Source organism: Gymnoscopelus microlampas (genome assembly GCF_963454915.1).
Source record: "Gymnoscopelus microlampas genome assembly, chromosome: 19".
NCBI classification, from domain to species: Eukaryota; Metazoa; Chordata; class Actinopteri; order Myctophiformes; family Myctophidae; genus Gymnoscopelus; species Gymnoscopelus microlampas.
The window spans coordinates 34,931,127-35,075,305 of NC_139956.1; the positions used below are offsets into that span (position 1 = coordinate 34,931,127).

A 144,179-nucleotide genomic window follows, 5' to 3' on the forward strand; every position below is an offset into this window, starting at 1 on the left:
TCATAGTAAATGACTTAGCCTATTGTCAATAAATGACAGAGTAAATAGTCACATAAATAGAGTGCTAAGAAAATCATTGTTAGGATTTAAGGTCAATCAAACATTATGTCTTGATATCTAAATAGCATAACACACTGTATGAACAAGTAACCAACATACATCTGCATAGTAAAACTATAGCATCTATTGAAAATAGGTGACAATCACACATCTTCTTAAAGGTCAATGTGTGGTTCAAGTTTAAGGTTCAAATTGTTTTATTGTCAAATGCACTTTACTGTCTGTCGGCACATTGCACAGTGAAATCATTGTTCTCAGAGCCTCCTTGGCGGTGTGACAACACTAAAAGTACAATACCAAGATTGAAATTCGCCGTAATAATAAAAATTGCGAAATGTATTTGGAAGGATGGGAAACTTTAATCATGGCAATAACTGATGAAATCATTTTAGTGTTATTGTCCTTTGAAGATATATGTTGCTCTCCCTCTCATTACACTTGTAAAACCTGTGTGTGTGTGTGTGTGTGTGTGTGTGTGTGTGTGTGTGTGTGTGTGTGTGTGTGTGTGTGTGTGTGTGTGTGTGTGTGTGTGTGTGTGTGTGTGAATTTGTTCCGAAACCCGATTATTTCCGAGATTTTACAGACCCCGACCCTGCAGACACCCCTTCAAAAAAGCGCGTATGAAACAATACAAAAATAAATAAATATGCGCAGAGGTATTAGGTTTTCTTTGTAATTAAATGTGGACTTTATGAAATAATAGCAGACCTACAGACCACTGACCATTTTATGATTAAAGCTTTGCTTTCACCTCATTCATTGAGGACAACGGTGTCAGAGGAATGCATGAATGCACGCCGGTGTTTTCAAATCAGCCTGGCAGCTGGCTTGCCTTGCAGTATGGTGCGGTGCGCATCAGTGGTGTAAAGTAACTAAGTACATTTACTCAAGTACTGTAGGCTACTAATAGCCGATATACAAGTTCACACTGCGTCGCGTCGTTCCGGACTTTTACTTGTAATAGAGTATTTCTATTCCCCGAGTTATTATGATAAAACACGGATCAGACCCGTACGGGTCTCGGGTCCTCTCCGGTATTTTCGGAATCGGGGGGCCCGTGAAGAGCTCTAGTGTGACTGTCTCTTTGTCATGTGGTAGTGGGTGTAGGATACAGTGTGGGTCATGTTCTGATGGGTACCGGGTTGAACTTGGTCAGCAGCACTTGTAAACTAGCTTTAATGGTGAATATAAGAATGTCCTCAACAATGGTGTTATATGAGAGGACAGAATGTGACAATGAGTGGTTTGCGAAGGGAAGAAAAGCCAGTTTTCCTTGCAGATTCAGACTGGTCCAGTGTTGTGCACAAACACACACGCACGCACGCACGCACGCACGCACGCACACACACACACACACACACACACACACACACACACACACACACACACACACACACACACACACACACACACACACACACACACACACACACACACACACACACACGTGGGGGACAGCACATATTAATGAACACCACACATACAATGCAATGTAAATACGCCAGTTTTAGCAAGAATGCTAATGTACATCTGTAGTCCCCATACAGAAAACAAGCAACATTACAAAAAGAGCACATATAAACATAAGTAAAAGGGTACAAACAGAAGAGAAAAAAGCAACAGTAAAAAAGGCCTAGTTTTGACCACCAATACCAGCACTGCATTGTTCTCTCTGCACTCCACTGTGTGTGTGTGTGTGTGTGTGTGTGTGTGTGTGTGTGTGTGTGTGTGTGTGTGTGTGTGTGTGTGTGCCTGCCTGCCTGCCTGCCTGCCTGCCTGCCTGCCTGCCTGCCTGCCTGCCTGCCTGCCTGCCTGCCTGCCTGCCTGCCTGCGTGCGTGCGTGCGTGCGTGCGTGTGTGCGTGCGTGCTTGCATGCGTGAAACAATGTGATTTGAACTGGTTGCTATAGTCAGATACAAAACAAGCATCTTAACATGCACGCACGCACGCCCTCCTGTTTATGCCCTATTGATCACAGATGTTCAGAGTTTTATATTTTAATAGCATGTTGTTTGGACAGATGGCAGGTTCATTGTTTACCTGGTATTAGTTACTTTGAGGCACTAGTAGCACTACATTGCTCTCTCTGCATTCATATCATGTTTGTTGACTATAGGGTTCATGCTTAGTCTGCTTATTCCAATTTTGCACTTGTACAGTAAATCTCTCTGGATAAGAGCGTCTCCTAAATGCATAAATTGTATTGTAATCATGTCCAGATAACTGTTTGGGATTTCACCTGTATAAATAAAGGTTCAATAAAAAAAGATTACAAAAAAAAGATATATATAACAGTTAAACGGTTTACAATGTGACAGTTATACAGTATATATTTCAGGGATCTCACAAACAGCAAGGGTCAGTCTTCTCACTCACCCTTAATTAACTGGTAGGCCTGCACCACAGGAAATAAAAGTGGACCCATTTTTCTTTTTAAGGGTGAAAAGCTCTATACAAAAAAATAAGTTAGTTTAGCTGTCAACAGTTTTGAGACTTGGGCCACTATCTAATTGCTCTTATCCAGAGCCACTTATTATAAAGTGTAAGATCATAGTAAATGACTTGAAACCTTAGCCTAGTCAATAAATGACAGAGTAAATAGTCACATAAATAGAGTGCTAAGAAAAACATTGTTAGGATTTAAGGTCAATCAAACATGATATGTCTTGATATCTAAATAGCATAACACACTGTATGAACAAGTAACCAACATACATCTGCATAGTAAAACTATAGCATCTATAGAAAATAGGTGACAATCACACATCTTCTTAAAGGTCAATGTGTGGTTCAAGTTTAAGGTTCAAATTGTTTTATTGTCACATGCACTTTACTGTCTGTCGGCACATTGCACAGTGAAATCATTGTTCTCAGAGCCTCATTGGCGGTGTGACAACACTAAAAGTACAATACCAAGATTGAAATTGGCCATAATAATAAAAATTGCGAAATGTATTTGGAAGGATGGGAAATTTTAATCATGGCAATAACTGATTAAATCATTTTAGTGTTATTGTCCTTTGAAGATATATGTTGCTCTCCCTCTCATTACACTTGTAAAACGTGTGTGTGTGTGTGTGTGTGTGTGTGTGTGTGTGTGTGTGTGTGCGTGTGCGTGTGCGTGTGCGTGTGTGTGTGCGTGTGTGTTCCACTGATAAACAAAAAGTATTATCAGTTAAATCACTTTGATTGGCCAACAGATTAATTCATTGAAACAATGTGATTTGAACTGCTGGCTATTCAGAACACAAGCATCTTAACACACACACACACGCACGCACGCACGCACGCACAAACACAAGCATCTTACATTACATTACATTAAAATGACATCACAGTCATTTAGCAGACGCTTTTATCCAAAGCGACTTACAATAAGTGCATTCAACATAGGTAGGCAAGGAAACTACTAATCACCGGAAGTATTAAGTGCATTCTCTTCTAAAACAAGCAACTAAGAGTATACCTATTAGCACTAAGGTAAAAGTGCAATATATCAGCTACCTACCTACTTAAACAGATGAGACAAATAGGAAAATCAAATGAGCAAGAGCTAAAACAAATAAATGTATCGAATAAACAGGATCCACTAAAAGAAGAGCTACAGAGCAATATGACAGTTAAACAGTATATATTTCAGGGAACTCACAAACAGCAAGGGTCAGTCTTCTCACTCACCCTTAATTAACTGGTAGGCCTAAAGGAAAGTTCTGCCTCCTCTGATGATCAGAGGACAGCTATCACACCTGAACCAGTCTCATCAAGACCTATACTGTGCTGCTAGGAACAGCTTGGGTTCAAATGTATGTCCTATCATCTAGTGATATTAACAAACACTGCACCACAGGAAATAAACATTGACCCATTTAGAATGCTTGTTTTCAAGGGTGTGTTCCACTGATTGAGGAACAGAAATATTATCAGTTAAAATCACTTTAATTGGCCAACAGATTCATTAATTTAAACAATGTGATTTGAACTGCTGTCTATTCAGATAAAACACAAGCATCTTAACACACACACACACACACACACACACACACACACACACACACACACACACACACACACACACACACACACACACACACACACACACACACACACACACACACACACACACACATACACAACAAACAAAAGGATAAGGGAAATAAAGCGTTATCAACATACATTTGGTTTCTGAGGAGCATGAATGCTTGAACTGGAATATTAGGAATATGGAATATGTCCTAAAGCACACACTTTTACTGTATGTAGACAAACCGGTAACATTACAATGTCGGGGACTCCAATATAGAATTGTCCTTGTTTATTTTTTGCCTATGTTTTTTGTTAATCTTTCTAAATGTACTATGCACATACAGTATCTGCATCAGACAGGTCACAGGTGGGAGCAATAAACTATAATAACCTCTTATGTTGACATAGCTGTGCTTTATATCAGATCGGGCCATATCCCAGAAATCATTTGCCACACAGTTCAAGGTCCAATGTTATCTTTATTACCTTTTAATACCGTACCTTGTTTTAGTACAAGAAGTACTGTATTGCTAAATTCAAAGCTCTTTGGTGACCCATAAAAATGGATCAACGTCACAGTGAAATGATTTAGTAGTTTGTTTTGTGTCACACAAAATAGATAACTTCATGATTTACAGTATTACAACGCACAATGTACGGTATTTAGCAGGTGCTCTTAACACATTGACTGCCTAGATCGAGTTATCTCGATATTAAGAATCCAGCGCTTGACTGCCTAGATCGAGTTAACTCGATATTAGGTCTTTTCATTGGTATAAGGTAGATTGCAATCTTCCACAACCTGTGTATTAATATTAAGCTTCTACGACAAAAGAAAAGTCACATGATCGCAAAAGTCACATGATCTGAGCAAAACACTACAAATCCGGGTGCAGAACAACAGTCCCTGTGGCATTCTAAACAAACAGTGAGCAGAGACGGACGGACAGAGAAATAGAGTGAGAGAGAGCGAGAGACAGCGACTGAGAGACAGAGAAAGAGCAAGCGATCGTTAGTTAGTTAGTTAGTTTGGTAAAGTTAGGAGAGGTGCAAGATATATATATATAGGTGAGAGTAAGACGTTTATATAGTATAGTAGTACATAGATATATAGGTGAGAGTTAGGTGTACATATTTATAGGTGGGAGTCGGACTCGGGAGTATAGTTTTTAGGCGAGATGCGAAGAAAAAGCAAGGCCAAATGGCCTCGGAGAGACCCGACCCAAAGAACTATTTTGGAGACAATGTCCTTCACTGCTCCCCCGGGACCCCCATCACCACCGGGACCACCATCACGACCTGTGGAGGAACCACCACGACCTGAGAAGAAGCCGTCGGCGGTGGCGTCTTTCACCGCTCCCCCGCGACCACCTTCGCCACTAGCTGGGGGCTCCAAGGAGGTGAAGCAGGCGGCGTCTCTCACTACCCCCGAGGGATCTGTTGACGTGAAGCCATCTCTATCGGTGAAAGATACCTATGTCTTCACGTCAGCAGAACCCTCGTGGCAACCACCTCCGCCGCGACCACCTCCGCCGCGACCACCTCCGCCATTGGAGGGATCCGAGGAGGCGAAGACTGCTCCCCAGGGATCTGAGGAGACATCGGTGTCTTCGACCGTCCCCCGGCGCGGGCGGCAACGACCACGGAGGCCTAAGAAGCAACCACCCCCCCCACCACCTCCCCCACCACCTGCGGAGGTATCTGAGCCTGAGGAGGACACGAACCCACCGGTACCAGACCCCGATCCCGGGCACCGATTGCGTCGTAGCAAAAGACCGACTCCGAGGACCGTGTCATATCGCCCAGAACCAGACACTACTGACGGTGAAGAGAGCTCCGATTCGGATTGTTCTGGCAGCTGGGAGCCAAGCGAGCCAAGCCCAAGGAAACATTGTCTGGATCCGTTTACCAGTGGTAAGAATATCCTATATATATATATATCTTTTTTTTTATCATATTTTACCTTTTGGTTGTACTCTGAAAATAGCAGATCTACAAGCTCACAACGCCTCGCGCTGCGACGCGTTGTGAGATTGTAAATCGGCTATGTTTTACCTGATATTTGTATAAAGTCTGTGGGGCACTACTTACTTATATCAACATATAAAATGGCACCAAACCATTCAATCGCATCACAACGTAGTGCTTTTATCTTGTTATGATCATTGAATGGTGCCATTTTATATTTTGATGAATTGAATACCTATGAATGGTTTCATCCTTTTTAGACAAATTGTTTGACTGGGCCTCTAACAACTGGAGGTGTGTGTAACACCTTATTTATATATGGACAATGTAGAAGCCCGGTGTGGATTTCTAGGATATTGCACTCTGGGTCAGCCAGTTATAAAATATGTATTTATTTTATTCTGTATCTATTTATATGCATGTGATTTATTTGAATATGTTGACGATGTAGCCTATGAATTTGTTGACTTGTAGATCTGGGGTTTTTTTTTGGGGGGGGGGGGGTGGCATACTTCAAAGGGAAGAGGTCATGTCATGTCATGACAACAAATGTTTTGATTTTGTTGGGGGTCGACATGAGGCCATGTCAACAAAGTCTTTTGTAGTGTTGTGGGTCACATGAGGACATGTCAACAATGATTTTCAAATCCCTTTGATGGCTTTAGTTTTTGGGGTGGAGGCCAGGTGCACCGAGGCCCCCACCATCATAATAAATTTCATCAAAGGTCCCCTTATGTCCACAACATCAACAGTGTTTGATCTTGTTTACTTTCAGACGACGAAGATGAGTCTGATGAAGCAATGGCGTCGTCATCTCATCATAGGCCTACACAGTCTGCTAGGAATGGTAAGTCTGTTTCAAACATTTTCATTAGACAGTTGGTTTTTATAGATGCCATTTTCTTCATCACGTGTCCATTTGGTTCCATTTGTACACATCGTACTGTAATGGTAGCCTTGCCTAACCAGGCTACTGTATTTGGTCATTTAGGGCTAAACTCTGTTTGTGTTTGACACAGTGTCATACATATAATCTGGTCATACAATATAGACAAACACATACAGAGCCAGCCCTGGCTAAAAACCACACTCTGCAATGATACATGTCATTCATTCTAAGTTGCACAAAGTAATGCACCACCACCAGTGAATATAATTGTATATCTTATTTACCAAACTATTTTATGTTTTACTGTGATTTCAGACATGATGGATGTCGAGGAAGCAGGACCATCATGTTCAACCGCAGTACCAAGTGTCCGCCGTGAAAGAGGTGAGACAGTTTTCACAGCTGTACCACACAACAGGATTTTGACAGTACATCATACAACAAACACATACAGAGCCAGCCCATGTCATTCATGACATGATACATGTCATTCATTCTAAAGTTGCCATGCTGGCAGTGAATATAATTGTATATCTTATTTACCAAACTATTTTATGTTTTACTATGATTTCAGGCATGATGGATGTGGAGGAAACGGGACCATCACCTTCAACCGCAGTACCACGTGACGGGCGTAAAAGAGGTGAGACAGTTTTCACAGCTGTACCACACAACATGATTTTGACAGTACATTTTGATTCAGTTTTAGTCATAGTCTGTTGAATACAATTCCACATAGTGTCATAATCTGGACATACAATATAGACAAACACATACAGAGCCAGCCCTCGCTAAAACCCCACTCTGCAATGATAAATGTCACAAAATCATGTACCACAACAACATGATTTTGACAGTACATTTTGATTCAGTTTTAGTCATAGTCTGTTGAATAAAAGTCCATTTAGTTTTAGTCATATTTTCATATAAATCAACACTGCCACACAAACAAAAAAGATGTATTTTATGGTAATTGTGTATTTCTGTAATTCACAGGACATGGTGGGAGGCCGTCAGCTGTAGAGCCTGTGTGGAAGGACACAGATTGGGAACCTAGGGAGGACATCCCTTTCACTGCTAGTCCGGGTCCTAGAAATGCTGCGGCGGAGCTACATTCCACCATGCCTGTAGACTTTCTTTCACTTTTCCTCACTGATGAGCTGCTAGGGATGATAGTAGAGCAGACCAACCACTATGCTGACGTGTTCATCCAGGCCAGGAGTGAAGAAGAAGTGGCGCAGCATCCACAAAGCAGGGTGAAGGACTGGAAAGCGGTTTCAGTGGGGGAGCTGAAAAACTTTTTGGCCCTGTTGTTCCTCACTGGCCTTGTTCGAAAGCCTGTACTAGAGTACTATTGGTCGACCGATGACCCTGTACTCACTTCGTTCTTCGGCAAAAAGATGCCACGCAACAGGTTCCAGATCATCTGGCGGTTTCTCCACTTCACCAACAATGAGGCTGACGCTGCCGCTCACGCCGCCGCCGCTGCCGCCGCCGAAGCTGCTGGTGAGGTTGCTGTTGTCGACAGGCTTTGTAAAATCAACCCGGTCTTGCTGTACCTGACAGACAAATTCAAGCAGATGTTTGTTCCAGGTCGTAACATCAGCATCGATGAGGGGATGCTTTTGTGGAGGGGACGCCTATCCTTCAGAGTGTACAACCCAATGAAGCCCACCAAGTATGGAATAAAGTCCTACATTCTGTGCGATTCTGGAACGGGGTACTGCTACTCAATGAAGCCATATTCTGGACAGTACTCTTCCCTACCAGACACAGTCATCTTTCTGTTGCAGGGTCTTACAGGGTACGGGTTTTCGTTGTTCATGGACAACTATTATAACTCCGTGAAGCTGTATGAACTCCTCCTTGAGAAGAACACCCATGCCTGTGGTACCATGAGGCTAAAAAGAGGAGAACCACAAGCCATGAGGGATGTGACGATGTCCAGCCTGAAAGTGGGACAACGTAAGATGCTTCACAATGGCAAAGTGATGTTATTGGCCTGGCGAGACAAACGCATCGTTCGATTGATCACAACCCAGCACAAGGATGAGATGGGCACCCAGATGGTGAGGCAGAAAAAACACAGCGACAAAGTGCCACAGGAGAAGCCAGTTTGTGTCCTTGAATACAACAAGAGTATGAATGCAGTTGACCGACTAGACCAAAACCTAAGCTATTATCCCTTCATCAGGAAGACAGCCAAGTGGAGCAGCAAGTTTGTGGTCTATTTATTCCAAATCGCAATGTACAACGCATTCGTACTCTACAAGACAAGGAATCCAGGTGGCGACTGTAAGTGCATGTATGACTTCATCCTCAGCGTTGTCAAGTCTTGGACCGCTGTGAGACATGCCCCTGTCCCAGCAGACCCGCCTGTCCCCCCCCCGGCCGCCTGTCAGCAGCAACCTCACCAGCAGCAACCTCACCAGCAGCAGCCTCACCAGCAGCCTCATCCTGCCCGCCCCTGCCGTCCCCCGGCCTCTCCGCCCCCCCCTGCCCCCCCCCTGCGTCCTTATGCACCAAGAAGTCGCGAACCTTGTGACCGATTGAGTGGCGATATGAAAGTCCATGAGCTTGTCTATTGTCCCCCCACTGCCAAAAACAAGCACCCAACAAAATGGTGCAGAGTTTGCACCAGGAGGGGAGGGCGGAGTGAGACAAGGTATCAGTGCAAAAGCTGTTTGGTACCCCTCCATGTTATTGATTGCTACCTTGATTACCATACTAAGGAGAAGTATTATTGAATCATTTTGATTGTATTTGTTTGTTTTATTTTCATTTTGTATTTATTTTGACTTTGATTTATTATGCTCTGAGCCAGCCAACAGTTGGCAGTGAATGTGCTGCTAATGTTTCTCACTGCCCCAAGGGATCTGAGTGCGTGATGCCATCTTTGTCGGTGAAAGACATCTATGCCATCACGTCCTCAGACCCTCACGGGGACCACCTCCGCCCTGAGCGATTGATTACCATACTAAGGAGAAGTATTATTGAATCATTTTGATTGTATTTGTTTGTTTTATTTTCATTTTGTATTTATTTTGACTTTGATTTATTATGCTCTGAGCCAGCCAACAGTTGGCAGTGAATGTGCTGCTAATGTTTCTCACTGCCCCAAGGGATCTGAGTGCGTGATGCCATCTTTGTCGGTGAAAGACATCTATGCCATCACGTCCTCAGACCCTCACGGGGACCACCTCCACCCTGAGCGATCTGAGGAGACATTGATGTGCTGGCCAGCAAAACACACAATGATGATATATTGTATTTTTTGTATGTTTTTTGTATGTTGTACTTTGTATGTTGTACTCCACTTGAAAGACATATAAAGTGTTCAAATGTGTCTGCCTGAGTCGTTTCAAACTTTTTCTGTAGACTGTTGGTTTTATATCATAGATATACAATTGCAATTGTCTTGTGTGCACAAATGGAACCAGTGAAATCAGTATCCTAATCTGAAGAAAACCTGGACATAGAATATAGACAGACACATACATAGCTAGCCCTATTTGACCATTACTGTCAACCCTACGGGTCCATTTAGTTCCATTTGCACACAATCAAGAGTTATGGGGGACTGATATTCAGTAATTGGGTTCTGTAGACTGTTGGTTTTATATCATAGATATACAATTGAAAACTAGCAGGTCTTGTGTGCACAAATGGAACCAGTGAAATCAGTATCCTAATCTGAAGAAAACCTGGACATAGAATATAGAAAGACACATACATAGCTAGCCCTATTTGACCATTACTGTCAACCCTATGGGTCCATTTAGTTCCATTTGCACACAATCAAGAGTTATGGGGGACTGATATTCAGTAATTGGGTGTTGTGATAAAAATAAGGCTGTATATAAAACTGTTTCACTATCTAAAAAGTCAAACATTTTCTGATTTTGCTTGGTTTTATGTCATAGATGCTATCTGGATCTCAGTGCTTGTCTGCATGGCATTCACAGAAAATAATTCCTCCTCACTTACCTTGCATACAGTCTATATGTCTATATGGTTTCTATCAGGGGGCATCAATATGTCTGTATTGGATGGATGGATGTGTCACAATGTAGGGATTTATTTTGACCACCAGAGGGGGACAGTGCAAAATCTCTCCCTGTGTGTGCGTGTGTGTGTGTGTGTGTGTGTGTGTGTGTGTGAAATTATAATGGTGTGTAAAACAAACTCAAACAATTGGCACAGATAATGCCAAGTCTTGACACACACACACACACACACACACACACACACACACACACACACACACACACACACACACACACACACACACACACACACACACACACACACACACACACACACACACACACACACACACACACACACTTCTTTTGATCTTATAACTTTGAAAAGAAAAACGTTGAAATGAGCTTGAGATTTGTTTATCAACAAGACACATGTTGATAAACGTTGATGTGAAAAAGCTATATAAAAGTATATTCAAAAGCACTTTCTCAGTGTTGTTAGTTTGAAAACAACAACTGTGCAGATGTCTGATGTCAGTAATGTGTCACTGAAGGTGAAAATATAAGGGTCTAATCACTGTTCTGCCTGAGAGAGAATGTTTCACAAAAGCCTCATTATCTCAGCTTCTAGATCCAGATAGCTGATTTTGGTGAAACCAAGCTATATTCAACTGCCAATAGCTAAAGAACAGAACATGCTAGGAACTCACTTTTTTTCCTGGCGAAAGTAGAGATTCTGATCTTTGTTTTGAGGTATTCCATGTGTTCATAGTCCTAGCACAAAATGTTCTGTGGGCCTAGATAGACTGGCCAGAAAGCTCAAAAATGGCTGGCACAGGCAGCTATGGCTGGTGTTTTAACTCTGGCAGTCAATGTGTTAAGAAGGACTTACAAAGTGCAAGATAAGAGTAAATGGCATGAACCCTAGTCAACAAACAACAGGGTGAATAGCTCTTCAGTGGTTCTTCATTGGTTCTTTGAGATGGTTCTTGTGCTATATAGCACCAAAAACGTTCTCCTATAATTCTGAGCCAATGTGTAGGGAGAATGTGTAGTGTCTATCTATCAGATGCAACATGTTATCTGAATAACATCTGAATGGGTGGAGAGGATGCCTGATCTGAGCCCAGGCCCTTGCCCTCCCAGGCTTTATGTCAAAGTGTCCCCTAACTGCTCCGCTGTATCAATGGCGCGATTGGCACTGCTCCTAATAGTTAGGATGAGTAAATGCAGAGGATCTACTGTATACAGTGCACTGTGATAAAAAAAATACCCCCGATAACATTCTTATCATTTGAGGTGAAGCAAACACTTGTAAAACATTATAAGTGAACAAGTAACCAACATTTATCTGCATAGTATAACTAGCACAAATAGGCAACAACCCACCTAGGATAGGATACTGTTAAGATGTAGTATTGCGTTGCTGTCGGGCAGAAACCTTGTATCTACACATTTTGTTCATAAATGAATGCCCTACTTCATCACACAAGAGTGTTGCACAAAAGTAGTGAAAATAGCAGATCTACAAGCTATCGGCTATTTTCACAATTTTCTTTTTCTTTTTAAATGGTACTAAAAATGAAAGGTTTTGGACATACAAGGTTTCCACCCGCCAGCGGTGATAGGATACTGAGGATAGTATAGGACCCACATAGTATAGGATAAATGTTCTCATACAGATTAATGTGTACGTGTGGAGCAAGATTTAAAGTTCAAGAATGTTATTGTCTCCGCCAGGCCGAAAGGCATGGCGAGAGAGTATGTTTTGCCCCCTGTCCGTCCGTCCGTCCGTGTGTCCGTCCGTGTGTCATTCTGTCTGTGTGCAGCTAATCTCCGGCACCGTTGGCTTGCTCGCAGTGAAACTGTGCACACACACTCCCTGGATGCCACAGAAGAACCTCTGCCCATTTTTTTTCACATGGGTCTTTTATAGCGCCACCAGGAGGCAGATTTGTGCAAAACATATTTTTTGACAGTACTCCTACAGATTTTGTCCAAAAATCCCGCAAATCGGTACACAGTATCTCTATAATCATTAAACAAAACGGGTCTTTCACATTTTTCATATTCCATCCTGATAGGCTAAAAATGGCTTCCAAAGTTTGCAGGAGTGCTCCGTTTTGAACAAAATGCCTCAAATCATGAACACAGCATGCAATGACCTTGACATTTTGCACGTACATTTCCACTATGCCGAGGAAGAAATGCCAATTGAAAATGTTCAAATTAGCCTCATGGGGGCACTATAACAGGCCGATTCGTGTTTTTACCTATCCACCTGTTTCCTAGGCTTTTCACTGTGTTCCACTTCCTGTCTTTTGATCCAATGAAATCCAATGAAACCGGTCAGATGACTAATGATATCCAATGAAATCCGACAGGAAGTGGAAAACACACAGCCAAGAAACAGGTGAATAACTGCACCGAGGGCAAGATACAAAAATGTTAATATAAAACAATAATGGGTAGCCGTAACATTAACAACATTAATTGACTTTATTAACTTATAATCCCTTCATAGACATATTGTTGAAGTTTTAATACTCTTTACCTGATCTGAGCTTTTGTGAAACTGTTCATTGTTTTATTCTGTCTTGGACTCTTCTCATCTTCTGGCCGTATGAGTTTTACAAGCGCACTACAACACATTCCTTATGTGTACCTGTAATCTGTTTATGTCAAATGCAGCAGTGCAGATTTATTGTTTGAGCATAATTAATGCTATAATAATTATAGTGTATTGTCTGATTGTACTGTTTTACAGTTCAAACAACAGCTGTAGACAGGATGTCCAGTGGAACCCCAGCTTCCATCAGAGGTGAGTTTTATTAAAACGTTAAAAATCAACAACTGGTACTTGTTTGGTCATATCTGTGATCTTCATGAATATTACATTTATTTTCCAACCAGGGAAGAACAGCTACCCGACAGAACTGAGAATTGTTCTGATCGGCGGAAGACGCAATGATGACCCAAGTGGAAAGAGTTCAGTGAGAAACGTCATCCTGGGCAGAGACGTTTTTGACACCACAAGAAGAATAGCTAAGAGTGTTGTAAGACAAGAGTTGGTGTCAGGGAGACAGGTCACTGTAGTCGACACTCCAGGATGGACATGTTGTTGTCCCTTAGATCTGACCCCAAAACTGACTCAGTTAGAAATCCAAAAGAGTGTGTATCTGTGTCCTCCAGGACCCCATGCCTTTGTCCTAGTGGTGCCATTGGACACCACACATGTAGGGACAGGGTTGTCAGCAGAGGAGCATATGAAGTTTCTCCTCCATGACAGAGTGTGGAGACACACTATTGTGGTGTTCACTGTAGCTGATGAAGACAAAATCAAAAAAAGATCTGTGAGATATGATGATTATAACTTAAGATATCTTATTGAGAAATGTGAAGGCCGCGTCCATGTTCTTAACATTACTGAAATAGAAGATAGAAGTCAGGTTACAGAGCTGCTGGAGAAGATAGAGCAGATGGCGACTAGTAATGGTACTCACTATGAGACTGAAAAACATATCTCTGTGGGACTGGAGGAGATGGAGAGAACCATCAGAAGAAGAGCAGAACAACGGATGGCAGATGCTCAGAAACACACAACTAGTCTTCCAAAAGATATTGGTATGTTTTGTTGTTATTTCTCAACAAAAAAAACATTCTTATTCATTTTGATATTCATTTAATTTCAACATGATTATTAAATATTAAGAATATATCTTATAATAACCTGGACATTGTGGCTTTGGTCCTTAAACAAAATGGTGTCGAAGTGAAAGTAAAACAAAATTGTTCTGTGACAGGACTGGCTGACCTCAGGATTCTGTTGATGGGACAGTATTGGTCTGGGAAGAGTTCAAGAGGAGACATCATTCTGGGAGAAAGAATTTTAAAAAAAGATCATAGGTCACAACGCTGTGAGGTAAGACAGGGTGAAGTAGCAGGGAGACATCTGACAGTGGTGGACTCACCAGGCTGGTTCTACAACAGTCCACTACAGGACACTTCAGAGATGGACAAACTGGAGATCCAGAACAGCATGCGTCTCTGTCCTCCTGGACCACATGCTGTTCTACTGACGGTTTATGCTGATCAAGCATTCACCAAAGCACAGAGAGTAACAGTAGAAGAACACATGTTACTTCTGACACAGGGAGTGTGGAGTCACACTATTTTAGTGTTCACCCGTGGAGACTGGCTGGGAGACACGAGCATTGAGGAGCACATTGAGGCTGAAGGAGAAGACCTCCGCTGGCTTGTTGACAAATGTGGGAACAGGTACCATGTCTTCAACAATGAGAAGAAAGATGACACTCAGGTCACTGAGCTGCTGGAGAAGATAGAGCAGATGGTAGCAGGAAACAGAGGTGGACACTATGAGCTTGATAGAGATGTTGCAGAGAAGTTGTCAGAGAGGAAGCAGAACATAAAAGAGCATGTCCAGACATTCATGACCAGAACACACAGAGAAAGAGCTGCTCTGAAAGCTCTGTTTGAAGGTGATAATTATATCCTGAAAATATTGTAAATATTGTGATATCGTTGTTGGCTGAGCAACATAGCCTCTATCTATCTATCTATCCGTCCGTACGTCCGTACGTCCGTCTTGTCTTTGTGTCTGTCTTGTCTGTGTTTGTGTCTGTAGTTCACGTGTCTCGAGAATGGTCTGACCGAAAAACTTCAAACTCGATGCCCACTGTTGAGTTGGTCGGATGTGTGGTTGTCCAGAACTGATGATCCGACCGATATGCCCATATATGGGCATGCCTGGCCGACTGACCAAACTCGGCGTGTGTATCACAGAGGACTCGAGGGTGTGATGCACTGCGTGGGAAGTCGGTCAGATCAGCGGATCTCCCAAAAATATTTATAAAACCACAAATCCACATATATGGAGTATGCTGATGTCATCAATATGATGTCCTAGACTGGCCTAGACTCCATACTTGGGTATGCTTGACACAAAACTTCATATATGGGCATAAAAGGGACAGACAGACAGAGAGACGGGTACAACAGGTACTCTGACAACGGGTACAATGGGTATCGCATAACTGGGTGGGGTATGCATTCCCAACGCGCCAATCTCGTAATGCAATACCCATTGGATCGGCTGTATCAAGCTAGATAGATAGACCTTTATTTTGTCCCACATGGGAAATTCAGTCGCCAGAGGCAGTAACAGATACAGAGTAAGAAAAAATACTGTAAGATACAGCAAGGGTAGCAATACAAAACTTCCTGTGTGCTCTGTGGGAAACAGCGGTTGTCCAGAACTGAAAATCCAAAAATCTATATCTGTCTGTCTGTGTGTCCCCCTCTCCCTGTCCCATTTAATGCCCACATGGAGATATCTGTATATGCATGTCTGTCTGTGTCCCTTATATGCCCATGTACGTCATAGTACTGACGTCATAGACTGGCCTCCAAGTGTGATAATGCACTGCATTGGCACTACTTACACTGACAATGGGTACAATGGGTACTTCGACAAGGGGTACAACAGGTATGACCAGAGGAGCTTGCGTTCCCAACGGCTATCGTTCCCAACGAGCATTGGCCTAGTAATAAAGTATAATGCCAAATGAGCAATGCATATTTCAACTCTATGAGGTCAGTTATAAATGTTTAAATGTAATAATTAATACAGTAGCTTAATTTGTGAATCCATTAATCAAATCAGTGTTGTGAACTATTGTTGACTTTCTGTGTGTAAGGAGAACATCAGAGTCTACCAGATGTGAGGGTGATGTTGGTGGGTGGAGAGGCACAAAGGACTGGGAGGCACAAATATGGAGAGTACATACTGCAGCAGTCTGAGTTTCTGAACATGATATTCAAGGTGAGTAACTTTTGATTATCTTGATGTTATAATGAATTACGTTGATGTCAACATTAAAGAGAATGATTATAATGTGAAAGTATCTGCTGTCATGTTTGAATGTTTGAGATGTGAATAATGATCAGTAAACACAGATCTTCTTCTCAAATGAATGTTTGAATATTCTGTTTGCGAACGCGGAAGGAGGCGCGCCGAAAGTGGAGCTTACTATGAAAGTCTGCTCGGCTTGTGTGTCTGTCTGTCTGTCTGTGTGCAGTGCACTGCCTGGGTGCGGCCGACAGAGGGCGCCAGAGTGCAGCTACAGTCAAAACACACACACACACACACACACACACACACACACACACACACACACACACACACACACACACACACACAGAGTCCGTAAATACACAATATTTTCGAGCTGCGTTCGCTTCCAGCGTTCGCGCGTCTTACTTGTTTATCTATATTCAGTGGTTAAAATGGATTGTAGATTTTTAAACAACTGGAGGTTCAGGCCATGTCTGAGTCATAGTGTCGGGAGCTTTGTCAGATAACCTGTTGTACCCGTCTGTCTGTGTCCCTTTTGTGAAGAAGAGAGAAGCGAGCACTCATCCGACGAGTAGTTCACAGTTCGCGTGTGTCAGGTGCACGGTTCTGGCAGAATTAGTCTCTTAGAAAGGAATAACAGCACTCACTTAGATCCTTTTAGGATTTCTTGTTTTATTTAAATCATAAGCCCCAGCAGCAGATCATTAAACGCGACAAACCTTTCTTCAACTTGAATGAAACATACAGAAATAAGTGTCACTTATAAAGGGGGCCTTGGTGCTTCGCACAAAGCGGTCCGGGTGAACCACATATATCGTATTGTCATATCATACTGCAAACACTTTTTTAGAAAAAAATAGCACAAAATAACGTCACAGTGTTCCACTTCTTTTGTTTCATGATTTTGGAAAAAAAACAATCTGTTCGAACCCCTACATGAAGACAGACTCAGATTTTTTTTATTTTTACAAAATTGTACACATAGAGTAAAGACACAGTTTATATAATAATAGTTTAATAAAAAATAGCCGCAACAGTTCCTCATTAAGCCCTTTAGGGTGTTCGGTTTGTAGGGTGTGTATCCACCAAGACTCTCTCTGTAACAAAATTCTCTCACGATCCCCACCTCTTTTTGGGCGGCAGTGGCTCAGGGGTAGAGTGGCTAAAGGTCCCCTTTATAGGTGACACTTATTTCTGTATGTTTCATTCAAGTTGAGGAAGGCCTGCGGGCCTAACCGTCCGTCGCGTTTAATGATCTGCTGCTGGGGCTAATGATTTAAATAAAACAAGAAATCCTAAAAGGATCTAAGTGTGTCCCTTTCATGCCCATATATGGAGATTCCTGATGTCATCATTATATGCCCATACATGGGCATACCCCCTTTTGTGCCCATATATGGAGCTTACTCGTGGTTTGTTTATGGTAATGTTGTCATAGTGACGTGGCCGACTACCCGTGGTTTGTTCATGTTGTCATAGTGACATGGGCGGGGTTTGTTTATGTTGTCCTAGTGATGTGGCCGTGGTTTGTATATGTTGTCATAGAGATGTGGCTGAGACAGAATGACGTCAGAGGTCCACCGCCACCCACCCACCCGTCGGCCGGTCCGCCTTTAAGCCAATTTTAATATACTCTAGGATGCGACACATGTCTGTAATTCACAAGCTTTGTCAGTTTCCCATTTGCATTTCACTGTGATCTGTGTTAACAGTGTAGCTGCCACTTTTATCTATTCTGTTTTTCTTCCATAACTCTATGCTGGTTGCAATCATTAACCTCCTTCAGATGTATTTTGGTTGTTAAATTACTCCATATATCATTACCGTTTATTGTCTCCGCCAGAGGTGGAGAGTATGTTTTCGTCTCCGTCCTTCCGTGTGTCCGACCGTCTCAGCCAAGCTAACATTGGTGAAGCTTCACGTGACACGTGACAATATGTTGTCACCAATGCTTTGATTGGCTAGCGAGACGCATGATGACATAAAAACCTATAAATATCAAATGTGCTTCAAAAAATAATTTATATTTTTTGAAGCTAAGCTAACATTGGTCAAGTGGCACGTGACAATATGTAATATAAATTGGTAAGACAGGATTAATCAGGAACAGTACTGGCGGAGACCTGTGCTCCGAGGAGCACATGTTTTTGTTTTGTAGCATTCTTGTGGCGCTGACACAGTAGAATCAGAGAGTTCATCTCTACCCAGGCCAACAGAATAGAAAGAAGATTTTGATTATTATGACTAACTTACAGTAAACATCATATTCCAGGAGTTTCAACCCCAAAGTAAACAGACAGAATATCTCAGACAACAGAGACAAGTTGCTGGAAGAAATGTGAGCGCGGTGATCTGTCCAGACTGGTCCACTACACCTCCATCACAGAAGATCAAAGACGTTCTTCAACACGGACTGACCCTGTGTTCTCCTGGGCCCCATGCTGTCCTGCTGACTGTTTCTGTCATGTCCAGTTTCTCTGAAACTGACAGGAGATCAGTGGAGGAACACATGGAGCTGCTGGGGGACAGAGTTTGGAGACAAGCTCTGGTTCTGTTTACAGAGGGATGGTGGCTGGGAGACAGACATGTCGAGGAGTACATCGAGTCCGAAGGAGAAGCTCTGACGTGGGTCATGGAGAAATGTGGATACAGGTACCATGTTCTCCAGTTCTCCAAGTGGGACATTTCTGAAGAAACAGAATTGATGGAGAAAGTAGAAGACCTGGTGATGAGGAACAGAGGACACTTTGAACCTTTAGTCTCAAGAGAAGACAGGTCTGTCAGAGACACGGGGCACTTCAGGGTGGGTCATGAGACAAGACAGATGACACTGCTTGAAAGACTGAGACGAAAGAAAACATTGAGTGCTGAAGAATGGAACCGAAGAGAAGACGAATGGAAGAAGAAAGAGGAAGAATGGAGGAGGAGAGAGGAGGAGATGATAGATAGGATGTTGAAGTTTGTGGCGATGGAACCAAAAGAATCAACCCTGCCAGCTGCTAGGAGAAGAAGGAACAGCATGGAGCATATTCTTCCAAGTAGTCAGTATCAGTGTAATTGATCTGCTAACAGTCTTCAATGTGATCGTTCTAAATGCCAGACCGCACCAATGCAACTAGTCGCAACTTCTTGCAACACAACAGTTTTAAGGCCAGTCCAACATGCCCACTGCCATTGGGGATAATGGTTGCAAGTAGTTGCATGTTGCAAGGGGTTGCATTGGTGTGGACTAGCCTTTAATACAGTTACTTTTATAAATGTAACATTTCCTCATCAGATAAACTCTGAAATGTGGATAACATTTACAGTAGCCTAACCCTTAAAAACTGACCTAAACTTTTTTTATTCCTAAATTTCTATCCCACGATTTCCAAATTTTTCACCTATTGCCAATTGGGTGACCTAATCTTTAATAAAGATCCCTCTTTATTAAAGAGATAATAGTGCAACTGAAAACAAACTCCTTGTAACATGTAAATATTATCAGTATATTTAATTGTTATTATCATTATTATAGTCTTTTGTTTTTCTTTTATTATTTTCATTGTAATGTCTGTTGTCTTTTGTTCCAGTGAGTGGCGGAACACCTTCAGAAACAGGAAGTTCATATGGCTGGACACCTACCAAGGTTTCTGATTGGCTGCTGAAGAGACATCCTGTACCCTCTACAGGATATGGCACCATGAGTGAAGCTCCCAGCCAGGCAGACACTGATGTGATGAGTGTGCGAGATGAAGATGATTCATAGATGTAACTTTAGCTTAGCATCAATCACACACATTTTAAGTATTTCTTTCATTAAAGATTAGTACAATAAGTAAGACAAAAAAAATATAGGCAAATAAGGATGATAATTACACCCCACCAAAGAAGGAAAACCTAAAATGCTTTTATCATGAGCATGAAGAATGTTTCAGTGTAAAGATATTCAGACTCTCTTACAGAAACAATTGAGATAATATATCATAATAATAATATTAAATGATTGCCAATCAGCTCACACATTGTATTTATACTGTATGTATTGACATGCTTATTGAGATATAACTGCGACGAAAAGTAAATGACTTAATTTTGAGCGCATAAGAAAGTGTTTTCCATTTCTACATGTTGGTGTATATAATAGTAGGCTATAGATTCAAATACATTTTCACATGTTGATGTTTTCTACCCTATGTATCTCTGTGAAAACGTAACCAAAATACATGTTCAATACATTTACAGTACAACTACATCTGCTTTCATGTGGAAAATTCATTTCAACATAATTGCTATATTTCTACAGTACATGCTAGCCCGTAGCACTTCACCTACTGTAGCCTTGGGTGCATAGAACCCGGGGAACATACAGTAGAAACTTACCCCACCTTGACGACAATGCAGTCTTATGCAACGGTTAAAATGTAATTTAGATAGCATGTTATGTAGACAGATGCCAGGTTCATTTGTTGACCTGGCATCCTATAGTTTGTATAGTTTCAATATACAGAATATTTTTATTTTTATATTTCACTGTTTAGACTGATGCTAGGTTCTTGGTTTACCTATGAACCTAGATTACTAGGCACTACACTGTCTCTGTGAATTTGATGTATATGTGTTTACCTCGCTTATTGTCTGCTAAATGCCTAAATTGTAAATTGTATGCTTCAGTTCAAATATAAAGCATCTCTACAGTACGTGCTGATTAATTGGTTTATGGATTCATTTTTATTGTAATTGATTTATATATTCCATGTCTTGTATGTCCTGTATATTAGTGGACAGTGTTTGTCTCATCTATAAGGAAATACATCACTGGTTCATGCAAATGTACTGTACTGGAAATTATTTTATTATATTCTATCTCATTTACTATATGATATGTTAACTATGTAGGTGGCTTTAAGAAAGAGGGAATTGACTTACTAATAGATGTATAATAATATATATTAAAAGCGTATTTCTCTTTAAGGCAAACATGCACCGTCAGTATAAATGGAACAAACGTTGATTTCAGCAAGATAAAAGGTCACAGTTACAGTAGATAGTTAAGAGGTCATGCTTCAAATATACAATGTTGTTGGGTTCAATCCTACCCACCTTTATAATCTTTTTTCAAGGTTGTGATACATGGGTCAGAACAGGAACAAATGCTTGGAGAGCATTAAAAGCATGGTTGTGTTGCTGCTCTACTGGTCTTCTTTATGGAAGAACAATGTGGTCTGACCAGGCTGACCATGGTTCACAAGATTATCCATGGAGAGGTTCCTACAAATAACAATTAGAGTATTTTACTCAGATCAGGGACTCACACAATATCTTGTGAAACAAATGGAAGGAATGGTTTTAATGTACATAGAGTAGCATATTATGTCTTGCCATAAGTAAACTAGTTACTATTACAGTGCATATATTATGTATTCAAACATCACGCAATGTTCTCATTTGTTATTCATTGTATAACTCCCACTCAACATTTAATTGCAAGGTTTCTTGTTTTTATTTTTATATGTTAATAGAGGATACAATCTCAAGATTAAATGTTGAGTTATGAAATGAATAACAAATGAGAACATTTCATGATTCACATTTTTTGAATACTTAGCTAATATATGGTATCTGTTAGTGTATGTATAAGAAATACACAGCCACCCCTATAAGCCTTTTTGCCTGGGCAGTGGGCACTTGATGCTTCACAATGTGTCACTGAAACATACAAACTTAGGACCAGCAGTATGGTGAGTCAAACATGCACGTTTATCACACTGAGTTATCATGTGAGATCTTAAATACTAGAAAAGAAAGTCATATTCTTGAAGAAACAGTGTGGGTTAACTATGTACAGTATGACTTACTTGACTTAAACCCTTTCGCTCTTTGGGGAGCATAGGTCATTTATGAATTTCCTCCAGCTAGTTCGGTGTTGGGCGATCTTCTCTGCTTCCTTCCAAGATGTTCCTTTTTCCCTGAGTTCCGTCTCGACAGACCTTTTCCAGCTGTTTCTGGGTTTTCCTGGTTTTCTTTTCCCCTGAGGATTCCATGTTAAGGCCTGCCTGGTTATGTTGGAGGATGGTTTCCTCAGGGTGTGCCCAATCCAGCCCCATTTCCTGCGTTTAATTTCGGTTTCAATTTGTTCTTGTTGTGTGGTTTTCCAGAGCTCTTCATTTGTGATGGTGTTAGGCCATTTAACTATGTAGCCTATAGGTGGTATTTATGGTATCAATTAAGAATGATGGGAGTGTTCAGGCTTATTATAAGTACAGTATGGCTGCTTTCTTTAGCCAGCAGCCACCCTGCCTCTGCTGAATGCTTGAACCTAAGCAAACAGGGCTTGGTTAGTACTTATGAGAGCTGACCTCCTAACCAAGTTGTGTTGGTGGACCAGTAGGTGGCAGTCTTTCCTATGAACAACTACTATCAAATGGGGCCATAAACTGTAAGACTGGGACACTGCTTTAAATATGGTATCCTTCAAATTAGATATTTAACCAGTGGTTCTCAACTTTTCAATTTCAAGGACCCCCATAACTCTGAGAGTGTACAAATGGAACCAAATGGACCTGTAACAGTCATAATAGACATTAAAGGAGTAGTTCACCGCCAAATAATTAGTTCACATGTGTGTGCCCATGGCGTGTGCGTCATTTGTGCATGAGACGATTTAGCCTGTGAGTATTAAAGTAAATATTCTTCTTATTTAGCTGTATTTTTGATTGAGCCAAAATATGAGTAAGAGACAGGGTAAATTTACTAAACACACACATGATCTCTGGAGCCATGTGAGCCATGTCTTAACAAACAGCTTTTTCATATTCAATAACAATTTTATATAATAACCATCCAGTGTTTGTGATAGGTACTATATACTGTATGTATTGCGTCGAGGGCAACAATTCTAGTTATTTCATTTTTCTTATGTCACTACATAAAAAGCACTATGAATGCTACATATATCTGTACAGAGCACAACTATGGTACTGTCATGTGACTTTACTGATTTCCATGTGGGTGGTCTCTATGTATACAGTACATTCATTGTGGTTAGAGGTTAGAGGCTTGACACAGATGTGGAAATACTTACCATCAATTCCTTCCTGTGTAGAGTTAAATGACAGTGGGAGGATGGCCTAAAGTCACAATGGTTCTCTGATGCCTTACAGTAAGACATTTAATCGGTAAAATCCACTTTAACTTCAAATTAATGTTTTGTTTCACCTTAAACAGTACAGTTTGTTAGTGGATATTAAACTCTTTCCAATGATATAATCCACAACTATAATCTATGATAATATCAAAGTCAGTCTATGGTCTCATAGTGGAATTTAAATTGGACGTGGAACAACATGTATTGTGGTGTGTTATAATACAGAGAGCAGTTTTTGGAAGCTCCAGGTCTTCAGTGGTTTAAGCAGGTTGTGAGTCATGGCACACATGATTGTGATACTCTGCTTCCTGCTAGAAACCACAAACTGCTGCAGTGACAGATCCAAAGCACAGTAAAGATGAACAAAGATCAATAGGACCTGATGAGGCCTCTTGTGTGAGGGGATACACGTCTAAAATAAAGCTTGTACAATATAGTACAAAGCTATATGTGTGTGTTTCTTTCTTTCTTTTTTTTAAAAGTCAATATGATTAATCATTTCTACATTGAGAACAAAGGCTACATAGTCATGGAAGCTTCAAAGTACCACATTTAGGGTGCGTTCGAAAATACAGCACTGAGCGCACTGGCCAATACAAACTAATAGGCGAGTGTGCTCCGGCGCACAATTCCCGAACGCACCCTTACAATGATAAATAACCTCAGTAATGTGAAAATTACATTTCATGTTAAATACATTTTATCTCTGCTATGCAGTAGGATGCTGTGCCCCTGTGGCTGCAGACCAGTCTTCCTGTTCTCGCTTCACTTTAGTTTCCATCAACGGAAACTAAACTGTGACCACACAGAAGTGAGAACAGAAGCTGTCAGATGAGACTTGGTTGAAAGGTATAAACTGCATCAAAATGCGTACACATCCATGCGTGGCCAGTCATACTTTGTAAGTCACTCTGGATAAAACCACACATTTTTTACTTTTATATTTAAATTTGTAATAACAAACATCTAATCCGTATTTTGTAATTGCACTTTATAATGTGCAAAAAAATCCATAGCAATCTAAGCATATCTAACTCCTCCATGTGAGCCCTCCCCCCCACAAACTTGACAACATGTTCTCTGGAGCCATGTGATAATGAGTATCAAACTGCTTTTTTTCAAATTCAACAATTTGCTATATTAAGCATTCACAGTTTGTGACTTTGCTCCTATGCCCCCTTTTGTCATGCAAGGCTGAGCAGCGGTAAAGTCCCTGCCTACCACCACGGAGGTTGTGGCTATGCGAACACAATTGGCCCATGTAATCCTATGGGCTGGGGCGGCACCTGCGGGGAGTGTTGGGCGGGAGGAGTAGGACGAAAGCTCTACGTCTGCCCGGTGGGGGCTCCTCACTGTCAGTGAGTCAGTAGGATACACAGAAAAACACAGAAATGTGTGTGGGGAGGAATCAATTGGCACAACGACTAAATTGGGGAGAAAAAGGGGGTAAAACATTATTGGCTACTCTAAATTTAGAAAATAAATTGTGATAACAAAAGTCAATTAAAGAAGAGGCAGCTCCTCTTTTGTCAACAAGAGTGCACTAAAGACTAGCTGGAGCCCTCTTTCAATGTCATTTTGATTATGCTTGGTTCCCCAACACCTCAATGTCACTAAAAACTCAAATTCAGACCTCCCAAAACTAACTGATACGGCTACTACTCGGTCTCAAGCCCATAACCCACCTTTTACCAACTCACTTTGATAGTTTGGGATGGCTCAGGGTAGAAGACAGGGTTAAGCAAATATCCATGGGATTGGTATTTAAGATAGTCAGAGGGGCAGTGCCCTCAATACCCTCATACCTGTCGAACTACTTCTGTTAGTGATACCCACAGCCACAACACCAGAGGGAGCTACGATCTGGTACCCCCCAAATTTAGCATACACATGGGAAAACCTCTGTAGAACCTCTACAAAATAAATTAAGAAATAAATACATTAGAAAAAATAAACTAAAAAAGTTTTGTTAAAGCATTTATTCATTGCTATTCAATGCATAATTTTAAACTTACAAATCAAGGCATTTTCTTACCACAAGGTGAAGCTACAGAATAATAAATTGTACTGTTTGAGAACTCAGTCATAAGTGTATTGATGCTTAGCACACAAAGTAGATCGCAGAGAATGGTAGATAGATAGCTGTGGATAGTAGCTTACATATATCAGTTCTGTTGCTTAACTCCAGTATACACAGTGTCATTCTCCATGTTGTTCCTCTGTGGTCTTGGCCGTCCCTTCTTGCTGAGACTCACAGCAGCATAATGGAGGTTGTCCTCACTCTGGTCCTGAATAAAATAATATAAATAAAAAGATCATGATCAATGGAACAAGATCTTGGAGTGGACTTTGTGGCCATGGAGAAACTTTAGAAAGAAAATTAGGTCAAATAAATACATAAAACCTACCAACGTGTTTGTAGGAGGCCTGGAGGAACCAAGGGAATGTCCTATAAACCCAAGTATATAATTAATTAATTAATTAAAACCTCACTATGTAACTTTGTTTTAATGAATAAAATGTAATTTTGTCCCAGCTGTATGGTAGAGTATGTTTATACAATATAACTTATACATCTCCCGTCTCCCTGTTGAGACATAGATCATGTCAAAGGTCATGTCTCACCTAAGGTCTGACACAAATTTGGACCTGATGGTCAAGAGTAAATTTATCCCCTGAGCAAGCAGGCCGGCTCTATTAGCTCAATGGTAAAAATGTCAGCACTTGCGTAGGAAACCGGGTTAAAATCCGGGGTATAAGAGGAAAGTTACATAGTGCTCCTTTAATAATAAGGGTAATAATAATAATAATAATAATAATAATAATAATAATAATAATAATAATAATAGTAATGGAAATAATAATACTATATATAAATCATGTTATGAACCTTTCCTGTCTACTGTACTACAGGACCAGTGTTACAATACCACCCAAAATCAAAATGTTTTGGAACTCACCACTATGACCATATGTTCCCCGTTTCAACGTGTAGTTGATGGAAGTCAAGAGAATTATCAGGATGATGGAAATGACTAGTGCCACACCCAGGCAACACACCAAGGGAAGCATTGTCCTGTCTGTAGAGATTTAGCACAAGGAAAAAAATGTTGTTTTACTTCTCTTGATTTGATTTGTAAAGCTGCCTTCTCACTAATCCCGGGGTACTTGGAAAAGTATCCCGGAATTACTTTATCATAAGACCATATTAATGTAGATGAAATACCATAGTGCTGGGATCGAGTTGTGTCCGTAGTCACATTTCCAGACAGTATCTCCCCACATGAGACCTCAGCATAGTCAGTACCAGCAGTGTGGACGGTACAGGTCATAGTCACAGACTCTCCTGAATGGACTGGCTTCTCTGGAGACTGCTGGACAATAACTTGGAAGCCGGACGAGGAACCTTTGACATGGAGCATGATTGTTTCTTTGAACTCAAATTCATAATAGCGCCCCATCCCACAGTAATACATTGCAGAGTCTGACATTTGCACATCCACTATCTTGAGATGATTTATCTCTTCTCCTGTGACCACAGAAAAACGAGGATCGTTCTTAAATCTTTCGGAAAAGGTAGTATTCCCTTTGTATCTGATCCGGGACGCTAACAGCTCAGGTTTATCTCCAAGATTGCGCTTGTACCAGTAGAAGTTCTTGAAGTTGCCTTGATTGAAGCAGTTCAAAGTCACGGTTTCTCCAGCATCGGCAATTATGAAACCCTTCTGCTGTTCTAGCACTGACAGCTGAGCAAATTGAACTGGAAAGAGGCATACAGCATATAAATACAAATATATAATAACATTTAAGGATGGATGATTGTTTTGATTGTATGTAAAAAATAATTATGGCATTTTACCTTTTCCCCATAGAAGTAGACACATTAGATGCAGGATGATCTTTGGTGCTGCCATCATCGTCATGATTGTCTCTTGAGTGGAAACAGTTTACGCATGTACTGTAGACCACCTCTTAAGAGGTGGGGCAACGTGTGATTGGCCAAATTGATTGCTTTGCCTTGTGATGACGTCATGAGAGACTGACAACAAATCTATAAGTGACCCAGGCTACATTGTGCTTGAGAAATCAGTACTCTTCTATTATTACAGCTGTGTAGGGATCTACGACGCCACCACAGAAGTCTAACAGCAAGTGTATTTGATGCATGTATATAATGCACACACTGAGTCACACTTCACATGACTTCCAGGTATACAATGTGACAATACGGGGGCGGCTGCTGTGGGCATGACACGGGTAGTGGTGGGGGGCTGTGATTATGGTCCTTAAAGGGTCTACACCATGAATTTTTAATTTTTCTTCATTTTTGTGTGTTTTTGGTCTCCCCCACCTCTCTTCTGTTCCAAAAAATACCCGACTTCGAGCATGCAGGCTTTCATAGGCTATCTGTGGTTTTTATGTAAATTGGTCTGAAAACAGTCCGTCAGATTTGTTCCCCCTGCCTACGTCACGTCAGGGAACAATTCCTCCCGTTTTTCAGTTCCAACCAAAAAAAAAAAAAAAATCTTTAAATTTTTTTTTTCTTATTATTATTATTATTATTATTATTTTTTTTTTTACTTTTTCCACACAGAACCAGGAGATAACATGCATACAAACTGTCTCAATAGCGCCCCGTGCCAAACAGGACAATGTGGTATTGCAGGTGAAAGTGCTTTATAAGCCAGAGAGAAGTTAGTTGGAATGAGTATATCTGAGGCTTGATTTAGGCTCAAACCTTTTGAAAAACGTTTGAGGGACATAAACAATATGATATTAAATATATATATATATTTTTTTTAATTCATGGTGTAGACCCTTTAAAAGTAAGTTGCATACATTTACGAACATACAATATTTGTCTAGGAGAGGAATGACAATGATATAAGACAAAATACACAAAATATAGGTTGAGAGTGGCTCAGCACTGACTCATAGGAAAGCCAGATTTACACAATAAACACTGATGGTAAATATCATGACCAGCACTATTATTTACTCGCAAAGCAGGTGATGTTCTGATAGTAGGCATACATAAAGTAGCCTATACACAAACATTAACGACTCATGCTGATATTCCCCCAAAAATGATTGTACTCAAATTCTCACTGATTGTGTTTTGTAGGTGTACTGTATGCAATTGTTCAACCATGCACATGCATGATTGTAAGGTGTGTTAAACGTGCTCGCCCCGGGTCAAATCAGATATTCCAAAACGTAACCTCAGTAAAACTATGCCTAAACCTAGCCTTATTCCTAAACTTAACCTCAGTAAAACTATGTCTAAACCTAACCTTATTCCTAAACGTAACTTCAGTAAAACCATGCCTAAACCTAATCTTATTCCTAAACGTAACCTCAGTAAAATTATGCCTAAACCTAACCTTATCCCAAAACAATGCCTAACCCTAAACTTATTCCTAACATTATCCTCAGTAAAACAAATACAAGAATACAAGAACCGCTGGGGGTGAGCGTTCTGGATACTCTGGGCTCAGATCAAATCCCTGTGGGGCTCCCGTGCTGAGGGTCGGGGGGCGGGGGGTTGGGGGGTTGTTCCCATCCACACCACCTGATGTCATTCTGACAGGGAGTCGAAGATCTTCACAAATTGGGCTTATTCCTTTTCAAAATTGCCTTACATCATGAACACAACATCCGATCCAATCATGACCAAATTGAAATCACTCAATACTAGGGGTGTAATGATATGTTTTAACAACGATTCGATACGTATCACGATACTTGGTTGTCGATACGATACATGAACGATACAGGTTAAGAACGATACGATACATTTTGATTCAGTGAATTAGTCGATACGATACATGAAAGATACAGGACAGGTTAATTTAGAACGATATGATTTGATTCAATGATTTAAAATGTATATAGTAACTATTTATTTACCCAAAAATGGTGTGGAAAATAAATACCTGGACTGGATATAAACCCCTCTTTCTGTTTTTTCTTCTTAAAAGTACTTAGTATTGATACAATTGATTATTTGCATTGCAAAACGATTCGATACGATTATTTGCATTGCAAAACCATTCGATACGATACAAACTCAAACGATACGATATTTTGCTGTTTGCATATCGATATAGTAGATCGTTGAAAATTCGATTCGATGCAGTTACTATATCGTTACACCTCTACTCAATACAGTGCACCTCCAAATTAGCTTTCTTTCTTTCTCTCCTTTTCCTTTATTTATTCAGGGAAGTCCATTGAGAGCAAGCTCTCTTTTCCAAGGACGCCCTGATAACAGCATAATAACACACATACATAATGAAAGACAATAACAAACATTTGAATCACATTCACAGATGCAAATAAACATAGTGTTACATGAAACAGGTGCAGTCACTAAGTGTATGTGTAGTGTGTCCTCAAGAAGCACCCTAATATGTCTCTATTGAGACCAATCGCACCAGTTTCAGAGAGTCCTGAAGTTTGTTCCATTTGTGTGGAGCATAATATATGAAAGCAGTCTTTCCTTGTTCTCTGCTCTTACGTGGACTGGTATATCTAATTTGTGTTTATGAACTTGCTGAATGTTCAGTAACCTTTGGTTCTAAAAGCGAGGATAGGTACAAAGGAAGCTTACCACACAAGGCCTTATAAATAAATAAAATACAATGTTGCTCTCTACGAACTGTGAGAGATGGCCAATTTATCATAAAATACAGTGATGGGTGAGATAATCATCACCAGTAATAAGACATAGGGCACTGTGGTAGACTGCTTCAAGAGGCTTCAGTGTGGAGATTGAAGCATGCATGTACAGCACATCACCATAGTCAAACACAGACATTATTACAGATTGAACAATAGTACTACCTACTGGCTAGCAAAAAACAAGACCTGTTTCTGTAGAGGAAACCAAAATGTACCAAAACCAAAATATAGATATAGTTGAAATAATATCATTGAACATTTAATTTCAATGTAATTAAAAGATTATAATGAATCAAATAATTATACAAATGTATCTATAAATTCCACACATCTCTCTCTGTCTGTCTGTCTGTCTTTGCATATCTCCAGCCCAAGCGACTCCTCATACTTGGTGGGTGTATTACTGTTGACTGTTGACCCAAGGAAGTGCAGTGTCGAATTTTAAGTCCATCAGGACAGCAGTTCTCCAGAACCAGCCGGGACCGCTCTGAGTAGGCATGTGTACCTTGCAAAACTATAATAAATAAATAAATAAATAACACATATTTGTTTATGTTGTAAATAGGCTGGACACCATTTTGAAGTTGTTGACAAGTTGCTGACAATTGCCCCCAACCGTACCACCCATAAAACCAGCTACCCTGCTGACTAAAAACGAATAAAGCAGACATTAGAGATATCAAATGTTAGCAGAACGGTCATCAAAACTAGACAAATTTTAAGATTTTAAAGGTTAAGACAGAATGAGGAAAATATTGTAGTTGAAAACATTTTTCTTTGATGCCTCAAAAAATAAGAATGAGAGGCAGGCAGAAATTGGGTCATCACAGACCATGTGCTTAATGGTTTCGTAGTTCTATCTTGTTGTTACAATTTCCCATTGTTACAATTGCCCAGCTATAAAGGCTTTTAGTGAGGTAGAAAGGGCAATATGGTTTCTGCTGGGAAGAAGTGAATTTAATAAAATACTGTGTGGGATGTGCTGACTCCCCCTGCTGGTCAGTTTATATAATGAAATAATACAGAAACTTAACATAACGGCCTAAATCTGAGAAAGACCTGGGCCCAAATGTAAAAAGCAGGGCTCAAATTCAACTTGAATTCTCTACTACATGTAATCATGTTTTCCCCCCATAATATTAAACAATAAGTCAAATTTGTCTTAATTTGTAATTTAGATTTCACAATAAATATCCCCAATAAGTAGCAAACTTCCACAGTTGGCAGTATACCCGGCCTAGCCTAACACTTAATGCAGTATTAGTATTAAAGTATTCAAAAGACTTGGGGCTTAAGTCCACTGTTATCAGCCCTAAAAACATTATGCAGGTGCAATATGCATCATTCACTTGCAGGATAGCCAGCTTTCAGAAAATAAGAAGATACCAGCATTCGTGTCTAGAGAATATAATCTAGATATCAGACTATACAAATGGATGTGAATGAACCCAAGACCCATGTCAGAGTCAGCTTGAGACTCCAGGACTTTGGACTCAGGCAGTTGATCCGTATACTGTAACTCTTGAGACCCATGTACTATGTGAAGTAGAGGATCTAATAGTTATGGTTTTAATGTGGCAGTCAGTAATGTCCATGGGTATGGTTTTAATGTGGCAGTCAGTAATGTCCATGGGTATGAGAGTGAAAGGTTTAGGGAGTCCATCTGGCCACAGGAGGAACCTGTGCCAAGAGTACAGGAGACTTGTGAAAACCAGACATGAACAGGACTGGAAGTGGAGTGGTGGCGACTCAGGCTAGAGTAGAAGTTGACATTGTGTAGAGTAAATTATATGTTAAAATGTGTGACTCGGATGACTCGGAAGGACATGCCATCTGAGTTAATATTACACAAATATTTTCATCGGTTTTCAGAAAAGTATTACACTGATATTAACATTTTTCTTCTTTTCTTTTTTACTTTATTTAGACGGGACAATGCACATTAATGAACGATCCATACATGAAGGTGAAATTAATCAGCTAATCATGATGTCATGTAAACATGACATATTTAGCTGCTAATTTCCATCCGTAGTCCCCACATAAAAACACAATACAAACATAACAAAATACAGAAGAAAACAAATAACTGCCTAAATAGTTAAGAATACCATACCTAGCCTAACTAATAAAAACAACTACACGTCAGAAACCTAAAACGGCAAAATATGAGGCTTAAAGTTATCAAAGCTTTTTAATGAGTATAATATAAAACAAATTAATATTTTCACGCAGATTTGTCTCTAATATGTGATTGTTTATTCATCAATAGCCTACATATAAACAATTTCAACACAACAATGCAGTACATAGAAATACACTGTTTACTAATACATTGTAATATTCAGTTTTCCCTAAAATGATGAGTAATTCTAGTAAAGAAATGAGCGGTGTACATTCAATATTACTGTGTTCTTACAATGATCCTGTATGATGAAATTACATTCATGAAGATAATAATTCAGTAAATAATGAATCACTATACATTTTGAGCAAAAATATTTTCAAAATCTTTGTATTCAGATTTTAACAGAAACCCAGGGGCGAGTACACAGAGTTCACATACATTCAGACGAAACAAATACAAAATTAAAAAACAATCTTCACAAATGGTCTGAATTCAACCAATGACATATGGGATACATTTTGGTCAGACAGGTCTAAAGTATCAATTACACCAAATATTGATTTCATCACAGGGATAAAAAAAAAAACTCGTTCCCCTGTCCCACCCTCCCCCCACCCTCAATCCCCAAGATTAACCAGGACAGCTGTAAGGCACAATCTAAAAAAAATAAAAATAAATAAAAAACAATGAATGAAAAAATAAACATAGCAGATGAATAAAGGAAAATAGTTAAGAATACCATACCTAGCCTAACTAATAAAAACAACTACACGTCAGAAACCACAGACAGTGGCTCAGGGGTACAGTGGCCGAGTAGAGTGAACTGGAAACCGCAAGGTTCCCAGTTCGATCCCGGGCTGGGGCGCTCCCCCAGAGTTAGTGTCGAAGTGTCCTTGAGCAAGACGTTGAACCCCAATTGCTCTCGATGAGCAGGTTGGTGCCTTGCATGGTTTCCTCTGCCATCGGTGTATGAATGTGTGTGTGTGATGTCAAACTACAGTTTCAGTTTCATGACAAATATTCATCGTCTCTCACACTAATCACATCAGTATCTGCCTGGCTCGGAGCTTCACTCATGGTGTCATACCCTGAAGACATTTGTGTCCTCAACGAAGAACGCGCTATTGGTCCAGGATGTTCCTTCGACAGCCAATAATTAACCTTGCTGGTAGGTGTCCAGCTGCCTGTTTCAGATGGTGCTCCACCACTCACTGGAGCAGAAAACAACAGACATTTACAATGATAATAAAACAAGAAGAAAGAACTGCAACTGATCATTATTATTATCATGATCAATAACAAGAATAGTGATAATAACAATGATACTACATACTGTTAGTTTAATTGCACAAGGAGTTCATTTTAAGTTAATATGCGCTATTACTGAAAGAGGGGTATTTATAAAAGTTTAGGTCACTCTTTTGAAGTGTTATTGTCCACAGTGCAAAGTTTATCTGATGAAGAAATGTTACATTTATAAAGGTCACTGTAAGAACGATCACATTGAATTCTGTTAGCAGATCAATTACACTGATACTCACAACTTGGAGGGTTAAAATCCATGCTGTGCTGCTGTCTCCAGGCAGCTGGCAGGGTTGGTTTTTCTGGCTCTGTCACCATAAACTTCAACATCGTGTCTATCATCTCCTCCTCTCTCCTCCTCCATTCCTCCTCTCTCCTCCTCCCTTCCTCCTCTCTCTTCTCCTCTTCCTTCCTCCATTCCTCCTCTCTCCTCCTCCATGCCTCCACTGCCTTCTTCCATTCTTCAGCAGTCAATGTCTGCTTTCCTATTAGTCTTTCAAACAGTGTCTTCTGTCTTGTCTCATGTCCCACCCTGAAGTGCCCTGTGTCTCTGACAGACCTGTCTTCTCTTGAGACTAAAGGTCCAAAGTGTCCTCTGTTCCTTGTCACCATGTCTTCTATTTTCTCCATCAGCTTTGTTACTTCTGAAACATCTAAGTCAGAGAACTGCAGTACATGGAAGCTGTAGCCACATTTCTCCAGGAGCCACTTCAGATGTTCTCCTTCAGACTCAATGTATTCCTCAACATGTCTCCCTCCCAGCCACCAACCCTGTGTGAACAGAACTAGAGTGTGTCTCCAGACTCTGTCCCCCAGCAGCTTCATGTTTTCTTCCACTGATCTCCTGTCAGATTCAGAGAAACTGGACATGACAGAAACATTCAGCAGGACAGCATGGGGTCCAGGAAAACACAGAGTCACACCGTGTTGAAGGATGTCTTTGATCTTCTGTGATGGACGTGTAGTTGACCAGTCTGGACAGATCACCACGCTCACATTTCTTTCAGCAACTTGACTCTGTTGACTGACACATTGTGTCAGTTTAGTCTGGGTTTTAAACTCCTGGAATATGAAGATTAATGTATGTTGGTCATAATGATAAAAACCTTCATTTTATTCTTTCTTAAACGAAGAGTTCTGTCGGAACCTTGGCAGAGGTTTAGACAGAAGTCTCTGAATGTATTATTCTCCATCACTTTGTAAATAAATAAAACAGTGATTTATAATAAAGAAAAACATCACATGGATGCAACAGGGATGTATCATCAGTGTTGTAGCCTGGGGTCATAGGGTGTTTCGGGTCTCGCAACATACAACATACACCCTCGCCCAGGTGACCCAGCCAGGGTTGATCAAGCCCCGACTTACGTCCCAGTAGCAGATCAGGTGCACCGCCCCGATCCAAACATTTCCTTCTGGCGTTATGACTATTATATGGAAGAATAATTTAACAACCTACTGTAAATATATGTGAAGGTGTTTAAAACCTTTTAAAAGATAATAAATGTCCGGAATAGTAAAATACAGGGATTCATTGTAATCTCCAACCTGGAATTGGCAATGCCATGTGGGAGATTCCTTGCTTTGTCTCCATGGAACTCTGAGCTGAACTGCCTGCAGGCTACACTGGAATACAAGAAGACTCACCTCAAGACAAACTCACCTCAACTGAAAAAGGAATACTCACCTCGGGGGTAGGAACAGTCACCCCGGGGGGTGGGTAAACTCACCTCAGGACCTGAGAAAACTCACCTCGGAACACTCACCCCGGGGGTAGGAAAACTCACCCAGAAAAACTCAATGGTGTAATGTACAGTGAGTTTTTGTTTTGTGGGTGGGTTTAACCTTTCCCCTCTACACCAAGTCTGTATGTTTAAAAAAGGCAGATCTACCGGCTTGTGAGCTTTCCTTTTTCACAGAATGCTTTCATAATGAGACACGTTTAATCCATACTGGATTAAATGCTGTCTTTGAAGGTATAGAATTACCAAATTATGTTGTTCAATGATATATTTGTGTTTAAAATACACACACACACACACACACACACACACACACACACACACACACACACACACACACACACACACACACACACACACACACACACACACACACACACACACACACACACACACACACACACACAAAGAGTAAGGCATCAAAATGTACCAAAAGTAATATTTCTAAAAACTAAAGTTCTCAAACAATGCATGTGTGCAATGCAATGTTCTATGCTGTTATCATTTATACCAGCAAAGTAGTAGGTAACTAAATATCCTAGGTAAAAATAGGGAAAAGTGTTTAATGCATGTTTTACAATAGTGAAATGTATATCTAATAGTAACTAAAGTTCAATAATGCTTACTATAGTGAAATGTATATCTAATAGTAACTAAAGTTCAATAATGCTTACAATAGTGAAATGTATATCTAATAGTAACTAACTAACTAAAGTAACTAAAGTTCAATAATGCTTACCAAAAGCTTTTCTCACAAATGTGTTCACACAGAAAACAAAACATTATACCTGTGTTTTACCTTCACTGGAGTTTTTCTTCATTTTTCTTTGTTAAGTAAGTATTTGTTTGCATTATACACATTGGAATGTTCACTTTTCTGATGAAATCTACCTTGTATTTAAAGCACTTTAATTAGCTAAATGTAATTTAACAACATACATTGACATTGGAATGTTCATTTCTCTGGGTTCCTACCTTTGTTTGTTTGTTTGTTTGTTTGATGGGGGCACAGGAGTGAAGGGGAGGAGGGGGGTTGACCACTTAACACTAATATCCCATTCCACTTAATGATTCATTGTTTGATATCTAATAGGTGGATGGGGCAAGGTGTGGAGCTGGAGACACATAGCAAATGACCATGCTATTTGCTATTTGCATTCCTTGTTCACTTTTCTGATGAAATCTACCTTTCATTCATTCTGTGAAAATGGAAAGCTCACATTATGAAAGCATTCTGTGAAAATGGAAAGCTCACAAGCCGGTAGATCTACCTTTTTACCTTTTCTGATGAAATCTACCTTGTATTTAAAGCACTATTTAAAGCACTTTATTAATTCTATACCTTCAAAGAAAGAATTTAATCCAGATATGGATTAATCCAGATATGGATTAAACATCATTATGAAAGCATTCTGTGAAAATGGAAAGCTCACATTATGAAAGCATTCTGTGAAAATGGAAAGCTCACAAGCCGGTAGATCTACATTTTTTTAAACATTGGGGTGAGTATTCCTACCTCTGAGGTGAGTCTTCCGAGGTGAGTTTTCTCAGGTCATGGGGTGAGTGTTCCTACCCCCCGAAAATCTTGGGGGTGAGTATTCCTACCTCTGAGGTGAGTCTTCCGGGGTGAGTATTCCTACCTCTGAGGTGAGTTGGTTTTGAGGTGAGTCTTCTTGATACCCTACACTGTGTTGCACAATCACTGCTTCCTGGATCACCATTAACCAAGTAGTACAAGAAAACTGACTGTTTTGTTTCTAAAGTCACTTGATTCCATGGTTATTCGTTTTTGCTTTGGAATTGTAAAAGATATATAAGCCAAGGGAATACAATTGTTAAGCTTACCAGCGAGGAGGTGATGTAATGAAAACCAACACTGGAAGTCATCTGATATTATTTTCATGTTTACACATCATTCTATCTGATGCCATAAGGCAGGATATTCAATGTCTCAGTAGTGAGGAACAATGGTACAAGAGGTCATTTATGTCCTCTGCTGTTGTCTTTCTAACTATTACACCCCATAACCCATGAACACTGGGAATGCATTTTATTTTTTCACCTGTGTTTTTAACTGTTAAGTGTCTACCAGAATACTGAAGACAGTGTACAGTAAATGGAATGGCAAAGCGTTCTTATCTTATCTAATGCATTGCAATGCCATGGCTGTGCAATGCAACATCCATGACAGCAGATAACATTATCATCATAAAAAAAAATATTTGATCTCTTTAATTTGAGGCAATTCATATTCACAAATTTATATACGCTTTAAAACACAATCATAGATATTTTATAACAACATTCATTATAATATTACTCACCTTGCATAAAGTTTCTGTAAACACAATCTTCTGCAGTATGTGATTTACCGCTTTGCTCCTCTCATACTGCTCTCCACCAACCAACATAAGCCTGACATCTGGTAGACTCTGATGTTCTCCTGACAGACACAAATTCAACATTAGTTCACTTAACACTGATTTGACTATTTAGGACCTGGAGTCAGAGAGTTGCCAAATATTTCCCCCCCAGTACAATATATAATCGGGGGGGGGGAAATTGACAAAAGAATGTATATGTACGTACTAATCTACCTGTGATTTAATATTGTTATTATAATTCATATTATTATTTGTAGTTAATATTAATATCATTTGTAGTGACTAGTCCATATCCGGGGATGTATTGTTCACACCCAAACTATATGCAGACTTTGGGACCACGACCGCGACTACTGTAATGGCCTGACGAAAATAGAAGAAATTAAAACACTCCTAATTTCTACTACCCTCGATAGTTTCAGCAAAACCTATAAACCCTATGAATTTAAACCTAATAAGTGTAGCAGTGCCGTTGCACCCCAGATAGCGCGTGCCCCGCGCCGAGAAGTCTTCAGACCAAATGTAGCTGTGAAACTATTAACCTCTCTGCACTGAGAACACACTCTAAAATGCCTATTTCTATTTATAGTAACCTCTGTTGCATATTTTGTCACTCACCCAAGTGTCCGCTGATAAGATCAAACGGCTCGTATGAAGAAATCCTCTTAAAACTTCTCTCATAGAAAAGGGTTTTTATTTAACACTCAAGCTAATACAGGCTTTTAGCAAAAATACAAATATATGTATGAAAAGGCAGAATTTCTGATAAGACAGACAACAGACCCCTAAGCTCTATCTCCTCATTTCCTAAATCTAAGGTGCCTGGCACAGGCAGAAAAATATCCCCAAATTCAACTTAATTCAACCAAGATACGGGCAATGCCATGAATTCTTGTTTGAATGTTAAATCGGGATAATATTCCTCAATTCCTGCGAACTAAAGGCTACCTAAGATTAGGCGTCCAAGCAATCGGTAATGCTAGGAGCTGACAAAATTCTCTGTTTATTCAACCAGATTATGGGCAATGCCAAGGTCCCAGTCGAATACAGCAGAATTCACTATCGCTCCCCGCAACCTCGTTGCAGTGTGGCCGCCAAAAGGAACTAATCAGAGAGAGCTACAAATGGGAGAAGTTCCGCGCAAGGCTATGTCCGTCGCCCAGTAAAAGGCACAAACAAGTGACACCTCACACAAGCTTCTCTACCCAACCCCCCAGAACAGAGATATACAGCAGTATTTATACAATTTTGGCTCCATCCGACACACCAAATATGGGATCGCCTCCCTCCGGGTTAGATCATTTCAGTAGCTAAACCTTATATGGTGCTGGTTAGATTATTTCAATAGGAAAAACCTAATATGGTTTTTCCTTCTACCAGTTAAAACATTTCAGCTGTTGCCATGGCCATTTAGGTCATGTGAGCGAAAAGTACAGTTTTTAGCAAGTCATTGAGAAAGAGGAAGTTGAGGCCGTGGTGTGACGGCTGGCATCAAGGAGCAGAGTTAGTGTCCACAGCAACAGTGAGTTGATTGGCGTTCCAACGCCTACGTTGACGCCCCCCGCGCTTGTTCCTCTTCTTCAGAAGAGCGCGTTGCTTGGCAAGGTCACCCAGCTGCCGCGGGGTCAACAAAGGCCGCGGAATGACAAGGCCATATCTTAGCCCAACCATGACACCCTCTCTTGGCCTTGGCAGAACCTCGGCCCCGTCCCTGGACCTCTCCACGTTGTAGTCAGGCCCCTCCGGATGCCCCAGGAAGGTAACTCCACAAAGCTTCCTCACATGGAACTGGGTTTCCAGGCGAGGAGTCAGGGCCACCAAGCACATCATCTCAGCTTCCTGATCCTGGGGAGTACGCCACAGCATGCACCAGGACCCTTCTGGATGGTCATAAATCACGACAGTGACAGGTGCAGCTCCCTGTGGCATGTCCCACTCACCATCGTCCCGAAAGCGGGGTTCGTATGAATGTTGTGCCCACAAGGTTGAGCCCGCTATCCATTCACCTCATGACCCTTGGGATGGAACATCACAGACCCTGGGGGAATTTCACCTACACTCCCCCAAGCTGCTTTCAGTCATACCCGCGGGCCCTCTTTCAACTGACTTTCGGAAAGGGAACCCCCATCAGGGGTATATAAAATCATGGTTTCAGCCGGGACCGGAATTGGGGTCCTCCTGCTTACAATATCTTCCTCAATTGAATGTTGGCCAGGATTCGGGTTAGGACTTGGGTTAGGACTTGGGTTAGGACTTGGGTTTGGACTTGGGTTTGGACTTGGGTTTGGACTTGGGTTTGGACTTGACATGACCCAAATGACTGAGTCTGAGTCCGGAGTCAAAAGAGTTAACTCCCGAACTGCTGGACCCTGTAACAGGAAACAAATGATAATCTATTTTATTCTATTACCGTATAATGTTTTTTTTTTTATTATTTTTTTATTTGATACATATATAGTTTATATGTATATCATAATTCTTTTAATTTTTATTATCCATGAGCTTGGTCACGGGCCACAATCCTGTCATGGCTGCACATGATCACCTTTCCGACTCTGGTCTGCCTCCCTTTTAAAAAGGCTAAAACTAAGCCCTCTGTTAGCAGGGGGATAAGAGCAGAAATCAGATCAAAAAGGCTCAGAATCTTGAGTACTATCATTAGTGCTGTTATTAACCAATATACGACAGTGGCCCGCACCATTTCCCTCTTACGAGGCCCCGGTCTTAGAGATAACACCAGCACGGCTAGGTAAGCCAGTAGTGCATCCATAAGCAGGGCCTCGCCCACCATCATAGCCAGCAGCCAGGCAACACAATGGAAATATACATGCACCATTTGTCCCACCAGCATGCACAGGGCTATGACATACAAAGTTGGTGTCCACCATTTAAGATGGGTGTCTAGACTTCCCATACCAACCCAAATAAGCCCCAGACCGAGCGATCGTTCACACATTATCATTCTGAGGATTGTCAAACAACACCCCAGAAATAGCAATAGCCCAAAGTGTACACGATCGCATCGTTTCTTAGGCAGAACTACTGTAAACAGTATTAAGGCCATAATGATTAACTCATCAGGGCACAGGCAATAGTTACCGTGCCACACAATGAGTCTACCAGAATAGCACTCGAAAGCTCTCTTTGAACAGGAAACCACACTCACCAGCGCATTCCCCGTGTCTTGGGTCATCGCAGCTGTGTCATAGTCAAATGTGGTTGAGTGGTCACCGTTCATGGTCGCCTATGATTCTTCTATCAGTCACCACCAAGTGCAGTAATTTGCTTGAAGTGTCTCTTAATGATGCTGCCCCATGTATATATATATATACATATGGTACAGCATCACACCTCACAGGCAAACTCGCCCTCTTTAGTTACTTCTTTATTTTTTTTCTTCTTACTCTCGGAGAGTGCAACATAGCAACTTCCCTAAACCCCTGAATATGTGTTGCAACCCTTTTAACAATGTCCCCAGTAAACCTGCTGTTTGTAAGAGACCCAGCAGTATAAACAGGCCTATTCAAATCAAGGGCAAATTTAACATTTTCAACCATGGCAACCCAGGTGGGTAACTGGACAGATGATAATCAATAGAGGTTTTGAACAACGTCCAGTTAAACCATTTATCAGTGGTATAAGGCCGGTGACATTCACCTGGGTCCACAGAACACGAATTTTACGTCATTTCTCCTGCCATTATTTTATGGTGGAGCCTCTCGGGCACCTGCATTTTCTCTACCGGTTCCGGATCAAAATTTACATTGGCACCAAATAAAAAATGTACTAATTGCAAACGGTGTCCGTCTGGATTTCGGGGATAGAACTCAAAGGTCGTCAAGTCTTGTGCGGCTGTATAATTTTTCCACTCAGACTCTCGACTCACTAGGTCCATTTCCCCCGTAACCCAGATCCCCTTACTCTGCCTAAAAGTGCAATTTGCTATCCATGTCCACTTTGTCCAGTCAGCATAATCACTCCCACTGGGAATCATCCACTTGTTTCGTGTGATGAACCGAGCACACGTCACATTTCGTGTCGGTGCCTTTTCCCAGTAGGAGAACAACTGAATCAAGTGAGTTTCATTTAACATGGTACGGTGTGTCTTCCAATTGTATGCCATGTTATCCCAAAATCTAAGTTGGGAAACAGTCCACCAATTTGAGTCACAATCGGAACCATTTAGTTGAAAGCCGGTAGCATTAATTGCACAGAATAAATCACACGCTGTTTTTAGGTCATTTTTGTCTATTTGTTTTAGACCACAAAAACAACGATCAGGTCAGGAAAGCTAACGGCATGCAACTAAATATTGCACCCGTATTCTTTCGAACCTTGTGCTTCCAACTCAGTCTTTTAGTGTCAGGTGACGCCGAAACCGGGGTGAGGGCATCCTCTAGGACGCTAACCTCCGTCACCTCCGGCTCCATCCCTCTCTCGTCACCTGCAGACCAGAGACAGGATTTTAACTATAAATAAACAAATGGAGCCCCAGACCGCAGTTTTGCAAACCACGCCAAAGCCGAGGATCTGACCCGTGCAGGTTCAACTATAGTCACCCTGGTCCTGGGAATTGCTCCCGGCAGTGGACCCAGATCCTCGACCGATGGTCGCATACAAACCACTCCCTTTATGGACGTCCGGTCCTTGTCTCCAACTAGATCTGTTGTCTGCCGTTACCAGAAAATACCTGTTACCTGCCTTAGTTCTCTCGCACAACGGTCCGGCTATATCTGCACTGAAATGTTTACCTCTTTCTTCGCAAACAATAGCCCGGTCTACCGTACGGGTTTTCTTAAAACCTCCCGCAGCCGCGCACCTCTCGCAAGCCTTTCTGATCTTTTGGGACTGTTTTAATGGGAGACTTTGTTCTGATATTATTCTCATCAAGAAATATTTTTACACGCCGGGCACCCACATGCCCTAGTCCTGTGTGGACCTGAGTAAGGAGATTCCATTCCTCACTCTCTGGAACCGCTATGGTCCCTCCTTCCTCCTGCCACTCGGCAGGAGTCAATACCGCAACATGCTGTATCTTAAACCTGTCAGACCGATCCTGAGCCAACGCATCCACCTCACAGTTGCCATTTGCAGTGAATGTGTCATCCTCAGTATTGGGCTGAATTTTAAAAAAAAATGAGTCGCCAAAGATTGCCCTGAGCCAACTCTTGACCCTTGACATTGATATAGCCCCGACCATCCCATACATCTAGCTCCTTATTTCCACCTCTGAAACAATAGTCACTGTCTGTAACTATCATCAAGGCTTTGCATTTGGTTTTGTTTGAGGCCATAATTCCTTCCAGAATCGAACACACTTCTGACGTCTGGGCCGAACCCTTTATGTAACCTGAACGGGACCTTACCACCTTATTTCCCCGTTTCAGGATAAATGCCCATATTCATGATCTTAAGAGCGGGGAGTGGGGGAAAAGGAGTGCTAACGCCCTCTCTTCCTCGCCGTACTTGAGGTCGGTGTCCAAATAAGCTTTTGACAGGAACAAGCAGGTTTTTTTTTCTTTTTTTTTTTTTTTCTATTATTATTATTATTTTTTATGCTTAGCAGTCAGCACAACCCTTCTCAACTCGTGCCAGGCTTCCACCATTTCAGTGGGCATAGAGAAAGCCTCAGTACAACCCTTTTTGAGGAACCAACCTTTCCATTTATGTAGGGGAGCCGAACAGAGTGCATAACCAGGAGTGTGATTAGAAACCTCTTCCCCTTTCCCTAAAAAGGACGCTAACTCCCCTAGAGTTCCCGGGGGCGAGCTAGCAGCAATACCATCTAAATATTCTCTAGGGACAGTCTTCCCCTCTGGGGTGATATCAAAACCAAGAAATGTTAGTCTATACTGTCCCATCTCGCACTTTTTCAAGCTCACTTTCAATCCTGATTGAGCAAGTCTTAACAAGATTTCCTCAAGGACCGATAGGTGCTCTAATTCCGTGTCGGAGGTCCAGTAACAACAACATATAGTTCACCACCGAGCATGGCCTTCAACTCCCCGTCCTGCTCAATGGTTTTATTTGCTAATAGGGTTAATATTGGCCGTTCTAATTCTGCTGCTGGCTCTGGTTTCTCTGTTTCCACTCCTGTTGTTTTTGGTACATCTCTTGTCTCTGCTCCGGTCCTAACCGGCTGTATTCCTCTTTGTTTATGAAAGGGTAAGGATCGGCTTTCTCTTTTGGCCGGGGCGGGGGCCTCTGTTGGCCCTCCATCTTCCCCTTGTGAGCCTGTTTGGGGTGTTTTTGGTCCCCGAAGGAGCCTTTGGAGTTTCCCGTCTGTGAGCGAGCCTGGGGGCGGCTAGGTTTATTTTTAACCTCGCCTTCCTCCCTGTCTTGCTCAGGACGGGCCTTTGACTGCTTTATTTTTTGTTCCTGAGGTTTTTGGGCTTCACCGCGCTCTGTTTGTTTTTTCTTCGCAATAATTCGGGCAAGACGGTCATAGTTTATGGTAGCATTTCGCCGTTCAATGGGGCCCAGGAGGTTCCAGCTAGCCGCTAAGTGCGACCCACCAGGGATGGACAACAGGAGTTGTTCCTGAGTCATAATGTCCCCTGGGCACTGCTGCTCCAATAGGGTCATGGCTTGTGACAGTGGCATTTGTTCCTTCCTTATTTTGTGAACGATTTCATTTCTTACCAATTCTGCTCGGTTCTCACCCGGTGCCGCCGCCCATAGACTCAAGACGCTCCATGGGGTGAATCCCTCAGGAATTGCTGCGTCTAGTTTGATGTTAAAATAGGCTGCTGCGACCTGAGAGTCGAGCATAGATTTTGGCAATTTTGTTGCACACCTGGTGACATAATCTGTAATGGTTTCATTTGGACTTTTAATGGGCAGATATGCTTCCAGCTCTCTAAAACCTGTAGGCTGAAGTGTGCTCATGGCAGTATTTATGTACTCGGGCACTGGAGGGAAAACCGTCGACGCGGATCGTAGCATGTAATGGGACCTAGACTCCAAACCCACCGGACCGGACGGGCTAGGTTGATTCCTAGCCTCCATCACATCCATGCGGGTCCTTGGAGTCGAAGATCTCATGGGAGTACCAAAGGTTGGACTAGGATTCCGAATGGGGTGGCCAGTCCCATCCGCCAATCCCGGTACAAACCCTGTAACTCTCCTTACAGCTCGATCACGCTCAACAGCCCTTTCCCTCAACAGGTCATAACCCGCGGTCATATAGGCACACTTCCAAGGAGCGGGCACTCGGGGTAAACTCAGGATCGCCTGCGCTGTAGGCGCGGACTCAATATCGTAAGCTTCTCTTGGGGTGACCGGGTACCAGTCCGCAATGAGTTGATCCTGGCCCTCTCTAGGGTGTTCCCAGTCTGGTTTCTGGGTTGCTCCGATAACATGAGGGGACCAGCTGAGACCTGTGTCCGTGGTATATTGTGTTGCTCCCGGCTCAAAAGGGAGACGCTTGACATCCACCATTCTAATGTTCTGAGTTTGGGATCTGGCATTTTGGCCAGCGGCTGTCATTCTCTTTACCGGAGCGATGGGGGGAGGAGAATTATGTTCTCCTTCTACCTCACCTCGCACGGGAGAATGATCGTCAAACCTAAGACAGCGTTCCACAGCGGGATCTGGTGCTGGCCACTGGCGCCGAGATCTGGATTCTGGCGAGGGATGAGGGGTCAATGCCCTCCTCACCTCTCTCCGATCTCTAGGCTTCCGGGCTTCGCGTTTTCCCGGGCGTGGGCTAGGTTCCCTCCCCTCGGGCGAGCCATGTGTTTGAATGGCTTTTAATGCCCTTAGGAGCTGGTCCTCCGCCCTGCCCTTATCAACCAGTACAATCAGATTGGTGTCTTCTCCCAAATTAGGCATGTCATGCAGCGCTAATGCAACTGCCTTGAGCATGTATTTGAGGGACAACCCCTGATAGCGCTGATTTTGGAAACGCGCCCTTAGCACCAAAGTTTGTTCCCCATTTGAAGTCAAACTTAAAGCTTCACGTTTCACAGCTGTCTTAAGTCTTTCAGCCAACTCAGATATCGGTGGGTCAGTGTCAGACATAGTTCTGGAGGACAAGCACAGATGCACAATACGTGAAAAATCGGTGAGATCACCTGGTATGGTCTCTAACCGTTGTCCATCACACAGAACTCTGCCCCTCATGGCTTTTCTACGGGCTTGGATAAGACTGGGACCGCCGTGTCTCCGTACCTCCGCCTCATGTGCAGGGCATTCCCGAAGGTCTGCACCATGGCACGTGATCAGAGGTCCAGGAACAGCCTCTACTCGTCCCTGGAGACCAACTAATCTGGTCCCCGGAACATAAATATCCTTTTGGGAACCCAGGCCCTTAGGCGGAAGCGCTACAATTATTGGATCACGGTGCCTGCTCAGCTCATAACAGTGGGACCTATTTTCATTGTGAACCCGTTGGGCCTCAGCGCGCATCCGGTGGACCTGCCGTTCCTGCTCAATCCTAGCTATGCGGTCATGGCGTTCCACCGGGGAAGAGCATGGGGCGGGCTGGACAGGTCGAAAGAGCTGTTCATAAGAGCCACTGCCGTCATTTGCCCGCCTATCATGCGCACGAGTGGGTTCCTCCTTGGGGCGGACCGGACAAGGATCTTCATCCATAATTTCGGGGGGTACCTCATCATATGCCGGCGGGTCATTGTGAATATGACCGCCTGGCCAGTTCTCGTCAACCTCTGCCTCAGCAAGGTCCTCAACAATCACGGCGTCTTCCTCGAAGCCCTCGTGACCTTGAAAAACTGACTGGGCGCCCTCAGAAACTCCACTAAAGGAGTCATCCGGGTCTGGGACAAGATCAGCCATTTATGATGGGAAACTTATTTTTTATCCAAATATAAGCAAACAGAATTATTGTAGATTTATTCTTATTTGTAAAATCCAAACTTATTGTAATTAGAATTTCGCAAAACAAAACCTTTTGATCAAAAATGTTTTATGGGATAAGATAATAATTCAAATTTGTATTTAAATTATAATCAAATATCTATATCTTTGGCGACAATAATTTTAAACAGGTTTCTATCCTATTTGAATCCGGTTTCTCTATTCTCGTCCTTCACGGTTTAAAACTGGCAATAGCTTTTTGCCCCGCTTTTACGAGCGTTTTGTAGATCTCATTCTGCGTTACATTACAAATATAGAGAGATCTCTCGCGGATCAGGAAACAATTTTTACGTGAGTATAGGAAGGCCTCACGGGAGAAGTTGTGAAAATTTAACTCAAAGATGTGAAACGTGTGGGCGTTCTACATCTAACAAAATTTCACGGAAAATAATTTTGAACTGGAATCACTGGTTCAACTAGACTCATTCAGAGTCTTAATAGTTATGGCATTTGGCGGTCTCTCCAAATGTCTAACTCCAAGTATTAGTGTACACTACTATTTTGGACAAAATTAACTTTTAACATCAGCGGTCTCTCTGATGTCTATTAATATAAGTCCAGCGTTCAGTTTAACATGAGCAGTCAATCTCATGTCCCTGTTCGGGCGCCATGTAATGGCCTGACGAAAATAGAAGAAATTAAAACACTCCTAATTTCTACTACCCTCGATAGTTTCAGCAAAACCTATAAACCCTATGAATTTAAACCTAATAAGTGTAGCAGTGCCGTTGCACCCCAGATGCCGAGAAGTCTTCAGACCAAATGTAGCTGTGAAACTATTAACCTCTCTGCACTGAGAACACACTCTAAAATGCCTATTTCTATTTATAGTAACCTCTGTTGCATATTTTGTCACTCACCCAAGTGTCCGCTGATAAGATCAAACGGCTCGTATGAAGAAATCCTCTTAAAACTTCTCTCATAGAAAAGGGTTTTTATTTAACACTCAAGCTAATACAGGCTTTTAGCAAAAATACAAATATATGTATGAAAAGGCAGAATTTCTGATAAGACAGACAACAGACCCCTAAGCTCTATCTCCTCATTTCCTAAATCTAAGGTGCCTGGCACAGGCAGAAAAATATCCCCAAATTCAACTTAATTCAACCAAGATACGGGCAATGCCATGAATTCTTGTTTGAATGTTAAATCGGGATAATATTCCTCAATTCCTGCGAACTAAAGGCTACCTAAGATTAGGCGTCCAAGCAATCGGTAATGCTAGGAGCTGACAAAATTCTCTGTTTATTCAACCAGATTATGGGCAATGCCAAGGTCCCAGTCGAATACAGCAGAATTCACTATCGCTCCCCGCAACCTCGTTGCAGTGTGGCCGCCAAAAGGAACTAATCAGAGAGAGCTACAAATGGGAGAAGTTCCGCGCAAGGCTATGTCCGTCGCCCAGTAAAAGGCACAAACAAGTGACACCTCACACAAGCTTCTCTACCCAACCCCCCAGAACAGAGATATACAGCAGTATTTATACAATTTTGGCTCCATCCGACACACCAAATATGGGATCGCCTCCCTCCGGGTTAGATCATTTCAGTAGCTAAACCTTATATGGTGCTGGTTAGATTATTTCAATAGGAAAAACCTAATATGGTTTTTCCTTCTACCAGTTAAAACATTTCAGCTGTTGCCATGGCCATTTAGGTCATGTGAGCGAAAAGTACAGTTTTTAGCAAGTCATTGAGAAAGAGGAAGTTGAGGCCGTGGTGTGACGGCTGGCATCAAGGAGCAGAGTTAGTGTCCACAGCAACAGTGAGTTGATTGGCGTTCCAACGCCTACGTTGACGCCCCCCGCGCTTGTTCCTCTTCTTCAGAAGAGCGCGTTGCTTGGCAAGGTCACCCAGCTGCCGCGGGGTCAACAAAGGCCGCGGAATGACAAGGCCATATCTTAGCCCAACCATGACACTACACACTTATAGAGAAGAGCGCTGCTCATTTGATCCTCATTGATTTATGACCTGAATCGTTACCACAACCATGAGAGGTACGTGTTGAAGTTGTTTCAGCTAAGATATTTGTGCTAATAACGCAGATGAAGTAATGTTGAAGCACAGCCATGACTGATACGTGTGAAAACGCTCTGTGCCAGCAAAATTTACATATTATCCAAAGTGCTCCTCCGCTCATAAAGCTATCTGTGCTGCCGTTCTGTCTATATGGCATTTTGTGTGTCAGTATAGCGCGGAAGCTAGGTCCACCCACCGTCTGGCTGGGTTATGGGACCACGACCGCGGCTACAGATCAGCCTGCAGGGACCGTAACCGTGACAACAGAGCACACAGCCTGTGGCAAAAAATTGCTAATAAACAACTTGAATTTGGGGAAAGTGAAAAATGGGCTTTGTCTCTCTCTTGATAATGGCAAAGGTCAATGCCTGTGTGCAAGTTCACATCAATACGGTGGGTTAAACCACTGAGGAAAAAACATTTAGACAGAAGCACAGACAGACAGACAGACAGACAGACAGACAGACAGACAGACAGACAGACAGACAGACAGACAGACAGACACACAGACAGAGGTTTCCTCATTGTTTAGTAGGATACTTTACCAGCCAGAGAGGTAGGATGTTGTACATGAGATATGACAGACAGACAGACAGACAGACAGACAGACAGACAGACAGACAGACAGACAGACAGACAGATAGATAGATAGGATTTTTTATAAACGTCACCTTCAAACAAAGCTTTCAGAGCAGTTCTTTGCCTGCGTGTCCCAGTCCTGAGTGTCTGGACACGTTGAACTACGTTCCTCTTCCTCTCTGACAACTTCTCTTCAACATCTCCATCAACTTCATAGTGTCCACCTCTGTTTCCTGCTACCATCTCCTCTATCTTCTTCAGCAGCTCTGTAACCTGAGTGTCATCTTTCTTCTCAATGTTGAAGACATAGTACCTGTTCCCACATTTGTCAACAAGCCAACGGAGGTCTTCCCCTTCAGCCTCAATGTGCTGCTCAATGCTTGTGTCTCCCAGACAGTCTCCATTTGTGAACACTACAATAGTGTGACTCCACACTCCCTGTGTCAGAAGTGTCATGTGTTCCTCCACCGAAAGTCTCTGTGCTTTGGTGAATGAATCATGAAGAGGAACCATCAGAAGTACCCCATGTGGTCCAGGAGGACAGAGATGAGCACTTTTCTGGATCTCCAGTTTGTCCATCTCTGAAGTGGACTGTAGTGGACTGTTGTAGAACCAGCCTGGTGAATCGACCATTGTCAGATGTCTCCCTGCTACTTCACCATGTCTTACCTCACTGTCTACTGACCTCGGACCAGTCAGATCTCTGCCCAGGATGATGTTTCCCAATGAACTCTTTCCACTTGGGTTACCATCACATCTCCCCCCGATCAGAACAATTCTCAGTTCTGTCGGGTCGCTGCTCTTCCCTGATTGGAAAAATAAATGACAATGGAAAAATAAATTCACACATGTGACCAAACAAGTATCAGTTTGCTGATTTTGACCATTTTAATAAAACTCACCTCTGATGGAAGATGAGGTGCCACTGGACATCCTGTCTACAGCTGTTGAATGAAATGTAAAAACCTACAATTAGTTACAATAATCTCTAACTATTACTGCAGTTATTATGCAAAAAAAAAAATTGCCTACTTAATCTAGTTTTGAGTTTGCTTGTTCACCGCACGCACTTGCTCAGACATATGCACTCACATCATGCTACGGAGTATAAATTAGGCTTTAGCAGTAAAGTTGTGAGCACAGCAGTGCACCGTGTGTAAAATGTATAAAACAGTGGATAAACGTCTCCAACTGTCAGATGTTTCTGATCTGGAGGAGCCGGAGCGGTATTTCCACCCGCAGACTAGGACGAAGCCCTGCAGCTCACACCATTCTTTGTTTGTTTTGTTTTCAATGGACCCTTCGCTAAGCCCCACCCACTCCACTCTGTGACTGGTGGTGCGAAGTTATAGTCACACCCAGGCCTGGCAGCGCCTGTCAAGCTCTGCTTCTCACCCATTGACTTCGATCGATCATTTCAGGAGCAAGAGCTTCAAAATCTCTTCTAAATCTAGTCAACAAGGCCTGCAGTAGGCTATGCACTGGAAAATGTGCATGACATTATTTCAATAAACTAAAAACACAGGAAATGTTAGATAGAGGGAGTAATAGCCATGGATACACGACGGTCGACTGTCACGACTTGCACTTTCTCCATTTAAGCCTGTACATCTACATAAACAAAACAAATTAATTTACATGGTATGAATTTGGTAGACATTCCAGTCTACTTTACAATAAGGTGTTTGCTTTCACAACAATCATTTTCAGTTACAAACCTGAAAATTGTTCAGTTAAAACATTTGTATTTTTATTTTTACAGCTGGTACTGTACTGTATCACTCTGGTGTACTCTGGCATAAACATAAAAAAACATTACTTGTGTAGCACTGGCCCTTTAAGGAAAGTGCATAAAGAGGGGTGGCCAGGTTTGTGGCCTCCTGTCTAGCCAGAAGCCTGGTTTGAGTGTTTGTGAGAGAGACCTGGAGGCATGAGGGGTACAGACTAATTCTCGGTAAGACAATCTGAAACAAATGACAAGGTTTTTTTTAACTCATTGTAACAATAGTATATGTATAAGAGTTTAGATAGGCTGACAATATTAGGCCTGTTGTTAATTATACTAATATATATCTGTACTTCCAGAAGCCTCCAGGTCCTTTGAGTAGCAGTACTCTGTGGCTGTGCAGGCCTTTATCAATTGGAGCCATGAGCATACATTGACTATTTGGGTATGTTTGTTATTTTTCTGTATTTTGTCATCTTGCTATAGGAGCCTAATGAATTGATTAATTGTTGGAGGGTTGGTCTAATGTTTTATTATTTGATTTTTGTAGGAGCTGAACTAACATCACTGTTTTTCCCACCGTGCTATATATATATATATATATATATATATACTATTTAGACTGAGTGCAATAGGGTTGACTGAGGACAGAGCTATACTGGGCCATTAATTTGCATTGCATGATTTTGATTTTGGTTTTGCTTATTTGTAGTTTGTTTTGATTTGCTTATTTGCTGATTTGCTTTTGGTTACTTATTTACTTTATTTTCTTTTGGTTTTGCATTATTTGGATTTGATTTGTTTAATTTCTGTATATTTAGTAGGCCCCGAAGCCCTTACCCTTATTGCCCCTTTGCCTCTTGAGTTTAGTCCCTTTTTCAGAACTCTAATACTAACGGCTTTATTCCTTTCTGTATTTTAACCTGATTATTTTTATACCAACGGTTGAATAAACTTGACACATTTGATACATCAGCCTCTGGTTCTGTTAATTCTGAACCCGTACCTTCCTGGGGAACCTTACCTTGTTCAGTCTTATATATCTATATATATACAGTAGCCTATATGGTTAATGTGTTTAAAGGATCCCTCACTCTTATATGTGTGGGTGGCATAGTCATTGCTTTACATAGCCCTGCTACACTTGCATAAAACAATCCACGTCAATGCCGTATCAACTGTTAAATGAGCCTATACATTTATACAGTATCTTATCTTGTCTGATATGCACAACTCCGTAGGTCACTGATCAAACACATTGGATTATGTTATAAATATGGACTCAAGGTTGACTGTTTAACTGTTACATTATAAACATAAAACATTTGAGTACATACTGATGGAGAAATGCAGGTACTGTAGAGTACTTAAGTGGTAAATATTATTTACTATTAATTGGAGTCGAGTTAAATACATTTTTTTCAAAACCATTAACATATGGCAGCCTTTTAGAATGCACATGGGGGGGGGGGGGGGGGGGGGGTTGTTTTTCCTTGAGTACTTGGCGGGCCGGATTAAGATGGTCAAAGGGCCGGGTCCGGCCCCCGGGCCATATGTTGCCCGTGTATGGCCTACAACGAGGTTATATGTTGAATGAAATCATTAACACTAATAAGATGGCAAATGCAAGTAGGCTAATAAACTGCTCTGTTATAGACCAATTACTTGTTTACTAACATTGAGACTGGACGCACAGGTGATTGTTTCACGCAATCAATTCCCAACCTGTTGTTTCGGGGTGCGCTGGTTTCAGCACACCCCAACCCCCTCTTGTGTGTTGGCTAGTGACGCGCGTCCTAGCGAGACCTGACAGAATGGGTTTCATTTAGAGCATACTGGTTGCACGCATACTGGTTCTTATCAGTGTGACGTCGTCTGTTAAGGGGTCTATAGCAAGGACAGTTATGATACTGTAATAACACAATTTTAACACTAAATTGGAAACATGAAATGTCATTCAAATCGCACAACTAAAATGCATAAATTACATAATATTACTCCATGCTGGTAACATATATCATGTGAGAAACAATTAGCCTATGTCACCAATAATTAGCAGATTTTTGTTTTTTTCTTAACATACGACGTCACACTGATAAGAACCAGTATGCGTGCAACCAGTATGTGCGCAATGAAACCCATTCTATCAGGTCTCGCTAGGACGCGCCTCACTATAGCCAACAGTGCGCTGAAACCAGCTCACCTCAAAACAACAGGTTGGAAATTGATTGCGTGACTGATGTGCGTCCAGTCTCAATGTTAGTAAACAAATAATTGGTAGATTAATTGTGAAAGGCAGCTGCGTCAAGAATGTTTGATTAGCGTGGTAATACAATTATATAAAGAAACACAAAGGCAAATGCACTTACTCTGATTCCCTGATTCAATCTGGAACAATAAATTACACCGTTTTCACAAATTATCTCGAAACAATGTTCAGAGAATCGGGTCGGGATATTGTAGGGCAAGTGGAGAGATAAAATAAGGAAACGCTCACTCTGACGTCTGACTGTTCAGCGGGTGCTTTCCCGTCAATGTCACAAAGTCAGACTTCCTCAAGCCTAGACTGGGATCAACTTGCAGTTTGCAGGTTGCTGATCCGGTCTGGGTGGAAACGATGCATGCATGGATATGTGAGTGCCAATGACCGGATACAGTAGGCGGGCTTTAGACCGGATTAGACTGGAAAGCAGGCTTTCCACAGGTACTGCAACCCAATACAGTATGGAAAGTCCCACGCCCCCATGACCGCGGAGGATTATTGAGGCTGCCGTCTCCTGGTGGTCAAATCTGGTATTGCTAGACTTCCTTATTTAAAACGCTACTGCACATACTTTATCGTCTGAAACACTAGTGCGCCTGCTCTATTGACACCAACGTTGGTGTCAAATCAAGAAGTAGCGTGTTTTCGGCATGCTTCATGCGCTGGGTGAGCAACTTCATTGAAATGAATAGGTGGGGGCTGGTCCGTCCGTTCTCTAGTTCTCATACTCTATGGGGGAAAATCCTTATGGGAAAATCTGGTGGTGACGCAAGGTTACCCGAGGTAACACAGAGCTCTCTAACCACCATATTTGACTATAGAGGGCGAGGCTCTGACGCATAAGTTAGTTATTATCTGACGCATAATCAGTGGTGGAAAAAGTACTCACATGTTTTTTAAGTAAAAGTATCAATACTGCAATGCAGAAATACTTACTAGTAAAAGTCCGGACTTAAACATGTAGTTGAGTAAAAGTACAAAAGTATTGGTATCAAAATGTACTTAAAGTACCAAAAATAAAAGTTCTAAAATGTTTGAAAATAGCAGATCTACAAGCTCACAACCAGTCGTGATGCAAGTAAGCTTGTAGATCAATTATTTTCAAATACAAATATAGGGATTAAGTGGTTAATGCATGGTTTATGGTAATAATTTATACCTGCAAAGTAACGAGTAACTTAAGTTTTCAGATAATTGTAGTGGAGTAAAAGCACAACATTTGCCTCTGAGGTGTAGTGGAGTAAGTAAAAGTATAGACAATTGGAAATACTCAAAAAATAATAGTACCTCAATATTGTATTTAAGTACAGTACTTGAGTAAATGTACTTAGTTACTTTACACCACTGGTTATCACGCAGATGCACGTCATGTGTAAAATTAGGCTACTTCATACAATCTTCATCATGTACATGCACTGATCCTCTTCTTTCACTAATGTCTAGGAACAGATACCAGGCACCTTATTTCGAAATCTCATGTACATAATTAAATGTTTTTGGATGGATAGGCTATGTGTAAATATGTAGATACATTGTCTCTTTTTTTATCCCTCCTTTTTTCCCTTCCGTTTTTTACTTAACTGAATGGTGCTTAATCTTACGAATTAATCAAGCCCAGGCATAAACATATTAACAGAGCCCAACTTTAATAAATGCTCAACTTTTAATTCCCTAATATATTTTCTGTCATGTGTGTACATGATATAGCATAGGTATAGACCCCTTAACAGACGACGTCATACTGGCTGCGTGCAGCCAGTATGCGCGCAACGAAACCCATTATATCAGGTCTCGTTAGGACGCGTCTCACTAGCCAACACACACAAGAGGGGGTTGGGGTGTGCTGAAACCAGTGCACCCCGAAACAGGTTGGGAATTGATTGCGTGAAACAATCACCTGTGCGTCCAGGCTCAATGTTAGTAAACAAATAATTGGTCTATAATTACTTCAAAAGCACACACACTATTGTTTAGTAACTAGCACCATCTTATGGTGAGATTTGATATTGTCTCCTGGTATCTGGAATGCAGGCCATGAGCTGCTTGATGGAGAGTGGTTCAGGTTTGAAAACAAATGACTTCCCTTTGTATGAAGTTCACAATATAAAAGTACCATGAAAGGAAGGGAAATAACTATTACCAACATGTTTTAGCGTTCTAATATCTATTAGATTGACTACTAAAATGTATTTTTGCCAAGGTTATATACTTACTATGGATTCGAAAAATACCACCTTTACCTGTATGGGCCCTTCCTCTCTCATGGTAACAGCCTAGCGTGGATCACTGGACCTCGCCTCTCTGAGGTCTTCTATATATATGTGTCTGTTGCTTATGTGACCCAGATACCAGATGAAGATCGTTTCGACTGAACCGTTGTAATAAACTACTGCTGTAAGTGAAGACAGTGTGCGGTACTTCCATTTCTTTCATGTCCCAGTAGGTGTGCAAAAGGACCTTTCTCTACAAATTACTGACTAAACTGGGTCTAAGCTGGTGGTCACTGTTTTACCATCAGTGTTTATTGTGTAAATCCGGCTTTCCCATGGGCCAGTTCTGAGCCACTCTTAACCTATATTTAGGGTATTTTGTCTTATAATATATCCTTTCCTAGACAAATATTGTATGTTCGTAAATGTATACAACTTACTTTTAAGGGCCATAATCACAGCCCCCCACCCCTACCCGTGTCATGCCCACAGCATCCGCCACTAGAAATATGTTCACGCCACTCCCCCCTCCCCCCTATTGTCACACTGTATACCTGGAAGTCATGTGAAGTGTGCATTGTATACATGCATCAAATACACTTGCTGTTAGACTTCTGTGGTGGAGTTGCAGATCCCTACACAGCTGTAATAATAGAAGAGTACTGATTTCTCAAGCAGAATGTAGCCTGGGTCACTTATATATTTGTTGTCAGTCTCTCATGGCATCATCACAAGGCAAAGCAATCAGATTTGTCAGTGGTAGAACAGCAGAAGGGTTTCATAATTGCCGATGCTGGAGAAACCGTGACTTTGAACTGCTTCAATCAAGGCAACTTCAAGAACTTCTACTGGTACAAGCGCAGTCTTGGAGATAAACCTGAGCTGTTAGCGTCCCGGATCAGATACAAACAGAATACTACTTTTTCCGAAAGATTTAAGAACGATCCTTGTTTTTCCGTGGTCACAGGAGAAGAGATAAATCATCTCAAGATAGTGGATGTGCAAATGTCAGACTCTGCAATGTATTACTGTGGGATGGGGCACTATTATGAATTTGAGTTCAAAGAAGCAATCATGCTCCATGTTAAAGGTTCCTCGTCCAGCTTCCAAGCCATTGTCCAGCAGCCTCCAGAGAAGTCAGTCCAACCAGGAGACTCTGTGAATCTGAACTGTATCGTCCACACTGCTGGTACTGACTATGCTGTGGCTTCATGTGTGGAGATACTGTATGGAAACGGAACCAGACTGGACATTGAGGAAGATGACTGTTGCCACCAGTTGAAGATCCTGGTGTTTCTCTCCCTCAGCAGAACTGGAGTTGTTCTCTGCATCGTCCTCATCTTTACCATCATCTACATGAGCAGAAAATAATTATGCCTGTTATGTTGAGGAAAGATAAAAAAAAACACACCAATATTTTCATATTACTTAATTTCAATGGTTTCATAATGTTTTCTAATGCCAATATTATAATGATTCCACTTCCATCCAAACTAGCTAACTTTTATAACAGGCTTTATGAACAAAAATGTATTCTACTTTAGTCTAGTCTATTCTATTCTATTCTATATAATGTAATATATTCTTTAATATGATTATTTTACTGTCATTATTATATAATTATATTTCTTTATATTATTGTCAAAAAGTTGCAATTGACACATTTCTCTGCATTTCTTGTATTCATGTTGTTGAATTATTGTCTTTCAAATGTTCATTTACTTTGCGTAGGCGTCATTTTAAAAAGGTTCACTGTGTGCATTGAGTTGTATGAGAACAATGTGCTATGATGTACCAGCAGACCACATTTCCTGTGTAATAAACCTCTTCTTGCTATTAAGACAGTGGAAAGTACCTAGTGGTCTCTACATCTCTGAGAGGGCCTCATCACTGCAATAGCCTTGTCTGCCTGCAGCCAGCAGTTTAACAATGTGGTAGATATTGGTTTCAGTTCCTCAGCATTGCAACAAGAATTAAGAATAACAAGCAGTAGTAAGGCAAGGTTTGCAAATATTTTACGAAAAGATTTTTTTTTTTTATCTAAAGATGCTCTATTTGCTGCAATTGGATATGTGAGGAAATAAAAATACTGTCAAAAATGCAGTTTTTCTGAGATACGATTCTGAAGCTTCATTTAATGTAGCAATAATTTGCTGTAGCTTTTTACAGTACTGTTTATAGTAAAACCTTCTTAATGCCCTGTGGGCTAAATTTTTGGTCATTCAAAAACGTTGCTGGATCATTTGTGGAAGGATGTGGAAGATTTGTGGAAGCCATGGTTCTAGGCTGGTCAGTACATGAGTAATGTTACCACCAGGTGGTTTGCTGATAATTACAGCTTGGCTACTTGGTTACTGCTATCAGAACACCGCCTGCTTTGTGAGAAAACAATAGTGCTGGGGTTCGCTGTGTTGTTATAATTTATTGTGTAAATCTGTTTTTCCTATGAGCCAGTAGGTTTACCAACCCCCCACCCCTCACTTGAAATAATATTACTGTATTATTACTACAAAGTATTACTGTGGGACGCACATGTAAACTGACACTCAGTTCAAAGAAGGAATCATGCTCCATGTAAAAGGTTCATCATCCAACATCCAAGCTATTTTACAGTAGCCTCCAGAGAAGTCAGTTCAGCCTGGAGACTGTGAATCTGAACTGTACCGTCCACACTGCTGTACTTACCACTGTGCTGTGGCCTAGGCTGGACGATGAGGAAGATGACTGTTGTCACCATGAAGATTCTGGTGTTTCTCTCCATCAGCAGAATTGGAGTTCCTCATCTTAACCATTATCTCCATGAGCAGAAAATAGACATACTGTATAACTTGACATTATTATTGTCTCCGCCAGGCCGTAAGGCATGGCGAGAGAGTATGTTTTACCCTCTGTCCGTGTGTCCGTCCGTGTGTCCGTCCGTGTGTTACCACCAAATCTCCGGCACCGTTGGCCCGGTCGCTGCGAAACTGTGCACACACACTCCCTGGATGCCAATTCAGAACCTCTGCCTCAAATTTTTCACATGGGCCTGTTATAGCGCCACCAGGAGGCCGATTTGTGCAAAACCCATTTTTTTCACATTATTCCTACAGTTTTTAACCAAACGTCATGCAAATCGGTACACAGTATCTCTATAGTCATGTGATCAACCCTGATCTGTCCGATTTCCCAAATTCCATCCGTATTGGTTAAGGTTGCCATCCAAAGTTTGCAGGATTGGTCCGTTTTGAACAAACTGCCTCAAATCATGAACGCAGCGTGCGATTTCCGTGAAATTTCACACGCACATTCCCACTAGGCCGAGGAAGAAATGCCACCCTTTTCACATTGGCCTGTTATAGCGCCACCAGCAGGTCTAATTTAGCAAAACACATTTTTGGAACAAAATGCTTCAAATCATGAATGCAGTGTCCGATTGCCGTGAACGACCTAAGAATAAATGGCACCCTTTTCACATTGGTCTATTATAGCGCCACCAGGAGGCCACAATAACATATCTGACCTGGCGGAGACCTGTGCTCCGAGGAGCACTTTATCTAGTTTGTCTCTCACTTGTTTAGCATGCTGACACATTATCTGTAATTCTTCTATTCATGTTGTTGAATCATTGTCTTACAAAGGTACATTTTCTTTACTTAGGTGTCATTTACAAAAAAATAAAAGCACACTGTGTGCAATTGAGATGTGTGAGCACAATGTGATTTGTGACCACGTTTTCCTGTGTAAAAACCTCTTGGTATTGAGACGGAATGGAAAGTTCCTAGTGGTCTCTACAGGGGGGCTCATCACTCTTATCAGCCTGTAGCCAGCAGTTTGATGTGGTAGATATTGGTTTCGGTTCCTCAACATTTGCAGCAAGAGTTAAGAATAACAAGACATAATAAGGCAAGGCTTGTGCTGTGTGCATGGGTCTTACTGATAAATATTATTGCATGCATAATTTATACAGTAAATGTGTCGGCTACATGCGTGCGTGCATGTTTGTTTGCATGCGTGCGTGCATGTTTGCATGCGTGTGTGCATGTTTGCATGCATGCGTGCATGTGTGCGTGCATGCATGTGTGCGTGCTTGCTTGCGTGTGTGTACTAGACAGACAGGCAATAGGCTTTTAGGGTCAATTGTTCATAAACCTGGTTGTCTGAAGTAGCCTAGCTGTCTCGGAGCCTACTGGTTATGTCACAGCTGTCTATTTAATAAAGATCTCCTTGTGAAGTACACAGCTGGGGCGTGCAACTAAATAAGGCAAACACCTTGTTATTCATCACTGCTCGGTATACACTTTCTTGGGCATAGCAGCGGCAAACATTTTGTTTGGATTCTTGAAGAATCAAGTGTTTGAAATGCCACCTCAGCTGTTGAACATGTTACATGAATGTTGTGTTCAGATCAGATGGAATGAAAGGTGTTGTGCTGCTGCTTTTCTTCCGCCTGTAGCTATATGCTCATTCTCAGTTTGGTTGTTTTTAAAGTATGATGTACGCTTTGTAGATAGTGACAAAACACCTGATCCTCACTGCACCATGCGATAAGACCAACTTGGAGCTGGTCTTATCGTGGGGACGATACGTCCCCTCTTGCGCCGGACGGAAGATAGGGCCCATATGTCTGTTGTCTACTTCACTGTCCAATTAATTTGCATTTAATATCTAGAATATACTTTGAGGTCATGATTAAAAACCAAAAGATAATACATAAAACGTCCATATATAGGTATTGTAATGAATTTAACGTTACATAGGGTGTTTGTCAATTAACAACCTTTGGATCTGTGAAAGATGGTTGTGCTGAAATTAACATTTTCACAATTCAGGCTATCAGTTTGCTGGTGTGACGCAAATCACTTGTTGTTTTTCTTGTTTGCTTCTTTTTAATCAGTTTAATGTGAACAACTTTGAGCTGCATATTTTATATGAAATGTACTTTACAAATAAAGCTTATTATTGTTAGTATTGTGACGGCCCTGCCCCCTCTGCCTTCACTGATGGCTAGCCGGCAGCCTGAGTGAGTAGGGCGGAGTGGGGCAGGCCGTTAGACCAACTGGGTGCAGCTGGTTGAGGTGGTTTGGGAGAGTATATAGGGAGCTCTCCCACACCTCTCATTCTCTCTCTCTCCTCCCTGAAAGCAGGATCACTGCAACCTGGCCTGTGGGGCCTAACCTTTTGGTTTAAGTTCCTTTACACACTTTATACAACACTTGCCACAGCACATTCCACTCATCCATACACTGCGTTACATTACTGATTACTGACTTACTCACACACACACCTCATACATGTTTTGTTTTGTTTATCCATATGCTTTAATTAATTCAGAATAATAAATATAATTTAAATGTTGACCTTGTGTGGACTCCCTATTTTTGCCATGTATTACCCTAGTGCATGACAGTATTAGTATTAAAACTGGAATCCATAACTTTCATGTCCTACTACAGGGTTCCAAATGTTTACTGTTGCAATGCATGAAATACCTCTTGCATGCATTGCAACAGTAAACCTCAACCAGTAGGTGTTCTACCTGACCACACGATAGAAGAGCAGGGAGAGTAGATCACCTCTAACCATCACAGTAGTTTGTTATATTTGTTATATTGCATTGACATACTCCACCATATATTGGTTAAAATAACTTTTTATTCACTTAAATGGTTATGGATTGCAGCTTAATTCAGTTTCCCTCTGTTCTCAGCATTATCATAATCCCATTGTACAAATGTACAGTACTTTATTTACATTCTGCAGATTTCAGGTGTATTGTCAAATATATTGGTTAAACACAAGCAGAGTAAAGAAATTGTGCATACAGTAGGACTATATAAAATAGTTTTAAAAATATATAATTTAAAGGCCATATCCAATATCAAAGATCAGAAAATATGCTATAAATAATGCTATCTATGTGCCCTATTCAATGCAGATTTATTAAATCAGGTTCTGTTGGTCAGTGGCACAATCACATTCTGCTGACTCAAGAAAGTAAGAGTCACACAGATCAAAAACACACTCCTAAATATTCTATCACAGCAGGGGTTTCCAATGATTTTTTATTCTTTATTTTGTATAATTCTTTTAGTGATTTACTGGTTTCTGAAAACAAGCTCCTCCTTTACCCAACATGTTGCTGAGAACAGTGGTTCTCAAACATTTTCGTGCCAAGGACCCCCAAATTGATATGTAGACTATTTGGCCGCGGACCAGCCATCTTAAAATGTTCTGTGCCAGGGATCCCCAGAAGAGAAGATTTGTGTTTTAAAGAAAAACATATTATTCAAAACTCTTTCAAGATTTAGCACACATTTTCAAAAATAGCAGATTGTATATCTGCTATATTTAAATAGCCATGGTAACACATTTTGCTGGGGACCCCCTGAAACCCGTCCAAGGACCCCACTTTGAGAATCAATGGCTTAGAAAACTGCTAGAGAAAACCATAGCTATAGCATTATGAAGCTATGAATTAATGATAACCACCTTTTAAACTATATAACATTAAACATAACAAAATGGAGTGAAAGCATTGCTACCAGTGCTACTAGATTCATTTTAAACTATGGCCATGACATTTCAGTAAATCACTATGTTCAATATAAAACAGCACAATGGCAAATATGCCATATAGTCAAGTTTTTCTTTCATTTAATTTGGTTGAGCACTTTACAGATCAGCAGGTTCACACAAAGTGTGTCAATCATTAATCATAACGATTAATTAGAGGGAGCTCCACGGATCTCGTTCAACCCAGATTCGGCAAAAACATGGGGTTGTATTCATTCTACTATTATGCCACCAAAATGTAGCCAGTCATCAAAAAGTGTGACTCCCTACCCTCCTTCAAAACCGCAATAAAAGAGCACCTGTCTGTAATTTACAACTGGACCTAGACAAGTCTTCTAGCTTGCCAAAATAAATGACCCCCCACTGTTTCTATGTACAGTAAATATACTTTTACTGCTCCTAGTATTGATGATCTCTTGTATAGTATTGTATGCATGTGTTTATATGTCTTGATGAATTGAATACAGGAACGGTCGCCACCTGGTATTCCTAAACGTAACCTCAGTAAAATTATGACTAAACCTATCCTTATAAGCTTATTCCTAAACTTAACCTCAGTAAAACTATGACTAAACCTAACCTTTTTCCTAACCATAACCTCAGTAAAACTATGCCTAAACCTAACCTTATTCCTAACCTTAACCTCAGTAAAACAAATACAAGAATACAAGAACAGCTGGGGGGGCAAGCAGTCGCAGAAAAAATGGGGGCGAGTGTGTTTTGGGGCAAGCGTTCCGGTTACCCTAGCTGTCCCGACTCACGATAATGACGTTTTTACTTGTCAATTGATTGTCTTACACAAAGTTGTGATTGTGACTTATTTAATTGTCGTTTTGGCACTGAACATTGAATCAAAACATTGCATTTCAACTTGTTTTTTTTTTCTTGATGTGAGTTCAGTCAAAGTAGTATTTCTCCATGAAGATGTTTTGTTGTCCTCTGAAGACAGGAGAGAAGTTATAGATGAGAGCCTCGTCTTCTTCAAGAGTACTGGAGAACTGGTGATTACTCTTCATGGCTGGACAGAGAGAGAGAGAGAGAGAGAGAGAGAGAGAGAGAGAGAGAGAGAGAGAGAGAGAGAGAGAGAGAGAGAGAGAGAGAGAGAGAGAGAGAGAGAGAGAGAGAGAGAGAGAGAGAGAGAGATAGCAGATGTACAATTAAGCTCGCTGTGAGCTTGTAGATCTGCTATTTTTGAATAGCCAACATATAATTGGAAAAAGTGGTTAAAATGATTGTGATGCTAAATAAACTATACATTTGCTGGGGAACCCACTTTAAAAACCACTGATATAATGGACACCTAGTCAGGACCCCTTGGTGTCACTGGGTCAACACATTGGGTACACGTTTAGTGTCATTTATCAACGTTCAGGGTATTTCGAGTCGTGTGACTGATGACAGAATGCGGTCGTGATTAAGAACAAAGCGATATTGGCATAAAAAAAAACCCATTGAAAACACATTTAAAACAATTTAAAACATAAAAAAAATTGATAACACAGTCATTAAAAAATGCAAAACAAAAACATTAAAAAACAATACAGGCACGTTGCTCTGCACGCTCGCATGCGGGCACTCGGTCAGCTCGGTCTAGGCTTTAAAAACAAGGCTCCAGACATCCCAAAACAAACTGGTCAGGCTACTTCTTGGCCTACAACTCATCTAACCCCTGCTCATTTTGCTAGGGTGGGGTGGCTCAGGGTAGAGGACAGAGTACAGCAACTTGCAATGGGTCTGGTCCACAAGATACTGTACGCACACACACACACACACACACACACACACACACACACACACACACACACACACACACACACACACACACACACACACACGTACGTGTACGCATGCACACACAAGCCATGCCCGTCTCACCTTCTGACACAAAGAAGCTGGCAGCATAGAAGGAGATAGTGATGGCAGTGACAGAGTGAACCATGCCAGGCTTGTCAATCCACTCAAAGGGGGCTTTCTCTGGATGCCACTGTACTCCATAGAATGGATACCTGTAGGCTGAAAGTCAACACTCTGTACTGCATATCTCTGCTGTTCGGCAGGAACCAGCTAATTCAAAAATGTTAATTTTTCAGGAAATTAAAAAAACGAATGGAATTAGGAGGTTTTGTTCATCGTTAATAAGAACAGCTGAATGGACCTCCATGCTCACAATGAGGTTGGAGGTCAAAAGGGGGTGGAGCCTGGAGTCAGGAAAACCAGCTAACTCCACCCCCCTTTGCTGGAGTTAGCTGGTTTAGCAGAAAGTTTGAGGATCCAATGGAATTAGCTGCTTTTGTCAGAAGCAATTTTTAATACTTTTCATTGGTTCAATATTTTTTTTACCAACACACAGATGTAAAGGGTGTTCAATAGCACTGATTTATGGAAAAAAATCAGCAAAAGCGGAAACATTTAGTTAGCTGGTTCCTGCCGGACAGCAACAACATAATGGATGCTTGTATTATACTTCACTCCAACAATACTGCCCTGCCAAGCCAAAGAGCAGTAACTACGTTTTTGTACACGCCGACTTATTTGTGTATCCCAAAGGTCAAATTAGCCTTTGTGATTTTGGGGGATAAACAATTACCTCAAGAACAGATGCACAATTAGTGTAATATCACTTATATGCCGATATCTCATTTGGCTGACCAGTTGAATCACTTTTAAACCCATTTTTCAGTGATTTTTGATTTCGTAGTTACTGCTCTTTACCTTGGCAGGGCAGAATAGTTATACAGTATTACAAGTAGATAATTCATTATAAGAATGTTTATAATGCATTGTATAGACACAGGCTTCATAGGAAGTTTTGTCATAATCATATTGTACCTTCTATCGTAGAGATGAATTCCGTCTTGCCATCACTGTTGGTGGATAAAACCTTATAGAACGTCTTCAAATTGACGTTATGGTTGTAGTCCTGTTGGATCACAATCATTTCTATGTTTACCAGTGATGGAAGAAGTACTCACATGTTTTACTTCAGTAAAAGTATCAATACTGCAATGTAGATATACTCTGTACAAGTCCCGTATTCAAAATCTCTGTATATTAGTTAAAGCACATTTATTAAGACATACTGTACTATAGAAAATCTCACAGGGAGACAGTGTACTGTAGGAGAGACAGACAGTGGGAAAGCTGACAGGGAGACAGTGGAGGAGAGACAAACAGCATGAAAGCTGACAGGGAGACAGTGTAGGAGAGACAGGCAGTAGCTGAGAGACAAAGATTCTAGAAACCAATGAGTGACGTCACGTCCCTTATCCTTTTTACAGTCTATGGCATGCATGCAGAGAGAGAGAGAGAGAGAGAGTGAGTGAGAGTGAGAGAATGTATTTTCCTGAGTGAACTCAACAGCATTATGTAACAACGGCATGAAAGAGACCTGAGGAGAGGAGAGGAGATGAGGTACCTGCAGTGAGAGACCCCATTTGTGGAAGTTGGGTGTGATGTTCTCCTCGGCCAGAGACTGCATCAGGTGTCTGGGAAACCCTTTGAACAAACGGCTGGACTTGGCCTCTGGAAGACACAGACACAGACGCACACGCACACGCACACGCACACGCACACGCACGCACACGCACACGTTCACTTTGTAGTTTGTTTTCCAGTTCAGGTTGAATACATGGCAGGCTGCATAAGGCTGACCTTATAGTACACTGATGCAGCTAATACAATTAATAATGGATGTGTTAGGGGTCATTGACATGGAAAAGTTTGAGAAAAGCTGGCTTATAGTAGGCTATGATGATTATTACCTGCTGTGAATGTGAGAGGCAGAGCCACAGCCTCTGTATCTGTCCGGACGCGGATTTCCTGTTGATGTCCGTCTGTGAGGACTAGGAGCAGCTGGTGACCCAGACAGCCCCCCCAGATGGGGAAGTAATCCCCCGCATCGTTGGCCTGAGGACCACACAGAGGGCAGGGGTGGCACATTGTTCTCAACGTTACGGCATCATTCATGAACAGACTTCTTAATATTACTAGCTGCATTAAGTAATATGAGTGAAAAGCATCAAGTCAAGTACATTGTTATTCATTCGCCAGGGACGCCTTGGAGCATCCCTCCTGGGAGTGCTAATGCGCAGTTTGTGTGGCGCGACCGACTAGAGATGAACCTCCTGCAGTGTTCGAGTGGCAGATTCTACCGTTCGGTACCACCTGCAGTCCCTGCAGTCCACTTCAAATCTCCTGTCAAATGTGTCCTGACCGACGCCCCGGGGGCGAATGAAGCATAACCCTACAGAACCAGTCCATATATACAATCCTTTACAAACCCTCCCCAACAACGGGACATCTTACCTTCAGAGCCAATTCATAGAATATCTTTGCTGTTCGGGCAAACTCTGATGTCAGAAGGTCAACATATCCTCCTGGCAGGAACAAACTGATGAAGAAGAGAGGAAGTAAAATGACTTTATGTATTAAGAAGAGAACAATCCTTCTTGAAAAGATTACAGTGTAACGGTGTAATTATTACAACTGTGATGGCAACACCAAAAGCCACACAAAGTCAGTAAAACATGGTGAACACTTCTCTTTTGGTTTATTAATTTACTCTATATTTATTTTCAGCACTACAGTACATACTGCAAACAAAGGACTACTCTATCTTCGTTTCTATGGCTGGCCAACAAAAGAAGTTTCAGATCTGCTTAAAAGGAGCTGGGTAATTGGACTGCACCATGTTCCCTTTGCATATGGGGAGGGGCAGGGGTTTATGAGTTTGAATTTATTATTAGGATTTTTAAGACATTTATTTTGATATTTCAGTTTCATTGTAATTTCTGCTTTTTTTTTTTACATTGTATTGCAAAGCACTCTGTAACTCTTTGGAAAAACGTGCTAAAGTTCATAATCTTTTTATCATAATAATTCAAAGTGAGCTCACCCATTAATGGAATGAAATAACCTTGCATACTCTTCTTCTGTGCGGTTGATTCTGCTTAAACAAAGAGAGAAGAAAGAAACAAAGCCTGTTAGATGTCATCCTGTTCAACCGGGATGACCGGAGGCAACGATGGAGGGCTCGTCTCTCTCTCTCTCTCTCTCTCTCTCTCTCTCTCTCTCTCTCTCTCTCTCTCTCTCTCTCACCTCTTCAGACTCCACCTCAGCCCGTAGCACTTGACCTATAGCCTCGATGACCTTGCAGGCTTATGCAAAGGCTAAAATGTAACTTAGATAGCATGTTAAGTAGACAGATGCAAGGTGATTGTTGACCTGGCATCCTACAGTGTGTATAGTTTCAATGTACAGATTATTGATTTTTGGGATATTCTACGGTTAGACTGATGATAGGTTCTTGGTTTACGTATATATATTAGTTTATTGGTAGATCACAATTTCTATGTGAGTGAGTGTGTGTGTGTGTGTGTGTGTGTGTGTGTGTGTGTGTGTGTGTGTGTGTGTGTGTGTACCTGACAGGCACCACTCTAGCACCAGCAGACTCCAGGAATTTGACGAAGCAGCCAGCGATGTAGCAGGAGCCACGGGCATAGGTGTCACCTGGAAAGTTCTCCTGAGCCAGTATACCTAGTATACCAAAACAGATGGATTAGAGCCAATTACGCCAATTCTTATCGGTCGTATGGGAGTAGACACCCCTTTATTTTTGGTTTCCTACATCGTATTTTTTAACACATCGGGTGCCAGCATTTTATAATAACAGATTACGTTCGGTGCCGAAATCTCACCGTTGAGCTGCGCAGCGCTGTTTAAGCTGTAGACTCCACGACGTGCATTCCATGAGAAAAAAAGAGCATGCCTCCATTTTGCCCGATGGTACTGGCTAACGCCTGGAACGATAACATCTCTCACGCGAGTAACAATGGCGGAGCGATCGTGCACACAAAATGAGTCGTTTTCCCCAGAGTAAAAAGTTTCGGAGTTATAGGGGTTTTAGAGAAGGAAATAGAGCGGAAGCTGATGTGCGCCATGTTTTTTGCCACGATGATGCATCTGGCCCATCCTTCTCAGATTCACCGTGGGTGATCCCAAAGCTGCTCCAGCCCCTCCCGTATGGAAAAAAACAAAAAGACACCAAACACGGTTCGGACCGTGATCGGCACCAGAGCGCTACTATGTGAAAACACGGTCCAGACCGTGTTCGGCACCCGATGTGTTAATTATTATTGTTAGGCTTATTTTCCCCAAGTAAATACCAGTCTTGGATTGATTGATTGAATACTTTATTAGCAGTTTGCGAGAAAAGCGTAGGAAAGTACAGTTCAATACAAGGTCTGCTAAGAGGATTTTAAACACAAGAAAACCTATGGCTTGTTTCCATTGGGGTCCTTTGTACTCAATTCATTGAAACATTTAATGACAGACAAATATACAATATTATGCAAAACCTCATATAAAAATAAAAATAAAAATATGTAAAGTAAACACAGGTCGTGGGGGGGGGGGGGGGGGGTCTAGGTTTTGGAGGAGCTCCCTCTAGTGTTGTGATTGTGGACTTCATTGATGTTTGTGAAGTAGTTTGACAGGTGTTGTTTGATGGGTGTTTTTGTGGTGAGGCGTATCTTGTAGACCAGGCCCATTGCAAGTTGCTGTACTCTATCCTCTACCCTGAGCCATTCGACCCTAGCAAAATGAGCAGGGGTTAAATGAGTTGTAGATGTAAGGCCAAGAAGTAGCCTGACCAGTTTGGTTTGGGATGTTTGGAGCCTTGTTTTTTAAGGCATGCATAGTCGAATTGACTTTGGATGAATGCTCCTGTTAGATTTCTCAATGTATTCTTACTGACCAGTGAGGATATCCTGTACGAGATCCTGTACAAAAATCTTGTTTTTGGGTTGACTTTTCTCATTTTGATGACTTTAGACTTGCTTGATCAAATTAAAAATAGACTTGGACTTGACTTGGACTTGAATGCCGAAGACTTGTGACTTGACTTCAGATTCAGATTCACTTTATTGTCACTTAGATGCACTGTTTAGGTACATACATGTGAAAAACCTACGCTCGGAAGCTCTAATAAAACAATAAAAACATGATAAAACAACCTAAAACACTCATAAACAATAAATAAACACAGGCAGGAATATCAGTCAAGGAAAGTGCATAGTTCAGAGTACAGTTATTGCACATTCACTTTTCACTGTCATTTAACAGCCTGTGGGAAAAAAACTGTTCCTCAGCCTGCTAGTTGACTTGAACGCCAAAGAGTTGTGACTTGAGCCCTCTTGTGACTTGAGCCCTCTTGTGACTTGAGTCACTCAATACTTTACAGCAAGCCCAAATATTAAAATGTTTAAAAAGTGTCCCATCAACTATTCATTTTATCGGTCAAACATCCTGGCCGTCAGTAACACGTGTCATATATTGTAGTAGCCTCTGGCTTCACGTGTTGTAGTATATTACAGACAACACACACATGTGCGTTTACTCCTGCCGGCCTGTCGCTGCCAGCCCTTCGACTCCAGTAATTATATCTTTCGGTTTGAAAGATTACGAGGTGACTGTCGATGCGACGCGTTGTGAGCTTGTAGATCTGCTATTTTCAAACATTTTAGTACTTTTACTTTTGGTACTTTAAGTACATTTTGATACCAATACTTTTGTACTTTGACTTAAGTAAAATTTGAATTCCAGACTTTTAGTTGGAACAGAGTACTTCTACATTGCAGTATCGATACTACTTAAGTAAAACATTTGAGTACTTTTTACACCACTGCTTAAACCCCATGATCTAGGAGGTCATGGGGTTTAAGTGCTTAAGCAAAAGCTGCTGGCAAATGCTACAACTTCACTCTAAAGTCTAAACTCACAATTATTCAGTGAACATGATGTAATGTTGTCATTGTCTTCGCCAGGCCGAAAGGCGTGTTTTGCACCCTGTCCATCCGTCCGTCCGTCCGTCCGTCCGCGTGTCCGTCTGTGAACAGCTAATCTCCAGCACCGTTGGCTGGACCACAACGAAACTGTGCAAACAGCCTAAATCTTTCACATGGGCCTGTTATAGCGCCACCAGGAGGCCATTTTTTGCTAAAACATTTTTTTGACAGTACACCTACAGATTTTGTCCATACATCGCGCAAATCGGTACACAGTATCTCAATAGTCATTAAACAAAACAGTTTTTTCAGATTTTTCTTATTCCATCCTGATTGTCTAAGATTGGCTTCCAAAGTTTACAAGAGTGCTCCGTTTTGAACAGTGGTGGACAGTAACAGAGTAAATTTACTTGGGTACTGTACTTAAGTATAGATTTTGAGTATTTGTACTTTTCACGAGTATTAGATTTTTTTGATACTTTTTGCTTTCACTCAAGTACATTTCCAAGACAAATATTATACTTTTACTCAAGTACATTTCTAAGAAGGCTGTGAAGTACTAGTTACTTTTAGGTTGGCTGTTCTTTTTTTTCTTTTTTTTCTCTTCCCTAAAATGCAATGGCCACATGCTGTGTTCTTCAAAGAGTATACACACTCTGCACTGGGATCTACATCATGGGTACAGTATTCAACAGGGGGTCCGTGACCCGTAGGCGGTCATCGGAGTCACTGCAGGGTGACCACCCTTTTTTTTCTCTGATACTTTTTTTGTTTTGTTTTAAATGTCTGAAAATATGCATGAATCCAACATATTTGCAAATATAAATTGTTAGAAAGACTACCCAACTCTACCCCCAACCCCCACTGTGTGGGGAGGACAGTAGCAACAGATAAGTTAAGTTAAAGTCTTACAAAAGTATACCTACTTACTTCATATAATTACAATTATGAATGATAAGGATGATATGATTAATAGATAAGCCCTAATACAAAGCCTGTCAACAGAACCTACTGTAGCAAGTTCACACTTTTGAGTGTTGCCTGTATAATGTCCTATAATGTAAACCACACTTCACTCCCACATATGTCTAATTAATGTTTACATATCCTTCTTCTGCTGCGTGTTTTTTAAAAGTGTTGTATAACGAGTGCTGACAACTTCATTAGCTATTTTCGTGCCTTTTATACTCTGGTTTTAACAAGAAACATGGAGACTGCCATGCTCAACTAAAACGTTTTCAGACTTATCAGCATGAGAAAACAAAGCGACCGGTTCAGCAAGACCGATATTTACATTGGTGTCTTCAGTAAACTTAAATTTACTGTTTACTGAAGACACCAATGTAAAATGCCTTGACTTCCAGAGAAGAAAAGACTATAACAATCTTGGGTGTGAAACCTACCGATGACAGGGCGGCAGTTTCCTCTAGCGCCCCCTGTAGGCCCTGGGGCCTCCGTTAGTGGGGCAGGAGGATCCAAGGAGGCCAGAGACGCCAACATAATTAAAACACACTTTTAATGGACTCCCGGGTACGAAAACCGATCAAACTAAATGAACACATTCGGAGCTGAACATAGCTTGTCAAGTAGCTTGTCAAGTAGCTTGTCATGTCAACTGTTCTGACAAGCCACTTTTATAGGTGTAGCTCTGTGTTGCCAGATCTTGCAAGAGAAACAAGTAAAGCGGCCAGGTCTATGAAAACAAGCTCAAAAGAAGCAACTAGGCTAAGTTTCTCCACCTTACATCAGCTATTTGAAAATAGCAGATCTACAAGCTCACAACGCGCCGCATATCCACGCACAACTACCAATATTTACAAGCGACTTTACAGAAAAACAAGACAAAAGTCGCTTATAATAAGCAGACATGGCAACACTGATATACCTACCTATAACATATGCAGTGGTGACCGCCCCTTTGCTGCTGTTGCCCCCAGCAGTGACAAACTGCCAAAAAGACCTGTAGGTTTTGAGATACCCTATTCTAGATGGAAAGTGGGGTCCAAGCACATAGTGTGCATTTTTTTCTGCCACTTGTTTTTTCTTCATCCTTGAAGTGTGTAATCTGCCAGGTAACAGGCTGAAATAATGTCCCATGGGGTTCATTTTTAACCCTTTATTACACATATCCTGAACCCAAACCTGAAAATGGAAGAAATAGAAAAGACCACAATCCTTTTGATGGACACAACCGGAGACAAATAAAAAAAAAGAATATCCCATAACATTTGGACCCAGGGAATTAATTAAAGTGTTTATTATTAAGATTCAAGCACGTCTTGATTCTATTGGGCTACAGGACAAAAACAGCACTAAAAAAACTGAGCCGAAAATGTTCATATCAGTTTTTACTAAATATTTTTCTCTTACTGACTGCATTTTCTTCATCCTTGAAGTGTGTATTTTAAGATTCTGCCATGAACCAGACTGAAATAATGTCCCACGGGGTTCATTTTTAACCCTATGTTAACACATATCCTACCCAAACCCAAAAAGGCAACATATAGCAAATCTTTGGAAGTATACAACATACAAATGAACACATTTTCCGTACAATTTGGACTTTTTGACCTTTTTTCGTCTCACGGGGGAACTTCAGTTTTCAGCCTCACCCAGCTTAATGGGGGTTCATGCTTCTTGACCGGATAGCCAGTTGTCTAGAACTATTTATCTGACCGTCATGATATTTTAAACGTCTCTTGGTGATATTTGTAAAGAAGTGCTTAGCTTAACACAGTGTAGTAGGCTGTGTTTAAAATCTAACTTACTGTATTAGAATGTGTCTTGCAACATAGCAAGTGAAAATAAGTAGTGAGACTTACTTTTTTAATGTTTTGTTGGTTTGTAGCATAAGGATCAGCACCAAATGTCATCAAAACACTGACTGCTTGAAATTATCTTGTAAAACATAACACACACGTAAGTCCGTGAGCCAGGGGGGTTGGTCATTATCATCTGAGGGGATTAATGCTCATAGTGATTTTTGTAAAGGTATGCATGTCTAGAGTTAGAAAATATGTGATAGCATTGCACCAATGGTAGCTTTATGGGTGCTATCATGCATTTTATTTTATAACACTAGGCGAAAATTACATGGGTCAATATATGAAAACATACTACTTAACCCCCCCAAATAAATTATAAAAAAAGTTTTTCAATTGGTTCCGGTACCTCTAGGCATGCTTAAAAACATACAAAAAAAATCTAGGAAATTATATGTATCGTAAAGCCATCATTGTCAAGATGGCGTCCAATAAGGCTGCCAGGAGCTTAAATGGATTTATGATACTGTTCAACCTAGAAAGGTGGTTTTGATGTCTAACCCTACTGTATGTTCTAGGGTTTAAGAAATGTGGCTCAATCAGTGAAATTACCATCAGTAAATGATGCATCGCCAAATCAAAGATGGTGTCCATCCCAAGGTGATGCTCCATTGTACAAAGTTATGTTAAAAACAACAAATTGAATTGCAGTTGTGTGAGGGAATCTGTGAACTCATATGAATAGTGATTCATATGGGAACCTGGGGGGGGGGGGGTGGTCATAGGTGTAGAATCTATTTCTAATGTTATATTTTCACTTGACGGTCTGTCTTTGGCCTACAGTATGTGCTGAAGGTCAGGTCAAGGTCTCTCGCACCTTATCATCCAACCAGGTGTCCAAGCAGGCAGCAGATATGGTCACTATGGTCATATACATGTGACATGTACAGTATTCACCTCACAATTGACATGGAACCATTTGTTGACACCTTGCAGGTATGCTGGAATCAGCAGCATATGGAGGGCTGACAGGCAAGTTTAGTGGTAAGTCCTTAGTGTATCAGCAGCAGGCTTGAGGTGGTTTCTATCAACTGGGCCAAAGGCATTCATACAGATACAGCAGTAGCCTACCTGGACACTGCACATCTCCATCCCACTGGCTAACAGTGTGTAGACAACCTCTTCCTACACTTCACATCCACCAGTTTGAATGTGCAGGGAGACACATTGACATCAACTCGTCACCTTTTCTCTCATGACGTACATGATGAAGTGCTTCTTCCGTGCTGACCATGTGCAGTATGCTTGATATCTAACCCAGTGTCTGCTGAAGCTGCATGTGCTCCATGCCATAGAGGCTAAGCTAGACCATGATGGATTCTGGATCACTGTCTCTGCTCACCAGCCGGGGAGCAGACTGCCATACAGATCAGGAAAGATGCTGTCATGATGCATGTGAGTGGAGTGGACTGACGCCTTCCCAAAATGTGCAGAAACAGTAGAGGGGAGTTGAAGCACTGGTGTGTCTTGGTCATAAAATGTTGGAGTGTATCCTCACACACAGAAAGATCACCGCCCTCGTCTCTTCAATCCCATCCCTGGCTACATTTCCCCCATGCTGTTGTGAATGTTGTGAATAGTAATGTCCTTTACCCACATGAGATGTCAACCTGAAGAGCAAGAACATTATGCAGAAGCCATTGAGCATGTTGTACACCTTCAGTGCTGACGATAGATACTGCATTTAGTCATGATGAAGCAGACAGAGTTCCTATGCAGCCATCTCTGGAAAGGGTGTGACACACACATGCTCAGTGATTAAACTGATGTTCTTGTCCTGTTGGTGGACCTACAGTGTAAAGTATAGATGGAGCATTTGGATAGGACAGTCTTGTATGTATGGCAAAGGCAAGATCAGAGCACACAACACTTCCACTTCCGAGGCTACCCTGATGTGCTGGGTGAGGTGAGGGCCACAATTTAATGGCCCTCCTCCAACACCGACCAACCTGCTGCACCATGTGTGGGCTCATTTACAAGTGATGTGGAAAGTGGCAGACCACCAAGCTCCACCTGACAAGTCGTTTGATGTCACAACATTTGGATGGTAGATCCAGGATAGTATCCCTGTTCCTGACATTGCTAAGGGTGACCCGGCACCATCAGAGCTATGAGACATGGTGCAATATCAATTTAAGGCACAGAGTAAGAAGTGCATCACTGATGTACTGTAACTGCTCTGGTGAAGATGGTTACTGATGATATGTTCAAGCTACAGATGAGGAGTGATGTCAATAAGGAGGATACTTATAAGGATGAGGTAGAACAGGATGTAGGTAAGAGAATTGTATGCGTGCCAATCAGGAGGTCGAGGGCCTAGTTGCAAAAAATACATATTGCCATCATATTATAACATTTTACATTCATCTTGGTATGAAGACCAGTTCTTGTGACATGTTCACAAAAATAAATCATGAATAAAGTGAACCATGAATGTTCATCAAGTTGTTTCCATTTGTTGTTCTCACAGAGGTTAAATTTGACCTGACCTTTAACAGATGAGATTGACCTGATATAAAAAAATAACATCAGGAATGGATTCTACAAATGAAAACCCTAAAAAAGAGAGGTAATACACAGAGGTATTCTAGGACAAGTGGATCAAAAGCAAATATTTTGCCAGGCGTTTAGTGGCCATTTTGGATATTTTCTTACACACTTGCACTATATTCTGTTTATTGAATTTCATTATACATTTCCTTAGAATCTATGTATGTAAACATGGTTTTAAATCTTTAGGTAATTTACAAAGAAACCTTTGTGTTCCATCTTTCATGAAAACCGAAGTACATCTTTTATGTCATATATAGTCACTTTGGTGTCACTGCCTGTAATGGAAAACAAAATCTAGAGATGCTAATTTTAACAACCTTTTTGAACAATATATAATCTGGGCTTTATCCCAACCATTTTTCAAAGAGAGAGGGTCAATAATAAGAGAGAACCATCATTTTGAAGTATAATGCTTCATTCGAATTTTGAAAACTGTGTTTTGGCATGTGGTTATAAAAGGAGTGATAACACACAGAAAGCTACCACAGAAGCAATGCTATCACATTTTTCCTAGCACTAGGGGTGTATACCTACCCAAAAATCACGATGAGAATTAATCCCCCCAGTTGATACAAATGACCCCATATTTGGGGCCCTGGCTCACGGACTGTGTGTGTGTGTGTGTGTGTGTGTGTGTGTGTGTGTGTGTGTGTGTGTGTGTGTGTGTGTGTGTTTCAGTCTCAGTGGCTCAGTGTTTTACTTGTTTGGACAATTGAAGGTTGTGAGTTTAAGATCTATGTCAATATGTCAAAAGTAAATACTTTAGATCGCCAATTACCCAAAGCTCTAAACACGTGGTTAGAAAAGCCGTTGAGAGTCAAATAGCCCGGAACAAGGTTATTTGCAACCTTTTCCCCTGGCCTATATAAACACATTATACGTTGAAACACAAATACGCACAAACAAATGAAAAAAGCAAATAAAACCATTCGGGCTGTCACATGAGCATTAGAATAAATACATACCCAATACAGCCGCACACAAACATGACCATTATTTTGCTGGATGATATTAACTCAACAAAATATAACTAATAGGCTGCTTTGTGGAATCATTTTTCCCCCTCAGTGAATGTAGTGGATAGATAAACTACAGCACATGTTTGAAATGTGTTCAAGTCATGTTTGCGATCTTAACATGCATGTAGTATACTATACCATTCTTCAAAATATGTTTTTTTCTTTATCATAGGATGCAACAATAGCCGATCTACAAGTTCACAACACATGGCATCCCAAGCTTGTAGATTGGCTGTTTTAGCTACTTTTGGAAAGTTTGGGGATATGTTGGCCTACATTGACATGACCAAAATAAGGATGCCAGGTTGAAAGTGGTTAAATACAGTAGCATTTAACTTTTTATTTTCCTTTTGGTATTACTTGAATTACATAGTTGTTGTTTTTTTGACATTGTGAGACTTTCTTTTTAAGTAAAAAAGAAAGTATTTTTAAGGAATAAGGCATAAGGAACTGTGGTGTTAAGGGTCAAATTTGTCCCGGCAGAGGAGTGTGGCTCAATCCCCCCCAAATTGTCCCCCCAAAAAATGTCAAAAATTAGACTTTAGATCGGCAATTACCCAAATAAAGTGGAAACGTCTCTTGGAGAATATATCGCAGAGTCTTCAGCTAAGCTCTAAACACATGGTTAGAAAAGCCGTTGAGAGTCAAATAGCCCGAAACATTGTTCAAGGTTATTTGCAACCCTTTCCCCCCCTGGCCTATACAAACACATTATGTGTTGAAACACAAATACGCACAAACATGCAAATAAAAGCATTCGGGCTGTACATACATACAATAAATAAATAGCTGGAGGTTTGCACTTCTCATTCTGCTTGCTTTTGCTGCACACACACTGTTCACTGCTGTTGCTAAAATTGCTGCTCACCCTCCATCACCCCATGCTACCACCTGTTGTTTTGGATCTGCTGTTTATCTACGGGGGATTCTGAGTCCCTTGGGAAATGCGCTTTATCAGAGTACCCAAAAGCAGATCCAATTCATCGCCAAACCATAATAAATATATTGCTCATTATATATTTAATAAATATATCTTATCCTTCATGAGTTGTCCTGACAGAACTGAAAAATACATTTATATTCCAGCTTAGTCCAGATGCTCAGTCCAGCTATGTGCCCAATTTGATGGCAATTGCTCATGATTTATATGAAATCAGGTTTTTTTTGGTCAGTGGCACAACCTTCTTTATCATTAGCATTATTTTTGTTGATACAAAGGGCAATACAATATGTTTAATAAAAAATAATTTGTTTCCTTTTCAAGTTATTTTTTTATGCGAAGAGCGAGTGACTGTGTTTTGGGGCGAGTATTCTGGTTACCTCAGGAGCTGCAAGGTGGGAATGCATGTGTTACATGCCCCAGGGCCGTGGCTTAGTAAACAGATTATATTTATAAAACTGATCTGCAGGTTCAACTGAACAAACAGGGAAAACCGGGAGACAGAGTCAGTGTTAGTGTTGTCTTTTCTCTCTTCCTTGTTCATCTGAATTTATTATGAATTTATAAGTATGCAGGTTAAATCACCATTTACTTTTCTTTCTTTGTTTTAAAGAGTTTCAGTTACTGTATCAATATTCTCACATGTTCACAAAATATCAATAAACCCATCTTTTCTTCTTTCTTACACATTTCCATCAAATACAAAATCACAATACACATCTTTCTATATTCACATATGTTTACTCTTCACAGCATCAATAAACTAAATACTAAATAAAGATTATTGTCTTTGGCTTTCACCATTCATATAGTGCTTACTGCTAAGAATTAGTTATTTTTAAATGTCACATATCAACATGAACATATTATGCATAACCATGAATTCACATTAATCAAATGCTTCTGTTCTGACAACAGGTTAACTACCTAAAATATAATACACATTGTAATAAACAATAAGGCTCTTATACAAAATACAAAGAACACATTCATAATAAACAAAAATCTGACCATACATTTGTGTATGTCACACATGCCCCATGTATCCGTTCCAGAGTACCCATAGTACCCGTCTGTCTGTCTGTCTCTACGATTTTATGCCCATACTGTATATGGAGTTCCTTGTCAGTCACATTGTGACACGTTGTGAGCTTATAGATCTGCTATTTTTATTTATTTATGTATTTGTATATTCATTTTTAAGAATTGGGGCATAAGTGGTTAATTCATATGCTCCTTACCTAGAAGTGCAGTGGAGTCAAAAGTACAACATTTGTCTTTGAAATGTAGTGGAGTGAAAGATAGAATATATATATATATATATATTCTTAATAATATAAATGGTAAATGGTGCATTTATATAGCACTTTTATCCAAAGCGCTTTACAGTGCCATTCACCCATTCACGCACACATTCATACACCGATGGCAGAGGAAACCATGCAAGGCACCAACCTGCTCATTGGGAGCAATTAAGGGTTCAGCGTCTCGCTCAAGGACACTTCGACACTAACTCTGGGGGAGCCCCTCAGCCCGGGATCAAACTGGGAACCTTATTGCGGTTTCCAGTTCACTCTACCTGGCCACTCTACCTCTGAGCGACTGTCGCCCCTTTCTGTGTGTCCTACAGTAGTCTAAGGAGGCTGTGAGGACCAGGTTAACAACACACTACAACCCTCCCAAATCCTCCTGGCTTCATCACCTCCTGGACCTTCATTAGTGTTAGACAGTGGTAGGAACTAGGAACCTATGTATATATGGGGGAACACATTAGGGGACGGACCATCCACTCAGTATAGAGGATATGCGCATGCTTAAAGTGAATGGCACATCGAGTGGCAAAGCAACATGCAAAGTGAGTTTAACATTGTTTAATGTTGTTTAATGCAATCAGATATTACTTTTCTGTTTGGATGCATGGGCTGTCAAGGCCAAAAAGTATTTTTTTGACTCTCAGTAGGCATTCCTGCATAACTTCCGGGTTTGATGATGATGTCACACGCATATCCTCTATAGTCAACAAAGCTACTAAAAGGATCCAGTCTGTCTCATCCATGGAGTTATAAACACACTAATAGAGCCTGTTGTCTCATATATAGAGTTATAAACACACTAATAGAGCCTGTTACAATTAGAACCTTCTTCACTTCGCTCACCCAGAGTAACATCCCTATCCTGATCATTAGACAGGACACAACATACGGCCAAACATAATGAAATAACAGCATAACTGCAGCTGCTTTCGAAATCCAGCAGGTGGCACTCAAAGGCCACTCTATTACAGTAACAGTTTGAAGCTGTGTTGAAGCAAGCAGTAACTTTACAGTTTGTCAACATGGTACATTTTTTTTACATGACTTTACTGTTGAAATGTCGATGAGTGTAAATGTTAATGTTTGCTTTCCTCAACCTGTAAATAACTAAAACAGCAGAAGTTACTGGTAGGCTATTAGGCCTATTTGTACACCTGGTTTAGTGAGATGAGATTCAATCATGAGATTCAATCAGGGGTGGAACAAGTACTCAAATCTTTTACTTAAGTAAAAGTATCAATACCACAATGTATAACTAAGTAAAAAACTATTTTTCTAAATTTACTTCAGTAAAAGTAGGCTACATAAGTATTGGCATCAAACTCAGTACTCATTTAGAATGTCCCATTTCACACTTTTTCACAATGTATAAAAAAATCTTTTGAAAATAGCAGATCTACAAGCTCATTGCGACGCGTTGTGAGCTTGCAAATCAGCTATTTTCAAATAGCCGATGTATAAGGCTGAAGTGGTTAATGTATATTTTGTAAGTACTAAAGTTTTCAAATATTTGTAGTGGAGTAAAAAGCCTCTGAGATGTAATGGAGTACAAGTAAAAGTATTGAAAAGTGGAAATACTTGGTAAAGTACAAATACCTAATTATACTTACAGTACTTGAGTGCAAGTACTTAGTTACTTTACACCACTGGATTCAATTCCCTGCAGGAATTCAAAACTTCTGTCAGTTATAATTTAGTGGTCAAATATATTGTACCAGGGGCCCTGGTACAATATAGAGAGAGAGAGAGAGAGAGAGAGAGAGAGAGAGAGAGAGAGAGAGAGAGAGAGAGAGAGAGAGAGAGAGAGAGAGAGAGAGAGAGAGAGAGAGAGAGAGAGAGAGAGAGAGAGAGAGAGAGAGAGAGAGAGAGAGAGAGAGAGAGAGAGAGAGAGAGAGAGAGAGAGAGAGAGAGAGATCAGATGTGGTTTGTTTTCATTGGTACACAGGGTGTGTGATATGAATATAACAGGGCTGTCTACGTCTTGGACAGTTAATATATACGTATATCTTCAGTCAAAAACCTGCAAGAAAAAGTCGTAAAGGTACAGATGGCTGCAGATGGGCGTTTTAACCATATTGAGTTCCAAGACAATATAATCTATGAAACTATTGAGACTAAGGAGAAAGATCTGTGGAAGAAACAGCAGTCTGGTAAGAGATGTTACTAAAACAAAAAAATCACAACCGAGAGGTTCACATTTTTTACTGGTCTCACTCTAACCTAATCGCTCTGTGTGTGTGTGTGTGTGTGTGTGTGTGTGTGTGTGTGTGTGTGTGTGTGTGTGTGTGTGTGTGTGTGTGTGTGTGTGTGTGTGTGTGTGTGTGTGTGTGTGTGTGTGTGTGTGTGTGTGTGTGTGTGTGTGTGTGTGCGTGCGTGCGTGCGTGCGTGCGTGCGTGCGTGCGCGTCTCCTCCAGACACAAGACGGTAGGCCCTACAAGCGGGTCGGTGTTGGATTTCTTTGTGCGGTTCTAGTTCTCCTCAACATGGCTGTTCCACTCTATCTCTGTAAGTCAAGTTTCATATTGTATTTTATTACAATATTTTCACTGGTGGAAAGTTACCACCACACTCTGATGCTTTGTCCCAATAAACTGTCCAACAAATCAAAGAGAAGAGTGTCAGAAATGAAATGAAATATATATATATATATATATATTTTTAACCAAGAAATAGGTTATCACCTCCATACATCCTCAGGGAGCATGCACCTCTAAAGATATTGAACTCCTATGCTCCTCATGAGCATCTAGTGTCTTGCCTTCAGACTTTACACTATATTGTATTAAGGCTCTGGAAAGCTTTAAACATTTAGTTTTGTATTTTGTGCCCTGTATTTTCATGTGTTTGTTCTTTCAAGGCTTCTGTCTGTATGTATAGTATTTTATTCACATTTCTGCAGATTTCAGGTGTATTGCCAAATATATTGGTTAAACACAAGCAAAGTAAAGAAATTGTGTACATAGGACTACATTATATAATATATATATTTTATATTTATAAGTGGGGTTGGGACACCTCATTAGTACACCCTTTGCTGTACTGTGATTGGCTCATAATAGCACACCCCTCTACATTAGTACACCCGTAGCTGTACTGTGATTGGCTGACTATTGGCTGACTCTATTCAGCACTGTGATTGGCTAGCGAGACACATGATGAAATTAATAACCTGGGGCTGGCTCCCCAAAAAATATTTGGGCCGCGCGGGCGTAATAAGTGTCCCTTATTTCATTTTCTGAAAGGTGGCAACCCTACCTGCCTATGTTTTTACTTGCCAATTTATTGTCTTAGACATAATTGTGATTTATTTAATTGGGGTTTTGGCATTGCACATTGGATCATGTAAATCATAATTACATTTCACGTTTATTTTTTTCTTGCTGTGAGTTCAGTCAAAATAGTATTTCTCCATGAAGATGTTGTGTTGTCCTCTGAAGACAGGAGAGAAGTTATAGATGAGCGCTTTGTCTTCTTCTAGAGGACTGGAGAACTGGTGATTACTCTTCATGGCTGGACAGAGAGAGAGAGAGAGAGAGAGAGAGAGAGAGAGAGAGAGAGAGAGAGAGAGAGAGAGAGAGAGAGAGAGAGAGAGAGAGAGAGAGAGAGAGAAGAACAGCAATTATGACATTCTCACTCCCAACTCGACATATAATGCAGTGGTTCTCAACACATGTCAAGGACCAGCAAATTAATATGTAATTGGTCGCGGACCGCCATTTGACCCATCTGGACCCACCATTCAAAATGCACAATTAAGCTCGCTGTGAGCTTGTAGATCTGCTATTTTTGAATAGCCAACATACAAATGGAAAAAGTGGTTGAACTGATTGTGATGCTATATAAACTATATTTTTGCTGGGGACCCCCTGGAACCCACTTTTAGAACACATGTACATGGTACACGTTTAGTGTCATTTATCAACGTTCAGGGTATTCCGAGTCGTGTGACTGATGACAGAATGCCGTGAATAATAACAAAGCAAATCTTGCTTTGCCAGACCCAAATCATCGCTGAGTGCAATTTTCTTTTTGCACTGGCAGATTTGTCTGGTCCCAGGCTACTCCTCTGAGACACATTATTATAATGAGCATTGGTGAGGACCAACATTTTATGAAGATAGTTTGAAAATGATGACACATGATGGGACAGGAGAGAAAGATGGCCGCAGCGTGAAATCGCTCTCTAGTCAACCCCGAAAATAATGATTAAACTTGGAAATAAGAAAGCAAACAATGCACAACAATAGCCTTATTGAGGAATGAATCTACGTTCTGGAGAAACAACAAAGCCTGAGAATTTACAACTAAAAAAGAAGAGACACGGACCAAACAAATCTACTATGGCAGACAAAGGGGAGCTGCAGAAATTGTTTGCTGATTTGAAAGGCACCTTAACTAAAGAAATCCAGGAGTTCAGAGAAGACTTCAAGGCCTTCCGACATGATACAGAAAAGGATATTAAAACAATTATGGAACAAACAGTGGATCTGTGCAAGGACATGGAGAAAACAGCAAAGCGTGTGGATCAGCTGGAGACAAGAGTGAGCGACCTGGATGACTCAGAGAATATACATCAAAAGCAGGTGAAACAGACAAAGACCCGAATGGATGAGCTAGCAGACCAGGTGGATTATTTGGAAAATAAATCCAGGCAAAATAATATCTGTATCTATAATGTCAAAGAAAAAAGTGAAGGCAGTAATATGACGGAGTTTCTCCAAACACTAATAACAGACACTTTGGAGGTGCCAGGTGATGCCAATATAATCAGAGCACACCCGCATGGGCATATACAAAGAGCAAACAAACTTCACAAGACCGATTATTGCAGCCTTCCTAAGCTTTGACACAAAGAAAAGAGTGCTTAAAGCAGCATGGGACAAAAAAGAAGTGCTGTATGAAGAGGAGCGGATTTATTTTGACAATGACTATACATATAAAACAAGACAGCAGAGAGCTCTGTATAAACCAATCCGGGAATCCTTTTAACAACAAAACATCAAGATGCACATCCTTGCACCAGCTAAACTGAAGGTCTTCAATGAAGATGGAACATTTACAACGTACTCAAATCCAACAGAAGCAGCCAGAGACTTGGAAAAGAGAGGATTAAATAAAGCAGAACGTGGAAAAGACGCTGAAAAAAAGAAGAATGGTTAATTACCAGAGCAAAGGAGTCCACAAATGGGGAAAAATGAACTCAGGTACCAAGACATTATAAGACTAATATTTTCGTTATCTTAAGTTGAAAATGGCAACAAACAGGACACTCCCTTTCTACTCATTGCTGTGATTATTAATATTATTTTTCATTATTATTATTATTTTATTTATTACTATTATCATGATTATTATTTGATTAAGATGTGCAGTTAGTTAATTTACTGGGTTGATTTTTGCAATGCATTTAAAGTTTAAGTTGTTTTTTTGACATCTTGTTATACTGGTATTAATTTAGTGGTGGTGATGAGGTTAGCTGTAAAGGGCATATTTTTCGTTTAGTTAATTAAGTTACCGTTTAAACTACCTAGTTGTTTTTTTTTGCTTTTTGTTTGTTTTGCTGTTGTTATTATTATTATTATTATTATTACTATTTGATTAAGCTGTGTAGTTAGTTAATCTACTGCGTTGATTTTTGCAGTGCATTTAAAGTTTCAATTGTTAATTTTTGACATTTTGTTATACTGGTATTAATTTAGTGGTGGTGGGGTTAGCTATGTAAACGGCATATTTTTCGTTTAGTTACTGTTTAATCTACTTAGTCGTTTTTTGCTTTTGTTTTGTTTTTGTTTATTTTCTTTCACTTCTGTGTTATTTTTGTAAAATAATGTAATTCGTTTTCAATTCTTAGTACAGTAGGATTAGAGAGAAGACTTTAGATAAAGGGAATACGCCCCCTCCTTTCACATAATTTATTTTTGTAAGATTAAGTCACAAAGCAGTAGATTATAGACCTGTTAAAGGGGAACTACTATTTGTTTTTGTTTTTTCTTTGTTTGACCAGAGACAAATTAGTGAATAATGAAATGAACAAATAAATGAAAGGTTAAATTAGAAACAAAGCTGACTTTAATTACATTGTGTTAATGTTTGATACTATAATTATTATCTATTTCGTTTAAATACAAAATAGTGAAGAGAAATGAAATTATTTGGAACTTGGAATTGATTATGTAAGGGTTTTACCTTTAAAGTATTGGAAAGGTGTGGGGGGTGGGGGGTGAGCTAATGAAGAATGTGGATCTTATTTTTTTTTCCCCCCTCCCGTTTTTGTTTCTCCATTCTTTGTAAGAGTTAGTCTATAGGCATAAATATGCAAAGTAATTAAGTGTACATAAAAGTAGGGGAATAGAGAGAATATATTACGTTGATGGCAATGAGAAATTTGATAAGTAAATACATTTTGGCGGCTGCCACAGTCCGCCCTAAGGACCATTTTGGCCTTCCAATAACGGTCATTGATAAACACTACCTGATCTTAAGGTGGTACAAATTGAGCCTGTCCATATGTTCGTCTTTTTTTTGTTGTCTTTTTGTTTTTCCCCTTCTTATTCCTACCTTTTCTGCTTTCCTAGTGCTTCCAAATTTACCTTATCCAATCAGTAGGTTACTTATGAATCAAGATCATTTAAAATGAGGACTATAATCCGTTAACAGGAGATATGATAAAGTTGAAAATCATTTCATTAAATGTTAATGGACTGAATAATTTAATTAAGAGGAAGAAGATTCTCCTTCAGTTGAGGAAAGCTGGAGGGGATGTCCTCTTCCTAGAAGAAACCCATTTGAAGAAAAAGGACCACGACAAGTTGGGTAAGGGACTCATTTACTCCAGTTCACATGGAACACAAAAGAGGGGTGTGGCTATAATTATACAACCACACATAGCATTTAAAGAAGAACATTGCATAATTGATAAAGAGGGCAGGTTTGTTTTAGTAATTGGTAAAATAGAGTCAATTACTGTCTCTTTCTTAAATGTATACTATCCACCAGAATTAGGCCCAGAATTCATGTCAGAAATTATCGAAATGCTAATGACAAAATGTAAGGGAATCATCTTGATGGGAGGAGATATGAACCTTACAATAAATTCTAGACTGGATTCCTCAAATAATAAAGCACATAGAGCCGATAAAACGTCATCAATTTTAAGAGGTGCAATGTCAGAGTTTGGATTGGTAGATACGTGGCGGATGCTAAATCCAACAAAAAAAGCATATACATATTATTCAGGTCGATTCTCAACTTCTAATAGATTAGACTATTTTTTTATGTTTAAAAAAGATATAGAGTTGATTGAAACATGCATCATAGGTACAAGAGACTTATCAGACCATGCTACAGTGACTATAACTATAAATCTTAATATAAAGGAAGGAGAAAAAATATGGAGATTAAACAACTCACTTCTGCAAGACATGGTATTTGTGAGAAAAATAAATAATGTAATAAAAGAATATATAGAGATAAATGATAATGGGGATACTAATCCAATTATCATATTGGAAGGTGCAAAAGCTGTGTTACGCGGACATATAATAGCATATTGTGCATTTAAGAAAAGACAAAAACAACAAAAACAGAAGATGCTTGAACAACAAATACAAATTTTGGAAAAACACAAATGAACCAAGATTTAAAATTGAATTAAAAAAGAAATATAAGGAGTTGGACAAGATCCGTACAGAAGAAGTGGAGAAGTTAATGGCATATGCCAAACAGAAACATTACGATGGAGGGCCAAATTCTTTAAAACTTTTAGCATATAGACTTAAGCAACAGAGTAAAAAAGCATACATCACTAAATTGAAGACAGGAGACGGTTCCGAAATATTAACAGAAAAGGATAAAATAGCTGAAGAATTTGCAAAATATTATGAAAATCTTTATAAAAACAACACCGGTAATTTGGATGTGGAACAAATGAAAGGATTTTTAGATGGGTTGAATTTAAAACAGGTAGTGGCAAGGAAAAATGAGGAGCTAATTAAAGATATTGCAACGCATGAAATATTACAACAAATAAATAAATTAAAAATGGGCAAAACACCAGGCGACGATGGATATTCTAATGAATTTTATAAAACATTTAAAAAACAGCTGATACCATTACTCCTGAAAGCCTATAATTTTGCATTACAAACGGGAACATGGGCAACTACTTGGAATTCGTCTACAATAACGGTAATACACAAAGAAGGTAAAGACGCCACAGAATGCTCCTCATATAGGCCAATATCATTATTGAATACAGATCATAAAATAATAACATCAATTATAGCCAATAGATTAAAGGACATTGTGCCGGATATAATAGACAGCGATCAATGTGGTTTCATACCAGGTAGACTGTTGTCAGACAATATTAGAAGGACTCTAAATATAATCGATCATGCACAAAACAACAATACAAACCTTTTGCTCTTGACCTTGGACGCAGAAAAAGCCTTTGATCGAGTATTATGGCCATTTATGTTTGAAATTGTAAGGAGTTTTGGATTTCATGAGAAATTTAATGAGTGGCTTCAAGGAATGTATAAAAATCCAATGTCAAGAGTAAAAGTGAATGGCACAATATCTAGAAGATTCCCAATTTATAAAGGTACCAGACAAGGAGATCCGCTCTCCGCAGTAATATTTGCAATATGCATGGAAGGACTAGCAGTAAGCATAAGGAAAAATAATAACATTAAAGGCATTACTATAAAAGAGGAACAACATAAATTGGCATTATATGCCGACGATGTCATTATTTACTTAACCTCACCAGAGCAATCTTTATCAAATCTAATGGAAGCAATTGCAGAATATAGTAAACATTCCGGCTATAAACTAAATGAAAGTAAATGTGAAGCATTAACACTTGGCAAACAAATAGCATTAGAAATTAAGGGACAATATAAACTAAAATGGGATTCAAAGAAAATTAAATATCTGGGAATCTATCTTACTGGAGATATAACAACGTTGTATACAGATAATTATCAAACCCTAGAGAATAAAGTGAGACAAGATCTTAATAGATGGAAAACAATACCAGAATCAATAATGACTAGAGTAGAGAGTGTCAAAATGATGATTCTTCCACAGTTTCTATTTTTATTTCAAACCTTACCAGTACACATCCCACAAAGTAGCTTTAAAAGATGGAATACAATGCTCTCAAATTTTATCTGGAATTATAAAAGTAAAAGGAAAAAACTCAGCACGCTAACTCAAACTAGAGAAAAGGGAGGATTTAATTACCCAGATTTAATGATTTACTTTCATGCTACCCAAATAGATATCATAATGAAGTGGATGAATAATTCAGTTAAAACAAAATGGAAATTAATAGAAAAACAATTAACATCAATATCAATTGGAACATTACCCCATTTGAGTTTAAAGGAGACACACCATGAATTTCACTTTTTTGTATTTTTTATTTATTTTTTTGGCTCCCCAGTGTCTCTTGTACCCCAAAAAATATTTTTTTTTAACATTCAGTCATTCATTCTCATTTCAGAGATTTTCAGAATGGGCGTGTCTGAACAGGCCATCTCAGAATGGCAAGTTTGCTTACCTCACCAAACTTTCTGCCCATGTATTTTGCCAGACAGAATTGCTCAGTACCGCAGTACAGCACCCCCCTGCCCAACAGGACGTTTTGGTATTGCAGCTGAAAGTGCTTTATAAGCCTGAGAGAATTGACTTGGGATGAGTATATCTGAGTGTTGATTTAGGCTCAAACCTTTTGAAAATGGTTTGAGGGACATACACCATATGATATTAAATATCAAATATTTTTTTTAAATTCATGGTGTGTCTCCTTTAAAGGAAATTCAAAAATATATTGGAAATAACAGATGTGTAGAAAATACATTAACAACCTGGAAATCTATTCGTAAAATATATAAATGTGACGACATTTGTATATATTTGAGAGAGATAGCCAGAGATCCAGATTTTCTGCCCAATAAAACAGATAAGATACCAGAAGAATGGGCCAGAAAGGGATTACAGGTATATTCACAGATGCTTACAAATAACATGGTAGACCCTTTTGAAACCTTAGTTAATAAGTTTAATATAAATAGAAATCATTTCTTTAAATATCTACAAATTAGAAGCTACCTCATGAAACAGCAGAGAGACCAGGGACAGATAATGCATGGGCTACTGGAATTTTTGAGCAAAAATAGAAATAGTGAAAAGAGTAAAATCTCAAAACTTTATAAAATTTTGCAAGAAATGAATGTAAAAGAGGATAATACCAAAGAGAAATGGGAAAAAGAACTATCAATAACAATTTTGGAAGATTATTGGAAAGAAGCATGCAAAAGAATATTTAAGACGACACAATCAAAGTTCTGGAAAGAATTTGCTTGGAAAATTAATATGAGGATTTTCTTTTCAAAATATAGACCAGCAGGCAGTGCTGAATGCTGGAGGAAATGTGCAGAACTGGAAGCAAATCATACACACATTTTCTATTTGTGTCCAAAATTGAAAAGGTTTTGGGAGATAGTGAAAACAAATATAATAAAGACATTCTCCTTAAGAAAACCCATACACCCAATCAATATTTTATTAGGTATTATCCCATTAGAAATATACAGGGAGGGAGACAAATATCTGTATACAATACTACGTATCGCTGCCTTAAAACAAATCACACGGAAATGGTTGCAAGTAAACCCACCATCTATTAATAATTGGAAAATAACAGTTGAAAATATTAAAGAGATGGAAAGAATTACTTACAAAATGAGAAACCGTGGAGATGAATTTGAAAGAAACTGGAGTAAATGGGACCCAGAAATACATAAAGTGTAAAAGTAGATTAGGGAGTAACGCAGGAAAGCTACCCCCCCCCCCCCCCCCCCCCTCCCCCTCTCCTTTCCTTTGTTCTCTTCTTCTTTTACTCTCTTATTTTACCTTCTTTATTTTCCATTTGTGTGTACATTTTTGTTGTTATATGTAATAAAAATAAAAATAAATGATGCAGGATTAATGAAACAAGTAAAGAACTTGTAAGACAAATGAAATCAATAACATGTAATGTAATGTACGAACCTGCAATAAAGTATTAAAAATAAAAATAAAAGATAGTTTGAAAATGGGTGAAGTCGTCCATTCACACACACACACACACACACACACACACACACACACACACACACACACACACACACACACACACACACACACACACACACACACACACACACACACACACACACACACACACACGTACGCACACACACACACACACGTACGCATGCACACACAACTAGCCATGCCCGTCTCACCTTCTGACACAAAGAAGCTAGCGGCGTAGAAGGAGATAGCGATGGCAGTGACAGAGTGAACCATGCCAGGCTTGTCAATCCACTCAAAGGGGGCTTTCTCTGGATGCCACTGTACTCCATAGAATGGATACCTGTAGGCTGAAAGACAACACTCTGTACTGTAATGGATACTTGTATTATACTTCACTCCAACAATAATTATACAGTATTACAAGTAGATAATTCATTCTAAGTACGTTTATAATGTATTATAGACACAGGCTTCATTGGAGTGTTGTCATTATCATATTGTACCTTCTATCGTAGAGATGAATTCCGTCTTGCCATCACTGTTGGTGGACAAAACCTTGTAGAACGTCTTCAACTTGATGTTATGGTTGTAGTCCTGTTGGATCACAGTAATTTCTATGTTTACCAGTGATGGAAGAATTACTCAAAATGTATTTAAAAATATTTTGAAAATAGCCGATCTACAAGTTCACAATGCGTCACATTGTGATGCATTGTGAGCTTGTAGATAGTCTATTTTCAAATAGCCGAAATATATATAGGTATATAGGTATATAGTTATAGAGCTGAAGTGGTTAATATATGTTTTGTAATCAAAATCAAAATCTACAAAGTAACTAGTAAGTAAAGTTTTCATACAATAGTGGAGTAAAAGTACAATATTTTCCTCTGAGGTGTATGGGGTAGAAGTAAAGGTATTGAAGAAGTAAAAATACCTCAAAATTGTAAAGTTACTAAGTACAGTACTTGAGTATATACTTATACTTAGAGACTTCCGGCCGCAGGATGATGGCGGCAGACTGAAAAGTGGCGTCCTCGCCTAAACCCTAAATCAAACTAATACCATGAAATAACAAATGTAAGAACCTAGAAAATAGAAACTCAAGCTGACGGGGAATGAACCTCAGATCTGGATTAACATCAACGACTTTCGACCGAAAAAAACAACAGCACCGTAAGATGTCTGACAAACAAAAGAAAGCAGCCTGTCTTAAGACAACAGAAGACAGCGAAATGAAACAACTATTACTGGATATAAAAAACTCCATCACGGCAGAGATTCAAGAATTCAGGTCGGAATTCAAAACTCACCGTGAAGAGACGGAGCGAGACATGAAGAAAATAATAGACCAAACAACGGAACTCCGCCTCATTACAGAGAAAACACAATCCAGGATGGATGATATAGAACACAGAGTGGGTGAGATACAAGACTCAACTATATCCCAAGAGCAAACCATCAAACAACTAAAGCAGAAAATGAATGAGATGGAGATAGAGATGGATTATTTAGAAAGTAAATCCAGACAAAACAGTGTGCGTATCTTTAATGTCACTGAAAAGAGTGAGCGAGATGATATGGTGGGATTCCTGACAAAGTTATTCAATGAAGTACTGCAATTACCAGGAGAATTCAACATAATTCGAGCACACCGCATCTATAAGGAGAGCACAAAAGCCAGACCAATTATCGCCGCCTTCATGAACTTTGATACAAAGAAGAAAGTGATTCAAACGGCGTGGGGAAAGAAACAAGTGCTGTTTAATGGAAATAGAATATACTTCGACCACGACCTGACCACCAAAGTCAGGCAGAAGAGAGCCTTGTATAAGCCGATCAGAGACAAACTACAGAGGGACAATATACGTTCTTTTATCATCACACCAGCCAAGCTGAAAGTGTTCAACACAGACGGATCAGCGACGATCTACAGCAGCCCAGAGGAGGCGTCGGAGGCTTTGGAATTACGCGGATCAACTGCAAGTCCAAGTGCAAAAGACGACCCCCCTGGAACACATGAGGAACCAGGAGACTCTATTAGGCCCCCACCGCCTGAATGGACCACTGTGAATTAACCACTACTGCGAGGATAACGGTCACTGACATAAAAGACGAACAAACGGTTAAATAAAGTGCGCCGCAGTTTGGGAATGAAATGGAGACACGTGAGTGACATTCCCCAGAAATGACATTGCTTCAATCATAAGCGTATATTCTTTAAACTCAGTTGTATGACGAGCAGTCAGGGCCTCTGTTCTCTGTTCTGCTTCTCCCCACTGACCCTCTCCCTCTCTCTCTCTCTCTCTCTCCTTTTTTCTTTCTCTCTGTCTTTCTCTCTCTCTCTCTCTCTCTCTCTCTCTCTTTCGCCCGCGCTCCCGTCCCCTAGCGCGCACTTGCGCGTCGGGGAGACGGAGTGGGGGTGGGTGGGGGTGGGTGGGAGGGAGGATGTGTTGGAGGGGGGGGGGGGGGGGGGGTTAGAGTAGTGGACGTACCCCCACTCATGTCTATGGTGTGTGTGTGTGTGTGTGTGTGTGTGTGTGTGTGTGTGTGTGTGTGTGTGTGTGTGTGTGTGTGTGTGTGTGTGTGTGTGTGTGTGTGTGTGTGTGTGTGTGTGTGTGTGTGTGTGTGTGTGTGGGGGGGGCTATGATGTAGATATGAATGAGTGCACAGTATGGGTAGTGATGTTTGGATGTGTATAGGCTCTGTGTATGTATGCATGCAGGAGGTTATGTATAGGTTTAGACACTAAGCTACTTTATGGTGTGTGCATGGCCATATGTGTAAGTGAGGGAAACGGATCTAAATAACCATGTAGAGGTAAACAGACAAGTGGAAAGCCATACATGGCGAAGTACATCACTCAAAGTAGGACCCTGGTCGCCCCTTAATACATTGAGTACCTTTCATTGTTTACTTATCTTAAATGTTTTTTGTTTTTGTTTTTTCCTGCCCTTTCGTTTTCTCTGTCTCTTTGTTTGTACAATAATTGAAGGTTTTGAAAAGAAAAGTTCATGAACTATGTTCTTAAATAAATAATCTGACATAAGTTAAAATAGGAAGAGAGTAATTGGTGATTTAGCCACAATGTCAGAATTGAACTTTAAACAGAGAAGGTAATGTTTAAAAGACAGATATAATTTTGGGTCCCAAAGATGACCATGAACATGAACGGATATTGAATCTCTTTTTGTTTTTACTTTATAAGATATTTTGTTATATGCTCTGCATGGTTAAAGTACATTTGAAAATACATCACGAGATACTGTAAAAAAAAAATAAAAAAAAATAATTGAAAATTGAAAAAAAAAAAAAAAAAAAACAGTAAGGACAGGACACATTAATATTATTATGACTGTTAATACTATTGATATTATTATTGTATCAACATGATTAGACATGACCCTCTTTTTGTTATGAATACCTTTTAAGGGGAGAACTCCCCTACTAAATGTCTTTTTCTTTTTTTTGTTTAAGATTCTTTTAAATCTATTTTTTTAAAGAAATAGCATCTGGAAGAGTGAGTTTCAGTTCTTAGTTAATTAATGGGGCGACTGATCATGTTCATGATTTTGTTTATTAATTTATGCTTGCTTTGTCCTTCAATATCAGCACTATTATTATTATTATTATTATTATTATTATCACCATTAAAATTACTATTAAGTTATCTTTGTCCGTTTAGGTCCACACAGCTTATTGAGAGGTAATGGAACGTAAGGTTGAAAATATTAGAAATCTAGGCAGAAATTTAACGGGGGTAAAAGGGAGAAGGACACATATTGTAAGAAATAACTAAAGGAAAGATTAAGTGTTCATCCTCGTTGATAGAACACATACTTAACCATGCAATGATGAATGCATGGACAGGTAAAGCAAGCTACTCAAGTAAAGGAGTAGAAAACCAGGAAGTCATTTTAAGGTTGTTGTTTTTTTCACACACAGTAAGATTAGGTGTTTTTACCCCCCTCTATGTTGCCAATACCCATGTTGCCCTATATAATCGTGCAGTAGAATATCTCATTATAATTTGAATATCATTTCCTTAAATGTCAACGGCCTCAATAATTATGTCAAGAGAAAGAAAATCCTCCAACAACTGAAGAGAGAAAAGGGAGACATTGTTTTTGCAAGAAACTCATTTAACACAAGCAGAACATAAAAAGCTAAGTAAAATAACAAATGCACAAATATTCTCATCCTCCTATAACTCCAAAAGAAGAGGAGTTGCCATAATCATAAATTCCCATATTCCCTTTGAAAAACTTAAATGTATACAGGATAAAGAAGGAAGATGTGTTATGGTAGTAGGAAAAATAGAAAAAACGGAAGTATCCTTGATTAACGTCTATTATCCACCAGATGAAGGTTCTGACTTTATGACTCAGTTGATAGAGGTAATAATAACACAGGGGAAGGGAATAATTATGATTGGTGGCGACTTTAATTTAACGCTTCATAACGCGGATTCAACAGCGGGAACACATAGGACAGGAAAAACAGCTAAAATTCTAAGAAGAATATGTGCTGAGACAGGATTAGTAGATGTATGGAGAACATTACATCCAACAACTAAAGACTATACACTCTGGTTATTACTCTGGTAGATATTCCTCCTACAGCAGATTAGATTATTTCTTTATGTTTAAAAAAGATATTTCATTAGTTAAACAATGCGTTATCGGAACAAGGACATTATCAGATCATGCAACCGTGACATTAAAAGTGGCGCTAAATTTAAAAAAGGGGAAAAATCTATGGAGAATGAACAACTCACTCCTGCAGGACGTGATATTTAAAGAAAAAATTAAAAAATGTTTTCAAGAATATTTTGAATTGAATAACACAGGGGAAGTAAATGAGATTATGGTATGGGAAGGAGCAAAAGCGGTCCTAAGGGGAGAAATAATGGCCTATTCATCAGTAAAGAAGAGAAACCAGGAACAACTTAAAAATGAACTTCAAACACAAATAAAACTATTCGAAGATAAGCACAAACTTAACCCCAACATAGAGAATACTATACAACTAAAGAGGAAATGCTCAGAGTTAGATAGATTACTAACGGAGGAAATAGAGAGAACACTTACATTCACAAAACAAAGAAACTATGATGGAGGACCAAATTCAATTAAAATCTTGGCATATAAGCTGAAGAAGCAAACTAGTATATTACTAAATTAAAAGATGAGACTAACACATTTGTAACTGAGAAAGAGGAGATAGCAGAAACATTTGCAAAATTTTATGAAAACCTATACAGGGACGAATTAGGAGAAAGAGACGCAACAAAAATGGAAACTTATTTAAGAAAACTCAAACTCAAACAAGTTACGCCCCACCAGAATGGATCTTTAATAAAACCAATAACAACAGTGGAAATAACAAGACAAATAAATAAACTTAAAAAAGGTAAGACCCCAGGCGACGATGGTTACACAAATTAATTTTATCAAGAGTTTCGAGAATTAGTGATACCAATCTTACATAAAGTTTATAATTTTGCATTAGAGTCGAACAACTGGGCGCCAACCTGGAACTCATCGGTAATAACAGTTATTCCTAAAGAAGGTAAGGACCCGACCGAATGCGCATCTTATAGACCAATAGCACTACTAAACACTGATCAAAAAATATTATCTTCAATAATAGCTGAGAGCAGTGGCGTCGTTAGGGGTGGGCTTCGGTGGCTATAGCCACCAATCTTTTGTCCAAAGCCACCAATAAAAAAAAAATAAAAATTAAAAAAATTAAAAGTTTTTTTTTTTTTTTTAAATTATATATCTATCACCCTAACCTAACCCTACCCCTAACCCTAAAACCGAAATAAAGTAACAAAAAACGGGGGAAAAAGCACCCTAATCCGCGAAATCCGCGAAAAAAATCGCGCGCACGCGCGGGAGGAGGGGCACATGCACGCGCGCTAAGCCCCCGACCTAGTACAGACCTAGCGACGCGTCTGGCTGAGAGACTAAAAGAAATAATGGAAACCATAATAAATAGAGACCAATGTGGATTTGTGCCAAACAGGTCCTTTGGCCTTATATCTTCAACACAGCAAAAGCTTTTGGTTTCCATCCAAAATTTATTGCATGGTTAAAATTAATGTATAAGTGGGTGGAGATTGAGAAAGAAACGATACCAATATCGATAAAAACACAAATTAATTTTATCAAGAGTTTCGAGAATTAGTGATACCAATCTTACATAAAGTTTATAATTTTGCATTAGAGTCGAACAACTGGGCGCCAACCTGGAACTCATCGGTAATAACAGTTATTCCTAAAGAAGGTAAGGACCCGACCGAATGCGCATCTTATAGACCAATAGCACTACTAAACACTGATCAAAAAATATTATCTTCAATAATAGCTGAGAGCAGTGGCGTCGTTAGGGGTGGGCTTCGGTGGCTATAGCCACCAATCTTTTGTCCAAAGCCACCAATAAAAAAAAAAAAAAAATTAAAAAAATTAAAAGTTTTTTTTTTTTTTTTTAATTATATATCTATCACCCTAACCTAACCCTACCCCTAACCCTAAAACCGAAATAAAGTAACAAAAAACGGGGGAAAAAGCACCCTAATCCGCGAAATCCGCGAAAAAAATCGCGCGCGCGCACGGGAGGAGGGGCACATGCACGCGCGCTGCGCGCGCGTGCATGTGCCCGTTGCCTGCGGGGCTAAGCCCCCGACCTAGTACAGACCTAGCGACGCGTCTGGCTGAGAGACTAAAAGAAATAATGGAAACCATAATAAATAGAGACCAATGTGGATTTGTGCCAAACAGGTACTTAGCGGACAACATAAGACGCACGTTAAACATAATGGAATATTCACAAAAGGATAAAAAAGATCTACTTCTACTAACGATTGACGCAGAAAAAGCGTTCGATAGGGTCCTTTGGCCTTATATCTTCAACACAGCAAAAGCTTTTGGTTTCCATCCAAAATTTATTGCATGGTTAAAATTAATGTATAAGTGGGTGGAGATTGAGAAAGAAACGATACCAATATCGATAAAAACATTACCCTACATTGATAAAAAGGACTTTCCACAAATCAAAAGACTAAACATATGGGTATATAACACATTAAAAACATGTAAAGCAAACGTCTGAAAATAAATAACGACCTAGTATACTTTCGAGAAATGGTATGGGACCCCCAATTTGAACCAAATAAAACAGACAATATATTGCAAGAATGGGCTTCAAAAGGATTAAAAACATACTTACAAGTGCTGACAAACAATATAATAAACTCATTTCAATTATTAATATCCAAATACAGGATACCACAAAGGAATTTTTATAAATACTTGCAAGTAAGGACATATTTTTCCAAGTTTTTAGGAACGCAAGGTACTAAAGAAATGCATCCTTTAATTGCTTTTCTGATCAAAAAAACACCAGAAAGTACCTAAAAACACCTTGTCAAAAATATATAAAATCCTCCAGAACAATACAAACACAAATGATAGTATACAATTAAAATGGAATGCTGAAATAGGAGATCAAATGAATGACATGGAGTGGAAACAAGTATGCAGAGAAATTCATAAAACAACTAATTCCAAATACTGGAGAGAATTCGCTTGGAAACTATACACTAGATTCTTTATTACACCAAACGTCCTCTCCAAAATAAATAAATCTGCTACATCGGCATGTTGGAGAGAATGTGGCGAGATAAGGGCAAACCACTCGCACATTTTCTTCTTCTGCCCCATCCTAAATTCTTTCCGGAAATCAATTATAGAAGATATAACTAAGATTTTTAATTTGAAAAGAACACTCAACCCTGTAAACATTATTTTGGGGAAATTACCGTTAGAATTAACGCAAGAAATGGACAAATACATATATAGAATCCTCCGAACCACAGCCCTTAAACAGGTAACAAGGAACTGGCTAACGCCTGCAAGTCCAAGGCCTAAAAAATGGAAAGAAACAGTACAGGAAATATATGAAATGGAGAGACTAACGTTTCGAATTAGGAACAATGAACCTGAGTTTAATAGAAGATGGAGTAAATGGACAAATTATGGGGCGAATAAAATTCAGTAAACTAACTAAAGCAAAGGACTGTGGAGGCTTAGACGTACCTAATTTACAGAATTATTTTAATGCAACACAAATAAACACAATAATGACATGGTCAAATGATAGAGCAGAAGCAAAGTGGGTGGAGATTGAGAAAGAAACGATACCAATATCGATAAAAACATTACCCTACATTGATAAAAAGGACTTTCCACAAATCAAAAGACTAAACATATGGGTATATAACACATTAAAAACATGGGGAAATGTAAGCAAACGTCTGAAAATAAATAACGACCTAGTATACTTTCGAGAAATGGTATGGGACCCCCAATTTGAACCAAATAAAACAGACAATATATTGCAAGAATGGGCTTCAAAAGGATTAAAAACATACTTACAAGTGCTGACAAACAATATAATAAACTCATTTCAATTATTAATATCCAAATACAGGATACCACAAAGGAATTTTTATAAATACTTGCAAGTAAGGACATATTTTTCCAAGTTTTTAAGAATGCAAGGTACTAAAGAAATGCATCGTTTAATTGCTTTTCTGATCAAAAAACACCAGAAAGTACCTAAAAACACCTTGTCAAAAATATATAAAATCCTCCAGAACAATACAAACACAAATGATAGTATACAATTAAAATGGAATGCTGAAATAGGAGATCAAATGAATGACATGGAGTGGAAACAAGTATGCAGAGAAATTCATAAAACAACTAATTCCAAATACTGGAGAGAATTCGCTTGGAAACTATACACTAGATTCTTTATTACACCAAACGTCCTCTCCAAAATAAATAAATCTGCTACATCGGCATGTTGGAGAGAATGTGGCGAGATAAGGGCAAACCACTCGCACATTTTCTTCTTCTGCCCCATCCTAAATTCTTTCCGGAAATCAATTATAGAAGATATAACTAAGATTTTTAATTTGAAAAGAACACTCAACCCTGTAAACATTATTTTGGGGAAATTACCGTTAGAATTAACGCAAGAAATGGACAAATACATATATAGAATCCTCCGAACCGCAGCCCTTAAACAGGTAACAAGGAACTGGCTAACGCCTGCAAGTCCAAGGCCTAAAAAATGGAAAGAAACAGTACAGGAAATATATGAAATGGAGAGACTAACGTTTCGAATTAGGAACAATGAACCTGAGTTTAATAGAAGATGGAGTAAATGGACAAATTATGGGGCCAGGTGACTAAGTTGGGAAAATGAGTGAGACCCAGCACCGACTCCACATCGGAAGTTCGGGCTGTGATCTGTTACTTAGATTATATACGTGAAATAAAAAAATAAAAAAATAAAAAACGTATTGGCAACATAGAGGACACCCCCCCCCCCCCTTTTTTTTTATTTTTAGGTTTAATTTGTTAAGTTAGTATTATTAAATACCACTAGTAGTATCACCATTATAATTTAATAGGTATTAGTATTAAGATATCTTGCATTAATTGATGTGTAATTACCTATTTATTTTTATTTATAGTTATTACTTTCTGATTACTGCATTTTATTGCTTTAACACTGGGTGTTAAAGCAATGTATAGAAAAAAGAAAAAAGAAAAAGAAAATGTTTGCAAGAAGATAAGAATGAAATGTAAAATGAAATGTAAACATGAATAAATCTTGCAATAAAAGTATAAAAAAAAAAAAAGAGTATATACTTAGTTACTTTACACCACTGATGTTTACATTTCTATTTAGAATAGGAAGAGCACTTTTCTCTGTATATTAAAGTACATTTATTAAGACATACTGTACTATAGGAAAGCTGACAGGGAGACAGTGTAGGAGAGACAGACAGTAGGAAAGCTGATAGGGAGACAGTGAAGGAGGGACAAACAGCAGGAAAGCTGACAGACAGACAGTAGGAGAGACAGACAGGGAGACAAAGTAGGAGAGACACACAGTAGGAAAGCTGCAAGGGAGACAGTGTAGGAGAGACAAAAGGTAGGAAAGCTGGGAGGGAGACAGACAGAGACAGATTGTGTAGGAGAGACAGACAGTAGGGAAGCTCTCTTTCTATTTCGAGAGGAGGGGAGAGGAGAGGAGAGGAGAGGAGAGAAGGTACCTGCAGTGAGAGACCCCATCTGTGGAAGTTGGGTGTGATGTTCTCCTCGGCTAGAGACTGCATCAGGTGTCTGGGAAACCCTTTGAACAAACGGCTGGACTTGGCCTCTGGAGGACACAGACACACACGCACACATACAGGATTCAGTTTGTAGTTTGTTTTCCAGTTCAGGTTAAATACATGGCAGGCTGCATAAGGCTGACCTTATAGTACACTGATGCAGCTAATACAATTAATAATGGATGTGTTAGGGGTCATTGACATGAGAAAGTTTGAGAAAAGCTGGTTTATAGTAGGCTATGATGATTATTACCTGCTGTGAATGTGAGAGGCAGAGCCACAGCCTCTGTATCTGTCCGGACGCGGATTTCCTGTTGTTGTCCGTCTGTGAGGACTAGGAGCAGCTGGTGACCCAGACAGCCCCCCCAGATGGGGAAGTAATCCCCCGCATCGTTGGCCTGAGGACCACACAGAGGGCAGGGGTGGCACATTGTTCTCAACGTTACGTTATCATTCATGAACAGACTTCTTAATATTACTAGCTGCATTGAGTAATATGAGTGAAAAGCATCAAGTCAAGTACATTGTTATTCATTCGCCAGGGACGACGGCCTGTTACTGTCCTCCACGGATGAAAGGACCCTGACCGACGCCCCGGGGGCGAATGAAGCATAACCCTACAGAACCAGTCCATATATACAATCCTTTACAAACCCTCCCTAACAACGGGACATCTTACCTTCAGAGCCAATTCATAGAATATCTTTGCTGTTCGGGCAAACTCTGATGTCAGAAGGTCAACAAATCCTCCTGGCAGAAACAATCTGATGAAGAAGAGAGGAAGTGAAATTACTTTATGTATTGAGAAGAGAACAATCCTTCTTGAAAAGATTATGGTGCAATTATTACAACTGTGATAGCCACACCAAAAGCACAAAGTCAGTAAAACATGGTGAACACTTCTCTTTTGGTTTATTAATTTACTCTATATTTATTTTCAGCACTACAGTACATACTACAAACAAAGGACTACACACAGAACCGGTTAAATTACATACTTTGTTTATTCAAGTTTGATGGAAAGGTTACTGTGTTACTGTCTGCTGGAGTTTCTATGGCTGGCCAAAGAAAGAAGGACCAGTTGTTTCAGCTCTGCTTAAAAGGAGCTGAGTAATTGGACTGCACCATGTACCCTTTGCATATGGGGAGGGGCAAGGGTTTATGAGTTTGAATTTATTATTAGGATTTTGAAGGCATTTATTTTGATATTTCAGTTTCATTGTCATTTCTAGTCTTTTTTTTACATTGTATTGTACTTATGCAAATCACTCTGTAACTCTTTGGAAAAACGTGCTAAAGTTCATAATCCTTTTATCATAATAATTCAAAGTGAGCTCACCCATTAATGGAATGAAATAACCTTGCATACTCTTCTTCTGTGCGGTTGATTCTGCTTAAACAAAGAGAGAAGAAAGAAAGCAAAGCCTGTTAGATGTCATCCTGTTGAACCGGGATGACCGGAGGCAACGATGGAGGGCTCGTCTCTCTCTCTCTCTCTCTCTCTCTCTCTCTCTCTCTCTCTCTCTCTCTCTCTCTCTCTCTCACCTCTTCCGACTCCACCTCAGCCCGTAGCATTTGACCTATAGTCTCGATGACCTTGCAGGCTTGTGCAAAGGCTAAAATGTAACTTAGATAGCATGTTATGTAGACAGATGCAAGGTGATTGTTGACCTGGCATCCTACAGTGTGTATAATTTCAATGTACAGATTATTGATTTTTTGGATATTCTACGGTTAGACTCATGATAGGTTCTTGGTTTACGTATACATATTAGTTTATTAGTAGATTACATTTCTATGCAAGTGAGTGTGTGTCACTGTGTGTGTTTGTGTGACAAACTGGTGGAAGAGCAGACAGTGGTGCAAAGACAGACAATCAGACCTGATGGTCATAAAAAGCAAAGAAAAACAGGTGTGTGTGTGTGTGTGTGTGTGTGTGTGTGTGTGTGTGTGTGTGTGTGTGTGTGTGTGTGTGTGTGTGTGTGTGTGTGTGTGTGTGTGTGTGTGTGTGTGTGTGTGTGTGTGTGTGTGTGTGTGTGTGTGTGTGTGTGTGTGTGTGTGTGTGTGTTAGCCTCGCATAGCCAGACTATATCACTGTGTGGATATGAGTCGTGTGCATCTATGAGGACGTTTTTTTCACAAGGGGCGGGATCAAAACAATGGCTCTGGACGCAATTGGTTAGACTTACAGCCAACTACCAATTACAGTCTCCCATATTTGAATACTGGGCCCTGGTTGGTCACCCCAGACTTAGGGAGCAGGAAATGGATTCACAACGGAGCGGTGCCAGACCCAAATGTGTGTGTGTGTGTGTGTGTGTACCTGACAGGCACCACTCTGGCACCACCAGACTCCAGGAATTTGACGTAGCCGGCAGCGATGAAGGAGGAGCCACGGGCGTAGGTGTCACCTGGCCAGTTCTGCTGAGCCAGTATACCTAGTATACAAAAACAGATGGATTAGAGCCAATCACACCAATTCTTATCGGTCGTAAATACCCCTTTATTTTTTGTTTCCTACATTTATTTTTTAATAATTATTATTAGGTTTATTTTTCCCTACTGTATATACAGTAGTAGATACTAGTCTTGGATTGATTGATTGAATACTTTATTAGCAGTTTGCAACCCCAAAAAAAAGTACAGTTCAATACAAGGTAATCCTCTTATACAGTTCAAGTTATAGGCCAAAACGTGAATCTGCCTGTTACAGCACCACTATATACAGGGGTGCACATAACTTTTTAGGTCTGGTACGCAGAAGAGCACCTGGACATGTGACTTGGTGCGCATGGCGCCCGTCCCGTTTTTTCAAGGGGGGGGGGGGGGGAGGAATTTCAGCCCGGACAGTTTTGTCAACGGGGGGGGGGGGGGGGGTTCAGCACGGTGCCCACCGGACAGTTTTGTCAACGGGGGGGGGGGGGGGGGGCGAGAAAAAAAGGACGCTCTGCTTCTAAATTCCGCCGATTTTCGCCGTTTTTTTTTCTCACGCTGTTAGATAAAGCCCCCAAGGTTGGTGCCCTGTGCTGCTGCGCTGATTTTATCCGCCAGATTGGGACGCTCACGGCATATTTCGCACCATTACGGCGCGTTCATCATCGGTGACGAGTGCCTCTAACAGCCGCTGCTGGCTGCGTGCACGCAGCGAGGCAATGCGAGGCGATGCGAGTCATATCTCTACCCCTGTGCCTAATGGCTGTACATGGGGCCGACGGGTGCTTTAGAGTGATTGTGAGTGTGGCTTCAGGAAGTAAATTCCTAGCCTCGATCTCCAGGCTTTTATTTTTTATTTTTGCTAAAAAATAAAAGCTTGGAAATTCCTGTCCCAGCTGTTGGTGCGCAAAAGCGCCTCGCGTCGCCTGATGTGGTGCGCATTTTTTATTTTGGGTGCGCATGCGCACCTGCGCACCAGTTATGTGCACCCCTGACTATATACCAATGGATCTCTCTTTGGAAAGCAATTTAATGGACTTGCTTGTGTGTTTTTGTTTTTTTCTGGCGTGTTGCGGGGCGGGACGAGTCGTTGATTTATATTCATTGTTGCGGGACTGGTTGGGGCGGGTTGGGTTCCCGTGCGGGGCGGGTTATGAGAAAACCTGACCCCCGCATCACTGCTACACAGGTTACAGGTTAAACTGGATGCTACACAGGTTACAGGTTACAGGTTAAACCAGAGACGTGCAGAGAGATTTGGAGAGGCAGGGGCTGGAATTTCCAAAGGGCACATGCACGGACAAATGCACGCGCGCACAGCGCGCGTGCATGCGTCCCCCTGCGCGCGCGAAGCGCGCGCGAAATTTTGCGGATATTCGTCGGATTCGGGTACTTTTTTACCCGTTTTTTGTTACTTTATTTCGGTTTTAGGGTTAGGGGTAGGGTTAGGTTAGGGTTATAGATATATAATAAAAACAATTAAAAAAAACTTTTTTTAATAATGTTTTTTGGTGGCTTTGGATAAAACATTGGTGGCTATAGCCACCGAAGCCCCCGCCTAACGACGCCACTTATTCTTCTGTATAATGAGTACTTTTACTTAAGTAAAGAAATTGAGTACTTTTCCCACCACTGCTGCTGTGCTGACACAGAGAGAGAGAGCGAGAGAGAGAGAGAGGGAGAGAGAGATATATATAGGCTCCTGCTTGACAAGTAATTTCAAATTAACAGCTATATATATATATTTTTTTGTCCATACATACCTAATCTGTCTCAAACAATTGGTCCGTGTTCTGCGTGCATTCACTGCGTTCAGTTGTGCCCTCAGTTAGGTTTCGATTGTGTATAATAGACTTCGTTTGCCGGGCGGTATCGCGCACCCAAAAAATAGCCGATCTACAAGCTCACAATGCCTGGCGTTGCGACGCGTTGTGAGCTTGTAAATCAACTATAATTCTGCGCGAGCACTGCATGGCACGGGGCTCAATTAAGTAAGCTTTACTGCAGGTGCGAGGCCAACGGGCGCAGGGGTTTCTACAGTTTACAGTCAGAGGAGACAAGGGCACTTTTTACCGACAGACAAAAGGGCAGGGGCTCAAGCCCCCTTTGATGTCTATGTGTGCACGTGCATGGGTTAAACTGCATGCAACAAAGTGACCAGGGAGTGACTCGTAACGATGCCAAAGACATTAAGTGCTGAATTGTCAGATATCATGAAAGCTGTGAAGAAGCTGTGAAGAACACACTGCTCTACTTCACCATCCTTAGGTTCGATGGATTTCACACGGAACAGTGTTCTCACGCAGTCAGGAGTTTTTACTTCTCCAAAACTGCACAGAGCTGGCTGACAATTTCAATGACGATGTCTGGGTTGTGAGCTGAAGAGAAATTTAAAGTTCTATGCAAGGCCACAATGCACGTGCCATTCACGTTTCTGCATGACAGAATGGAAAGCATTCTAAAAAACTAATAGGCGGCTGCAGTTATGATTTGACCCAAAAAAAATTGCAACAAAAGGTTTCTCAATGGTTTATTGTAATATCAGGTGTACTTAATAACATATCAAAAGTTTACCAAAATCGGACCACTAGAAAGGTCCGATTTTCAAAATGGCAGCCGCCAGATCCTTAAAATACCATTACTCCTTTATTATTCATCCTAGACAAGTAAGTTTGGTGCCTAAACCCAGGTTTTGGTGATCTTGGATCTAATTAGCACAATATAAATTATATTCAAGTGATTACAAGTATAGAATTATAAAGCAATTGGTTATAAGCATGGTTATAAGCATATTTAACAATGTAATTGGACATTTCTCCCTTTTCTACGTGCCATAATGCCCAGGATTGGTGAATTCATCACCTATACATGAATTCACTGTTGAAGCTTTCAGGACATTTCTTTTGATAACAATAAGGAATAAATTCGTTATTATTGAGTGGTACTGTGACATTTGTAAAAACATGGCTGTAACTGACAGACTGGGAATGTTACACAAATCTTGGAAGGAATTCCTTACAGAGAAGTTTCTTCACTATTTTGTTTGTAAAGGTGTCTGCCAAAAAATAAAATAATAATCCTAGTCCCCTAGGGCAGTGGTTCCCAAACAAACTGGGGGTCACCCCCCACCCCCCCAGATGATTAGCTTAATGTGCATCATTGTTTTCCCACTCAACAGTAAACAAACCAACATACAGTAAAGGTGTATACAGTGTATCTGCACATTTCCAAAGTGACAACTTAATCACTCTTAAGACCTTTTCAATAGCAAATTGGCCAAATTCTCAAATATTACAGTGGAGAGAAATGGCCCCTTATGGGCCTGGAGAGGATGTGCAAGACAGTAGGCCTACAGAGCTATCACAACATGTATCTAGTGTCTGCTGTCTTGGGTGTGGTGCGGAGAGGGTTCAGATTTGCTTGTCACAGACATCTTCTTATTCCTGAGATTGTAGTAGTTGTGTGGGGTGTCTTTTATTTTGTGATTGGTACTGCTATAGCAACAACCTTGAACCTTGATTTTTTTTTCTGGATAATTTTAACATCAAGAAGGCATAGGAGACAGCCCATGACGCCCTGGGCTCCAGTCTCCCATAGAATCCCGATCTAACCGACCTCCACGCTGTGTCCCTGCTGCTATCCAACAAACAAGCATTGCTTTCTGTATACACCTAATGGTTGCCTGACACACAGTCATGCACCACATGGTCTTACAACCACCACTATGGGGGGTCCCTCCTCACTAACTATGGCCACTCACGAGTGCCATAGGGTATAGGAGCCAGCATGGAGGTCCACTTGGGACCAGTGGGACTATCCAGTGAGCCAGGCGACATAGGGACACTCCTCTCAGCCTAACGCATAAGCTTAATTTCTGCCTCCTCCTCACTCCGTCCTCCAGCGTGACTTAGAAATTGTTTGCATCCCAAATGCTAATTTGCTTTTGGAGTTGCTGAGAACCAGGTGAGCGCAGGCTCCCTAAGCCACTTGGATTGAAATATGGCAAGATACAAGTACTGTATATCTTTCATGTATCGTTTGCGGAACTGTCTTTGTTAAAATGCGTGGTGGCGTATAATTTCTCCTCCTCCACATGACAACCCTCCAAGCTCCGAAATAGTCCAGCAATCCAACTGTGTGACACGTCATAATTGCTGTCACTTAAATTACGCTCCTTGCCTCCTCACCTCCTCCCTCCGAGGCAGGGCTAAGGAGTGGAGGACTTGATGATGGACACTTGAATATTGGAATTTGGCTATCGCGATGCACAACGTGGAGGTCTTAGAACTACCACCACAGGGGCCGACAAGCCCCACTCTCTTTAACTGCATATGAGCACTCGTCCTGAGCTCCCAAGTGCCCCACTATAGCTTTAACATGTCTGAGCCAACTGTTGGAGGTTTTGCACCTCGGACATGGGGGAGAGAAGCTCAGGGTCTCCTTGGCTCCTATAACTTTGCTCTTCTGTGCTCCAAGTGCCCAGGGAGCAATCCAGTGACCCCCACTCCCCATACTCCCCTCCACCCACCTGAGGGGAACCCTAGGCCCTCTAAACTCTACACCAGACCCCCTTTTACCTCCTCACACAACCCTACCCCCCATACTCCCCTCTGCCTAGGCCCCCCTCTTCACTAACCTCCGTAGCCACCCCCACCCCTCTTTACTCACTCACACTGATTGCCTTCCTAATGTGTTAAAAAGTTCTTCAAAAATCTATTTATTGTTTTTCAAAATCTTGTGTCTACAAGATGACACTTTGATTCACATTTGATCCACAGAGCTATCCAAAACCTTTCAATATTGCATGCAATACTATATCAACTGACAATATTCTCTTTCTCTGCCATGCACCTTCTGAATGACAAAATTGACAAAAATGAAAATTGTGACTTGTGTTTTAAGGATATCTTGAAGCCTTGTTCCAGTAAAAAAACAAATATATAACTAGTTTATTGCATAATTTGTTTAGTTAACGGTTGACCATTTCAGAGGGTTTTAATAGAGTCACAAACAAAATATTGGATTTCACAATTATCTAATTGTATCTCTGCAATTTGGACAATTCCAGTGGATTTCTAGGCCCCCAAAACATAGGGTAAGACACAAAAAGTACTTGTCTAGGATAAATAATGAAGGAGTTAGGTTATTTTAAAGTTTTTTTGGCCATCTTGGACGCCATCTTGAAAATAACACCTTTCCAGTGCTCAAACTTTGGTAAACTTTGAGTATGTTATTAAGGACACCTACTACTGCAAGAAACAGTTGAAAAACATTTTGTTGCAATTAGTTTTGGGTTAGGTGCTTTTTTTTCATACTGTAACTGCAGCCGCCTATAAGAATATACAGTATGGGGTCCCTGCTTCATCTCTCTATCAGCTAAGGGGTCCTTGGCCCAAAAAAAACGTTGAAGACCCCTGATCTACATCTACAGAAACACGTCATCCAGACACGCAAACCTATCCATATATCCACCACTTTTTTGAGTTCTTGTTTCAACTCAAGTCTGATCAGCAGCTGAATCAGCCTGACAAACCTCCAAGAACACCCCATGGCCTTATCTGAAGGCATGAAAAGGCATGAAAAACGCACACACAGACATAAAAGAAAGTAAAAACATACATTTATAAATGCTGTGTTTACCGAAGACACCAATGTAAAGTACTTTGACTGCCAGAGAAGTCAATATATAACAATCTTGGGTGTGAAACCTACCTATGATGGGCCGGCAGTTTCCTCTAGCGCCTTCTTTTGGCCCTGGTGGCTGCTGGGGCCTCAGCCCCTCCGTTAGTGGGTCAGGAGGAGAATCCAAGGAGGCCAGAGACGCCAACATGATTAAAACCGACAAAACTAAAGGAACAGTTCTGAGCTGAACTTAGCTTGTCAAGTAGCTTGTCAAGCAGCTTTTCATGTCTACTGTTCTGACAAGCTACATATAGCTCAGTGTTGCCAGATTTTGCAAGAGAAACAAGTAAAGCGGCCAGGTCCATGAAAACAAGGCCAAAAGAAGCGACTAGGCTAAGTTTCACCACCTTACTGTACATCAGCCATTTGAAAATAGCAGATCTACAAGCTCACAACGCGTCGCATCGCCACCCACAACTGCCAATATTTACAAGCGACTTTACAGAAAAACAAGCCCAAAGTCGCTTATAATAAGCAGACATGGCAACACTGGTATAGCCATACCTACCTATTATGCAGTGGTGACCGCCCCTTTGCTGCTGTTGCACCCAGACTTTGGACACAGGTGCCTGACCTTTAGTAGGGCAGTGACAAACTGGCAAAAAGGCCTTTAGTTTTCGAGATACCCTAGATGGAAAGTGGGGTCCATGTGCTTAGGGTGGATTCTTTTCTGCCACTTGGTTTTTCTTCATCCTTAAAGTGTGTATTCTGCCAGCTAACAGGCTGAAATGATGTCCCATGGGGGTTCATTTTTAACCCTTTATTACACATATCCTGAACCCAAACCTGAAAATGGAAGAAATAAAAAAGGCCACAACTTTTGAAGGACACAACCAGAGACACACAAAAAATATCCCATACAATTTGGACCAAAGGAATTCATTAATTTATTATTAAGATTCAAGTACATCTTGACTCTATTAGGCTACAGGACAAAAAAGCACTGAGCCGAAAATGTTCATATCACATATATTTTTCAGTTTTTACTAAATATATTTCTCTTACTAACTGCATTTTCTTGCGTGTGTGTGTGTGTGTGTTTGTTTGTTTGATTGTGTGTGTGTGTGTGTGTGTGTGTGTGTGTGTGAGAGAGAGAGAGAGAGAGAGAGAGAGAGAGAGAGAGAGAGAGAGAGAGAGAGAGAGAGAGAGAGAGAGAGAGAGAGAGAGAGAGAGAGAGAGAGAGAGAGAGAGAGAGAGAGAGAGAGAGAGAGAGAGAGAGAGAGAGAGAGAGAGAGAGAGAGAGAGAGAGAGAGAGAGAGCGCATGTGTGTGCGTCCCTGCATTCCCAGTAGGCTATGAAGGCTTACTTTGTGGGTCCTAGAATCTCCAAGAGAGAACTTTCAACTATCAGGCTCCTCTCCTGTGGAACCATCTTCGAGGTTTGTCCAGGAGGCAGACACTATAAGTTTAAGAGCAGGCTTAATGAGGTAATCAAACGTGACACTGCCCTGGCTATGACGACATATAGAGACTATGGATGATGATGGTGCTGTTGTTCCCCAAATGGAGGGAACGTTTTAAGCCTAGCCTGCTCTTAAACTCAGGGTGTTTGCCTCCTGGAACAAACCTCGAAGATGGTTCCACAGGGGGTGCATTTCGCCTTTCCGACATGTCGCCTTTCCGACGTTAACGAACCCTATACCTAACCCTAACCCTAACCCTAACCGCACGCGGAAGCCACTAATCGGAGTGGCGAGATGTCGGAATGGAAGGAGCACCCTTCCACAGGAGAGGAGCCTGATAGTTGAAAGTTCTTGCTAGGTTCTAGGACCCACAAAGTAAGCCTTCATAGCCCACTGGGAATGCAGGGACGCACACACGTGTCTCTCACGCACGCACGCATGCACCACGTGCACACAACCTTATTCCAACCTGGTACCAGGCAGAATCTTTAAATACACACTCCAAGGATTATGAGAAAATAGTCGGCAAGAAAAATATCAACAAGTATTTCGTAAAAAGACAAATATAGATGTAATCTGAACATTATTGGCTCAGTTTTTTTTTTACCTAAAATAGAGATATGCTATATATCTTAATAATACCAATTTTAATTAATTCCTTGAGTCCAAGTTGTATGGAATATGTGTTTGTTTGTTTGTATGTTGTATACTTCCAGAGATTTTCTATGTTTCCCTTTTTGGGTGTAACATACATAGCGATGGCCAAAACGCAAAACCTCCTATCTGAAAAATGTTAATTGTTGGGAAAATGAAAAAGAAAACTACAAAATGTTGTATTTTTTTTGCACAATGCTATTTTTTTATGAAACCCATCACATAATACACCGTTTCTGGATGTTTGAACTATATTACATTATTATATGTTAATTGCACTGATTTCATATTGCAAATGCAGATAGGAGGTTTTTCCCCACTTTTCCTGGATAATTCTGCAGATAGGAGCTTTTGCATTCAATGTAAAGTGATTTCTTAACTACATAATGACAAATAGTACTAGCTGCAAATACATACATTTACAGCTGAAAACAGTTGCATCAGTGGTGTGGTCTATTTTTTTTTTTGTTGAGGTATACGATAATCATTCCCTGCACGAAATGCGTGTGGTTGTGGGTATACGCTAGTGCATTTTCAATGGATGGAATGGGTAGTAGACTGTATACGCCTTCTTCCAAAAAAATCTGCACTGTATACAGCGTAACACGGTAGAACACACCACTGAGTTGCATTGAATGCTTTTTTATTTTATTCAAAAACAAAACAAAGTTTGCAGAGCAATGCTCACAACAAGAATCTAAAATGAAAGTGCTTACAAATAAAATGTACAAAAAGGACAACAGGAATACAATTAGGTGGACTAGAAAACAACTGGCCCAGGCACCCCTCGACATAATCCCCCCTATACCCTCTACCCCCAACTCCACCACCTGAAATACCCCCCCACTCCCACAACCCCCATTCCCCCCAACCAGCACACTACACCCCCCAAACCCTCATGCCGTCCAACTCCCCTAACTCATACAACTGGATCACCAACCTTGTGTCCAGTGTGGATAGTGGAATAGTATGTAAGATCATTGAATGTCTTAAAGAGCCTATAAGCAAGGAGGAAAGACGGATGCCTTGACCCTAGAATCACCAAAGCCAGGGAGGAGATGAGAGCAGCACACAGGGGCTTTGTCGCTGACCAAAAAGGAGAGGGTCTGAGGGAGGAATATAAGCGGAGGAAGGAGGAGCTATACCAAGTGTATGCAACTCGAAAAACAGGAGCTGACCCAAAATATCAGGGACATTAAAAAGGTGCATGCAAAACAGAAGCATGGCAAGAGCTGGAAGCTCATCAATGACATTTCTGGCAGAAGCTCTTCTCAGACTTCCAAGATCTGGGGAGAAAGCGCAGAGGATCGAGTTGAAACATGGTACCAGCAGAAGAAGAGGATGATCCGATGCTCTTGTCTTCCATGACCTTCCCATACCAGATCATGGATCATTTACCATGGATGAGTACCAGAGGGCCAAGGCTACTATCAAGTGAGGCAAGAGGAGGATGGAGTGACAGCAGAGGTTCTGATGTAAGTGCCCATAGACGAGGTGGTGTTAGATTTCATCAAGCACACACGTCTAGTGAGTTGCCGAAGCTGTGGAGCAAAATGATCATCGATCCACTACCAAAGTCAGGCGACCTCACCAAGACGGACACCTCCAAGGCATTAACCTGAGCTCACAAGTCGCCAAGGCGGCTAACAGGATGATCCTCAGCCGTCTTAGACACATCTTAGACCCTGTACTGAGAAACTCGCAGAACGGCTTCCGCCCAGAGCGAACAGCAGACGGGCAGATACCGGTGCTGAGGAGGATGCTGGAAGGAGTAGGAGATGAATCTTTCAGTGGTGATCACCTTCATGACTTCCAAAAGGCTTTTGGCACCGTCCACCGGGGGAAACTGATGAACATTCTCCGGGCCTACGGAGTTCCTGAGAAGATGGTTCAGATGATGGAGACACGCTACTTGAGGCAGTCCAGGCAGTGCCTCAATCCAGGACTTGAGGCAGTCCTTCAAATAACCTGGGCCTGGACTGCTTCAATGGAGCAGGACCTGAAGGTCCGGGGGGCACTTGACTGGAATGCCTTGCATGGGATGAGGAGAGTATGGAAATCAGACATGGGAGAAGACCTCAAGAGGCGGCTGTTCATATAGTAATATAGGAGTCCCAAGTTGGTGTTGCCTAACTGACTCATGCCCCCCTCAACATAATCCCCCTCCGTACCCTCTACCCCCAACTCCGCCACTTGCAATACTCCCCCACTCCCACAAACCCCACCCAACTGCCAGCCCACACCTCTCCACCTCCATAACTCAAAACCCCATTCCACTTCAGGAGTCCCGAGTTGGTGTTGGCTAGACCACACTCTCGCATCGCAAAGACCCTATCTTATATGATCTGGCCTAACTTGCCTATGCCCCCCTCAACAAAATCCCCCCCATACCTTCTACCCCCCAACTCCACCACCTGCAATACTCCCCCACTCCCACAAACCCCGTACGCCCCAACTGCCATCCCACACCTCTCAACCCCCATAACTCAAAACCCCATCCCACCCCATACCCTCGTACCCCCAAATCCCATCCAATCCATTACCCCCACTCCCAGAACCCCCGGTCCCCATGCCCCCAACCAACACACCACAACCCCTAAAGTCCACCCACCCAAGCCCTCATGCACCCCCCAACCGCCACCCCACACCCCATAACTCCAAACCCCATCCCACCCCCATACCCTCATACCCCCCAACCGACACAACACAATATTCTCACAGGGTTGTTGGCTGCCACGGTGTTCACGTGTGATTTTGATCTGCATTTAATACAAAATCACAACATGGATGTTCACATCTAAGCAGCAATGACAACCTCTAACCACAAGTTCAAAATGTTCAACGCCAAAACCTCCTATCTATACCTAAAAATGACCTCCTATCTACATAGATGCACATAGGAGGTTTTTACCTAGAAACAGTTAGGCTTATAAATTAATAAATAATGTTTTTTTTATGCTCATTTTGAGATCAAGACATTCTACAGTACTGTAACAAGTATTACCAATCACATTTTTGATCAACTCACACTCTTGGTGTGATAAAAGTTTCACCACCTGACACTAATCATTAGCAATCAACAAGGCAATGCAATTAACTTGACAGTTACTAACAAATACTTAAATAGTAAGGGTTTTTTATTTTGAAAATAATTGATTTGTACAAACTGAAAGACATTTAGATGGTCTACATAACACAGCATTCTAAAGTTTCAGCTCTGTCTGCTGCTCAACTAGTTCTGGTGCAGATAAGAGGTTTTGCGCTTCAACATTTTAACACTAATTGGCACTGAACAAGATAGGAGGTTTTAGTCAAATGACTTTTCTGACAAAATGAGGGGCGGGACTATCTTGCAGACAGACTGAGCATGTGCAGCATAGCCTATAGTCCTCATCCACGGTGAAATCTGAAAATCATGAAATTTGCACTTAGGAGGTTTTGCGTTTTGGCCATCGATAGGGTTAAAAAATAACCCTGGGGGACATTAGTTCAGTCTGGTACATGGCATCATCTTAAAATACACACTTCAAGGATTACGAAAATGCAGTTGTTAAGAACTATTTACAGCAGCCATTGAAAGTGTGCTCAAATTATGGCAATGATCATGACAAGCCAATGATCGAGAAGCCATTTACCATGAGGACAAGAAATTGGCCTTCCGAGCCAGTCGTTTATCTGTGTGCCAGTAAATCAAGTACCTTGGCCACATTTTCACTGATTATCTCCATGATGATAGAGATATCTCTAGGCAGTGCCCTAAACTTTATGGCCAGGCTAGTATGCTGCTTTGCAGGTTTGGTATGTGCTCAGGTCACTGTCAAGTGTGCATTTTTTAAAAGCATTCCGCACTCCCATATATACAGCTTTCCTGTGGTGCACATACATAAGAAATGTAGCATGCAGAGGCTTAAAGTGGCCTACAATGATGCCCTGAGGATACTACTTAAGGTCCCTAGAGGCATAATAACAATCACCTGTTTGTGACGTGTGGAATCCACACATGTGAGTTTCTCTTAAGGCACTCCATGTGCCTCGGCTGGATGAGTCCCGGAACAGTATTATTGAGGATGTAGTCAATCCTGGGAAGAGCTGTCTCCGGTACTCGTCCAGGCTGCGTAAACACTAGAGAGTCAGCCTCTATTGATAATTTTATGTTTTTTAATTTTCTTATTTATTGTTTAATTTGTTGTGTGATGTTGATTATTTGTATGTACTCTATAGACCCCCTGTGTGTCTGGAATAAAGTTTGACTTGAATTGACTTGAACATTTAGCTGAGTTGTTTTGTTGCTGTTTTTGTCCTGTAGTCTAATAGAGTCAAGATGTGCTTGAATCTTAATAATAACCACTTTATTCTTTGGGTCCAAATTGTATGGGATTTATTTCATTTTATTTGTCTCAGGTTGTTTCCTTCAAACGTTATGCTCTTTTCTATTACTTCCATTTTCAGGTTTGGGTTTCAGGATATTGGTAATAAAAGGTTAATAATGAACCCCATAGGACATCACTTCAGCCTGTTACCTGGCAGAATCTTGAAATACAGGGTGGCGTCTGGGTGGAGTCCGGACTTCGCTGCGCTGGAGGCCGTGGGGCAGCATGGTGATGTGGGGGTGAGAAGTGTCCGGGCTCTGCGATCCGTCCATCAACTGGAAGATGAACCGGATTCCACTGAGGTAGACGTGGAGGGTTGAGGTGCGGAGGGGGGGGGTGAGTGGAGAGGGGGGGGGGTGAAGGCGAGGAATTCGGTTGACCATTCGGAGGCGAACCAGCGGCCCTGGTAGTAGCCCCCGTAGCCGATGGAGGGGGCTGCGTCGGTGTAAAGCTGTATGTCGTCGGGGTTGGATATGAGTGTGTCGTAGAAAAAGTGATGCCGTTCCAGTTAGATAAAAGGTGACACCAGAGGTGGAGGTCAGTGCGGCAGGAGGGAGTGATGGTGACTTGGTCGTGCAGGTTGGGAACGGAGGAAGCTGTGGCGAGGAGGTGAGATATGAAAGGACGGCCTTGGGGAATTATACGGAGGGCAAAGTTGAGGTGACCGAGGACTGCAAGTAGTTGGCGTTTGGTGCAGTGAGGGGTGAGGATGTAGTTTTGGTGGAGAAGGGTGATGCAGTGGAGCTTCTCTAGGGGAAGGGAGGCCTTAAAGGCCACGGTGTCCAGGGTGATACCTAGGAACTCCAGTGAGGTGGAGGGGCCAATAGTTTTGGCCTCGGAGAGGGGGACTCCGAGGTCTTTGAAGACCGAACAGAGTATATTGAGGCCTTGTGCTGGGGGAGTTGACGTGGGCTCAACAATTAAAAAATCGTCCAGTAGGTGGACCAGGTGAGGGATGCAGTGATTGTTGAGGAGGATCCAGCACAGTGCTTCGGCTAGTGAGTCGAACAGCTTGGCGCACATGCCAGGGCGACCCTGGTCGCGAACACCCTACAGTACAACTCCTGGTCCTGTGTTCCCCAGTAGATGCACTGATTGAACTGCTGGAGGCGGGCCGCTGCTAGCATGGAAAACAGGACATGGTAGTTGTAAAAACCTGTGCCGCCGAACCGAATGGCCAGGTCCAGTACCGTGGTGAGGTACTGGTCCATTTCGGTTCGGCGGCCAGGGTAGGCGGAGCACAGTACGTCTCGGTATAGGGAGAATGCATATGCAAATTCGACGGGACTGAGGTCACGAGACCGGGAAGGGAGGGACTGGCGGAGCTGAGCTAAGAAACCAAGGGGGGTGGTGAGCTCTCTGTTACGTAGTGGGTCGGTGATGGAGGGTTGCAGTAGTTGAGCCAAATCAATGTACATACCAGAGATTATCTGTTGGCGGAGCGCAGCGGAGACTGGAGAGGGCCGGGTTGCGTCCTGTTGAGGAGCGGCGGCTGGAGTAGCTGTGGCTAGGGTATAGGATGGGGCTGGTGCGGGGAAAGGGTTGAAGCTGGTGGGCATGGAGGCTCCTGGGAAGGGAGCTGGACAGGGGTTGGGGGGTGCGTGGGAGCCCTGGGCGTACATGGAGGAAAGGAAGGAGAACAGCTGAGCTGGGTCGGGTAGTGGCGAGGCCTGAGTGGAAGGTGCCGTCTGAGGCAAGGGAGGCGGAAGGAAGTAGGTGGGCGGCAGTGCGCCCTGAGCGAGGGGCGGGGCTTGAGGCAGGGGAAATGCCGCCTGAGCGAGGGGTGGGGCTTGAGGCGGGGGGAGTTCCACCAGAGCGGGGGGTGGGGCTTGAGGCGGGGGGAATGCCGGGGGGAATGCCGGGGGGAATGCCGGCGGAAATGCCGGCGTGCTGGTGAGGGAGAGGAGGGAGGGGGGTGAGGAGAAGGCGAAATGTGCCGCAATGGCCGCCGTGTGGGGGAGCGGGGGGAGAATGGCGAGGTGCGGAGAAGCACCTGCCTGCGAGGCGTGAGCCTTGCGGGGAAGGGAGGCGGGGGGAGGGAGGAGGGAAAGTGGTGGGGAGAAGGCGAGGTACTGGCCAGTGCCAGGAGGGGAGGGGAGGGAAGGGGGGGAGGGAGGAGGTCCGAGCGCTCACCTTACGTTGGGAGGGAGGTTGGGGAGCAGCGGGAGGCGTGGCTGAGGATGACGGGTGGGCAGCAGAGCTGGAGCGAGAGGCCCGAGTGGGCGGGGCCGATCCTGCTGCGGGGGAGGGGGGCACGGTGCGCTCCGTGCGGAGGTAGGCCAGGTAGGCTGCGAACAAGTCGGTTTTGCGGCCGTTGTTTGGGAAGGGGACACCCCTTGCCATAAGGACCCGCTGCAAACCGACGACCGTCCAGTCAGATATTGATTGCAGAGGCAGGGCTTGCCTCTGCGGACGGCCGCCAGTTGCTAACGCTCCGTGGCGAGAGGTGGTGGGTGTCTGGCTAGAATGAGGAGCGGGTCCGCTGTCCTGCTCTTCTTGGCACGGCTGGGCTGGGGGAAGCGAACGTTCGTTTCCCGTGCTTGTCTCCCTGAGGACGGAGCGGCTGGAGCGGCTGCTGTCGGAGACGGCGGATCTGGACACTTGTGAAAAGTCGGCCCGAAACTAAACTAAACTAAACTAAACTAAACTACCTGGCTTACCTGGCTTACCTGCTGTGGAACGCTTGGATATAACTTGCTGAATGTGCTGAACTGGCAAAGGCTAAATAGCTTTGAACGAGTCTGCACGGGGAATGCTTTAAATACAAGGAACTCTCAGTGGAGACGCGCGGTTGTTTGGATTTACTAGCAGTGAAATCAAACAGGTAGGTGATACGGTCGCAGGTGTATTTATACTGTGGTGATTGCGATGTGGATTGGCTGAGAGATAAGCAGCGCAGCTGGACATGATAATGTGATAGGGAACAGGAGTGGCCAGGTCTCTACTCCTGAACATGCGTTGAATACAACTACATGTAGAGAGAGGTGCCGCGCTGTGTGTCCTGGCCGTCTCCAGGAATCCATTGCAGCTTGTGCTCTCTACTTGGCATTGCGGGTGGTTTTAGAGTCCGCTGTGCGCTTTCCTAAAGGTGTGTGGGCAGAATAGCAATTTTGGGGATATAGCAACAACACGCCCAGGGGCACACCTCCATCCGCAAAAACACTGCTTATTTGGAGTAGTAAATTGAAGTTGCAATCCGAAGGTACACATATATACAAATTCTAAAAGCCACAGTGGACTTTACACATGTCACCTGAGTGTCACATGAGTGCATATTGATTGATTATGTCAGATTAGGAGCTGGGGGACAGTGCCTACTGTTTAGAACAGTGCTGAAGCCAAAACAGAAGGTTACACTCACATGGGTAGACCAAACCGATATAAATGGAGTGGATGCTCACTATTAGGACAAAGTGTTGTATGCCTGCACCAGTGTTACTAGTTACCAGGGTGTTATTGCTGCGTTCGTTGTACTACCAATGTATTGATTCTGATCTCCTGTATATTGTAATGTTTGTCATCCTCGTTGGTGGAGGTGTGGTACACAAATGAAAATAAATGTACTTTTCGTTTTATTACAGCTGGATTCTTTGGTTCTTTGTTTCTCTCAACTTTGTATTACACTGCTACTACTACTTCTCAATACTACATTTGTACTGTTTACTATTCTCAAAGATTAAATATAACAATGTAAAATAATCACAGGTTGCATGTTAAAAAAAAAAAAAAAAAGGGGACAATAACACACGTCTCCTGAACATTAATACTACACAATAACACATCATTGAACTAGGAAGAAGTGCTCCTCGGAGCACAGCTCTCCGCCAGGTCAGGTAGGTTATTGTGGCCTCCTGCTGGCGCTATAGCAGGCCAAGGTGAAAAAGGTTAGCATTTATTCATCTGCCTAGTTCATGATTTCAGGCATTTTGTTCAAAACGAGCCACTCCTGCAAAAACACACATTGTGTTACAACTGCTATCTACACATTTTGTCCAAAACTCACATTATCTCTGAAGCAGTGTTAGAAAGTAAGTACATGTACTCAAGTACTGTACTTAAGTATGTTGAGGTATTTTTACTTTATTGGAGCATTTCAAATGTTCTGTACTTTTACTTTTACAATAAGAGGCAAATATTGTGCTTTTACTCCACTACAATTATTTGAAAACTTTAGTTACTAGTTACCATTTTCCTGGTCCTCACAAGCAAAATGGTTCTTTTAAGGTGGAAAAGAGATTTCTAGAGATATGATCTACAGTAAATATCTCAATAGAAGACCAGGGAGACAAAATACAACCACCCCAATTGTATAAGTTAAAGTTATATTAACATACTCTACCATACAGACTGGACAAAATAACATATAATTCATACTACAACTATAAATAAAGGCAGAAAAGCCCCCCCCCCCAAAAAAAAGAAAGAAAATATATATAAAAAAATAAAGTGACATAGTGTTTAATGTTTAATGTCATACTGCTTGTGCAATGCTACCCGCTTTGGGCTCCCACGATCACAACATTTTGATGACAATTGATAATAGATTGTGATACACATAATTGTGATTGTGATACATTTAATTGTGGATTTGTCATTGACACATTGGAACATGTAAATCAAAACATTACATTTCAAGCAGTTTTTTTCTTGTTGTGAGTTCAGTCAAAGTAGTATGTCTCCATGAAGATGTTTTGTTGTCCTCTGAAGACAGGAGAGAAGTTATAGATGAGAGCCTCGTCTTCTTCAAGAGGACTGGAGAACTGGTGATCACTCTTCATGGCTGGACGGAGAGAGAGAGAGAGAGAGAGAGAGAGAGAGAGAGAAAAGGGGGGTTGGTGGAAGGAAGCAGAAATGGGAGAGAGAGGATGTCATCATCATTAGGCAGGTTTTCTTTTCTTTTTTTAAAACAACGTTTAACATGTTTTATTTTATTTTTATTAACGCGGGAACAATGGCTTCCATCATAGCATGCTAACTTTCCAGGAATAGAAAGCCTGCCGTTTCTATTAGCTTGGATTCCCCATCGATGATGTCACTGGTAGGCGGGTTTCTGAACTGTCCACAGTCCTCCTCTGAGACACAGAGTGAGTAGACAAAAATGGTACCATATGATAATGAGCATTGGTGAGGTCTAATTATATGAAGATGGAAAATAGTTGAAAATGGGTGAAGTCGTCCATTCACACACAAACACACACACGTGTACGCAGGGCCGGATTAACCCTTCGTGGTGCCCGGTGTGCTACGACCGGTTTCGGTGCCCCCCCAGACCGTTTTGGCAGGGTGGGGGGGGGGGGGGTTAGTTGAGTCTTCCTTCACTTTCTCCCCGCTGTTTGGTTCCCCCGCCCCCAATGTTGATGCCCTGTGCTTCAGCACCTAAAGCCCTTCCTTTAAGCCTGCACTGCGTGTACGCACGCACACACAACTAGCCATGCCCGTCTCACCTTCTGACACAAAGAAGCTGGCAGCGTAGAAGGAGATAGTGATGGTAGTGGCAGAGTGAACCATGCCAGGCTTGTCAATCCACTCAAAGGGGGCTCTCTCTGGATGCCACTGTACTCCATAGAATGGATACCTGTAGGCTGAAAGACAACACACTGTACTCCATAGAATCCTGCTATTTTGACGTAACGTTGCATTCCCTGTTTCCTTGTTAGGTTTCGCTTTACATTCCTGTACCTTATTTTGTAGTTTCCTTTCCTTTGTTTCCTGTTCTCATTGTAGCTGTTGCCTGTCTTGTCTCACCTACCCTTTGATTAGTCATGTGTTCCTCCTGTGTCCTCATAGTCCCACAGCCTATCCCAGTGTTGATTGTTTATTGAGTTCACCTGCATGTATCCTGTTATTTCCCTGTATATTTAAGCCCTGTGTTTGCACCGAGTGTCTAGAGTTTGGTTCTTTTAGTTTGTATTCCTACCTGAGTTATTAAATCTTTTGAACCGACCTGTTCAGCCCTGGCCTCCTCCTGCATTTGGGTCCTACATTCTGCCCTGACTCAAACCGTGACACTTGTTGCTTTATTGTACCTTCAATCGTAGAGATGAAGTCCGTCTTGCCATCACTGTTGGTGGACAAAACCTTGTAGAACGTCTTCAACTTGACATTATGGTTGTAGTCCTGTTGGATCACAGTCATTTCTATGTTTACCAGTGATGGCAGTACTCACATGTTTTACTTAAGTAAAAGTATCAATACTGCAATGTAGTTATACTCTGTAGAGAGTAGAAGTCCCGTATTCAGAATGTACTTGAGTAAAAGTGCAAAATTATCGGCATCAAAATATACTTAAAGTACCAAAAGTAAGAGTACTCACTGTGCAAAATGTCCCAATATTTCACAAGTTCAAAATGTATTAAAAAGTATTTTGAAAATAGCAGATCTACAAGCTCAGAATGCGTCGCATTCCGAAGCATTGTGAGCTTATACATATAGGGCTGAAGTGGTTAATGTATGTTTTGTAATAATAATCAAATCTACAAAGTAACTAGTAACTAAAGTTTTCATACGATTGTAGTGGAGTAAAAGTACAACATTTTCCTCTGAGTTATAGTGGGGTAGAAGTAAAAGTATTGAAGTCAAAATACCTCAAAAAGTAACAAAGTACAGTACTTGAGTACATGTACTTAGTTACTTTACACCACTGAAGTTTACATTTCTATTTCTATTTAGAATAGGCAGAGCACTTTTCTCTGCATATTAGTTAAAGTACATTTATTAAGACATACTGTATTATAGGAAAGCTGACAGACAGACAGACAGTGTAGGAGAGACAGACAGTGGGAAAGCTGATAGGGAGACAGTGGAGGAGAGACAAACAGCAGGAAAGCTGACAGACAGACAGTGTGGGAGAGACAGACAGTAGGAAAGCTGACAGGGAGACAGCGGAGGAGAGACAAACAGCAGGAAAGCTCTCTTTCTATCTCTATATCTGTGACACCCCCGCCAAGGTTTCTTTGTTCAGAATGAAGCCAATGCGGAAATAATGCTTCTGTTCTGATTAATGGCCCAGCAGGTGGCACTAATTTCCCTCCTGTGGCTGCAGACATATCATCCACGTCAATGGGAATTTTACTGGGCTTTACACTTGGTTGTATTACCTTAGTAAAAGTTTCATAAAGACTTTTCTCTTTTCAAAACAAATCTCTTTTTTTTTTTATTACACAAGAGGGCACTCTAATGCAAAAGGAGAGGAGAGGAGAGGAGAGGAGAGGAGAGGAGAGGAGAGGAGAGGAGGTACCTGCAGTGAGAGACTCCAGTTGTGGAAGTTGGATGTGATGTTCTCCTCGGCCAGAGACTGCATCAGGTGTCTGGGAAACCCTTTGAACAAACGGCTGGACTTGGCCTCTGGAAGATACAGATACACATGCATGCACACGCACACAAGACTCACTTTGTAGTTTGTTTTCCAGTTCAGGTTAAATACATGGCAGGCTGCATAAGGCTGACCTTATACTGTAGTACACTGATGGAGGCAACACAGCTGCAGCTACTGTAATACAATTAATAATGGATGTGTTAGGGGTTATTGTTATGAAAAGGTTTGGGAAACGCTAGCTTATAGTATGATGATTATTACCTGCTGTGAATGTGAGAGGCAGAGCCACAGCCATGGTATCTGTCTGGGTGTTATTATTATTAATATTATTAAGGGGCCAAGGCCGTGGGGCCTTTGGACCCTAATTGCATCTCTACACTTTCGTCTTCCGCCACTTTTTGCAGTTCTGGCTTAACCGTGCAGTCGCTTTTTACGAAACTCTGCAATATGGTAGAGGGCTTTGCCAAACGACGAAGACACGAAACTCACAACTATTGGCCAAAGGGTGGCGCTATAGTAATCAATTGAAAAATGCAAACTTTGAACAGGTATAACTCATGCCCTGTTTGAGCTATCGCCATGAAACTTCAATACACATATGCGTCTCCTCATGGTGAACAGCTTTCACACTCTGACTTTTGACCTTTGACCTTTAGATCTCACACCATTTTGAATTATATCAAAAACGGTTAAAACCTAAATCTACTCCTGGGATTTTTGATTTGTTTGGCCGACAGCCATGAAACTTGCTTACACATGCCTTGACTCATGAGGAACACATCTGTCTCTTTGACCAGTAAGCTCCGCCCTAAGATTTTCCGCCATTTTGAAAAACACTTAAACCCAGGATTTTTGAGCAATTTGCGTGAAACTGTGTGAGCTCCTGTGTGAGGTGTCCATGAGTGAGGTTCTCAACCCTGGATTGCTCCCCTGCATGCTAGCCACAATCCCTCAGCACTCTGCTCAGCTGTTGAGAATGCTCATTTGTTAGTTGCATGGGCTGCTTTGTCTCAAGTTTAATCTATTCTGTTTCTACGTATTATTGTGCTATTATTGCATATTGCTTTTTGCCTTTCATTCCTTGGCCCCATTTATCGCTGCTTGCAGCTATATTTCTATATTGCCTTTCATTCCTTGGCCCTGTTTATCGCTGCTTGCAGCTATATTTATTATTATTACCTGCTGTGAATGTGAGAGGCAGAGCCACAGCCGTTGTATCTGTCTGGATGCAGATGTCCTGTTCGGCTGTGAGGACTATGAGCTGCTGGTGACCCTGACAGCCCCCCCAGATGGGGAAGTAATCCCCCGCATCGTTTGCCTGAGGACCACAGAGGACAGGGGTGGCACATTGTTTCTCAACATTACGGCTTCATTCATGAACAGACTTCATCAAGTCAAGTACATTTTATTCATAATATATAATACATAGCACCAAATCACAAAAATTCTTTTCACTTGACACTTCACATGTAGAGCAGGTCCAGAACATACTTTGACACCCAACCTTTCTCCCAAGGACAAGTGCTTGTTCACAACAGCAATAAGGGGAAATAGCCCTTTAACAGGAAGAAACAGGGGGGAGGTACAGCAACAGATGGGACCATCTTACCTTCAGAGCCAATTCATAGAATATCTTTGCTGTTCGGGCGAACTGTGACGTCTGAAGGTCAGCAAATCCTCCTGGCAGCACCAAACTGTTGAAGAAGAGAGGAGGTATAACGACTTATGTATTAAGAACATATACAAATCCCTCTTGAAAAGATTACAGTGTAATGGTGCAATTATTACAACTGTGATAGCCACACCAAAAGCACAAAGTCAGGAAAACATGGTGAACACTTCTCTTTTGGTTTATTAATTTACTCTATATGCATTTTCAGCACTACAGTACTACAAACAAAGGACTACACACAGAACCGGTTAAATTACATACTTTGTTTATTCAAGTTTGATGGAAAGGTTATTGTCTGTGCTGGAGTTTCTATGGCTGGCCAAAGAAAGAAGGACCAGTTGTTTCAGCTCTGCTTAAAAGGAGCTGAGTAATTGGACTGCACCATGTTCCCTTTGCATATGGGGAGGGGCAAGGGTTTATGAATTTGAAATTATTATTAGGATTTTGAAGACATTTATTTTGATATTTCAGTTTCATTGTAATTTCTGCTTTTTTTTTTACATTGTATTGCAAAGCACTCTGTAACTCTTTGGAAAAACGTGCTAAAGTTCATAATCCTTTTATCATAATAATTCAAAGTGAGCTCACCCATTAATGGAATGAAATAACCTTGCATACTCTTCTTCTGTGCGGTTGATTCTGCTTAAACAAAGAGAAGAAAGAAAGAAAAGCCTGTTAGATGTCATCCTGTTGAACCGGGAGGTGATTGTTGACCTGGCATCCTACAGTGTGTATGGTGTCAATGTACAGATTATTGATTTTTTGGGATATTCTACGGTTAGACTGATGATAGGTTCTTGGTTTACGTATACATATTAGTTTATTAGTAGATTACATTTCTATGCAAGTGAGTGAGAGTGTGTGTGTGTGTGTGTGTGTGTGTGTGTGTGTGTGTGTGTGTGTGTGTGTGTGTGTGTGTGTGTGTGTGTGTGTGTGTGTGTGTGTGTGTGTGTGTGTGTGTGTGTGTGTCTGTCCATTGTACCAAGACATCAGAGACACATACTTCCCACAGATTACAACCACACACAGAGATTTTGAAAACATGACCAATGACAAAAAACTCCCATACCTGCTGGGCGAAGTACAACAATGTGCAAACACAGCAGCAAGATTCGTGAGTTGCTGTGATAGGAGAAGGATATCAAACGGAACACAACCACCCTAAAGACTAATCATTGTGTATATTCCTGCACTATACCTGCACCCAGTGATCTTGGTAGATAGAAATTGATCTATTGAAGATTCTGACTTTCAAATGTACATATTTTTTGTTTTGATTGTATTGCTGTATTGTTGTATTGTGCTTTTTGCTTTGGCAATGTAAACGTATGTTTTCTCGTGCCAATAAAGCCCTTTGAATTGAATTGTGTGTGTGTGTGTGTGTACCTGACAGGCACCACTCTGGCACCAGCAGACTCCAGGAATTTGACGAAGCTGGCAGCGATGAAGGAGGAGCCACGGGCGTAGGTGTCATCTGGAAAGTTATCCTGAGCCAGTATACCTAGTATACCAAAACAGATGGATTATCATTAGAGCCAATCACACCAATTCTTATCGGTCGTATGGGAGTAAATACCCCTTTATTTTTTGTTTCCTACATGACTTTTTAAATTATTATTATTAGGTTTATTTTTCCCTATATACAGTAGTAGATACTAGTCTTGGATTGATTGATTGAATACTTTATTAGCAGTTTGCAACAAAAAAAAAAGCGTAGCAAAGTACGGTTCAATACAAGGTCTCTTATACAGTTCAAGAGTTATAGGCCAGAACGTGAATCTGCCTGTTACAGCGCCACCGTGAGGCTGATTTGAAAAATGTAGGGTGGCATTTCTTCCTTGGCCTAGTGGGGATGTGCGTACAAAGTTTCACGGAAATCGGAAGCTGCGTTCATGACTATTTACCAATGGATCGAATGCCCCCCCCCCCCCCACTTAAAAATCAATATAACGATAGAAAGTGATACATGATACATTTTTTTTACACTCATCTTTTAATTCCCTCTGTCCCCCTCCCTCTCTCTCTTTGGAAAGCAATTTAATGGACTTGCTTGTGTGTTTTTGTTTTTTTCTGGCGCGTTGCGGGGCGGGACGAGTCGTTGATTTATATTCATTGTTGCGGGACGGGTTGGGGTGGGTTGGGTTCCCGTGCGGGGCGGGTTATGAGAAAACCTGCCCCCCGCATCACTGCTACACAGGTTACAGGTTAAACTGGATGCTACACAGGTTACAGGTTAAACTGCATGCAACAAAGTGACCAGGGAGTGACTCGTAACGATGCCAAAGACATTAAGTGCTGAATTGTCAGATATCATGAAAGCTGTGAAGAAGCTGTGAAGAACACACTGCTCTACTTCACCATCCTTAGGTTCGATGGATTTCACACGGAACAGTGTTCTCACGCAGTCAGGAGTTTTTACTTCTCCAAAACTGCACAGAGCTGGCTGTCAATTTCAATGACGATGTCTGGGTTGAGAGCTGAAGAGAAATTTAAAGTTCTATGCAAGGCCACAATGCACGTGCCATTCACGTAATCACGTTTCTGCATGACGAAATGGAAAGCATTCTAAAAAACTATATACAGTATATATATACAGAATATACAGTATGGGGTCCCTGCTTCAACTCTCTATCAGCTAAGGGGTCCATGGCCCAAAAAAACGTTGAAGACCCCTGATCTACATAAAAAGCCTTCAATATATAACAATCTTGGGTGTGAAACCTACCTATGATGGGCCAGCAGTTTACTCTAGTGCCCCCTGTAGGCCCTGGTGGCTGCTGGGGGCTCAGCCTCTCCGTTAGTGGGTCAGGAGGAGAATCCAAGGAGGCCAGAGACGCCAACATGATTAAAACCGACAAAACTAAAGGAACAGTTCTGAGCTGAACTTAGCTTGTCAAGTAGCTTGTCAAGCAGCTTGCCATGTCTGCTGTTCTGACAAGCTATTTTTATATAGCTCAGTGTTGCCAGATTTCGCAAGAGAAACAAGTAAAGCGGCCAGGTCCATGAAAACAAGCCCAAAAGAAGCGACTAGGCTAAGTTTCACCACCTTACATCAGCCATATGAAAATAGCAGATCTACAAGCTCACAACGCGTCGCATCGCCACCCACAACTGCCAATATTTACAAGCGACTTTACAGAAAAACAAGCCCAAAGTCGCTTATAATAAGCAGACATGGCAACACTGGTATCGCTATACCTACCTATTATGCAGTGGTGACCGCCCCTTTGCTGCTGTTGCCCCCAGACTTTGGACACAGGTGCCTGACCTTTAGTAGGGTAGTGACAAACTGCCAAAAAGGCCTTTAGTTTTCGAGATACCCTAGATCAGGCATGTCAAACTGGTGTTTCGCGGGCCGGACGTCGTCAAATCTGGCCCACGAGGTGATTTTAAAAAACGGCATTTAATACTACCTCTAATGGAAAAAAAACGAGAGAGAAAAAAAAAAGTCAGAAAAAAACGCCAGCGCCCGCCAGTTCCTTACTGAGGCTGCCTGGGGGTTGAATACTGGACAAACTTGTTATGTGAGAACAATGACCAAGCCGTGAAGCCACAGCCAAGGTCATTAGGGACCAGTCGAAATTTGCAGAAGGGGTTCCCTGGAGGAAAATAGGGGAGGGTCATGCCTTTCTAATTTTAGTCCAAGGGAGGGTCAGCTAATTTTACTTTGAATCCAAGGGAGGGTCATGCAATTTTGAATTGATAAAATAGTCTGTTTTTTATATATCTTTTTAGTACAGCAGAACAGTGGGCAATGACGCGAACGGCCTTTTTGCATGTAGTTTAAGCGCAAGGGGGCGGGGGGCGGGTGGGGAGAGAGTCAGCGCACTGAAGTCAAGGCACAGACTAGGCCTACTGTGTTGTTGACGCCACGGACAACGGATGCACGCTTACAACAAAAATAAAACCTGGTGAAACAGTTGTGTGCATTAGCACAAGATGAGGATAAATGAAACATTCAGTCTAAATGTCCAGTAATTCGCAACTACTACCATTACTTTTGTATTTGAAACTTTAAATTTCTCTATATTATAAACTCTCAGGACAGCCTAAGTAGCCTACAAATATAATTTATGAAAAGGCTACTATTAGGCTACAGTGAAGTCGGACTGAATGACTGAAACGTTTTTTCTTTTTTAACTCTCTTGGTGATTATCTGGCACTGTAGTTGTGAAATATTAGCAAACTGGACATTTAGACTGAATGTTTCCTTTATCCTCATCTTGCGCTAATGCACGCAACTGTTTTGTCAGGTTTTATTTTTGTTGTTTCTCATAAGCGTGCATCCGTTGTCCGTCAACAACACCGTATTCTGTGCCTTGACTTCAGCGCGCTGACTCTCTCAAAGTGACGTGACACACTGCATGACAAATTGTAGATCAGCGCAAGCGAGTCCCTCACACGATTAAACGTGTATGAAGTAAATAGCCGACTCTCACGTGTAATGAAGAGAATATGAATTTTGTTTACAGTTTAACCTCACGACCAAAGGCTAATAAAACTTGGAATAGATATTATATTGTTACGTCCCCGTCTAGGGGAAAAAGACATGCAATAAGGTGGGAGTGAAACCCGTTTTTATTTAGAACTTAATATATATTTACATGAACTTAAACACACGTGTTGCATGATGAACTACATGTAAAAACGTCAGAGGCTTGACATGTTTGACATTTCAAATCCGTTTCAATATGCAAATAACTCGATCTGTATTGTTAGAAGGGTGCATTCCAGATAATTTAAGGAGTGCTGCATACATCCCTAGGTATGTGCAGAAACCGGTATATAATTTCATGGTACAGAAAGTACATGACGCGACGAATATGCGTGCAAAATGCACATGCAACGGCCACGTGAATGGCAATGACGTGCCGTACAGCACGTTAAGTTACATTTCTTTAATAAGATTTTCAGAGGTCCTCTCTCTCTCTCTCTCTCTCTCTCTCTATATATATATATATATATATATATATATATATTCCAGGAGATAATAAAACGCCTTTCTATCTACTCAGATAACACCCAATACAAATTCATTAATATTAATATATAATAGTTTTGTTTTAAATGTTCTAGCCTTGACACCAGGTAAAATGCTGCCTATAGGCATCAAATTCCTCAGGGCCAGCTCTGACTACTGGTTACCAAATACTCAACTTTCTTCAATCTGACCAGGATTCAATGGGTTTCCCATATCTAAGTTGAGAACACTATCCATTCTGCTACCACTACTACAGATACTACACTGTGCATTTAGCCAGACTGACTACAGTAATGTTCTAATCAATGTTAAAAGCAAAACATCGGACGGGGATGATGGGGAGGGTTAGGGGTGTCAAGATACACTAATTTCATGATACAATACATGATGTTGGGCATATGATATTGATATGATACATTATTAATGTTCTTTTAAAAAAGCAGCCATACTATCACCGGGATGACAGTGAAAATTATCCAGCAGAGACGCCAAGATGCTTGTTTAACCAGTAGTGTTTGTAAGTGGTTCTTAAAAATGTCCACATTGGCTGACCTTTTTACGTCCCCGCTCTCAATACCTGTGGAAGGGCATTCCATAGGTATGGAAGGCACATTCCACACAAGTCTTGAGAGCTGCAGCCTCTGTGGACATTTTTAAGAATCACTTCTGGAATGTCTTAGAAAAAAAATCTAACGCCCTAACAACAACAACAACAACAACAAAGATTATAACAAATCTTGGGTGTGAATCCTACCGATGATAGGCCGGCAGTTTCCTCTAGCGCCCCCTGTAGGCCCTGGGGGCTGCTGGGGGCTGCCCTCCGTTACTGGGGCAGGAGGATCCAAGGAGGCCAGAGACGCCAGCATAATTAAAACACGCTAAAACTAAATGAACACGTTCAGAGCTGAACCTGACAGTACAGTATCTTGCCATGTCTACTGTACTGACAAGTTACTTTTATAGGTATAGCTCAGTGTTGCCAGATTTGGCATGAGAAACAAGTAAAGCGGCCAGGTCGATGAAAACAAGCCCAAAAAAGAAGCGACTATAGGCTAAGTTTCACCCCGTTACATCAGCCATTTGAAAATAGCAGATCTACAGGCTCACAACGCGTCGCATCGACACCCACAACTATCAATATTTCGTATTTACTTATAATACGCAGAGATGGCAACACTGGTATAGCTATCTATACCTACCTACAGTTTAACATAGGCAGTGGTGACCGTCCATTTGCTGCTGTTGACAAACTGCCAAAAAGGCCTTTCGTTTTCGAGAGACCCCTATAATACTGGAGGTTTCCTGTGCAACTGACATGTTTACCACTGAGATAATAGAGTCTGCCTGCTTGCTCAGGCAACACGGTCTCATTAGCAAACGTACAATGGAAACAATTGTACACCCCCCAAACAAATAGCAGCAAACAATGTCAATATGTATATTGACATTGACAAAATATATATTGACACACACACACACACACACACACACACACACACACACACACACACACACACACACACACACACACACGCACGCACGCACGCACGCACGCACGCACACACACACACACACACACACACACACACACACACACACACACACACACACACACACACACACACACACACACACACACACACACACACACACACAGCTCATAGCTCATAGCTCATGAGCTTCTAGATCTGCTATTTTTCAAAACATCTTGAACATTAGTAAACATTTTTTACACCAATCTTTGCTTCTGGGGGTCCCTGGCACAACATAATTATCAGATGGGGGTTTGCGGGGGTCTTGACGTGAAAAAGTTTGAGAACCACTGGTCCAGAGGGTCCGGTCCATACAACACAAAAGACAACAGTAGAGACACCATTTGAAAGGTCTTGACCTATCAGAGTAACACAATAATAATGTCAGAGTCAATGTTGTGGGTGCTTCATGTTCGTGGAGGTTGCCCTTTGCATCTTGACCCGGAGACACCTTCGAAGCCTTATAGGTCAGTAACACAACATGTTATAGAGCATTGGTTCTCAAAGTGTGGTCCGGGGACCCCCAGGGGTCCTTGGAGGGGTTCCAGGGGTTCCCCCAGCAAAAAAAGAATACATATCAATTTGGGGGTCCTTGGCACAAAACGGTTTGAGAACTGCTGTCATAGAGACATGGGGTCAGCTGATTTTGAAAGCTTTTCGCCTCTAGCCTGGAAACCAGACGAATCTGCCTTTGCAAAAAACAAAAAAGTGAACTTATGTACTTAACTAATAGATCAACAATCCTGTCGTGCCTATGTGTCATTCCCTTATATACATAGCAGCCATTCAGAATATGTGACAGAGTTTCAGTAACTGGATTGTGGTCATGGTGCAGACAATGAGGAGGAAACATATTAGGGTACCACAGAGAAAGATTGAGTCTGGTTGGAAGGACCTGTAATCTGGCTTTGACTGTAAAGGTGACTATTATCCTCATCAACTGCATCATTTTTATATATTGTATGAGAGACGGTGTGATCTGCAGCAGGAAGGCATGCTATCTTTCTTTGTAGTTTTAAACCAGTCCCAGTGTTGTTTTTGCTGTTGTAACATTACAAGATACCTCCGAACATTAGCTGGTGATAAATGGTGTTCTGTTCCACTAGCAGTAGCCCTTACTGAGATCAAACAGTTGGTAATAATGTCCTCAGAGACAACTACAGTTTCTGAGTCAGGTCCAACTCAGTGCAGGGATACTCCAGTTCTCACACAGAGGTTGACAACACCCCAACACTGACAACACCCCAAACCCAGTAGCATGTGAGTCCATTTTAAGGTTGGGCTTTCTTCTGAACCAAAGGAAATGTGGAAATTTAAAGTCCTTCTAAAAGGAAAACAGAGGGGGTGGGCCTTTAGTAATTACAGCCTGTCACTATTGGTGGTCTACCAAGTTTGGAGACGGTGGCATGCTGCGAACCGGAGTTATAACTGTTTAAAGCCCAGCCAATAGGAAGACAGAGGGGGCGGGGCTCCAATTGCAGTCAGAATCAGAAGAGTGTGACACATCAAATCAAATCAAACTTTATTTATAAAGCACACTTAAAAACGACTGTAGTCGACCAAAGTGCTGCACAGGTAAAAAAAAAAAACAACAACAATACAACAAAAGAATACAATAAAAAATTAAGCTCCGCTGTGATTAAAAGCTGAGTCGAAAAAGTGAGTCTTAAGCATGGACTTAAAAACCTCGATGGACTGGGCAGATCTAATGTGAAGGGGAAGGTCATTCCAGAGCCTAGGGCAGCCACAGCAAAAGCACGGTCTCCCCTGGTTTTCAGTTAACCGTAAAGCTCTAACTGGGTTATGGCGTTCAATAAGTTCAGCCAGCATCAGAGGCGCGCAGCAGCATTCTGGACTAACTGCAAGCGCCTGACCAATGGACTGGTCAATGCCAGAGTATAAGGTATTGAAGTAGTCTAGCCTAGAAGAGACAAAAGCATGGATCATTCCAAGTTGCTTGGCAAGGAGATAGGCTTTCACCTTGGCAATTAATCAGAACTGAAAAAAAGCTGGTTTTGATGACGGAATTGATTTGTCTGTCGAATTTAAAAGAGTTATAAAGGATTTCACCAAGGTGTTTAACACAGAGCAGATTTTGGGGGTGAGAGTACCCAGGGTATAGGAAGAGGAGGAAGTGTCCAAAGAGAATAAATTCAGTTTTGTTAGGTGTAAACAATTTGTGTCCATCCAGATTTTTATGTCATGTAGACAGTTGAGCAATGGTTGGAGTTGTTTCTATTATTGACTCTAAGTGGCATATATATCTAAAAACAAGTGCTGTGGCAGCTATAATAGCATTAACCTAAGCCTTGATGTGTCTTGTCTTTCCCCCCAACTTATAGTGTTATTCTAGTCTGCTACAGCCAGGGACGGGAACAATTTGAAAAAGACATTAAAACTGGACAATTTCATCCCCAAGTCATACAGTACTACTGTTGTGTAATGCTATCCGCTTTGGGCTGTCACGATAATTTTTACTTGACAATCGATTGTCATACACATAATTGTGATTGTGATAATATTTAATTGTAGTTGTTGTCTCCCCCAGGAGACTATGTTTTCGTTCTCGTCCTTCCGTGTGTCCACCAAGCTAACATTGGTCAAGCTTCACGTGACACGTGACAATATGTTGAAAGGGTGTGCTTTGATTGGCTAGCGAGAGGCATGATGAAATAGAGACCTATAAATAGGTGTGTCTCTTCGAAAGACTATTTATGTCTTTCGAAAGACTATTTATGTCTTTCGAAGTGAGGTAAGACAGGATTAATCAGGAACCGGAGGAGTGTCAGACACGTGTCAGACGAGGCTCCCAGAAGAAACACATCTCCCCCGTTCAGGCTCTCAGCGAGTTCAAGGCCATGGACTCCTTCTAAAAAGAGCATCACGAAAACGCAAGCAAAACAAAACAAAACACGATGATGATGATGATGATGACAACAAAAATTAAAAGAAGTTTGAAAACTCCCTTTTTACTTTGTGTTAACCCGCCTCCATTTGCCCTGTGTGGGCTTGGTGACACCTCAGGAGGACTTGAGTACCTGCTAACTGCCACACTACGGCTCCCATGAACTCTCTAGACCTGATGGTCAATGGGCAGGCCAGCACATGCCCAACACTATTTTTTTTACTTTCGCTTTTTACTACTGGCGGAGACCTGTGCTCCGAGGAGCACATTTTCTAGTTTTGGCATTGGAACATTGGAACTGTAAATCAAAACATTACATTTCAACTTGTTTTTTTTTCTTGCTGTGAGTTCAGTCAAAGTAGTATTTCTGCATGAATATTTTTCGATGTCCTCTGAAGACAGGAGAGAAGTTATAGATGAGAGCCTCGTCTTCTTCTTCAGGACTGGAGAACTGGTGATTACTCTTCATGGCTGGATGGAGGGGGGGCGAGAGAGAGAGAGAGAGAGAGAGAGAGAGGGGGGGGGGGGGGGTGGAAGGAAGCAGAAATGGGAGAGAGAGGAGGCGAGAAGTTAAGAACAACAAACATGACATTCCTCGAGGGAGTTCCAGGGGGTCCCCAACCAAATGGACTCTTATGGGTCTGTAACTCCGAGAGTGTATAAATGGAACGGGTGCATTTGTTTCCATTTGTACACTCTCAGAGTTAAATTAACATTGATTTTGCAATATAATTTGGGGTCCCAGAGATAGAAATGCCATTAGATGGGGGTCCGTATAACCTATACATAATGCATGTCAAACCTTGACATTAAAATGGTTGAAAATCACTGCTAGAGCCGTAAAATTATTTTATGGGTGTCCTTGGCATATCTTTTCAAATGGGGGTCCGTGGGCTAATAAGCGTAAATTTGGGGGTCCTTAACATGAAAAGGTTTGAGAACCACCGGGCCACACAACTGTACACAGTTTAACACTCCTTTTCTCTCACTCAGAGCATCACTGCCACCTACTGATCGTATAGGTTCAATAATAGTCACACATGTTTCCAAAGCTTTCCATTGTGCCTCAGCAAAACAGGTCCAACGGTACCAAGTGTCAACATTCTCTTTTTGCTCTTTTTGCACTCGCTTTCTTTAAATCTTTTTACGTTTTCCTATCATTATTCTATTGTTATTACCTATGCTGCTGCATTGTCTGAAGATAGCCAAACCAAAATAGGTTTTACTCTTATGTAGGCTACCTGTACACAAGATGTAACAATAAAGTACAACCTTGAACCTTCATAATGACATACCTTTATTAAGTACTGTAACATTCACGCACAAACACACGTATACGCCTAGCCATGCCCGTCTCACCTTCTGACACAAAGAAGCTGGCAGTGTAGAAGGAGATAGTGATGGCAGTGACAGAGTGAACCATGCCAGGCTTGTCAATCCACTCAAAGGGGGCTTTCTCTGGATGCCACTGTACTCCATAGAATGGATACCTGTAGGCTGAAAGACAACATACTGCATATCTCTGCTCTCCGGCAGAAACCAGCCAACTCCAACTCCAAGCTCACAATGAGGTTGGAGGTCAAAAGACGGTGGAGCCTGGAGTCAGCAAAACCAGCTAACTCCACCCCCCTTTGGTGGACTTAGCTGGTTTAGCAGACATTTTGAGGATCCAATGGAGTTAGAGTTTTGTCAGAAGCACTTTTTAATACTTTTGATTGGTTCAATATTTTTTCAATCAACACACAGACGTAAAGGGTGTTCAATAGCACTGATTTATAGAAAAAAATGCAAAAGCAGAAACATTTAGTTAGCTGGTTTCTGCCGGACAGCAAAATGGATACCTGTAGGCTGTCAAACAAGTCTGAAGTTATCGATGAAATCTAAGAAAAAGTTTAATCCACCACAATATGTTATAGAATATGTAGTGGGGGTTCCCTTATCTTTCAGCGGTCTGAAAAACGTTGAAGACCCCTGATATAATTATTCTACAAGTATCAGTAGGCTGGGAGAAGACAAAACACCTTCATTACAAAATGATAATATTTCTAATAAACTTTATTTATCCACTAGTGCAGGCCCATACGTGACGATCGACACAAACCAGTACATGGACTCGACATGTGTGCCTTGCGTATAAAATGCTTTTATAAAATGTGTTACTGTTATGAAGCATTATGAGTAATTGTGAGTGCTTATAGCAATATTTATACATCATTAATTATATATACACAGTTTATAATGCATTATAAGTATATTATAATTTATTATAGACACAGGCTTCATAGGACGTTTTGTCATAATCCTATTGTACCTTCCATCGTAGAGATGAAGTCCGTCTTGCCATCACTGTTGGTGGACAAAACCTTATAGAATGTCTTCAACTTGACGTTATGGTTGTAGTCCTGTTGGATCACAGTAATTTACAGTGTGGAGAACAAATATTTGATACACTGCCGATTTTGCAGGTTTTCCCACTTTCCCACACACAAAGAATGTAGTGGTCTGTAATTTGTATCATATAGGTACACTTCAACTGTGAGACAGAATCCAGGAAAAAAAATCCAGAAAATCACATTGTATGATTTTTAAATAATTAATTAGCATGTTATTGCATGAAATAAGTATTCGATACATCAGGGGGGGAAAAAAGAAAAGCAGAACTTAATATTTGGTAGAGAAACCTTTGTTTTCAATTACAGAGATCCGACGTTTCCTGTAGTGCTTGACCAGGTTTGCAGCAGGGATTTTGGCCCACTCTTCCATACAGATCTTCTCCAGATCCTTCAGGTTTCGCTGTCGCTGGGCAACACGGGCTTTCAGCTCCCTCCAAAGATTTTCTATTGGGTTCAGGTCTGGAGACTGGCTAGGCCACTCCAGAACCTTGAGATTCTTCTTACGGGGCCACTCCTTAGTTGCCCTGGCTGTGTGTTTCGGGACGTTGTCATTCTGGAAGACCCAGCCACGACCCATCTTCAATGCTTTTATTGAGGGAAGGAGGTTGTTGGCCAAGATCTCGCGATACATGGCCCCATCCATCCTCCCCTCAATACGGTGCATTTGTCCTGTCCCCTTTGAAGAAAACAATGATGTTTCCACCTCCATGCTTCACGGTTGGGATGGTGTTCTTGGGGTTGTACTCATCCTTCTTCTTCCTTCAAACACGGCGAGTGGAGTTTATACCAAAAAGCTCTATTTTGGTCTCATCAGACCACATGACCTTCTCCCATTCCTCCTCTAGATCATCCAGATGGTCATCGGCAAACCTCGGCAAAACGAGGTGAGATCTTGCATGGAGCCCCAGACCGATGGAGATTGACCGTCATCTTAAACTTCTTCCATTTTCTAATAATTGCGCCAGTTGTTGCCTTCTCACCAAGCTGCTTGTCTATTGTCCTGTAGCCCATCCCAGCCTTGTGCAGGTCCACACTTCTGTCCCTGATGTCCTTAGACAGCTCTTTGGTCTTGCCCATTGTGGAGTCGAGGTTAAAGTGTGTGCAGAGGTGTCTTTTATACAGGTAACGAGTTCAAACAGGTGCAGTTAATACAGGTAATGAGTGGAGAATAGGAGGAATCTTAAAGAACAAGAAACAAGTCCGTGAGAGCCGGAATTCTTTCTGGTTGCTAGGTGATCAAATACTTATTTCATGCAATAAAATGCAAATTAATTACTTAAAAATCATACAATGTGTTTATCTGGATTTTTTTCTCGATTCTGTCTCACAGTTGAAGTGTATCTATGATACAAATTACAGACCACTACATTCTTTGTAAGTGGGAAAACCTGCAAAATCGGCAGTGTATCAAATGCTTTTTCTCCCCACATCTGTTTACCAGTGATGGTTAGAAGTACTCACATGTTTTACTTAAGTAAAAGTATCAATACCGCAATGTAGATAATACTCTGTTACAAGTTGAAGTCCTGTATTCAAAACATACTTGAGTAAAAGTACAAAAGTATTGGTGTGAAAACATACTTAAGTACCGAAAGTAAAGTAGGAGAGGAGGGGGAGGGGAGGGGAGTAGAGGGGAGGGGAGAGGAGAGGAGAGGAGAGGAGAGGAGAGGAGAGGAGAGATACCTGCAGTGAGACACTCCATGTGTGGAAATTGGATGTGATGTTCTCCTCGGCCAGAGACTGCATCAGGTGTCTGGGAAACCCTTTGAACAAACGGCTGGACTTGGCCTCTGGAAGACACAGACACACACGTACGCGCGCGCGCACACACACACACACACACACACACACACACACACACACACACACACACACACACACACACACACACACACACACACACACACACACACACACACACTTTGACTCACTTTGTAGTTTGTTTTCCGGTTAATTACGTGGCAGGCTGCATAAGGCTGACCTTATGGTACACTATGATGTCAGCAACACAGCTGCAGCAAATACAATTAATAATGGATGATTTTGATTTTATAAACTGTACACAAAGTGCACTGGTGCGTTCACATGTTTACTGCTAAAGCCTAATTTATACGACGTGTGGACAAGCAAGGTGCAAAGTCCAAACTACATTTTCAGATGGGGGTCCGTGGCCAAACACATATTCATTTGGGTATCCTTGACATGAAAAAGTCTGAGAAACAATGGCTTAAATAGGTCCCATAATACTTGATATTTCTTGTCGTGAAAAAGCCCATGGATGAAGAGGATAACAGAAGTGAGTGTGGTTGGGTACTCAGACGAGTGTCCGGCCTCTCCCTTAGAGATAGGGTGAGAAATTCAGTCATCAGGGAGAGGCTCGGAGTAGAGCCGCTGCTCCTTCACTTGGAAAGGAGCCAGCTTAGGTGGTTCGGGCTGCATCTAGTATGGACGCCTGCCAAGCGTCTCCCTAGGGAGGTCCTCGCTGCACGTCACTAATGTTGGTCGGGAAAGGGAGCTCTGTGCTGGAACTGTTGCCCCCACGGTCCCGATTCCGGATAAGCGGTTGAAGATAGATGGATGGATGGATGGTTGGGTACTTAGAAAATCGCTATATAAATCTGAGTGTGTGTGTGTCCTGTCCGTGTGTTACCAGCTAATCTCCGGCACCGTTGGCCCGCTCGCTGCGAAACTGTGCACACACATTCCCTCGATGCCAACTCAGAGCCTCTACCCCAAATGTTTCACATGGGCATGTTATAGCGCCACCAGGAGGCCGATTTGTGCAAAACTCATTTTTTGACATTACTCCTACAGATTTTATCCAAACGTCATGCAAATTTGTACAAAGTATCTCTATAGTCATGTGATCAACCCGGATCTGTCCGATTTCCCATATTCCATCCTGATTGGCTAAGGTTGGCTTCCAAAGTTTGCAGGATTGGTCCGTTTTGAAGAAAATGCCTCAAATCATGAACGCAGCTTGCTATTTTCATGACATTTCACACGCACATTCCCACTAGGCCGAGGAAGAAATGCCACCCATTTCATATTGGCCTGTTATAGCGCCACCAGCAGATCAAATTTAGCAAAACACATTTTTGGAACAAAATGCCTCAAATCATGAATGCGGTGTCTGATTGCCGTGAAAGGCCTAAGAATAAATGGCACGTTTGGCACCCTTTTCACATTGGCCTATTATAGCACCGGCCTATTATTATTACCTGCTGTGAATGTGAGAGGCAGAGCCACAGCCATGGTATCTGTCTGGATGCAGATGTCCTGTTCGGCTGTGAGGACTAGGAGCTGCTGGTGACCCATACAGGCCCCCCAGATGGGGAAGTAATCCCCCGCATCGTTGGCCTGAGGACCGCACACGTTGTTTCTTCAAGGTTAGTTATTTTATATATACGGGTACCGCTTCATTCATGAGTGCTTTGTCGATATTTTAATTTAGTAAAAATCAAGTCAAATTGTATTCATAATATATAGCACCAAATCACAACAATTCCTTTCTCATGACACTTTACAGGGGCGCCAATTGCAGGTGGGACAGGGGGGACATATACAGCATGGGACCATCTTACCTTCAGAGCCAATTCATAGAAGATCTTTGCTGTTCGGGCGAACTCTGACGTCAGAAGGTCAACACATCCTCCTGGCAGCAACAAACTGAAGAAGAAGAGAGGAGGTGAAATCACACTAAACGTAAAATAATAAAAAACGACACATGCATTAAGAACGACTCAGACACTGGCCCTCATTTATCAACGCGGTGCAGACCATATAATGGGCATACGGCGAGATCACCGCAACTTTCGGCATTTATCAATATATCCTGACGTTGGCCGCACCCGTTTGTTCCATCTTAGACCTGCGGAGCAGCATTGCCTGACTGTCTGACAGGCATCTGGACACATGTATCCACTCCAAAATGACACACTAATAAATAATCCCTGTGAAAAGATAGATTTTATAAACTCATTTAAACAAACTGCTTTAACAGTCATTCGGTTAAGCTTGCAGATCTGGCTGCATTGGCTATTTGCAGATCTACATGCTCACAACGCGTCGCATCGCGACGTGTTGGGAGCTTGTAGATCTGCTATTTTCAAAATATACGAGCGCTTATGCGAGAGCATTTTCGGGAGTCGGGACTTCACGGCCGCGCCGCTGTAATCTTTTCATGGATAGTGGTCTCCAAACTTACAGTATTGTGTCCTATATGGAGTTATACAACCTGGGCTGGGTTGAGGATATAAACCCGACGATCCAAATCTTTGACCAGCACAGGTTATTCTACATGCGGTGGATTCATTTGGGTCACCGCGGGAGATCGGACATTTAACACTCCAAACACACACCAGCCTTCATCCATTAATGTTTATAATTCATTCATCAATGATCACTCCATAAACGTTCAGATTGTTGCCTGCTATTTCTCATTTAACGTGGCATCACGGCAGCCCGTGACTCAAGGGGGAATACATGATTGCTTTATCTTAGTGTAAACTAGAACGCGCACTGCTCGTAATGGGTTAAATTAATATACAAATGCATGGTATGATTTATGACGATGAGATTTGTGTCATTCATGTAGGCTACTTGACAAAGAAAATATTGTACCATCACGGAATACATGAAAGACTGCTATTTCCACAGAGTGACAATGCTACACTTGGGCTTCCAAGTAGGTGTGTGTGTGTGCGTGTGTATGTGTGTGTGTGTGTGTGTGTGTGTGTGTGTGTGTGTGTGTGTGTGTGTGTGTGCGTGCGTGTGTGCGTGCGTGCGTGCGTGCGTGCGTGCGTGCGTGTGTACGTCAGACGCGGACATGAAAGGCAGGGAGGCGAGCGGGGGAAACTCTCTTATTGGCTTTCCATGTGTCGTATTCTGGTTCTTCATGTCGTAAAATCGGGGCGTTTCGAGAATATATAAGGGCGTGTTATTTAAATGACGCTCGGTTTCAGCCGTGACATTGATCAAGGCCCCGACCAAATGTACGCTAGGATTTGCTGTATAGGATCGCTTCATATATGTGACTTGGACGTTGGTGTACGGCCGAATTTATCTTATCTCCATTGATAAATGAGGGCCAGTGTGCTATATTGCCATATCGATACTCACTCAATCTATATCCTGCTATGAATGCGCGAAATCTCTACCAGTGCCTGTGTGTTTGTAGTTCACGCATCTAGACAAGCAACATAACAACAACGGTACAAAAAGAAAATATTTAAACGGTAAGGCAAGTGATATTTTTTGGTTAAAGCTTAAAGCACTATATTCTGATCCTGACCTGAACATGCATGTTCTGTTTAATAAAGAGCTGGAGACACATGCATGGAGACTCCTGTTGATGAACAAAGACTGAGGTCTATAGCTATGAGTACTATCAGAATATAGAGCTATTTAACACTTATTTTAACCAAAGAAAATCACTTACTCCATCTAACAATTCACAAGCTTAAAAAGTAGATAGGGGGACGAGGAATGGGAACAAATGGGGGATGCCGCTCACAAGAGACATTGTGAAGCTCACTAAAGGTGTGAGTTGTTTGTTAGCTAGTTGGAGAACATATTTACTGTAGCTAAAACCATATTTACTTTAGCTTAGACCATATTTACTTTAGCCCGAGACTCCTGGTATCGGGCGAGGACAAAATGCAGGTTCAGGAAGCCCTCAGTTCTGAACTCAGCAAAATCCGCAATTGGCTTTCCGATAACAAACTGTCATTACATCTTGGTAAAACGGAATCCATTCTTTTTTTTTGGGTCCAAACATACCCTTAGTAATGCAAATGATTTCAAGGTCAGAGTTGACGATATAGGCCTAATATCAAGCAAAGAAGTGGTTACCTGTTTGGGCTGTATTACAAACTGACAGCTGATCAAGAAAATCAATCAAAGAACACGATTTTGTCAACAAAGGTGCTCTCAAGACTCTAGGCTCTCATTCCGTCGAACTACTTAAACTACTCCAAAGTGAGTGACACACAGACACAGCCACAACACTAGAGGGAACGACCATGATGGTATCACCCACATTTAGAACAGACATGGGAAAAGAAATGACTACAATGCAACCAAAATGTGGAATGCCCTGACACCATCCATTAAAGGATGTGTAGCACTGGTTTCTTTCTAAACTGGCCTGAAAAAACATCTATCAGGAGACCACAAGGGGAAGTAAAGGTAAATTCCCATCGAAAGGAGGTGTCATTCATTCCCACCGTGTTTCCTTTGTCTCCTTGGTACATAGTGTTTTGTATTTGCTGATGACATGTATTATTGTGTACACTGTTTATGCTATGTTGAATGATGAATTGAATACATAGGACCACAATGGAAACAAGTCCCCAGGACTTTTGTGTGTTGTCCTTATAGCCATACAGAAGTATGGAAACAAATGCTGAATCTGGTAAATCTGGAGGTACTGTATATATGTGGGTAGCTTGGTAGAAAGCCTTTTGAAACAAATAGCAGCAATCTTTCAGGATTTTGCAGTCACTAAAACTCACCTCGCTGTCATCTTTTAAATAACTTCAATAACTACTTCTCTTATTTCCCTCCTTGGTATTGATGTATGGGAGCATGCTTACTATCTGCAGTACAAGAACGTCCGGCCTGACTATGTCAAAGCTATCTGGAATGTCATCAACTGGGAGAACGTTACTGAGCGTCTCCAGAACGCCAAAAAGTGAACTCTAATTCTTTAAAATGTTCCCAGCTGACAACTATAACTAAAATTTTAACTTATTTTATATCAACTACTTTTCATAGTGTATATTTTTGCCTTTTAGGTCTGTTAAGCCGTTTTTCTTTTTTCTTTTGTGGTTAATTATTTCGTTTAGTTAACGTTATTAGTCATCGTCTTTATGCTTTTTTAAGCACTCTGTAACTCTTTGGAAAAGTTAATTATCCTTATCATAATAATTCAAAGTGAGCTCACCCATTAATGGAATGAAATAACCTTGCATACTCTTCTTCTGTGCGGTTGATTCTGCTTAAACAAAGAGAGAAGAAAGAAAGAAAAGCCTGTTATATATGTCATCCTGGAGACCCGGAATGACCGGAGGCGACGATGGAGAGAGTCTTGGCTGTCAGAATTTATACATGCATAATGTAGCTTCTCTCTCTCTCTCTCACACTCACATACACGCACACACGCAGGCACGCAAGCACGCACACGCACACGCACACGCACACGCACACGCACACGCACACGCACGCACACACACACACACACACACACACACACACACACACACACACACACACACACACCACTCTCCACTTTGAAAACTAAATAATTTCAATAAAAAATAATAAAGATAAGACAAGACAAGTGTGTGTGTGTGTGTGTGTGTGTGTGTGTGTGTGTGTGTGTGTGTGTGTGTGTGTGTGTGTGTGTGTGTGTGTGTGTGTGTGTGTGTGTGTGTGTGTGTGTGTGCGCGTGCGTGGGTGTGTGTGCACCTACCTGACAGGCACCACTCTCGCACCAGCAGACTCCAGGAATTTGACGAAGGAGGCAGGAATGTAGGAGGAGCCACGGGCGGTGGTGTCAGTTGAACGGTTCTCCTGAGCCAGTACACCTAGTATACCAAAACAGAGGATGGATTAGAGCAGGGATAGGTAACACATAGGCACAGGTGCCAACATTGGCACAGGGGACAGTGATGACTGACACACTGGCATAAGTGTGAGAGATGATTTTTTTTCTTCAAATAAATGTAAATTAAATGTATCAATACAATTAAAGTCCCCTCACATGTGTATGCAAATGACCTCCTCTACATTCAAGCTCTGAACTCTGACTGGGGAGGGAGCAGGGTAGCCTGGGACCAGACAAATCTGCCAGTGCAAAAAAAAAATGGCCCTCTGCGATTTGAGTCTGGCACCGCTCCGTTGTGAATCCATTTCCTGCTCCCGAAGTCTGGGGTGACCAATCAGGGCCCAGTATTCAAATATGGGAGACTGTAATTGGTAGTTGGTTGTAGGTCTAACCAATTGCGTCGAGAGCCCCCTTGGAAAAAAACATCCTCATAGAAGCACCAGACTCACTACGCAAGGCTAGGAGCAGGGGTCATCACCGTGGCAGCTTGTGATCGACATTTTCATCAATATTTCATTTTTGCCACGGACATAATCATTTTACCAAAAACACATCGGCCTAGCCCTAAATGTATACTAATGGGCTCCTAATGTTTCATAGGATCTATTCCAATGTGCTAATTATTATGATAAGGATAAGGATAATTAACGTTTCCAAATAGTTACAGAGTGCTTTACAATACAAGGTAAAAGCATCTGATAATAATTGAGTCTCATCAGACAGTGCTTTCATCGCAAAAGGGCCACTTAGCTGCAAAGGTGAGTGGGTGCGTATTATACATCAATACATCAAGACGGACGGACGGACGGACGGACGGACGGACGGAGTCAGACAGACAGACAGACAGACAGACAGACTACTCTCTACTAAACTACTACTAAACAATCAAACCCACTTTAAAAGTGAATTAAAACGAACCTCAAAATGAAACCATAAAGTCAAAACAAAAAAACAAAACATAAAACAACATTGAAGACTATATCTTGGTGTGTGAAACCTACCGATGATAGGCCGGCAGTTTCCTCTAGCACCCTCTGTAGGCCCTGGGGGCTGCTGGGGGCTCAGCCCCTCCGTTACTGGGGCAGGAGGAGAATCCAAGGAGGCCAGAGACGCCAACATAATGAA

The 144,179-nt window shown here is 41.3% G+C and overlaps 6 protein-coding genes across 7 annotated transcripts in view; all 6 read right to left on the reverse strand.

Annotated features, from left to right (window-relative positions):
• Nucleotides 1-25,920: 25,920 nt before the first annotated feature.
• On the reverse strand, nt 25,921-27,848 carry LOC311035440 (uncharacterized protein). Its single transcript, XM_084043640.1, has 5 exons — nt 27,787-27,848; nt 27,154-27,687; nt 26,888-27,007; nt 26,336-26,376; nt 25,921-26,209 (listed from the first exon to the last, which is right to left on the reverse strand). Exons 1-5 carry the CDS (start codon nt 27,842-27,844, stop codon nt 26,093-26,095), a joined length of 870 nt encoding a protein of 289 aa, XP_083899766.1. The 5' UTR covers nt 27,845-27,848; the 3' UTR covers nt 25,921-26,092.
• Nucleotides 27,849-33,323: 5,475 nt separating this feature from the next.
• On the reverse strand, nt 33,324-53,773 carry LOC311035434 (GTPase IMAP family member 8-like). The gene is made up of 6 exons (XM_084043630.1): nt 53,737-53,773; nt 50,544-50,585; nt 49,734-50,447; nt 38,108-38,226; nt 34,281-35,103; nt 33,324-33,950 (listed from the first exon to the last, which is right to left on the reverse strand). Exons 2-6 carry the CDS (start codon nt 50,572-50,574, stop codon nt 33,748-33,750), a joined length of 1,890 nt encoding a protein of 629 aa, XP_083899756.1. The 5' UTR covers nt 50,575-50,585; nt 53,737-53,773; the 3' UTR covers nt 33,324-33,747.
• Nucleotides 53,774-60,826: 7,053 nt separating this feature from the next.
• Nucleotides 60,827-71,679, reverse strand: LOC311034484 (gamma-glutamyl hydrolase-like; the record flags this gene model as incomplete). Its single annotated transcript, XM_084042366.1, has 9 exons — nt 60,827-60,888; nt 64,271-64,408; nt 65,225-65,315; nt 65,811-65,917; nt 66,157-66,301; nt 66,701-66,785; nt 67,290-67,340; nt 67,816-67,930; nt 71,583-71,679. 9 exons carry the CDS (start codon nt 71,677-71,679, stop codon nt 60,827-60,829), a joined length of 891 nt encoding a protein of 296 aa, XP_083898492.1.
• A 10,535-nt stretch (nt 71,680-82,214) lies between these two features.
• On the reverse strand, nt 82,215-108,369 carry LOC311034485 (gamma-glutamyl hydrolase-like; the record flags this gene model as incomplete). Its single annotated transcript, XM_084042367.1, has 9 exons — nt 82,215-82,336; nt 90,124-90,261; nt 90,418-90,508; nt 100,047-100,153; nt 100,360-100,504; nt 100,786-100,870; nt 101,467-101,496; nt 102,430-102,544; nt 108,252-108,369. The coding sequence occupies 9 exons, from the start codon at nt 108,367-108,369 to the stop codon at nt 82,215-82,217; spliced, it is 951 nt and encodes a 316-aa protein (XP_083898493.1).
• A 10,936-nt stretch (nt 108,370-119,305) lies between these two features.
• Nucleotides 119,306-126,477, reverse strand: LOC311034486 (gamma-glutamyl hydrolase-like; the record flags this gene model as incomplete). The annotated part of the gene is made up of 9 exons (XM_084042368.1): nt 119,306-119,427; nt 120,092-120,229; nt 120,674-120,764; nt 121,885-121,991; nt 123,142-123,280; nt 123,572-123,656; nt 124,223-124,273; nt 125,021-125,135; nt 126,360-126,477. The coding sequence occupies 9 exons, from the start codon at nt 126,475-126,477 to the stop codon at nt 119,306-119,308; spliced, it is 966 nt and encodes a 321-aa protein (XP_083898494.1).
• A 6,909-nt stretch (nt 126,478-133,386) lies between these two features.
• Nucleotides 133,387-144,179, reverse strand: part of LOC311035439 (gamma-glutamyl hydrolase-like) — a 10,818-nt gene continuing 25 nt past the window's right edge. The window contains exons 1-9 of one of the 2 annotated variants that reach the window (XM_084043638.1): nt 144,056-144,179; nt 142,920-143,034; nt 142,392-142,442; nt 139,030-139,114; nt 138,667-138,805; nt 137,129-137,235; nt 135,364-135,454; nt 134,412-134,549; nt 133,387-133,523 (exon numbers count right to left, since the gene is read on the reverse strand). The exon at nt 144,056-144,179 is cut by the window's right edge and continues 25 nt beyond it. In XM_084043638.1, coding sequence (XP_083899764.1) covers nt 133,402-133,523; nt 134,412-134,549; nt 135,364-135,454; nt 137,129-137,235; nt 138,667-138,805; nt 139,030-139,114; nt 142,392-142,442; nt 142,920-143,034; nt 144,056-144,173 — 966 coding nt within the window. In that variant the 5' untranslated portion in view covers nt 144,174-144,179 and the 3' untranslated portion in view covers nt 133,387-133,401. The remainder of the gene's footprint in view (nt 133,524-134,411; nt 134,550-135,363; nt 135,455-137,128; nt 137,236-138,666; nt 138,806-139,029; nt 139,115-142,391; nt 142,443-142,919; nt 143,035-144,055) is intronic. The other variant, XM_084043639.1, reaches the window with a different exon arrangement.

Coding starts and splice junctions, on each gene's coding strand:
- LOC311035440 (XM_084043640.1), bottom strand. CDS start 27,844: ATGATGGCAGCACCAAAGATCATCCTGCATCTAATGTGTCTACTTCTA. Junction 27,688..27,786: donor TCTACTTCTATGGGGAAAAG/GTAAAATGCCAT, acceptor GCCTCTTTCCAG/TTCAATTTGCTCAGCTGTCA. Junction 27,008..27,153: donor AACTCGATCCCAGCACTATG/GTATTTCATCTA, acceptor AAATCTCTACAG/ACAGGACAATGCTTCCCTTG.
- LOC311035434 (XM_084043630.1), bottom strand. CDS start 50,574: ATGTCCAGTGGCACCTCATCTTCCATCAGAG. Junction 38,227..49,733: donor TCTGAAAGCTTTGTTTGAAG/GTGACGTTTATA, acceptor TGTGTCTGTCAG/GAGAACATCAGAGTCTACCA. Junction 33,951..34,280: donor GGATTTTAACCCTCCAAGTT/GTGAGTATCAGT, acceptor TTTCTGCTCCAG/TGAGTGGTGGAGCACCATCT.